Genomic DNA, 144,179 nt, shown 5'->3' on the forward strand with positions numbered 1-144,179 from the left:
CTATTTCTAATGCAATCATAAGGGTGACTAGAATGACCTGGTCAAGTTTCTAAGGAGTCTATATATAGGAGGCCAGTCAGTCCCCCCTTTGTACTCTTCAGTGTTAGCCAGTGCCTTCCTACCTTCACCCTAACCAACAACCCAAGTTTTGTTACCTTTCTTCATAAATGGATTCCTTTCAGATCAAGATAGAGGAGGATCTGCCTTGCTCTAACGAGGTACCAAAGACAAGCTATACCATTTTCTCTATAGAATTGGGCTTTAGTAGTAGCAAGAGCATTAAGTCAAGTCTATTTTCAATCCTGCCTTCTCATTGCAAGAATTTTTGGCTTCTGCGTCACATTTCCTTGCAGAGTTTTATCAGACATATGATCAATAGACGATCATTGGCACATTTGAGTTTGGGGATTGTCCATATGTTCATATGAAGGATATCAATTCTGATCGTTTAAAGAAAGATATTTTCTATAGAAGCAGCCTCAAGTTTCCGTTGAAGTCTCGTAGGAATGACATCAGATGTCTCGTACATAATTGACTGCAGAATACTATGTGGGGTTCATAATTTTTTTGCATGTTAATCTGGACGATCACTGGGGCACAGCAGAGGAGGCCAAGAGTAGTCACCGTTTAGTCAGTGGTGATGAGTTGGTGCAACCACCTGGTGGTGCTTTATGTGTTTTAGAATGTGTTCAGTTGCCAGAGGGAGCTTTGCCAACAAATGTGCTCCCTACTGTCCCTATTGGTGATCATCATTATGTAATGTTCGATGACATTATGGATTTGTTTGACTTGAGAGAGGACTACTGCCTTGCTACAGCCGCTCAAAATCTACAAGAGGATGGAAATATAATCGACCCTTTCAATGATAAGTATTATGTCATGGATGCTCATGTAATAGCGGGTGAGTTTATCAAACCAATAGAGGCACTAGCAATGATAAACAAGGATGCAGCCGCATGTGCCACAACGCTTCCAGCAGAGTCGAAGTTCAGGGCAGTACAAGAAAGGCTTGGAATCACAGAGATGGGGAGAAGTTCTCCATCACTGATATTGATGCATCCGCATCCTTTGAAAGTGAGAGTACACTTGACTTATGGAATGCTGCATTACTCCAAGAAGACAAAAATCAGAAGGTATACTCCTGTACATATATTTTTTTGCTTCCCTGTATAATAGTTTCATGTGTATAATATACCAACACTTGGCTTTTATTTCTCGTAGCTCGTAGTCTATGATGATAAGTTTATTCCTCGTCCCCATGGACAAGGTAAAGGAGACTTGGAAAAGAATTCCTCTCTTGGTCAGTACTTGGAGAATTTGAATGCTCCAAATTTTTTCTGCTTCCATTCTAGCTTCTCCAAAGACAAGACTAAATTTCCCCTTTTTGTATTAAAAACACTCTCAAGATGTCTAGGAGACACATCCATCAGATGGAACGCAGACAAGGTGATGTTGCTAGACAAGTAAGTAGCAGTCTCAATTTTGGGTGTAGGACCTGGCATGTATGGCCTGCACAGTTGCTACTTTTTGACACATGCTGCGTATGGTCTAGCTTATGGAATCACAGATCCATGCCCGCTACCACAATATGGAAAACATGATTTGTTGAAACAAAATCAGCCAATCATTCAACGTATAGAAGAGGCCCCGTAGGTTGAGGCAACTAAGGAGACCCAATTGCTCGACATCAACATGCTTGTGACGAATGCTGATGACAAAACACGTCATTCAAAGAGACCAAGGCATGAGGAAGAGGGTCCTTCAGATAAGGGCAAGAGGCCATAATATGATGTATCATTTCCAGATGTCTACAAAGAAAAAGAATGTATTTGTTTTATGCATCAAAGACAGATTGATTATGTAACAATGTCTTGCAATGAATTTTTTTTGTTGCAACCATCATTCACAATATGAAAAATTAAAACTACATCGATTCTTCTAGATACATTAAGTTTGTTGTTTGAATCTTGCATGTCTAAGAGTTATGGCATAACTTGCAATATTGTTGTCCAAACCCTTTCGATGCATTTTTTTTGTAGCCGCCAATCCGCATGTTTCCTAGCCGCCGCAGACGATAACTCCCATATCTGCTTTCTTCACCGTTTTTTGACTAATCTTACCTCATGGCCAATCTCACTTTTTTTTACTTGTTCCTTGCGATGTGACCTGTGCATTAGTTTTTGCGATGTGACCTACTTGTTCCTTGCGATGTGACCTGTGCATTAGTTTTTGATACGTCCATTGGTGTAGCTCCTCCAAGCTATTTTCTGTTTCTACACCACCTCCATGTCGAGTGTGACTTAAATAACCAGTACGAGCTTGGTAGTGTGTTTTTTACATGCCCTGTGTAGATCAAACACCCAATCTGCCATATTGCCTTGCAAACTAAGGCATGTGGTTATAGATAATGTGCTTCACACAAAGCATGTAGACATTATAAGGATGAGTTCACATTTCAAAAGATTATCATGTCTTCAAAAAAATTATAGTACCATGTAGTGAGTAATATGTTGATTTGTCCATGCATTTATGAATGTTTTGTGGTAGGTCTCCATGGCTTCTTGGAAATTTGTATAGTCGCCATCAGTCCATGTATTCAATTCACAGAACTTGAATGTCCAAAGTTTTCCATACCTTTGCTTTGTGAGTCCTTGCTGCACCATTGTCTGCATGGTCAATTACAACATTGTGCAAATTTTTCCACCTGTTGTAGCTTAATGTTTGTCTTTCTTGTGCACTTTGGCTTTTTTGTTTTCGTCCAGTTGTGGGCACTAAAAGGAAGAGTCGAGCTTTCACACCACCGATGAATAGCTTCTTTGGAACATCCCGGTCATTTTTTGATCTCTTCTCATCCTGCTCTATCTTAACATGGTCTCTGTTCAAACCCATTTTTGAGAAGGCTGTCTCTAAGGCTGAGATTGCTTCACAGAGAGAGGTAGAGTGGTCCAGGAAAAGTAAATGTAAAGAAACATTAGTTTTTCTATTATTCTACAAAGTGCATGCATTGTGCACATGTGTACTCTAGATAGTGGCATATCCAAAATTGAAAGTTAGGGTCGCGCAGATGCATATCCGGAGCTCTCTTCCAAAATGGTTTGTCAAGGATGTGAACCCCTCCCATGCAATACAAGCAAGGGCTTTTGCTTGTTGCACCTTTGGAAACATTGTACATGCATTTCAAGGTTTTAGGTCTCCTGCCATGTGCCACTCAACATTGTAGGATCCCACGCCCTTCATATCCAATTTCTTTCCATTTCTCTATTCGCTATTGTTTCTGGTATGTTTGTTTGATGAAAAACCCAATTCAATATATCAAAGTTCTCAATGGGCACCTAAAAATGATAAATTTCAACTTTTTACAATGCACATTTGGAATCATTCAACTGAAATATGATGATAAATTATCTTAAACATAACTTCTACGAACCTTGAACGTCGCAATAAGGAAAATGTTGTGCTTAGATTGCACACTAAAGTTTCAAGAATAATCTGGTCCAATGCTTACATCCAGAGCTCTATTCCTAAGTGTGATTATGACTCGCTCAACCTTTGTCTCCTTCACGAGCTCACACTCATCTAGCTTGATGACAAACTTCAGGATGCCATTGCACTCTTCAACAACAGTGACATTGAACAACTGCACAATGTATGACTACAAAGCGATGATATCATAAAAAATATTGTTATAATTGTCATAGACCATTTCTTCTCCTTTTGGCAATCTGTACGTTGATTCAATGTGGAAAGAACTTCCTAGCTTTTGAAGCACCTCCTCATTGACTTCCCGTCTTGTTTTTTGAATAGAGTAAGGGTTTAGAAGAAGCGTGTGCTTGATGCGTAACTTTTTGACGTGTCTTTGCACATACCTGAGTAAGAGGAGTTAAGAATCAAAATCCTTTTCTAGTGGAGCAGTAATACAAATGATGCAAAACCCTTTTATAGTTGAACAACACTGCAAATGATGCTATGCACTTAAAAATGGTAGCATATCACTTATTGGATATACCAGCTTCATCCCAAATTGATTGAACGTCCCATGCAAGGAGTTTGTTCTCCTTCAAAAGGCTGTCATGCTGTTTACCAATGATCTTACCATAGCGCTTATCGTCCAAGAGGTCAGCTACATTTTTGTGATTCAATATGAGTCCGTAATGGGCCGAGGAGGTGGTTGTGCTATGCTCCACTTCCTTGTCAGGGTGAAGCAAAGATCTATGCAAGCATGTTACTAGTAAGAGATATGAGAGTTTATGAATATAAAACTAAGAAGGATAGATGCACTCATTTGATGTCTTGCACTCTTTTCTTAATTCCTCTCGAGCCAACTTCCAAGTCCTCGATATCTCTTCGTGTTCTTTCTCTTTGGCAAAGACCTAGTGCTGTTTTTTTTTTCTCTAAGTTGTTGTGTAAGCTCCTTGATGGTCTCCTTGTTTCCTTCAACTTGTTGAGCACATTGCACGACTTTTTAGTGTAAGCGGACATTCTCACTATATACAATATCTTTCTCTTGTTGCAGAACATCATTTCTTGTAGCCAACTGCTTAGTGTAGCCATACAAGCCATGGTGGCCATCTCAGACATAGTTCACTAAGGATGTAATAGCCTTAAAAGGTGGAGTGGAGTTTGTGATGGGATACTTTGGATACATTCTGCCATCTAGCCAAAGGTCCACATTTTTCATGTCTTGTGTTCTTAAGTTCTTCTTCGAAGCTTCAGAAAGCATCTGTTGTTTGTTTTTCTTGCAGAGGGGTTCATACTCTCATGAGAGCTCTATGTGCATGTGATATACATCTCTCCTATTCCTTGTAGAAATTCTTCGTGGAGAAGCTAGAAGTGGCGACTGAGACATGACTGATCGAAACTGTGTGCCAAAGGAGGTGGGGGTGATTTAAGACTGGCAATTTGAATATCGTTCATGCGAGAGCGAATGCAGGAGGGAATGGGGGCAAGAAGGAGGCGAGGAAATAAAGCTTAGTTTTCAAAAATACAGAAGATTGAGATATTCAGCATTGAATTCAGTAGCCAGCGTGCACAGTGAAGTGTTATCATGAATGGAATACTTTTTGGATTTTTTAATAAACGTACGTTGCATGAATAAGATATCCAGATTTTAGAAAACATATATAAAAAAGGGTTAAAATGAATTTTCTATTATCTCTCTCTACGCTGACATGGCCTATGAAAAGATGGACATAGCCACAGCCAGACTGTCTGTCCTCTGTCCAAGAAAGCGAGCAACACCAAAATCAACTGTGCTCTCGCAGAAATTTCGGCAGAGTTCCCTTCATTTTAACATAAACTTTAAAAAAAAAACCATATGTATACGCCTCCTACATTCTATCCATGTAGGATCTCACATGAGATTTAAGGCAAATGAAAGAAATGAAATGAACTTTGTGCAAAACCATAACCAACTTAAAACCATAACCATAACGAACTTTGTGCAAAACCATAACGAAATTAAAACCATAACCGGCCATAACCATATTGATCAAAACCATAATGATAACCATAACCATAAACAAAACAATAACCATAACCGTAACCATAACCATAGCCATAACCATAACCATAACCATAACCATAACCATAACCATAACCATAACCATAACCATAACCATAACCATAAAGTTAAACATAACCATAAATAAAACAATAACCATAACCATGTCTATACAATGACAATAACCATAACCATAACCATGTCTGAACAATAACCATAACCATGTCTATACAAAAAAGAGACACAGAAGCGTGTCTGTGTCTCACAAAACATATATATGAAATCCACTGATGACTAGGCGTCACAACCTGCACATATGACAAGTCACAAAATTAGTATTGAGATTACTTCACATATACTTATTTAATTAAATCAACTCACACATATTAACGTCTCACCTCAATCGATCAGCGAGACTCTAAGGCCTCCCAGTCTACAGGCTCTCCTGAGGCATCAAGATCATTTAATACTTCATAAATACCTCTGCGATATCCATCTGTCTCCTCTTGGCGTGTCGGGGCTCGATGCATTGCAAGATTCTACGTTTATACAAAAATCAATGTAATTAAGAATACATGATTCGTCACGTTTAAAAAACGCCATAGCTAGGATTGGATTGAAAACTCACAAACTCATAGCGAAAGCTGTCGAAGCCTCCGCTACCAAGATGAGCTGTCCCCCTGGTCATCTGTTGTATCTGCGCAGCCTGACGCTGCTGTCTAAACCGCGTGTTCGCTGTCCACTCATCCTCCCTGATCTGTTGCCACGTCTCGTGTGGGATGCCCGAAGGATTTGACGAGCCGATCCTGAAAGCCTGCCGAGCTGCATCTCGTCGATGTTTCACGGTGTCCCGTGCAACACCCTTGATCCACCTCCTCGAAAAATCCTTTGAACCCGGATACTCTCTCATGATGGTCTCCACTATATAATTGATTTTGTTGCGATCCTGCTCAGAACAAGGCGTCAGAATGCTAGTTGAAAATTGCAGCTCCGTGAGCTGGAGAATCCGCTGTCTCATCTCAGTCCCGACTCTATCCATGTCAACAGAACCATCTGCCCATATAGTATAGAGCTTGGAGGCACTAGGATCGTGTGCCCCGCAAGGTGTCCGAGGTGTACTAAGAGGTGTGTCGAGAGGTGTGCCTGGGTAGGATGGGGGTCGTGAGCGAGGAGGGGTCGAAGCATCTATGGACCCTCCTCCACAACAACCACCACCTCCACCTCACGATCGCCGAGATTGGCGAGTGCGCCTGTGTTGCAAAGATGAGGACACACCCGCCTTTGCTGCACCCCTAGGTGTCAAAGCGGCCGTGATGGGAGACCTCGCAGGTGTCGTACCCGTAGCCCCCCCCCCCCCCAGGCGTCCTCCCTATAGGTGTCCCCCCCATAGGCATCGGACCCTCGGGTGTGAAGCCCGGAGGCGTAGTACCCGTGCCTATGGCTACCCAGTACTGAGACACCTCTGCCATCTGACAGGGCGTCATTCGTGTGAGGAAGCCCATAAATGCATCTGCACTCATAGAAGCGGGATCTGGAAATTGGTCTGCCATACTAAAGTCCTGCACAAAGAAAGTAAAAGAAAGCGTTAGAACACCTTTGTTTAAATTAACTTCAATCTTAATTTTAAATCAACGTCTTCACACAAACACTTAAAGACCTAGGTCTCGACGAGTGAGGCATCATCGATAAGATCTTGCACTGTATCATCGTCTATCTCAAATTGCAGACATAACTTTGCCCCAACTCATTCTGGCAGATTGTCTTCATCCATTGCCTCTTCATCTACAAGTGTCATATCTGCCTCGTCTGCGTCATCCCTCATATATCTGTCAGCTTCCTCTGCCATACCTTCGTCCATCTCATCTAATGTCACAGTAGTATCTGCGTTGTGTGACCGACTTTCCTCCAGGAGCTCTTTCCCTTCAAATACTACTATTTCTTGGAGCAACCTGAACCACAAACCACCATTATTGCTCTCGAGGGTCCGGTACAAAGACCACTTTCTTGTTATGTTCGGGGAAAGCAAATGTGTCTCTCGCATCTGTAAGCCCTGCATATATTAAAGCATGATTCAAGCCAAGGCAAAGTGCTTGCGAATAGCAAGAATTTTATAAATCAAGAACAATTACCAGTGACGGGAGCAAAGCGAACCCCGAACCCCGACGGCCTCTAAAACACCGGGGACTGAATGGCGCACCTCGAGCCTGTCATGGTAAAGCAAACAGGGGGCACCACCTAGCTTCAGCGGCTAGGACGCAAACAACACACCACCATAACAAAGTTTTCATCCAAGAGAGATGGATGCTTGGGAGTAATGATGAAGAGGAAAGGGAATGAGATCAAGTGAGAGAGAGAGAGAGAGAGAGAGAGAGAGAGAGAGAGAGAGAGAGAGAGAGAGAGAGTGAGGGAGGGGGTATAGCGGCTTAGTACTTAGGCACCACAAAAGGATGGCGAATCCGCACACCCTTCACACATACACAAGCTCACTCCAAACACAAGACTAGGTGGAGATTCCGCACACCTCACATGGGCAAAACATTGCAAGAAAACATACTCACAAAACCTCGAGCTTTATTTAGAGAATAAGGCGATGAAATGGGGAGCATAGGGTAGGGGAATGAGAAGGGAGAGCGTGGTAGAGCACATAGCGGATAGGTGGGAGTTGATGGCGAAGACTCGCACGAGGGTTATGGACATCATCCTTCATTTAGTTTCCCTTCATCTTCCATAGCCCAAGGGTGTAGAGGTCATGCTCAAGACGAGCATGGTGATTGCGGTGATGGTGATGGTGTGGGTGTGTGTGTGTGCACTAGGCACACACAGTGCATAGTGTACTCTTTGGTGATGGTGTGTGTCCTTAGTGTGATGGTGACCCCTCTTTATATAGGGGAGGAGGGGGGAGAAATTCTAGAATTTAGAACTGAAGAAATCATTATCTACATAGGCCATGTGACTGTGGGCCCCACTTGTCTGGCTGTGTGTATATGTGCCAGAACAGCAGTCTCATGAGAGAGACACTAAGAGAGAGAGATGGGTTGATGAAAAAAAGTGAGAGGTGACATGGAGAGTAAAGTAATTACAAGAGGGGAGAGAGGGGAGTGTCTTCAGAGGTGAATCTATGTGCAGATGTGTGTGAACATAAGAAAAATCAGGTAACCACCGGGTGGGGATGGGTATGTGGGCACCTTTTTCAGTGAAACTGAGTGTGTGTGAGTGTGGGGGAGGTTATTTAGCTACAATACAAGAGACATGGCACCCTTTAGAGAGAGAGGGGGATATTTGGGTCATGGGATATGATAGGAGAGAGAAAGAGGGGGTGGGGTATACTATTTTGGAAGATAGGGTAAGTTGCATGTGAGTTAGGGTGCATTATTGGTGAGTTATAATGCATTATTGGTGAGAGGTGGGGTAGCTTGAGGGGAGAGAGAAAGGAGAAAGGACAAGGGGAAGAGAGAGGGGGTTGACCTTTTGAGTGGAGGAGAGGAAAAGGGACACCCGGCGGGGCAACAGTGAAGAAAAAGGAGGCAAGGTGGGGATGGGCTACCCTGCAGGCATGAGGTGGCCTATTTTACCTTTCTTATATATTTACATAATCATACTTTATTTTTTTCTTACTTTTTCCAATGCCTTTTATCACTTCCTCCCTAAGAGGGGGTTTTCATGGGGTGGGGACGAGAGAAGAGGGGTATGGGAGCTTGGTTTGTGAAAATCCCCCATCATTAGCCCTCCCCTTTTGCCTAGAGGCATTCATGTCTCTAGCTCATCTGTTTGATCATTATCGTCGGAGGTGGCGGCTGATGGTGTGTCCTCATCTGGAATGTCAATTGGTGGAGCCTGGTCAAATCGAAGAAAATAAGGTTTAAGTCGCCAACCATTTACCCTGGTTTTATGAAGTTTTCCATCAGCCTCCATAAGCTGGTAGCTTCCATTGGCATACTTTTTCCTGATGATGAAAGGGCCTTCCCATCGGAGCAGGAGTTTCTTATCCTTGTGCGTGTCGAAGCGATTGTCATAGCGGAGCACCAACATTCCTTTCTTCAATTCTTTTTTCCGGAGATGCTCGTTAAAGCTAAGCCGTCTATGCTCTGCTTGTGCTGCATAATAATTTATTGCTTCTTCTCTGTCCAGCTGCAGTCTTTCCAAGTTGATGATGTGATCTCTCAAATGCATGTTGGGTTGTTGAAGTTGGCTTGCCATTACTCTGAGACTTTGTAGTTGCACTTCAATGGGAAAGATTGCTTCCTTACCAAATACTAGATGATATGGTGTGAATCCCAAGGATGTACGAAATGAAGTTTTGTAGGCCCATAAAGCTGGTAGTAGATACTTATCCCAGTTTCCGGGATGATTGTTTACCTGCTTGGTAATAATTTTAGAAACCATTCCATTTACCTTTTCAACATTCCATTTACCTTTTCAACTAGGCCATTACATTGAGGGTAATATGGTGAAGAGTGCCTCCTTGTAATGCCCAGTTTCTGCATTAATTCTCCTACCAAGTCTGCTCTGAAACCTGGCCCTCTATCAGAGATGATCTCTAAAGGTGTGCCAAACCTACAACATATGTGCTCGTAGATAAATTTAGCTACCTCTACTGTTGTGATCTAGTGGTGGCTGTAGCCTCTGCCCATCTAGTCATGTAGTCGACCCCCATGATAATGTAGAATTTTCCTGAGTTGGCCCTAGGTAATGCCCCAATGGCATCGATACCCCATTTTTCAAATGGGCCATATGAGAGAATAGGTGTCTGTGGTTCAGGCATAAGTGACCTAGTGCCGGCCTTTTGACACAACTTACACGTTTTGCACCAATGGTGTACATCACGGTTGAGGCTAGGCCATATGAAGCCTGCCTGCAAGATTTTCCTACTTGTTATGTCTAGGGCAAAGTGACCACCACAAACCCCGTCGTGATAGCTAGCAATTACTCCCGTGATTTCGTGAGAGAGAGGGACCTTCCTGAGTATTTGATCCTTACCCTTACAGTACAAACCATCATTGATGAGTCGATACCTCGTGGCCTTCCGCGTCAGCCATTGCTTCTATCCCTTTGTTAAATCTGATGGGCATTCCCCTATTTCCAAAAAATGCATGATGTCAGGCAAGGCATCATTGCCTTGAAATAGAGGGAGCTTTAGTTTTATTGCTCCAACCACCACTTCCTGTAGTCTTTCACTTGCTAGGGCATCTGCTTCTTGGTTTTGAGCCCTTGGGATATGGTGTATTTGAACTTCTTCAAACTTACCCAACAAGGTTTTTACACCACTTAAGTGAGTCCTTAAACTAGGATTCTTGCATGTCCATGCTCCATTTACTTGCCTTACCAGAAGTAGAGCATCCCCAAATATATTAAGGCGTTGTACACCTTGCGAGACGCACCATTGTAGACCCTTGGTTAGTGCTGCATACTCAGCTTCATTGTTAGAATGTGAATCTAACAATTGGCCCAACGAAAATACCTTTGTCCCTTTGTCATCAAAGACCACTATTCCTGCAGCTGCTTTGTCGGACGCTCGCTTGTAGGCTCCATCAAAGTAGAGAGAGTATGCTCCTTCTACCATCGGTGGTACTGGAGGTAATCGGACTTCTCCTTCCTTAGATTGCTTCTCCTTCCTTTCAAAGACTTGGTAAGTCATGAGTCCCCCCAAACTTGCCCTTGTCGTGCTTTCTACCTGTACCGTGTAGTCAAACTCTTGCAGACGAACTAGCCATTTAGTAATTCTAGCAGACACATCCATGTGTTGTACAACATAGGGAAATATTTCATCCGTGGTTAGAATCACAAATTTTTTAGGTAGCAAATATGACCTAAACTTTGTAGTTGCAAATCTAAGAGCTAGGACTAAGTGTTCCACATGGGTGAAACCTTTCTCTCCTGCTGTCATCATTCGACTAGAGAAGTAGATTGGCCTCATGAAAGATGTCATCGTATCCTTTCGGAGTAGCACAGCCCCCAATGAGTCATCACCAACACTTGAGGTGACATAGAGTTTTTCATCCCACTTAGGTGGTGAGATAGTTGGCAGAGTGGCTAAGACCTCCTTTACCTTGTTGTAGTGATGTTCGCTTTCCTCGTCCCAAGTGAAAGTTGATCTTTGAGTGGGTTTTTGCAGTGGTAGAACAAGTTGTGATAGTAGATGTATGAATCTACTTAAGTACCTCACCTTCTGTAGAAAAGAGACCAGTTGACGTGCGGTCGTTGGTGAAGGTAGGGCTATGAGTGCGGACACCTTACTTGGGTCGGCGTTGATACCTTTTGCTGAAATTTCATGGCCTAGTAGAATGACTTTACTCTCCCCAATGTGGCATTTATCCACATTTAATTGCCCACCTAGGCTCTGCAACCTGGCCAAACCTTCAGTTACCTTTTCTAAATGTGAAATACGGGAGCTATATATACAAAAATCATCAATGAACACTCTTATGGATGTTCCAAAGAACGGTTGAAAAACATATGTGACATATCTTTGGAATGTGGCAGGTGCGTTTGTGAGACCAAATGGCATAACCCTGTATGCAAAACAACCCCATGGCATGATAAAAGTGGTTTTTAGCTGATCTTCCAAGGCTATGCGTATTTGAAAGTATCCAGAATAACCATCACAGACGGTATAGCATTCTGTTAACCCTCACGACACACGGACACCCTATGATCTATAAACGTTGTATTATTTAGAGTCAGGTACCGGGCTTGTCGGACCAATAGGAACAGGGTAAGGGTGATCGCCGATGACAGGCGCACTCTAACTGGAATATTCAAGGAGTTAGTTGGCTAAGTATGGGCGCCCAAGTGTGAATGGGGTGAGCTCATATAAAAGCCACTAAACCTAATTTTTACTCATTCTCTCATTGTGCAATAGAAGCTGCTGTTGCTCCATCTCCACCTTCTCCTTCACCATCTCCTTGTGTGTGTGTGTGTGTACGTGTGAGAGAGAGTGTGAGAGTGTGTGTGTGATCGAGCGTTGCGGCGGCACGACGGCGGCGAGGCGGTTGAGCGTGGCGTAGCGGCGTCTCCCTCTTCTTCGCGGCGCGGGAATCCTTCATTCACAACTACGCAGGAAGGTGAGTGACACACCATTCTTCCTTGTGAGCTTGTCTGTTGTATGACTGTGTGCTAGGAGCCTTTGTGGCTCGCACACGGCGCGTAGCAAGTCCCTAGCCATGACATTTTTGGCGCCGCTGCTGGGGAGCTGCTGCACGTGAAGCTCCAATGGCGACCTGTAAATTGTATTGAAGCTATTTTTTATGTAGGGAAGGCGCGGCTTAAGTTTGATTATTGTTGTTATGCAAAAACAGTAGAGAAAGACACAATGTTGTTGACTGCATTCAAGTTTTCTGTGTTCTGTTAAGCTCTGTTTTGCTAGTTCTATTAAGCTCAGATTTGAGCTTACACAGTTAGCATTTCTTGCGTTTCTGCGTTTTCTGCATTTTCTGGTTTGCACTGCACAGTTCTGTCAAGTTTCAATTTTTTGCATTTTCTGTGTTTTTTGGTTTGTGCACAGTTAGTTAATTAAGTAGGTTAGTAATTAGGTGAACCACTGATTAGCAGGTCAGTAGGTAGGTGAGACAGTAAATAGTTAGGTGAGGTCAACGCGCACCAAAACGCGTACCAAATAATATCCAAAAAAAAAATTAAAAAAAATAATTTTTTTAAAAAAAATTTAAATAAAAAAAAAAGCAAAAAATAAAAACGTGAGTGGGGGAGGTTATAAAAACGGACGGGTTGGGTTGTATAAAAGTGAGATCAGGATCGGGATCCCAATCCCAAGCCCATGCCCAAGCTTTGTCTCTGTCTTATGATATAGGGTAGTCTCACTCCTATATATATAGGCTAGACTCACAAGGAGGGAGTGAGGAATGTGGGATAAGTCCTACACTCTCCTCTCCTTCATTGCACACTAGGACTTGCTATTTGGAGCCTAGTTCCCCAGCTAGGAAAAGACTGTTTCGGGCTTTTCTGGAGCAAAATAGAACCAAACAGTGGGCTATAAAGCACAGCGCGTCCCTCCTAGCGATACGCTCGTTTTGAGCTATCACACGGCCCATTCCACGACACGCTCTAAAAAATATAGCAAAAAAACAAACAAAAAACACGCAAAAAACTAGTCACAAGGCCTCCTAGAGCAGCTTTTTGACACCTTAGGGTATCAAAAGCACATGCACTTACCCTCTGGGCGGGTGCTAGAACACGAGCATATTGAGGGTGCCTCTGTTCATATGGACACCCATTACCCATCCACGATAGGCTCTAGACCCTCAACGGGGACACAAGGTAGCACCACCCAAGACCCTAAAATAGCCGCTAGTGATTCCTCCTCGGACTCAGAAATCATGGAAGCATACCCTACCCAAAACACTGAGAGAGAAGGCCATGCACCTCTCGAAGCTCCACAGCCTAGTACTAGTATGTTTAGCCGTTTCATGGAAACATTAGGTAGAGCTACTCGCTCGGAACCTGATGCAAATGAAGCACACGAAGGGGGTGGGGAAGTGGACTCTCCTTTCACATTGCACGTGGACCCCACACCCCCAAAGAGTGTCCATGTGGATATCCTGCCAACTTCTTACCAAGAAGGCCCTGTTGAGCTGCCTCCTTCAGAAGTTTCCTCTAGAGTACCGTTGGTGACAAGTAAAACCACGGGGAGCAACATTGCTTCTACCTCACAAGAAACCGTTAACATGTCGACTCTAGAAGGATTGTTCATTAATGATCATTGGACATACGACCTCCACACTGAGGTGTTGACGGATCTACACTCTGGCCACGCCTACCATGTAGGATGGATAGAGATTGTACAATCCACCTCTAGTGCCACGAGCATCGAAGATCAACAGAAAATGATCTGTAATGTTATCCATGGCATTATTCAATCAGAAAGGCAAAATCGAGGGGTAAATATACTCTCAACTGGCCCCATGAGATTTCTGGATACGAGCAAGGCTCAACAGCCTACTCTATCACAAATGGAGACTCCTCTAATGAGTCCCATGGACCCATCTTACGTCATTTCACATGGGGTCTCTATGCAATCTGAGCCTCCGAGCGACAACTTTAGCTTCCCTAACTTGGCTCAACCCTCTATTAAGGAAAACACAGTGCTCACTCCAGGGATAGGCATGACAGAGAATGTACCGATGACATCTACGGTTAGCGCAGTGCCACTACCTGAAGGGGATCGGAGAGCACCACAGACGGAGAGTGAGAGAGAGAGAAGGAGACACACACACAATGTGCGTGGGGAGACTCTGAAGTGGCAGCTCCCCCTATACAGTATACTCACTATAAGTATAGGGTAACAGTGGGCGGGCGCCCATGACCTGGGCGATCGGTCAAGGCACATAGGCCTTAATCCCAACAACCTCCCACTTAAAGGCCAATGTGCCTTTAAGCAAGATCTACTAGTGCACAACTAATAGAAGGTGAGATATTCTCTCAACCTATGCCCACTGACTCTCGATGAGCTGGTGCATCTGGCTCTACTGATAGACAAACATCCCGCTGCGGAAGCCACACAGAGCTAGCTCCAAGCTCTGCAAAGAGTCTACAAGAGCTCATGCACTCCTGCAAGTATCGGTCCAATACCTGCAAACCTCCCCTATGCTCTATGCCAAGATCAGTCATCGAACAACTAATCAACCCTGCTGCAAATGCTCCCACTGCAGCTGCTATGTCATGCCTCGAGATCAGCATCTCCTACATGAGGACACTGAACGTTGATGCAACCCTGGCAACCTCTGCCACCTCCAACTCAGAACTCAACTCATGGCAATCCTGTCCCCTATCATAGAGACCATGGCACTCTGACTCCGAGCTCTGGAGTGACTCCTCATGCCCACCACACATCACATGTGTACCAAGAGTATCCATCTGTCCTGAATATGCATCAAGCTCTGGCATAAGCATATCAAGAAATGACTCCACAATAGCCGACATCTCAGCATTCATGTGAGTCATCTTTGTCATCACCTCTGATGACTCATCTTGTTGTGACTCACTAGAGCTGTCCCGCTCTACCTGTGCATCCGTAGACGCAACCTGCACAACAAGGTCACTGCTCTGCACTCCATGCAAAGCATCCTGCAACCCACAAGCAAAAGAGACTCGCCTGCTCTCTCGCTCTCTACCTGGCTGCATGATCACAGAGACAACACCGTCTCTCCCGTGATCCACATGCAATGGGTAACCTGTACCACTCCTGGCACCTCTCGCAATCACTAGCAAACCCAAATGCATCACAAAATCTCGCTCTCGTAGCGAAATCTGACATCCACAATCTCTAAGCTGACCAATCGAGATCAAACTCACTGTCAAATTTGGTACATAGCGCACATGTCGTAACAAGTAAGATGCACCACTCGGTAATGACAGTCTCACATCTCCTGCACCTGCTATCGCATGCACCGATCCATCGGTCAAACGTACACTGCCAAGCATCCCTCTAGAATAGCTACAAAACCATTCACGATGCGGCGTGACATGAAACAAAGCATCTGCGTCTAGCAACCACTGCGAAGGGAGTGCACTATCCACATGTATAGCATCTCGTGCATAGCTCGAGGTAAAAGTGACATCCCCGTCACTAGTATACTCCGACACTACATCTGCTTCAACTGTCAAAGTAACTGAGTCCATGGCATCACTACATACATCTTTGAGACTGCCATGTCTCCTACGATGTCGCATACGACAAAAAAAGCGCCGTCTAATGTGTCCAGAATGACCACAATACCAACATGTCACCTGTCGGCGTGCTCGTGAATGTACATGTCTCACACGAGTCCGTGATGACTCAGATCTATCATACATATCATGTAATCTGCGCCAAAGTGCTCTCGAAGTAGTCTCATACATAACAAGAGCATATACAGATTCCGCAAGGTGCAAAGAGAGTGTAGATAGTGCCATCTCCTCTAGCTCCTGCCACTGATCGTCAGACATGTTTGAAGGTCTACCTGCATCACCACTCAATGGTCGATGCAACCCTCGCTGTGTCAATGCATCAAGCATACACTCTCTCCATGCTGCAAGGTCTGACCCATCAAACATGCACATTTCGGAGAGATCATAATCTGAGCGATCACCTATCTCTGCCATGAGCACAATGTAGCAAACTAGAAAGCAAAACCACCTCACCAACAACACCTGGAAACTGTCTACAAATATGGCCAGAAACACAATGTAAAACCTGTGAGACACACTCCAAAATAGAGCTCCAGCAATGTCAATACAAGCCTTGTCTGCTCTAGTATCACACTGCAATCTGTGAGCTAATCACCAAGCCCACACTGTGCAGTATCGATGCATACACACGCACAAATCTCCCACCTGCAGAGAACACCGCAAGCAAATGCTGAGTGCAACCCGCAATCTCTACCTAGATCGCATAAATGATGCGCATAAAACTCCTGAGAAAATTTCGCCAGAGTTTCGTCAGTAAAACGGCCACAAAACCAGTAATCAAACTGACTGCACGCTCAAAATCATGAGCAACCAAAGCGCATCAAACCGCACTCCAAATGCATGCACCAATCTCCACACTTTGCATACATCATTGCAAACACCTGCAAATCTAGTACACAAATATCTGCTCTACCTGTGACTGCCAAAAAACATGCTCGAGGCATACATTGCCGAGCTCAAAATGCAATCACATCAGTCTCCCTGAGCATCAAACCACATAAGGCATACATCGTATCCTCCCACCTGTGAGGAAACTTGCAACAAATATCACTCTCACATCCGAGAGCAAACCATGTGTGGAATCCTCGACACACAATAAACAACTACTGCTGCAGAAAATTTAACGTTCAGAATTTTAAAATTCTGATATGACGAGCACGTCCGGAGCGTGCCAAAACCCCAAGGTAGACTCCTGGATCACATGTATCCGAGTCCCGGTGTGAAAGCTATGCCAAAAAACGCTGTTTTCGACCCAAAAACGCAGCAAAAACTTGTTGCTGCTGCATGTAAATTTCCACATCTAAATCACCATGCAAGAACACTGTCTTGACATCCATTTGGTGCAACACCAAATCCAATATAGCAACCAATGCAAGAAAGCATCTCAATGTAGTCATCTTGACCACTGGAGAGAAGACTTCATCAAAGTCAATGCCTTGTTCTTGCTTAAAGCCCTTGGCAACAAGCCTTGCTTTGTACTTTGGCTATATATCATGAGCGGTGATCTTATACCTGTAAACCCACAAGCCTCGTCTGCTCTGATACCAATTGAAGTCGCGGAGCGGAGCGTGGGTCGACTCTCTCTCTCTCACTCTCCGTCTGTGGTGCTCTGATACCAATTGAAGGGGATCGGAGAGCACCACAGACGGAGAGTGAGAGAGAGAGAAGGAGACACACACACAATGTGGGTGGGGAGACTCTGAAGTGGCAGCTCCCCCTATACAGTATACTCACTATAAGTATAGGGTAACAGTGGGCGGGCGCCCATGACCTGGGCGACCGGTCAAGGCACATAGGCCTTAATCCCAACACTACCTAGTGTCGTAGTACCTAATATGGGGCCTCGACCGTATGTGCCTCTAGCCCCTTATGCACACATGGCCCCCACACCTCCAATTGTACCACTTGTTTATGCTCCTCGAGTGCCGCTCCCTAGCCCTTATCCGAGTGGACCTATGCCCGGTTATGTTCCATATCCTGCATCATCCACACATATGCCAAGACCGGTACCCGTCCCTCTCCCACATATGATTCCAAGAGTACCTCCACCGGCTGTGCCTCCTCACATAGGTGACTTGGCAGCGTTTGCTCAAACCATAGGTCGATCTATCACGGAAAATATGCGTCATGCATCTGAGAGAGAGCCTAGAAGTAAGGCAGTACAAATTGCCAAACTCACGCAAAAATTCAATGGGGACGAAGATGCTAGAAAACACATTGAAGTGTTTGAACAAGTATGTGATTCCTTAGGGGAACGCAACGAACTACATAAGTGCAATGCCTTAAGCTTGACATTAAGTGGGAAGGCTGGAGATTGGTATAGAACCCTAAGGGTGGACGAGAAAACAATCTACCCTACCCTTTGAAGGTTGTTTCTAAAGGAGTACATATAAGAAGGTGTGCTTTGGGGTGTAGCATCTCAGCTACAGAAGGCCGAACGTAAGGAAGGAGAGTCAGTAAGGGACTTCATTAGTCGTCTAAAGCACTTAAACTCTCGCTGCCCTGTAAACGAGCGCTTCAACAATAACCAACTGCTTGATCGATTCATTCGAGGGTTGAGGAATGAAGGAATCTATAATGGACTAGTGATTAGAGGTATCACAACCTTGGAAGATGTCACTGCCAATGAAATCCAATTAGAGGATAACTTGATGATAGCAGGCATGAGGGTGTCTACTGACACGAGATCCACTAGCTCACAAGCCATTGAGTATGAACCCATGACTGCAAAGCCCATTGCCAATGAGCCAAAGGTATTTGAGACATTCTTGACAGACCTCACCAAGGCAATCCAAGAGTCTCTTAAGGATAATCGACCCCCTCAAAATAGTCACATGTATCCAAGAAGGGAGCAACAATGGTGTTCCATTTGCTTAGGTCCACATAGCACTAGTGAGTGCCCTACGTTTAGAGTAAAATTTAATGGAACTTGCAACGCATGTGGTAGGTATGGTCACCAAGCTAAGGATTTTTTAATGATCAAACGTATGATGGCAAATAGACCACCTATAGCCTGGACGGATGCACCTCGAGCTCCTGTATTGATGCGTGCTCCACCTGTTGAGCAACTACCGCAACACATGGTCCATAGATCTCAAAATGTTGTACAAGCTACACCGCTACCACCTCCTGTGCTAGGACCGCAGCCCCTGCATCCAAGAGTCGCCCCTATGAACCAAGTGGGTTGCGAGCCATCTAATGCTTATGCAGATGGCTGTGAGGAGGAAATAGACACTAGTATTGCCTATGGACTTGATATATTGGAAGAGTGTCCTATATACTACATGGAAGATTGTTGGGGGCAAGTCAAGCCGGTTTATCAAGCTGCTGCTCTCGCATCTAGAGGTCAAAATATCAACACCCAGGCTAGGAGGCCACCTCTTCAATGCTACGAGTGTGGTGGACCACATCGAGCAGCGGAGTGCCCTATTAGGTTGCAAAAGAATGCTGCACAGATGCAAATGAATCAAGGGAGCACGTCTACAATGCCAATACTCACATGTAATCATTGTGGCATAGATCACTTGATTGCCCAATGCCCCTATAACCCAAATGCGCCTAAAATCACACCCCTAAATTTGGTCGAAATTGCTAGTGTGACATCGCCAATACCACCCGTCGCACCCGCTTATGTGATTACAAGGTTCATGCTTCAAGGGCCAGGCCATATCCTCGAATAGAGAGATACCGCGTCAGTTATCCAAGCAAAGAAAAAGAAGACACGAAGGAAGAGGTCGCAAAATACGGGAAATTCAAAGCCAAGTTCCAAAACAAACATAGGAACAGGAGATGACCCCGTGTATATGAATGACCTCGAGGATGATTCAGATTCAATCGAGACAATGGAGACTAGAACCAATACCACAAAGGGAAAGACCGACAAAGAAAACCGTAACATGGAACCAAATGAAAACCGAATAAGAGAAAACCATAAAGAGCCTCTGAAAACACCACAAGTGTTTCCAAATCCAATCCAAGACCCCCAAGATAAACTGCAGGGGCAAAAAGGGAAGGATCGTAAAAAGAAGATTGGGACGTACCCAAACCCAGTAGACGAGATTGAGTAGGTGAAACATCTAAGAGGTTTAGTGGAGGAGACTCAAAGGAAACTAGAACCAGAACCCATGCATGTCAAAATTCATGACACAGTGTTTCCCACGCAAGTTCATCCACCCCACATGAACAATAGACCGTTAGCCATACCTAGTATCATCCAAGAAGGGAGTGAGGACGAGACATCAGAAAGTGAGTATACACCTTTCTTGTTGGAAAGGATGTTTAACGAAGGAATACCTGATCCCATTGAGGAATATGAGATTCCATCCTCACCAGTTCCTAGTCAAGGACCTACACCCTACAAAATTCCAATGAATGTTGCCAAACTAGTGGACTTCATGTCTTCTGAGGTCCGAACCACGATCATAGCAAAGCTGTATGGAGATCCTGAGTTATTCCTTGCACTTCGAGCATTCCTTAATGGAGAGCTACGAACGGGATTACCACAGTTTGCGCAACCAAATAGACCTGACTAGATTATGATTGATGAGGAAAATCATGTGCAATCACTTGACTTAGATGGACACGAGTCTGTGATCGAGGTACCCATTAACGAATTAGGGCAGTATTTTGAAGGCAACGAGTCTAATGCAACCCTACCCATCACTACGAAGGGATTAACCATAAAGGGAATTCTTGATGGTGGTGCGGGAGTTAGCATCGCTACAAAAGATTGTTGGGAATCCATGGGAAAACCCCGCCTCAGTGTTACTAACATTGTGGTAAAGATGGAAAATGGTACCATAGCCAAACCTATGGGGATGCTCAAGGATCCTAAGATCAAAGTTCTAGGACACAAGGTACGACATACGTTCATTGTAATGGATTTCTCTAAACACCTTATGTCATATGAAATGATTTTAGGACGACCATTCATGAGGGAAGCACAAATGGTTCATGATTGGTCTAAAATCATGTCTATTTGCAATTCCAAGACTCTGTCCTTAGAGTGGATTTGGTGACTAGTAAGGTACACCCCTTAGGGAGTAAAACCATTATTGATCATCGCTCTGACACCACAGTTCACTCGGCCCCACTACAATATTGTTACACTTGTAAGAAGGATACAGACATTGGCCAAGATTCTCCTTACATGGATGTGTTACCGGGTATGACGGAATCAGACAACGTAGACTGGGTACACCTAGCTGCAACCATAGATACTTGGGGAAATAGAGGAACCACTTGGGTCACACCAGAGGGGGAAGAGGTACCACAAATTGCACCTTTGAACATGATAAGTTCCATACATGCATCTTCTAAGGGCAAGGCAATTGTAGACCAATCTGACAGTGACACCGATAGCTCAATAGAAGACTTTGACCAACACAACTCAGACACTGACTCCCAGAGTGAAACGGATTCTGAATCTCATGAATTAGAGAGTGGAGCAAGTTCAGAGTCAAAACATTCGGAAGGACCGAGCACATCAACCGATGATAGCTCCTCCGAGAGTGAAGAGGACACCAACGAGGACTCCTTTAGTGAGCCAGATCTAAATGCAAATCAAAAGCAGGTCTCAAATAAGAAAAAGAAAAACTTTAAGAGGCATCGATATCGAGCCAATGTACGTGCTAGGATAAAAAAGAAGAGATCCTCAGAAGAATGGCTCAGTTATATAGGAGCATGTGATGCTCATCGAAAATTGGTAGACGATTGGGGTGAATATCTCCAAAATGTTATGTGGTGTAGACCACGACCCCATGACTTAGCCCAATTAGAGATCATAGACAAGCCAAAGTTGAGCCGCACTGCAAGGCGGCGTCAAAACCAAGAGTTAGCTCGACAACACAAGAAAGCAAAAATAGAAGCACATACCAAAGCACAACCAGAATCCACAGACTTGCATCCTGCACCAGAACATTTCAAATCTTACACCACAGGGGAAGTAAAGGTTGTTTACACAAAAGCCCAAAGAATACCTATCGATGGGAATAAAGGAATCTATGATGGTCCGGAAATAGTTAAAGAAATAGAATTAGCCGACCCCGGTGAAGAATCAAAACCTGTTTTTATTGCCCAAGACCTCACAGAAGTTGAAGAGGCGGTCCTCAAAGAGCTTCTCAAGGAATTAAAGGACATATTCTCTTGGACATACCATGATATGAAAGGTGTTCCACCTTTTGTGGTCCAACATACAATCCCTATGATTAGCACTACGAAGCCCGTACAACAAAGACCCTACCCAATGAATCCTAAGTACGCAAAGATCATTCAAGAAGAACTAGAAAAGCTTATCAAATGTGGGTTCATATATCCTATTGAACACTCTGAATGGGTGTCTCCAATAGTTATCGTGCCAAAAAAGAATGGGAAACTCAGGGTGTGCGTGGACCTCAAAAAAGTTAATGCAGCTACTAGAAGAGACCATTACCCCCTACCATATTCCGAACATGTACTCGAAAGAGTTGCAGGCAAGGAAGCTTATAGCTTTCTAGATGGGTACTCAGGCTACAACCAAATCACGATAGCGCTAGAGGACCAAGCTAAAACTGCCTTCATCACAGAATTTGGCATGTTTGCATTTCGTGTGATGGCTTTTGGCTTAACAAATGCCCCTGCTACATTCCAACGATTAATAAACACTGCTTTTAAAGAATATTTGAGAGAGTTTTGTGAAGCTTTCCTAGACGACCTTTGTGTTTACTCTTCTTGGAAAGAACATCTATCATGTTTGCGGAAGGTGTTTGAAAAGTGCAGGTTATATCGTATCTCATTGAACCCGTTCAAATGCCAATTTTGGGTCAAGCATGGAGTTATTTTAGGGCATATAGTATCTAAGAATGGTATCTCAACCGATGAGAGCAAAATTAAAGTGATTCTAGAGTTACCACCACCAACCAATTACAAGGGAGTTCAAAGGTTCATGGGACACGTGGGTTATTATCGACGGTTTATTTTATTTTTCGCTGAGATAGCACGTCCTTTGTACAAGCTTCTCATTGAATTTAAATGGACTGAAGAGTGTGACCAGGCCTATGAACAATTGAAGAAAACACTAGCAAGTGCTCCGATTTTAAGGACAGCTAACTGGGATGTCATTTTCCATGTGCATATTGATGCATCAAACTTTGCTATTGGGTGTGTTCTCACTCAACCAGGAGAACATAAATTGGACTATCCCATTAGCTTTGCAAGCCGTCAATTGAACGATGCTGAAAGGAACTACACCACTATAGAGCAAGAAGGTTTAGCAATGGTTTATGCAGTAAAGAAATTTTCCTACTACCTTCTGGCAAACAAGTTTGTATTTTATGTGGATCATCAAGCGTTGCTGTATCTGGTAAACAAGCCATGCTCCACAGGAAGAATCACACGATGGTTGTTAATTCTTATGGAGTTTGATTTCACGATTGTAGTGAGACCTGATAAAAGGCACGTCATGGCTGATCATTTGTCTCGCATACCCAATGGTGAAGCCCCTACAGGAGTTGATGATGAATTACCCGATACTTCCCTATTCATAGTTGAGACTATGCCTGAATGGAGTGAGAACATTGTTAACTTTTTAGTTAATGGTTTTCCACCCAAGGAACTTCGTAAGGATATCGCTCGAAGGCTAGTAAAAGAATGTGAACCCTATTGTTTGATTGCCGGAACTCTGTATAGACTAGGCAAGGACGATATGCTTAGGCGTTGTGCCCGCGAGGATGAATATTTGTATATCTTGCAAGAAGCACATATGGGCATAGCAGGAGGACATTTTTCAGGAGACCTGACTGCTAGAAAGGTGCTGCAATCAGGCTATTGGTGGCCAACTTTATTTAAGGATGCATCACTTTTTACAAAAGGGTGTGATGAGTGCCAACGTTACAAGACCACACAGCGCAAAGACAGAATGCCCTTACATCCTATTAAAGTAACCCAGCCATTTGAAAAATGGGGCTTAGACTTTGTAGGTCCAATTAGTCCCGCAACTCGCAACACTCAATCTCGATATATTCTAGTTGCTACGGACTATGTAACAAAGTGGGATGAAGCTAAGGCTTCACAAAAAGCTGACGCGAGGACAACAGCTAAGTTTATTTTTGAGAACATTATCACAAGATTTGGTTGCCCTTTTGAAATTGTTAGTGATAATGGTACCCATTTTATAAATGAGGTAATAAGAGAGCTTACCACGACCTTTATGATATCCCACCATAAGTCTACACCTTATTACCCACAAGCTAATGGACAAGCCGAGAGCACCAACAAGACTCTAATCTCTATTTTAACCAAGACGGTAGAAGCTCATCGCACTGATTGGGATTTGAAGTTGACATCTGCTCTATGGGCTTATCGTACTGCTTATAAAGTGGCTATTAATTGTACGCCATTCAAAATGGTATACGGCCAACAAGCGGTTATGCCCTGGGAGTTTGTCATTCCTAGTCTTAGGGTAGCTTCGCAAGAAGGATGGAATGGTAACCCCTTAACCGAGCGTTTGTATATCTTAGAAAAACTAGACGAAGAGAGACAGTTGGCTGTGTAAAATGCTCTTGTGGAAAAGGATAGGAGAAAGAAGTGGTTTGATCGCCATGTGAAGGACAAGGACATCAAAGTTGGTGATAAAGTCCTTATGTATGGAGTACGTAAAGAGAAGAAAAAGTTGAAATATGCTGGTAAAGGACCATATAGAGTATGTGAAATTACCCCACAAGGTACCCTTCGTGTGGAAACTCTTGATGGAGTTGAAACCATTGGATTCCTCAATGGGAGTAAATTCAAAAGATATTATGATCCTTTAAGCCAAGAAGAACTACGTGCCATTCATCAAAAGAAGGCCGCCAAAGCACAAACCGAGTTAAAGAAGATACAAGCTCAAGCTGAGGCTAAGGAGCGACAACAACGTATAAGACAAAAACGAGAGGCTAACCTTGGAGTCACAAATGCATTCCACGTGGAAATTGAAGAGGATTGGTTGGACTCTGACACACCTCTACGATACCCTATTGAGTTAAATAGTGCCTATGGAAAAGTGCTATATAACGCCTTATTGGACACGGGTGCTAAATATAATCTGCTATCCTATGGGGTGTGGTGTCAGTTAGGGAAGCCACCTCTATCTGAGAGTATTATCCAAGTCAAGGGTGTCAACAAGAAAAAAACTACGATTTTTGGAATCTGGCACACTTCTGTCAGTTATGACAATGGAATTGTAGCTCAAGACTTTTTGGTCATGCCTACTAGAACTATGGAGGGTAATATAAACCTAGGACGCACGTGGATGATAGCCACCAAATGCACTATTGATTGGGGGACTGGGGGTGTCACAACGCAAAAACCAACTCTTATCCCTACCACTCAAGCCATAGTCCCTGAGATATTGACTAAGGAAATAAAACCCAAGACATTGCATGTCCAAGAGGTTGAACCATACGTCCCCATAGCCCAACTCTCTAGATCTTCAACTGATGTAGTTGAAAGAAAGCTTGAGACACACAAGAACCATCCTAATATAACAAAGAAATCATACAAGTGGGTCCCTAAAGCTTCTTTAGTAACCATGGCTGATGCTAAAAAATGGAAGCGTCGTAAGAAACGTCCCACTCGCTCCAAGAAATGTAAGAAAACGTGGCGCTGGATTCCTAAACGACTATTAAAAGCCCAAGGATACTATAAAGGAAATGATCAAATCTGGGTGCCCAAATGTAAATTGTACTCTCACCTGTCACCTGACTCATGTAAACCAAATCATGTGGCTCAAACCAAAGAAAGAACGATTTGTTCCACCTAGCTCAGGAACAAGAAAAGCAAATGAAGCTTCTTGCTCTTCATGTAGTTCCTATACGGAAATAGAAGCTTCGACACAACCTCCACCTACCATTGTACATATCCATACAAGCAAGAAAGAGTTTGCACCTCCCGTTGTAGATTCACCACCTCCAACAATGTTGCAAATAAAATAATGGGAGAGTACCTTACCACCCTTGCAACTAGATGAAACACATAGGGTGATCGAAAACTATTGGTTAAAGCCTTTACCCATAACAACTTGGAACAATTGGTTTCAAAAGGTGATGACATCATTCCAAAAAGTATGATCTACCCAAGTAATGGGGGAGTGTTTGCTGACATCCGTCATTCACTTGCTTCCCTCTCAACCTTCCTCCCTGACCTCTCCATCTCCAATCTTAGGGAATGTATATATAAGGCCTTATACTCACAAAAACAAGATAAAAAAGTAAAAGAGCAAGAGCCATAACACAAAATAATAATGACAAATTATGCACAAGAACACGACCCTTGTAATAGTTGAACTCTAACCATCATCTATTTGCGTGTACAGATATGGCTAGTACGCTAGAGTCATCCACTCTTGCCTTGGGTGAGAGGTACCCTCGTTACTTTTCACAAATGTTTCACATGGTCTTTCCAGTGCTTGCATGTGAATGGGATTTGATAGGTACGCTAGCATGTGAGAGGAATTTTGAGGAGTTATAATGGCTGATACGTCTCTTGACCACATCTGATCCATACTTAGTAGAGAGCGTTTCTCCCATTGCACAAGCCTACCCTTTTGACCAAGATGACTATAGGCACATATGATGAAGAAGAAAATTTACATGACTACCCGGATGGCACATATGGTCTCATGGATGATGACTTTGTTTATCTTGACGACGAGGATAGGGGTTTAGCCTTAGGGTTTCCCCCCAACCTCTACAATATCCTATTCCCTTGACTCTTTAGGGGGAGTGCAAATAATTAGGTTAGGGTTCCTTATGTTTTTTGTTGTGTTCAATAAGTGTTGGTACCTTTTCCCACTAATGTGCCTCCTGGAGGTATTCCTTTTGTTTCCTAGTGTGTACAGGAGCGTGTTGATGTTGATAGGATTTGGACCTTCATGGAACCTTTCTCTCGTTCACACTTCAAATCAAGCGCGACCATAACAGGTGTTTTATGTCCATTAACATTGCCCTTATCTTTTTGCATCCATGTTTTTCTGTTTTGATTGTGATTGGTAGCATAATATTCAACACATTTGCTTAGTATCAAACATTTAATTCGATGTAATGTTTTGTCATAATCACTTGTCTAGGTTTAAAAATCAAGTAGTCCGACTAAGCTAGTTTGACCAAGCTAGGTATTAGAAATCTTCTCTTAATACCATGGGGAATGCCTTCCTAATACGCAATGGTTACTTAGGTTCTTAATCCAATTTAGGCAGCATTGTGTGAAATGTACTAGGGCTTTCTAGTGGGCTTAACCCTATTGACCTTTAGCTTAAGTATTACAAAGGGAGTTTACTAATGTGATGAGCCTGGGGAGGGTAACAATGTTATATGACCCCCCAAAGTTACAAAATTAAAATGCTGAAAATGAACAAACAAAAAATCAAAGTACCACAATGTAAAATTTTAAGGTGGAAGAGAAATCCCTGCTTAAATTGGTACTTCACTCACATGTATCGCCTATGGTACTAGAGCCCTAGAGTTTCCCAGTGTGGGCGCTTTTCCTTGAAAAGCAAAAAACCCAAGGCATACAAAATAAGCACACACATCAAAATTGAATCAATGTGAAAAGACTTTGGGGGGTCAAAGAAAAGGTAATCAGTCAGGCGATGATTTCATGAGAAATTCCTTTTATCGTAGCTTAACTACAAGGTCTTCTAGGTATAGCCTCTAGTTAGTGCTCGAACATCAAATACTTGGCTCTCACGATTAAACAACTTAATTGACCAGAGAAAATTGAGAAGTTACCCATCGTATTAATAGTCGAGCTATAGTGCCTTTTGACCGTTAAATTAGCGACCCCCGACTTGTTTAATTTTTTACCTTTACATCTGTTTATGCATTTGATTATATTGCAATTTAATGTTTATTGCTGACAAATTGTCTAAAATTCTGTTACCAATCAATTTGTCTGTCTATTCCATATGATTTTTAATTGTATATGAGAATGCAATTACTGTGGCAATGTTGTTTGATTTTGCAGTGATTGAAGAAGGCTACGCACATCCATGTCGACTGCTCTTCCATCTCGACGAACGAACTTCAACTGGATAGCTTTCGAGGATGGAATCTACATCAGGAAGGGGGGCATGTTAACCCTCATGGCACACGGACACCCTATGATCTATAAACGTTGTATTATTTAGAGTCAGGTACCGGGCTTGTCGGACCAATAGGAACAGGGTAAGGGTGATCGCCGATGATAGGCGCACTCTAACTGGAATATTCAAGGAGTTAGTTGGCTAAGTATGGGCGCCCAAGTGTGAATGGGGTGAGCTCATATAAAAGCCACTAAACCTAATTTTTACTCATTCTCTCATTGTGCAATAGAAGCCGTTGTTGCTCCATCTCCACCTTCTCCTTCACCATCTCCTTGTGTGTGTGTGTGTACGTGTGAGAGAGTGTGAGAGTGTGTGTGTGATCGAGTGTTGCGGCGGCACGACGGCGGCAAGGCGGTTGAGCGCGGCGTAGCGGCGTCTCCCTCTTCTTAGCGGCGCGGGAATCCTTCATTCGCAACTACGCAGGAAGGTGAGTGACACACCATTCTTCCTTGTGAGCTTGTATGCTGTATGACTGTGTGCTAGGAGCCTTTGTGGCTTGCACACGGCGCATAGCAAGTCCCTAGCCGTGACACATTCAAAACCCGCTACTTCATTCAGAATTTCATCCAAGAAAGGGAGAGGAAAGTGGTCTCTCTTTGTAGCTGCATTTAGTGGTTTGTAGTCAACACAGACCCTCCACTTACCATTCTTTTTAGGCGTCACCACTATGGGTGACACCCATTCTGAGTTTTCTACAGGATAGATGAATCCCGCCTCCAGTAGTTTCCTTACCTCGGCCAAGAGTGCCTTTTCTTGTATGACCCCCAGTCGTCGTAGCTTTTGCACAACTGGTTTTACCCCTTCCTTCAGCTTAATATGATGTTCCACCATTGTAATGCCTATGATTCTTTCATAGTTGTCAATGAATAGGTTAGGAAATCCTATCAACATTTGCAAAAAACTATCTTTCTCCTCAAGTGTTAATTCCGTAGACAACATACCCTTCAACCTACTTCCTCCTAGGCCAGGTGATTTGCTCTCCTCTTCATTGGATTGCCCTTTTGGTGATGGATCACCAGTTGTGCTTACCCTTTGTGGATCCTTCATAATGATACCCATCACATCAATGGAACTGTCACTTTCGTCGGTGGATGTGGTCTCCTCCTCAGAATTGGAAGATTCACTAGCGGTTTCATCTGCCGATGTTTCCAGATTCATTTGCTTCTGCTTGCCAATCCTCATGTCGTAGTAGATTGTCTCCCCTTTCTTACCGGTCATGCGTAGAAGGCCAGTACCCCAGTCCTGTTTTGCCTTCATGGCCATCAACCATGGCCTTCCCAAAATTAGTGGATAGCCCTCCCCCTTAGTAGGCATTACAAAAACATCTACCTCTACCTCAGTGTTGAAAGCTTTGATTTTCACGGCACTTACCACACCCACACACTTTACTTTTGCGTTGTTTGCCATCTTTGCCTTGCATGGAGAAGGCCTGTCAACCTCGATCCCTAATTGAAGCATCATAGCTTCGCTCATTACACAGATTTGTGCACCTCCATCAATGTAGGTGTTTCCAACCCTCTTTCCTTTTATGTTTACGTCGACAATTGGAAGGATGTCATCCATGTTGCATCTCGAAATTGCTCTGGCTACCTTTGTTTTGGAGCGTCTTGTACTTACCATTTTAGACCATTGTCGCCTTTCTTTAGGTACAAGATGTAGCAGCTGTGGCCATGTAATCTTTGGTCCTTGCTCTGCCACATCCAATGTTAGATCATAGGGCTTAGAACTTTCCCCTAGCTGGAAGTCGATGATGCCCAATTTCCGTCGTGGCCTGGATGGCCTCTTGCTAGTTTCTCCTCTCATGCTTCTCTCATCATCTGATTGTGTAGCCTTCTCCCTCCTAGCTCCTTTCACAGTCATAGCCTCAAGTGGTTCTAAAAAGACATAGATTAAAACTTCAAACGGTACATTGCCTTGTACCAAAGGTATGACAAATGGTTGATCTGATGCCAGAACCTCAAAAAATCGCTCCCCACCCAGCATGGTGTCAATGAAGTGCTGGTAGTGAGCCTTCAAATCCAGTATTGCCTTGATTGAGCGTACACGTGTTGGTATGTGTGATCTGTCTTGAGGTAGGTTGTACTGATTCATGTGAAGCTTAGAGGTGCTTAGTCACTGTCCAAGCTTGTGGGAGAGGGTGGTGTTCTTTCCTGAAACAAACTCAATAGATCCCTAGTTTCTCTAGTGAGAGTGTGAGCCAATGATTCCATTATCTGTGCTGCAGCATCAGGTGCGACTTGAAAACTGACTGTGATAATTACCTCGGTGACTTGAGTTACCCGATTCTCAAAGTAGAATAGTGTTGATTCTCTATTGTGTAGAGCTCCTTCCATTTTGTTGTTGTGGGTTGGTTGTAGGTTGCGGACATGGTTTCGACCTTCTCCTTCTTCTTCTTGGCACTTGGCCTATGTATATCCACTGGGTTTGGTGTGTTGGTTGACTCTCCCACTGCAAATCGATTATCGTTACGCCTGGCACTCGAGCTTCGATGGAGATGCAGAGTTCGTCTAGTTGTGCTTGGAGCTCTTCTTCTTCTGTCGTCCAATTAGTAAATCCTGCTAGCCATTCATCCATTCACAATAGTTTAGGGGTTTCATTCTTGTAAACTGAAGGGTTTCATGAAAAGATCCTCCGTGGGGGCACCAAATGATGGGAGCAAAGCGAACCCCGAACCCCGACGGCCTCTAAAACACCGGGGACTGAATGGTGCGCCTCGCGCCTGTCATGGTAAAGCAAACAGGGGGCACCACCTAGCTTCAGCGGCTAGGACGCAAACAACACACCACCATAACAAAGTTTTCATCCAAGAGAGATGGATGCTTGGGAGTAATGATGAAGAGGAAAGGGAATGAGATCAAGTGAGAGAGAGAGAGAGAGAGTGAGGGAGGGGGTATAGCGGCTTAGTACTTAGGCACCACAAAAGGATGGCGAATCCGCACACCCTTCACACATACACAAGCTCACTCCAAACACAAGACTAGGTGGCGATTCCGCACACCTCACATGGGCAAAACATTGCAAGAAAACATACTCACAAAACCTCGAGCTTTATTTAGAGAATAAGGCGATGAAATGGGGAGCATAGGGTAGAGGAATGAGAAGGGAGAGCATGGTAGAGCACATGGCGGATAGGTGGGAGTTGATGGCGAAGACTCGCACGAGGGTTATGGCCATCATCCTTCATTTAGTTTTCCTTCATCTTCCATAGCCCAAGGGTGTAGAGGTCATGCTCAAGACGAGCATGGTGATTGCGGTGATGGTGATGGTGTGTGTGTGTGTGTGTGTGTGTGCACTAGGCACACACAGTGCATAGTGTACTCTTTGGTGATGGTGTGTGTCTTTAGTGTGATGGTGACCCCTCTTTATATAGGGGAGGAGGGGGGAGAAATTCTAGAATTTAGAACTGAAGAAATCATTATCTACATAGGCCATGTGACTGTGGGCCCCACTTGTCTGGCTGTGTGTATATGTGCCAGAACAGCAGTCTCATGAGAGAGAGACCAAGAGAGAGAGAGATGGGTTGATGAAAAAAAGTGAGAGGTGACATGGCGAATAAAGTAATTACAAGAGGGGAGAGAGGGGAGTGTGTTCAGAGGTGAATCTGTGTGCAGATGTGTGTGAACACAAGAAAAATCAGGTAACCACCGGGTGGGGATGGGTCTGTGGACACCTTTTTCAGTGAAACTGAGTGTGTGTGAGTGTGGGGGAGGTTATTTAGCTACAATGCAAGAGACATGGCGCCCTTTAGAGAGAGAGGGGGGTATTTGGGTCATGGGATATAATAGGAGAGAGAAAGAGGGGGTGGGGTATACTATTTTGGAAGATAGGGTAAGTTGCATGTGAGTTAGGGTGCATTATTGGTGAGTTATAATGCATTATTGGTGAGAGGTGGGGTAGCTTGAGGGGAGAGAGAAAGGAGAAAGGACAAGGGGAAGAAAGAGAGGGTTGACCTTTTGAGTGGAGGAGAGGAAAAGGGACACCCGGCGGGGCAACAGTGAAGAAAAAGGAGGCAAGGTGGGGATGGGCTACCCCGCAGGCATGAGGTGGCCTATTTTACCTTTCTTATATATTTACATAATCATACTTTATTTTTTTCTTACTTTTTCCAATGCCTTTTATCACTCCCTCCCTAAGAGGGGGTTTTCATGGGGTGGGGACAAGAGAAGAGGGGTATGGGAGTGAGGAAAGCTTTTCCATGCATGGGAACCCCTCCCATATATTTTTTGCCCTTTTATCAAAATATTTCCCATTATATAAGTTACTTTTGATTTTTTCTTCCTTTTTCACAAACGTTTTAGCCTTTATTAAATAAATAATACTTATGCTAATCAATCACGATGTAGCATAATAAATAAGCTTTCATTGTTGATCTCTCTTTTGACCTTAAATATTAAATATATATATATTCTAGTATTTTCTAATATAGTTTTTTCATGTATATATATTATTCCACTCTACCAAATATTTTATTCACTAGTTTTCATTTTCAAACCTCAACCCCACTTTCAAATTTCAATAATACCTCCATCTAGATGATTGCCAATCTTTTCAACACTCTAGGTCATGTTTTCATACACATGAAGGAGCTTACACTTGAAGGCAAGAGAGAAGTCCACTCAAAGGGGACCACCAAAAGACTTTTGCAGCCACAAATAATACATTATTTGGCTGAATTTTTAAGTAAAGAAGAACCCCGAATCTGAAGGAGCGTTCAACATGAAAGATGTAGCTCGTGATCTCAACTTTTAGCTCAATTTTTTTCAGAATTTTTGGAGTTATGAACACGGAGATATGATTTTTGTAGTGGACCCCAGTTTTCTTGTGTAATGGTGACACATGCCATCCCCACTTTTCTTCCTTCTAGAATGGCTATGGTTCTACAAGTCTTCAAGCATGACTACAAGAGACAAGGCTCTTTTAATGAGGTCTTGGTTAGTCTAGAGTAATTCTATCACCATTTTTTGGAGGATCCATCCTCATCAACAAATATCCACCTTCGACAACCTCTCTTATAATTTTCTTACCTCTCTCTTCTCTCCCTAATAAGCTTATGTCTATCCAAAGCTAGACTATTGTAAATATTTCCTATCCTCTACATCCTACCCACATTCTCTCTTTTTCTCTCTCTATTGACTCTGGTATTTTAAATAATGAGGAGACAAGATGGGAGCCACAGTCACATGCACCCCATTTTCCTAGTCACCAAAGTGGGACACTCACCTCAAATAGAAATATTGCTAAATCCTTCCCTCCTTCCCTATATAAGGAGGCCATGAGAGCTCACTTAGAGAGAACACACACACACACACACCTATCCATACACACTCTTGTGCTACATGCTTGTAGCATGAACCCTAATCACATAATCACAACACCATCATCATCACCATCACCATGCACAAAAGATGAGCACCACACCTCCACACCACTTGTAATTAAGGGTTGAAGGCACAATTTCAAGGAGAAGAAGGGTGGACACACTCATGATATTCCTCGCCATCAACTCCCATCTCTCCATTATGTCTCCTACGATCTTGTTCCCTTCTCATTTTCTTGCCATACGCTACCTATTGTATTCATCTTTTGCAAGCAATCAACACACTCCATCTTGGTGCCATACTTTGTGTCGCTTTGGATACATCTCATTGTGAGTATGGTATATTCTTGTTCCTTGCCATTTTTTTTCTGCTTACGTTAAGGTGTGCAGATTCGCCACCTTTTGTATGAGAAGTGAGCATACTTGCATGTATCCCTGACCTCGTTATCTTCCTTACTACATGCACGCGTAGCGAGCCCATTCTCACTCACTCACCACTCCTCTCACCTTATTCTCCGACCACCCCATTCCACATTTGGGCGTGGATCTTGAAATTGTTTTCCATGCATGCTTCATTGTGTATATGTATGCGTCCTAGCCGCATATCTTGCTAGGTGGTGCCCCTATTGTGTATTCCCCATGATGAGGCCATTGTGCATAGTCTTGGTGTAGAGGCCACCGGGTCTATTTTTTTCACTTCCGCCTCTCATTTGGTGCCCCCACGGAGGAAGGCTCTTGAAACCCTTCAGTTTACAAGACTGAAAACCCTAAACTATTGTGAATGGATGAATGAGTATGAAGGATTTTCTAACTGGACGACAGAAGAAGAAGAGCTCCAAGCACAACTAGACGAACTCCGCATCTCCATCAAAGCTCGAGTGCCAGGCATAACGGTAATTGATTTAAAGTGGGAGAGTCAACCAACGCGCCAAACCCAGTGGATATACATAGGCCAAGTGCCAAGAAGAAGAAGGAGGAGGTGGAAACCATGTCCGCAACCTACAACCAACCAACAACAACAAAATGGAAGGAGAGGTAATTATCATAGTCAGTTTTCAAGTCGCACCTGATGCTGCAGCACAGATAACAGAAGCATTGGCTCACACTCTCACTAGAGAAACTAGGGATCTATTGAGTTTGTTTCAGGAAAGAAGACCACCCTCTCCTACAAGCTTGGACAGTGACTAAGCACCTCTAAGCTTCACATGAATCAGGACAACCTACCTCAAGACAGATCACACATACCAACACGTGTACGCTCAATCAAGGTAATATTGGACTTGAAGATTCACTACCAGCACGTCATTGACACCATGCCGGGTGGGGAGCGGTTTTTTGAGGTTCTGGCATCAGATCAGCCATTTGTTTTACCTTTGGTACAAGGTAATGTACCGTTTGAGGTTTTAATCTATGTCCTAGTATAATAGGGTATACACGCCTCCTTGTAAAGAAGAAAAATTTTGCAAGTTAAGAAGTGTGTCTTTCTAGCTCTCTCTCAGTAATCATGGCAAGTGTAGCATTTCCAACCTTTATTGGTAAGGTGGGCGAGGATGCTGCAGACTTTCTAGACAACTTGGAAATAGCATGTGTCATCTCTGCGAGAGACGAAGCATCTGAAAAATCAAAATCTTTCTAAAAAAAATTTCATAAAATTATTAGAAAGGTAAAAAAAATTCAAAATCTCACAAAAATTAATAAAATTAAAAAGAAAGTCGCAAAAGTGCAAAAAAAGCAAGAAAAAGTCAGAAAGACCCAGAAAAACAAAACACATCCCGTCAGGAGTCGCACACCGAACAAACCGCAAAAAAGCCAGAACAGCCGCAAACCGAGTAAACCATGCAAAGTGAACAAAATCAGTCATAGAATAATTGAAACCGACCAACTCAAAGCTATTAGCAGCAGAAATAAATTTCATACTCGGGTTTGGAAAGTGCAGCCACAATTCAATCAAGAAGCTAGAAGTTAACGTGCACGCTATGAATTGGCTAGTGCAAGCAATTGCATTGAAAATTAGCTTCTAATCGGACGAACAGGGACACAAATCACATGTGAGTGCAGATTAGGCTAGTATGAGCAGCATAGATTGTGCTAATCGATACCAAAATATGCTAGGAGACAGTTTTTTTAGAACAAGCCAACATGACTCAAATCGAGCCCAGAGTCCAAGTACAGAAGAGCAAGCTAGTAGCAATGGCAACACATGTACAATTGCAACATATTAGATTTTATAGCTATATGGCTACAATGGTGATACATTTTTATACCAAGATACAAAAGTTCATAGGTATCTTATGAGCAGCAAAAGTAGCATAGGAGCCAAGATCCTATTGATCAGAGTAAAGACAGATTTAGAGAACTCCCAGATGTTCACAAACTTCAATGGAGCCAGGTATTGCAAGCTCAAAGATGAAGTGTAGATAAAAGTGCAAAAAATCAACCTAAGTGATTATCCAAAAATATACACAAGCCAGCAAAACATACACTTGGTGCATATGCAATCAGTGCAATTGTACATGGATTACAGTGGTCAAATATATAGTCGAGAACCAGAATTGCAAGATCCAATAGGTCAACCAATAGAAGCAAGTCTAATTGGAGAACCAAGCCGAAGACGGTACAAAGGTCAAGATGGAGCAATCTACAACTTGATGCTCAGTGTTCTAAAAGAAGAAGCCAACAACTTGGCAAGCATATAAGCAAAAACTTCTCAGCTAGAGCTTGACATGACAGAAGCAAATGAAATACCACCAGTCATGGCATATTGCTCATATTTTGGACGAAAAGGTGGACAATTTTTTTGAATATTGTTCAAGAAATCTAGACAATAGGGACACATCAACCGCTAAGCAAGGTACATAGAAAATTGAAAATGCGAATCTCGATGTAAGTGCATCTAACTTGTCATTTTTAATGCAATCAGATGATTTTGCATTATCGTTAGAAGCACCAATAAAAGCATTGCAAGTTCAAAATGAGCATAAAAATGCACTTGAAAAGCTTTAAATTGATTCTTTAAACAAAAAATTCCTGCATGAATTTGGTCAAGGTGTCCAGATATCACCGAATGTTGAAAGGACTGTTAGGTTTGCAAATGATTTTGTATCCAATGCCACAAGTGTGCAATCATTCACAAGTCTAAGGGACACATCAAACAGAATGATATTAGCATTGTATGGTACCCATAATTCATATGCACACTTTGTAGGAAAACTGTACAAAAAGGATCAACCAGTGTTTGAACGGCCGACATACCAGCTCATAGAAGTGCGCTCAGTGATAGATAAAAAAGGACGGTTCATTTCAGAGGAAAGAATCTATTATAGTCCATCCTCTCTAGAGCTGGAGGATATTAACCGAGTGAACCCAAAAATCTGTTCAAAGCCAAACTCTCCTCCATCGGAAATCAAGCTTCGATATTCTGATCAAACGAGCATATACATTGACCAAAATAGTCGTAGATATAGACGAGAGTCTCACATCTACGATGCCTTGGGTCCTGAAATCACAGAAGCTCATATCATAGGAGACCCATGGGATAGACAATATCAGGGCAAAGATAATGCTATTTATAGCTTGACTTGGAGAATAATTTGTCATGTTTCAAGAAGATACATAGGAAACTATTTAGAAGGTTTATAGATGCCAAATGACAACAATGCTACCCAAACTGTACCTTCAGAGTCTTAAAAGGTGAGACTAAACCAAAGCCAAAAAATTTCAAACTTTTATAATGAAGCAGGCTATAGTGATCACCCTAGGAAGGGGGGAGCTGTAAATCCATCAAAATCAGCTTATGTACCAGGAAATGCTATACCAGTTAGAAGCCCTAGAGCTTTTAGTCAACAGACCCCTTCATGGCAGAAACCATTGAAAGATCATATGGTTGTTGGAAGTTTTCAATTGACCCAATTCCATCATAGTCTACAGATAAATGCCTCTATGAAGATCATCAAGGACAAAAGTTTCAGCTGATCTCCAGAAATCAAAGTCAAAAATCGACAAAAGAAATAGTTTTCAAACAGTTACATGTGATCAAGCTCACATATGCATATCAAGATGCACATGGTAACGAATATCAGCAAGATCTTGACTTTGTACAAACCTCTATGGATGGCCCCGACTGAAGTCAAAGGCTATCTGAAGATGATGCAAAGCCTCAAGACGCCAAAATAGATGATAGAAAAGTCAAAGTCAATGGGAGCAAAAGTTGAAAAAGCTACACAAAGGTCACCACCAAAATCTCCTCCAAAGAGACAATTTTGCCAGAAAGTACAGTGGATCTATTAAGATCAAGGGTTACCTAGATGCAGGCGGATAACTCTCATCAATTGCAAACAAAAAGTGCAATATTACAATCAATGGAGTCAAAATCAATTGAAGCAAGTGATCAAAGCAAAGAAGTTGAAGAAAAAGGTCAATTCACGGACACTGCCACAACAAAAGCAATCAATTCGCACACAAATTTTGAGACGATCAGGTGTAGCATTGTTGGTGAAAATGAAGAAAAGCTGTCAAGAGAAGTAAAGCTAGATTTTTAGCTAGACAAGAACCTCAAGTCCTTTCGCCTAGAAGATGTTAGAGATACAGAATGCAAACAAGATACAGTCTTCAGAGACAACCAAGAATGAAGACCAAGACTGGTCACCCACAGACGACAGGACAAAGTTCTCAAACATAGTTAGAATGGAGAATGATATCAAAGCATACCTTATTGAAGATGATTCATCTCCATCAATCAGAACTTCAGAAGAGCTTGAAGCAAATCAGGCAATAGCAAGTTTGGATCAAATAGAGCAAAGAGCAACCACGATAGCTATTGAGCAGAGAATTCCACCAAGGCAAGAGGTAAAGAAGACCAAAATTGCAAAAAATCTAGAAGAAATAGGAAGTACAAAGATGCAGACATTGCCAGATAAATTAGCTGATGAAATTCAGATTGGAAAACAGAGTCTCAGGCTACCCTCCATAGAGACACAGTTAGATCAAGATGAGACCATGACAAAAGCTAGACAAAGATCTTCAATAGAACTTCCAATGAGAATAGCTGTATTTCTCAGCGGTACAAAAGGAGCAAGTGTCAGATGCAATTCTCTACTAGATAAAGATGTAAAGTGCAATATGGTTGCAGACAACATCTAGAGAATTCTAGAGATTACTCCACGCAAGCCAGGGAACAAAGAAATCATGTGTAAGGCTACAAGTAAAAAAGAAATGGTTGCTACCCTTAGCATCCAAAAGTATGAAGAGCAGGTAAAGTTTCAGGTGAATCCTTCAAAGGAAATGCTTTCAGATGTCATCCTTGGACATCAGTGATTAGACCAGCACAAGGCCTACAAAGAATATAAAATTCTAATACTCTCTTCTCCAAGAGGTAGCCAACAACATTTACAGATATCATTAATGCTAGATTCAGAGTTGCAGAAGTCACAAAGATCGAAGAAAAATGTTACAGACAAAGGTAAAGCTAGAGTGGAACTTCCATCGACTAGCACAGAAGGTGTGACATCATATGCCGCTACATCAAAGAACCCTCATGGATCATATGTTTCTAGCAAGTCAAGCTTTCAAATATTCAAGTCATTTGTTGACCCAACTGAAACCTCTAAGGAGACACCCAAAAAAACAAAGATATATCAGCCAAAATACTCAAGAAAGCAAAGAAAATTCAAGCAAGTGTTTGTTCATAGCAGTTTAGTCAAAGTCAATGATTCGGTTTGGGTTAAGGAAGAGAAATCGGCACAAAAAGACAAACACATGTGATGGATAGCATCACAATGGATCTTAAAAGAATAGGAGTACTATGGAGGTAACACACAGATATGGGTGCCAAAACCACAGGTTAGAGCATATGAAGTAACTTCAAGTCCCTCCCAAGAAAGAAGACCCACAAGGTATCAACCTCGGCAATATCCTAGGATACCTAGAAGCAGGTATACAATAGAACAACATCGAAAGATGCTAAAGTCAACCACAACTCTCAAGAGGATACCAAACAAAGACGGATCACAAAGAATGTTCCTCTCAAACAAGGATTCTACACAGGTTATACATAGATTTGGCTACCAGTCAACCACAAGCCAACTACAACTACCCAAACATGCATGAAGCTCTCAAGAACTCAACAAGACCTAAAGCGAAGCAAAGTCAACAAAGGAGTTACAAATGCCATCAATAGATTTGGATCCCTAGGTCTTCCAATAAACGGAGTCAAAAGTCAGATGCCGATAGTTTCATAGTCAAAGAAGGATAACCCAACCAACGAGAATGCAAATTCAAAGATGATAAAATAGGTATGGCAAAAGAAACCTTCAATGCCAACTTGGTCCTTCACTAATTCTCTTTTTGAGGATTCAAGCTTACTTTCACCTGAAGAAATGTTTGTAGTAAGCACAAGAATGTAAAAAGTCAAGTCACTAGGGTGCAAAAAAACACTCTTTGGCATAGTCAGAGTCGGGATGCTGAGCCATGTAATGAGCAAAGCATTAGTCCCAAAGCTTCAAGTCATATTAAACTCTGTGCTAAGAGTTGTAGTTATTAGGATTACGCTCAAGCTTGAAGAGTTGAGCATATCTAAGTCATGTCGCTCATGCTGGATGAGATGAGTATAAGAGTTATAGTTTACTAACTTACAATTGGTGGAGTGTCGTAGAGTCCAACACTCACTCACAGTGCACAGTAAAATGAGAGCACATATCCTCGTTCAACGAAAACCATTCTTAAAGGGGTGCCAGCTTGCAAAGCCATGTCATAGGCTTTTATAGCTACACCATCTTTCTGAAGAACCCCTAAAAGTCCTTCTTGCATAGCGTATTGTTTTCCATGCATTTTTGTGTATGCATAAATAGGATGTCTCATTATTGGACATATGCATTAGACACGCTTTTTGCTTCCACCTATGCACCTTGAGTAGACTACAACCGGAAAACCAATGTTCCATCATGCTACCTTTCATATTTCCTACCTTTTTAATTCCATATCTATCAACAAATAATCCCTTGAGTACTTTATTAATATCTCCCATGCTAATGAGTACTCCAATAATGCACGTATCCCAAAGGAACTTTTTCCCCATTAGGTATTTTCCCTTTGGTCATCCATGTATTACACCCTAATTTAGAACCTCATCATTCTACTTCCCTTGTACATACTTTTCATACATACACAGTAGCCTCATCATTATGCTATTACAATGGAAAAATGCAACATCATCTCTCACATCAGACATATTCCGACCAATGAAGATGCTGCAACAAATTGAACCCCATCAACAAATTCAACAACACTTGAAGAAATCAGCCCATCAACAACCAATCAAAAACCTTCCACAGCCTCCCACGAACACTTTTCAACAGTGCCCGAGGACGTGCACAGAAATTGAAAGGCGGGAACATTAACTCAGTCAACGTCAACTAACAGAAGCTGCTAAAGAGCGAAGACTTATGGATGTACATCAAGGATGAATACAAAGAAGCGGTGAACATTGGAGTTACACGTATTCCACATTTTCCCAAAATGGTCATGTATTGTAAATTCTCGATTTATTTCAAGCCATTGTAATATTTTAATGTGTTACAGGCTCAATGAGAGTTCCAAGCTGTAAAGAATAGGTCAATTAGTGTGCCTAGGTAGCAGATTCAGTAAGTGGTGGAGCCCTAAAGGCCTTGGACGCCCGGACATTGCATATTTTTACCCTAGGTATATAAGGCAATGTGTAAAAGAAATTAGGGTTCTCAAGCTCATTTGTTGAGAGCACTCTTTGGTGAGAGCTCTTGAGGTGTGTGGCTATGGAGTCCTTGAGCTTCTCCTTGCTCATGAGACTTGATTAACAATAATCAATGATTCATTCTGGTTTCACTATGCCTCTCTCATGATTCTTATGATGCTTAGATTAACTAGATCTTAACTAATTAGTGGTTAATCCCTCTCTCTTGTGTGATTGCCCTCTCTTGCTTGTGTGTGCATGTAGGTTTGATTGGAGTGTGGTGCTTGATAGATCTATGTGTGTGTGCTTGCGATTAGTGTGTTGCATGATAGGATTAATGTTGTGTGCATCCTGCAATCTTAGTGTGTGTGATTGGGTTGATTAGAGGTGAAGAGAAGTGGATGTGGAAATTTCTTTTCATTGTGGCTTAGCTCCTCCATAGGCCGAGAAGCTCACCTCATAGAGTTAACCATTCGTGTTGCCATGTTTAGCTCACTAATTGTGTGAGTGTTTCCATGCCGTAGTGGGGTAGGTCATCCCTCTGGATTGATAATTTTGTTGCTCATTGGAGCTATTGCAATGATGGGACCCCCAACATATAGGATGAGTACTATTGAACCATGAGTGATGAACCCATTATGAGAACCGCCATGATGAATCATGTACTACACCTAGATGTATCAATAGAGACTAGGAGTACACCATGACATGAACATATGAACCCAAAAACACATGAAGTGGGAAAGCCCAACTTGTGGGAAAGCACTCTAGCCACCTAAGAAAATATGAATGATGACATGGTCCAATAGCAAGAATATGCAACCTCTTGAGCCTATGATTGTAATGCACTAATCCTATTTGAGAGGTTGTTTTCTAATCAATATTTTCACTTTGAGTTTACTTGATTGTGTCTATGCTCTACCCTAATTCTCTTGCTGTTGGCATAGCCTAACCCTAATCCTAATCACTTTAACCCTATCCCTAACACAATGGCTAAGCTAAGGCTACATCCACTATATCTTGACGCTACACCATTGGTGATTAGGGAACACACTCCCACTATAACTAATCCCATCATCATTGACCTTTGGAATGTGGCAAGTGCATTGGTTGAGCCAAACAGAATCACTCAATAAGTGAATATGCTCCATTCTGCAGCAAATGTTGTCTTATACTGTTCCTCTGTCTTTATAGCAAGTTGTTGCCTGAAAGCCATCAAGGAAGCTATAAGCTTCCTTATCTGCTATTCCCTTGATCACATGATCAATAATTGGGAGGGGATATCTTTCTCAGCTGCATTTACCTATTTGATATTCACTCATACGTGCAATTTACCATTCTTCTTGGGAACTACCACAATCAGTGACACCCAATTTGTGTGCTCAATCTTGTAGATAAAATGTGCTTCCTTGAGCTTGTCTATCTCTTCCTTGATCTTTTTTGCAAAAGTTTCATTGTATGTATAGGGACACTGTCTGTGAGGCTTTGCATAATTCTTAAGGAGTATGGTATATTGACAAATGCTTGGATCTACTCCTTTACGGTCCTTAAATGGCCATGCAATCACATCTCTATATATTTTGAGTGTAGCTATCAATTTCTCCTCTTCCTCCTTTGTGAGGCTAGTGGCAATGTATGATAGCTTGGGTTCCTCTCCTGGTTCAACAAAGTCTCTCCATTTGTCCTTTTCAAGTCCATCATAAGATGTTCCTGGCTCCTTAAGTTCTGGCATCAACTTTTGAACCATGATAATTTGATCATGTATGGTGTATTTTTGTAGTGAGAGGATGCATCAAATTTGTCTATTTGAGCTCTCTTCACTCTCTAGTTCAATTGTTAAAACCTCTATTAGGGTTTGCTTCAATTTTTGTTATTCTCATTTGCACTCAATTTTTGTCATCCTTGATGACGTTTCAGTTGTTGGTTTTCACCTTTCTTTGCTTGTTAGGATTTGTCTTTCTTGAAGTAGGTTTTGTGGATCCCTAGGTAATTTTGTCTTTCACACAATCATTTGCTCCTTCCTACAAGCATCAAATATTGTAATTTTTTTCCATAAGAGGCACATGTTTTGCTAGCGTGTGTTTTTGTTTTCTCACTCATTTTGCATGGTGCCTTTTTGGTCTTCTAGACAATTGGTTTACCTATAGTGTATCACATGCCTTCAAAGAATACTACAAAATGCCTCTTCTTACATAATATGAGGTAATAAACTCACACTTTTCTTAAGAGACTTACGGGTTTCTACTAAAATGCAAATAAAAAACCCCTTTTGTAAGTGTAATCTTGTAGATTTTAGAAAAAAATATATATAATGAGAAAATTGCTTATGTTTAACTCACATGATCCACTTAAATCTTTGGAGATGTGTAACGTTTAATGGTCTAGTAACTTGTGTGTAGCGGAAAATAGCATTAACATAGTGAGCATTTCATTAGAATAGATTCCTAATGAGAATAACCAGAGTGCTTGGGTCGAGAGAGCAACAAAAAGTATAACACCTAGTTGGATAGCACGAACAATACTTCAAAAGAGAGAGAAATTAATCTATTGACAACAGTTGAGGACCGGATTTGCATGGAGCCAGTCCCCCCTCCAAAAGGCTTTGTATTATGGTTTCTCCCATCAAGAGAGACATTTTACAATAAAATTCTTTGTGTTCCTTCCATACTAGCTACTGCAATGAAGATGGGAACTTCAAGTACTAAGCAAACCACATATTTAACACAACATCAATTCCCACACGGTCTCATACCTGAGACCTCACACACCTTCGAAGATGGTGAGAGCTAGCGGGCTATGAGAGTAGATTGAGAGGAAGAAGGAGTAGTCTTACGAGAAAGATGTACATCTCCTCACATAATCACTCATATTAGCATAGATTAGCTTAGTAATTAGCATGGATGAGAGGAGATGAGCATACATTGAATCTTGGATCTTGGTTGGATTTGCATCCCAACGCCAAGAGTTGTTGGTGTAGGCCTCCCTTCTCACAAGCTTGGAGTTGGTGATAAGCTTTCCATTAAATCTTGAGAAGAGAGAGAGAGAGTCTTCTTACTGGACACATAGACTAGTGTGAGTGTGTAATGCCATAATGCCTTGAGAAAATCAGCCCCCTCTCTCTCTTGGTCGACCCCTCTTGCTATTTGCTCATGCAAACACCCCATTGGACCTCCCCATGCTTAGCCAATAGGATTTCAAGAGCATAAGTGATAGCCTTCTGACATGTGTCTCCCTTTCCCCTTTTGTGAGATCTTTAGGTAATTAATTAATGCAACTAAACTCTCATTGGACCCCTTTGTCTCCTGGCCAATAGGAATCAAGCAAGCCATTGGGATGTTGAATGCTCATTGGACCCCTTTTGAGACTGTCCAATAGTCTCCTAGAAAGCTTAATTTCCATTGGTTCTTTAATTAAGTGTTTTTAAATTAATTAAACTAGATTTACTCTAGCCTAATTCTCATTGGTCAACCTCAAAGGTCATCCAATAGGATTTGAGTACACCTTGTGGGCATCTGGGCTAGGGAGCTGACATATGCCCCTCATTCCCTTTGTGTAAAGAGAGCTTGTGTGTGTGTGTGTGTGAGTTTTTCTGTCATCTCCTACAACTAGGGCTCGCCCCCTCCTATGTAGGGATGCACGAAGCCTTTTTGGGACACACACAAAGCATCCAATTTCCGTAATGTTTGACCTTTGGACACAACATTTGAATTTTGGAACCTTAGCATTTTGGAAGTCTTAATGGGCTGAACCTTAGGGTCTTTTAAGCCCATTGTTGCACATTGCTCTTTTGCAGATGGCCCCCCCTTTGGATCCCTATTTTCCCTCCTTTGGATCCCTAATGTGGCTGGGCTGCCAGCTTTACCAATATTCTAGCTTTTTCTCCCCTAGCACTTCCCCATATTAAATGATCAGTGTAACATGAGAAAACCATTTAGGAGAATTAGATATTAGTTATTATGACATTACCTCTCTCTTGAAATCATAGTCGTCCTTGACTATGGGGTAGAGAAGATAAAACCATATTCATTAGTCCTTTTCATAGCAAGTAGAGGATCCCTATGTTACCCTATGACATCGTTCTAGAATGGATGACTAGTCCATTTGGCGCTTGAGAGCGTAAGATGCCGGAAGCATGTCTACACATTAGTCCTATCAATCTTCCATAGTAGAGTGACAAGCTCTACTTGGTGTTTGGGAGACGTCGTCTCCGCAAACTTGATCTAAGCATGCATACTACTTCATATTTGTGCACAATAAAGAAAAAGAGAGTCTTATAAGACAAAAACTTTGTTCGTTTTTAACATTTGTACATTTGCTTACTCTATGGAAGCATTGTAAGCATTGACAAGGTTTAGGTTATCATTTAGTTGTATGCCTTGCATCCATCTAGCATCTTCAAAAGGATAATTATTAAACTTAATGAGATATTGTCGGATAGTCTTACCACCTCTTAGTACCTTGTCTTCATATCGGAGAATGGACTCGGGCTGTAGCACCTCTTCTTGGTCCTCGATCTTTGGTGGGTCTTCAATAGTTGGTTCTTGTGGTGGCTCTCCTTTGTAAGGCTTTAGTAGGCTCACATGGAAAGCATTGTGTACTAGCCAATGTGGCTAGGCAACTTGAGTTGATAGGCCATCTCATTGATTGGCCTAAGAATCTGGAAGGGACCATAGTATCTTTTTTCTAATTTAGCACAATACTTTTGGTGTCCTGTAGGATTCTTGCCCGTCGTGTGCCTTAATTGAGCCTTGGGAAATTTGAGTAAGACCCAACCATTTTATTTAAAGGCTTGGGCTCTTCTGTGCTTATGAGTAGCAACCTTTTGCATTTGCTGTGAGATAGAGATAGCATCCTTTATCTTTTAGAAAGATTCTTGTAGGTCTCAGCTATACTCATCTACAACGAAGATCTTCCCGTGTACCTTAAGTAGTAGGGGACTTTTTGATCTTCCCTCAATTATCTCAAAAGGTGCTTTTCCCGTGGAAGTATGTACAATATTATTGTAGACATAATCCACTAAGGGTAAGTAGTTCTTCCATTGGGATTTTTGATCTGCTTCCGTTACATATGCTTTTAGTAGATCGAGAATTGTTAGGTTAGCTATTTCACTTTGGCTATCCATTTGCGGGTGATAGGCCGAAGAGAAATTTGGCCTTGTTTCTAAATTCTCAAAGAGACCCTTCCAAAAACTACTGATCATTCTAGGATCTCTATCCGACATTATGGAAATTGGCAAGCCATGGTACTTGAAGATTTGTGAAATGAAGATGGTTGCCTTTTGATGGGCTTTGATAGTATTTTTGACAGGTATAAAATGAGCTTGTTTACTAAACCTGTCTACTATCGTCCATATTGCCGTATTCCCATGGATAGACATAGGCAATCCAAATATAAAATCCATGGATATGCTCTCCCCTGGTGAATTAGGGATTGGCAAAGGTTGAAGCAATCCAAGTTGCTTCCCTCTATCAACCTTCGTCTTTTGGCATACCACACCTTTAGAAACATACTCTTGTATGTTTGCTTTCATGGTAGGCCAATAGAAATATGTTTCAATCCCCTTTAGGGTAGACTAAATCCCTCTATGCCCTGCATAAGGAGGAGCATGAGATTCATATATTACTTTCTCACGGAGTGAGTTAGTAACGCATAGTCTATTGCCATAGAGAAGATAACCATCTGGTAAAGTAAATGGTTCCTCTTTCTTCCCTAGTGCAAGGGATGAAATCACATCTCTAAAATCGGGATCAATAGCATACTCATCTATCATAGAAGATAGATCATTGTGAGTTGCTATGGAAACCGCATTTACTCTCGACCGTCTTGAGAGTGCATCGGCTACTTGATTATGCTTGCCAGCAATGTGAGCAATATGAAAATGAAATTGCAAAAGGAAATATTCCCACCTCATTTGTTTGCTGGAGATCTTGGTCTACGTCATGAAGTACTTAAGACTTTGGTGATCCGTTCACAGAATGAAAGGAGTCCCCAATAAATAGTGCTTCCATGAGTCTAAAGCATGTAGAGCTGTGAGGAGTTCATTTTGATATATGCATGGAGCTTGCTCAACAGGGTCAAGCCTTTGAATTTCATAAGCTATGGCGTGCCCTTCTTGGAGCAAGACAGCTCCAAGGCAATCACCACAAGCATCACATTGGACCTCAAGTGGCTTTGAGAGATCCGGTAGTGTAAGCACAGGTTGAGGGATAAGATTTTCTTTAAGCTTTTCAAAAGCATTTTTCTCCTTGGTAGACCATGTGTAGCTAACCTTTTTCGTTATTAGGTCATGTAGTGGTCCTGTTATTAGTGAGAACTTTTCTATGAAGCATCTATAGTATGCACAAATACCTATAAAGCTTCTTAGTTCATGAAGATTCCTTGGTTTAGGCAATCCTTTTATTACCTCTAACTTTGATGGATCCATTTGGATGCCATCTTGAGAGATAATGTGACCTAAATACCGAATCTCTTGCAAGAAAAATGCACTTTTCTTTCGCGATTAACATAAAGTTTATTCTCTCTTAGTACTTGAAATATTACTAGGAGGTGTTGCTTGTGTTTGTCTAATGAATTAGAGTAGATGATGACATCATCAAAGAACACTCCAGTAAAGGTTCGATGAGGCTTGAATAGTTTCTCCATCAAGCGGTTGAATGTGGCCGGTGCATTGGTCAAGCCAAAAGGCATGACAATGTATTTGTAAAGACCAAGCATAGTGCAAAATGCGGTCTTTACAATGTCTTGATCAACTATCCTTATTTGATATGGGAAATATATTCTTGATAGTGATCCTATTTAGTGCTCTATAGTTGACACACATATGAATGTGCCGTCTTTCTTTTGCACTAATAGCACAGGAGAACAAAATGGAGATGAGCTAGGCCTAACCATGCCCTTCTCAACTAACTCATGCACTTGCCGCATAATCTCCTCTTATTGAGCTTGAGAAACTCTATAAGGAGGTTTATTAGGTGGTGAACTTTCTGGAAGAAGTTCAATTGCATGGTCATCATTGCCTCATTTAGGAGGTAGTTCACAAGGGTTGTCGTCAATAAAGACATATTGAAACACCTTGAGAAAGTTGGAGAACTCTACTTCCTTGTGTGTGTGTATAATTTATTTTGCTAAAACATTAGGTTCATTTTGAGAATCTTTAACAAAAATCATGTACATAGAAATAGAGCTCTTTTTGACTTATTGAAATCTTGCGTATGTACAATGGGTATGGTGTTACCCATTTGTGTGGCATCTATGTACATATATTTTTTCTTGAACCTAAAATAGATTCTTCTTTCAGGGAATTTAACATTGGCAGCCATGCGACCAAACCATGGTGCCCCTAGCATTACATCCTCATGCTTGAGAGGAGGGATAAAGAAGTCCTCTTTGTCCACATAGCTTTGGACATGGAGCCTCGATTTCACGATTAAGGGAGTGACTGAAGATTCTTGCCCCTTGAAAGCACCGTCTATGGGTAGGACATCTCCCATATCATAAGCTTGCATGCCTAGCTTGGTGGCCAATTCTGTGGTTGGATATGAAATTGTGAGTAGAACTAGGGTCAAAGAGAATAAAAGCATCATGTTCTCTTACCTTTCCCCAAGCATGGCATAGAGGAGATCCTTTGTGGTGAGTTTCCTCCTCTTGGATTTTGACCAAGGTAGCTCTAGGAGGTTCATGGCGGGTGTTCTTTTGGGGACAAGCATGGTACACATGCCCTTGCTCGCTGCACTTGAAACAATGGTTATCCTTGCGATAACGCTCAAGCTCTTTAGGAGAGAGTTTATTTTTGCCTTTGTAAACTTTCTTCTCTTTAGCTTTGTTGGAGTTGCCCTTAGGAGACTTTTGGACATTGTCCTTCCCCTTAGGCTCATTGGAACCCTTGTTTTCCATGGGCTTAGAATTTCTTTTAGCCCTCATTTGGAAATTGATTTAGAAGCCACCATAGTATGGTGTATAACTGCCGATATGGTGCGTGGCCTTTGGGAGTTGACATACTCCGCCATTTCTTCGGTTAAGCCTGCACAAAATTGTTGCTTTTGCTCTCCAAAATCCAAGTTTTTGAAGACAGTGGCTTTGAGTTGTAGGTCCCAAAACTTGTCTACATATTTGTGAATGGATTCATAGGGAGAGAGCTTCAAGCTTCACCATTCGGTGAGTACTTTGTCTTTGGCATCGGTGGCCAAAAACTGCTTCATAATGGAAGCTCTTAAAGCTTTCCATGTTTTTGGATCTTCAACGTTGGCCCTAAGGCTAGACCACCATTGTCTGGCAGACTTTTGAAAGTGCATAGATGCATGTTGTAGCTTAGACGACTCCGTGAAGCCCTCATCTCCAAACGCCACATCGAACTGTTGGATAAAGGCCAAGACTTTGTCTTTAGCACCAAGGGTGCCATTGTAGGTAAGGAAAGAGATGCTCTTCTCTCCCTCTTTGAACTTCTTGAGCTTGGACGACCTCTTCCATGCGGTATAGGATTTCCTATGGCCTCTTCTTTTTGATGGTTTAAAGGTTGCAAAATCACTTTCTTTAGAAGATGAAGAATTTGAGGAAGATGGAGAAGAGGGTGACCTCTTTCTCGCCTTTTTCTTGCCTTGATCTTCTTTGTCTTCACCATCACTTTCATAAGAGGAAGAAGATGGAGAAGAGGGTGCCCTCTCTCTTGCCTTTTTCTTCTCTTTCTTTTTGTCATCCCTCTTTGAATTAAGGTGTGGAGAAGTGTGCGATGGTCTTCTCCGTTTAGGAGGTGATGGAGAGCGTTTAGCCCACCGTCTTTGTGGATCCATCTCCATCGAAGTGGTAGGAGACTCACTTCTTTCTGGTTCCTTCGGTGGGGGCTCTTGAGTTTCCCTTTGAGAAGGAGATGTGTCATCAAGAAGAAAATTTTCGAGCCCTTCATATGGATCCCCTTCTTCTTCCTGAACCGGAGAGAGGCCTCTTTTGGAAGTCTTGCTAGGAGGCTTCCTAGGTGCTCTCTTGTCATGGTGGGGAGATTGGAGAATCCCATGAGAATGAAGCTGCAGTTGCACTTCACTTTGGAGAGATGGATTGCCCATGGCTTGTTGAAGCCTAGAAACAAGATAGTTGACAAGCATCGGGGCATCATTAGTAGCCTGCTCATTACCAAAATCAAAGTTATCAACATTAATTTCACTCTCTTTACTATTGTGGGCCATTCTAAAAACTTTTAGGTGTAAAGTTTTTAGGTGTACTTTGGCACTTCAAGCCCTAGTTGCTACTCCTCTTTACCCCTTTAGAAAAATCACTCAAGCTACTGTACCCGTGGCTCGAATACCATTAATTGCAAGGAATAGAAGAGAGGGTTGTTCAACACCAAAACAACACCGCCTCCTTTCAAGCTTCTAATAGCTCAATAGTAGTTAAGCCATAGGCAAGCCCCAAAGGACTCCACTATTAGGACCATAGCTGTTGACGGTGATGCCCTATTATCTGCACGAAGGCAGGCACACTGCAAGGCTAAAAAGTCCCTATTCTACTTACTCACATGCAATTAATAATACCAACCATTTATAGCTAGCTTGAGGACATCCGTTCTTGAGAAAGAAAAGAGAAACCTTGTGCTCTGATACCAATGTAACATTTAATGGTCTAGTAACTTGTATGTAGTGGAAAATAGCATGAACATAGTGAGCATTTCATTAGAATAGATTCCTAATGAGAATAACAAGAGTGCTTGGGTCGAGAGAGCAACAAAAAGTATAACACCTAGTTGGATAGCATGAACAATACTTCAAAAGAGAGAGAAATTATGCTATTGACAACAATTGAGGACCAGATTTGCATGGAGCCGGTCCCCTCCAAAAGGCTTTGTATTATGGTTTCTCCCATCAAGAGAGACATTTTACAATACAATTCTTTGTGTTCCTTCAATACTGGCTACTGCAATGAAGATGGAAACCTCAAGCACTAAGAAAAATACGTATTAAACACAACATCAATTCCCTCATGGTCTCAGACCCGAGACCTCACACACCTTCAAAGATGGTGAGAGCTAGCGGGCTATGAGAGTAGATTGAGAGGAAGATGGAGTAGTCTTACAAGAAAGATGTACATCTCCTCACATAATCACTCATATTAGCATAGCTTAGCTTAGTAATTAGCATGGTAGAGGAGATGAGCATGCATTGAAGCTTGGCTCTTGGTTGGATTTGCATGACAAAGCCAAGAGTCGTTGGCGTAGGCCTCCCTCCTCACAAGCTTGGAGTAGGTGATAAGCTTTTCATAGCTTGAGATGAGAGAGAGAGTCTTCTTACTCCACACATAGACTAGTGTGAGTGTGTAATGCCATAATGCCTTGAGAAAATCAGCCCCCTCTTTCTCTTGGTCGACCCCTCTTGCTATTTGCTCATGCAAACACCCCATTGGACCTCCCCATGCTTAGCCAATAGGATTTCAAGAGCATAAGTGATAGCCCTCTGACATGTGTTCCCTCTTCCCCTTTTGTGAGAGCTTTAGGTAATTAATTAACGCAACTAAACTCTCATTGGACCCCTTTGTCTCCTGGCCAATAGGAATCAGGCAAGCCATTGGGATGCTGAATGCTCATTGGACCTCTTTTGAGACTGTCCAATAGTCTCCTAGAGAGATTAATCTCCATTGGTTCTTTTACTAAGTGTTTTTAAATTAATTAAACTAGATTTACTCTAGCCTAATTCTCATTGGTAGAGGAGATGAGCATGCATTGAATCTTGGATCTTGGTTGGATTTGCATCCCAACGCCAAGAGTTGTTGGTGTAGGCCTCCCTTCTCACAAGCTTGGAGTTGGTGATAAGCTTTCCATTAAATCTTGAGAAGAGAGAGAGAGAGTCTTCTTACTGGACACATAGACTAGTGTGAGTGTGTAATGCCGTAATGCCTTGAGAAAATCAGCCCCCTCTCTCTCTTGGTCGACCCCTCTTGCTATTTGCTCATGCAAACACCCCATTGGACCTCCCCATGCTTAGCCAATAGGATTTCAAGAGCATAAGTGATAGCCTTCTGACATGTGTCTCCCTTTCCCCTTTTGTGAGATCTTTAGGTAATTAATTAATGCAACTAAACTCTCATTGGACCCCTTTGTCTACTGGCCAATAGGAATCAAGCAAGCCATTGGGATGTTGAATGCTCATTGGACCCCTTTTGAGACTGTCCAATAGTCTCCTAGAAAGCTTAATTTCCATTGGTTCTTTAATTAAGTGTTTTTAAATTAATTAAACTAGATTTACTCTAGCCTAATTCTCATTGGTCAACCTCAAAGGTCATCCAATAGGATTTGAGTACACCTTGTGGGCATCTGGGCTAGGGAGCTGACATGTGTCCCTCATTCCCTTTGTGTAAAGAGAGATTTTGTGTGTGTGTGTGTGTGTGTGAGTTTCTCTCTCATCTCCTACAACTAGGGCTCACCCCCTCCTATGTAGGGATGCACGAAGACTTTTTGGGACACACACAAAGCATCCAATTTCCCTAATGTTTGACCTTTGGACACAACCTTTGAATTTTGGAACCTTAGCACTTTGGAAGTCTTAATGGGCTGAACCTTAGGGTCTTTTAAGCCCATTGTTGCACATTGATCTTTTTCATATGCCCCCCCCCCCCCCCCCGCCCTGGATCCCTATTTCCTTCCTTTGGATCCCTATTGTGGCCAGTCTACCAGCTTAACCAATATTCTATCTTTTTCTCCCCTGGCACTTCCCCATATTAAATGAGCAGTTTAACATGAGAAAATCATTTAGGAGAATTAGATATTAGTTATTATGACAAGATGCACCCCTTGAGTTCTCTTAGTGGTGGGCATCCATCCTTGGAGCCCACAACCAAGTTTGTGACACTTGAGGCTCACAACCAAACATGTGATCAACTTTCCAACAACACCTCCCACTTACTTTAGGAGCCTTCATCTCATTGTGTCTATCCTTGGCCTCCAATTTAGTGGTGTGATTCTTAAGGGATGCTTAACCTTATGCCTGTATTCACTATGGTATCTCTTGGTCTTCAAAAAACATACCTTGCTCTATTCATAGTCACCTTGGCTAGCCAATGCACAAGGATCCCTTTAGAAATTTTGGAGCACATCCATTTGTAGGTACAAGACTTTACTTTCAAGCTAGATTTTGTGGTCATTTGTCTTCTGTAGATATCTAGAGGCTTTCCCCTACTTATGGTCAAACATGGTTGTGGCACACCAAGGCACTGCATGATTGGGGTAACGATGCAATGTGGATCACACCTCTTGGTCAGCCAGGGTGGCTGATCAACTAGAAGTGGAGGTTGATTTGAACATCTAAGAAATATCCATCTCTGCTCATTTGAAACGGCTTGCAAACCCTTCATGAGGCCAGGGGGAGGGGGGCACTATATGTAAACCCTTTGTATCCTGTGTAGTCAAGGTCTATTCTAAAAACCAATTTCCTATAGATTATGATAAGCCTTATTTTTGTATATGCACACTCAATACTACTACTTCTTGTGTTGTGTGCTCTGAGATTCTCCTTTATCGTCTCCATCTTTGTGTGTATTCCTACAGCTATAGTTCAACTATCAGTATGAGAGCAAGCTTTAACATCCAGGTTATCATAATGAGCAACCTTTTGGCTCACTTTCCTTGATTAAGGTGATATGTGGCAAGCATTCATAGGGCTCATTTCAAGCTCTATTTTGACTACTAGTAGTGTTATCTAGGCACTTTTGTCTTTTTGTGCATGTTTTTTAACAATGCATATTTCTATAACATAGACACTTTGTGATATGTTGTGGGTTACTCTACATAGCAAGGTTGGTTTTGTGAAATTTTATCTTTGAGAAAAGCTATTCTTGCATCAAATATAGCTACTAGAAATGGCTTACAACAATGAGGTTTTTCATATGTTGTCTTTTGAGGACAAACTAGATGGGCACAACCACCCACTTTGGGCATACATGATGCAATAAGTCATTGTCTTACAAAGGGATTTGGAACATTGTGCAAGGTTATGATGAGACCAAGTTTTGTGGATATACGCTTTCTGGATGATGGTGTAGGTTCTAGAAGTTCCTTGCCAGAGTTATTTTGCCTTTTTTTTAGTAGGTACGATGTCAAAATTAAAAAAGGTTCACGAGTTGGGCTGAGAAGGCACGGGTCCTCTTGCTATAGAGAGAGAGAGAGAGAGAGAGAGAGAGAGAGAGAGAGAGAGAGAGAGAGAGAGAGAGAGAGAGAGAGAGAGAGAGAGAGAGAGAGAGAGAGAGACGAAACAAGAAGTTGCACAAAAGACACCTTGAAAATGAAAAAATTGTACTGCTTAGCAAATTTAGAGCCTGATTATAAGAAGGAACCCAAATTGGGCATGTATTCCATTCCATGCTTGATGATCAAGAGAAAAAATGAGAGAACTTGAGTTGCTGGCAGAGGAAAGCATAGGTGAGGGCATAATCTTCTTCTTTCCCCTCCTTGCTCTTTCACGAGCCTCAGTAGTCACCTTAGCTTCACCACACAAGGTTTTCCTTGCTCTTCTCGACCTTTCAAAAAAAACCTGCACACACCATCCAGTACTTAGAGCTTTTTATCCTTGTCATCTTTCTTCTTCACCTTTAACTTCTTGGAGCAAAAGATAATTCACAAGAGAGAGAAAACAAGCAAGAGCCATTGACCCCCCCCCTCTCTTCCTTCTTCTTCTTCTTCGAGATCGAGAGAGAAACACAAATGTGAGCTAAAAAAAACACGTAGTCACATTAGGGGAAGTTTGATGCGAGTTTTTTGCCCTATAAGAAATCATAGAGAGAGAAAATCAAATGAGCTACTGAAAATAAGAAAAATGAATAAAATGATGGGGTGAATATCTACTTTTTCACCTAACTTCTAGGATTTTCAAGAAACTCTCATGCTAAATGTCACTTTCAAATCTCCTTTCACTTTCAAGAAACCAAAAAGTTTTCCTCTTTCACTCCTTGCAAGCAAAGAGGGAAGCTTTTCTCTACACATTGCACTTCAAAATCTTTGCAAGCCCATCGTCTTCTTCACCATTTTCAAGCTTTCCTTCTTTGCATTTAGGCATGAATCCTTCTAAAAAAAGTCTCTACCATCTGCATATTGAGTTGGAAGAAGAATATGCACTGGTCCAAAAGAGAACGACGGTTTGCGAAGCTTCAACATATTCTTGTGCTTTATTGAGATAAGAGGGGAGAGAGAATATAAATATATGGACAAATGATAGATTGTATCCTTTGGATTGTATCACAAGAAGAACTCTAACATTTTTTAGTTTCTCTTCCTTGATCCAATCTGTAGGAGATGGAGAAAGAGGACTACTAGAGCAAGACATTTTAAAGATTGAAAATCCTTTGGTATGTCAACAACTCTCATCTATGAAGAAGCAGCTTTAGAGGGCAAGGAAGCCATGAAGAGATTGCAAAACTAAGTAGATGTAGCAAGAAGGAAGAAAACCAAATTAGGGTTTTGACAAAAAGCAAGACAAATTTAGAACATGTTGGGTATGCAAGCCCACTTGTCCGGTGTCTAGATCGTGGGTACAAGCCCAATAGCATGCAGTTCATTTTCAGTTGCAAGTCAAGTCTGCATGGCCTTTTTCGCTTTATATACATTGTAAGGGTTTAGAAAATTTTATCAATCAAAAGAGAAGCATGGTGTTTTCCCTTCTCTACCCAAATATCTCTCTCTCTCTCTCTCTATCTCTCTCTCTTCTTGTCTGCTGCACCACAGCATCTCTCCATGCCTCCATAGCCCTGCAACACCATCACATGGTATCAGAGCTCGGTGGGTCTTGGATTGAATCGACATGGTGTGGGAGCAGTTGCCTGCAGAGGGGAACATGCAAGTGTCGACCTGCAGCAAACTGATCAAACCCGGCATCAGTGGTTTTGCCCTGGCCTAAGCAGCGTTTACACTTCAACTGCTCCTGATTCAGCTTGTACAACCCGCCTTGAGCATGTCTGTAGCTTCGAAAGTCACCTGCGCCATTGCTGGTGTTACAGAGTTTTTTTTTGGATTGATTTTCACACTAAAATCAAGTGTCCACCCAGTTTTGTGGTCCAAACTCCCGGAGCCAGTGGGCATTCCCACCCTTGGGTACTAACATAAAGTACAACCAATGGAAAGTACTGCACAATGTTGTTAAAGACCATGGTCTGGATGGAACATCCAGGAAGAATAAAGCACAGGTTTGGGAAGCATTAGTTTAAATATTTTCTTCCTAAGATAAGAGAGATTGGGCAAAGAGTGACCTCTCAAAATTCAAGAAAGATCTCAACAAATTCAAGAGTGCAATGAAAAATGCATGGGCCTCTAAAAACTCTACACACTACATGGTAAGAAAGGCTTATTATGTTCATCTTAGAAGCTGCCTATCAACCATAGTTCTATTACTAATTTAAAACTTGTTTGTGAAGCTTACTTGAAGTATTCCAATGGTTCTACATACAAGTTTGGCATTGGATAAGATCACAAGAAGACAAAAAGCTTATGAGAATTTTGAAATAGCATCTACTTTACAAAGGAGTAGACAAAAAAGATTGGAAGCTTACAAGGGATCAACTAGGTCTGAGAATTTTTCCCAATGGCTTGCCACAAGAGAGAGAAAGGGAAGAAAGTGGGTGAAGAAACAAGGTCCTCAGATTTTAGCTAAAGTTTCTAACTAAATATCTCCCTTGAATTTGAGAAACTTCTACTACTGTTGTCCCTTGCTATGTGCTTTGACACTTCATTAGTGTGTGCAAGCACATAGGAATCCATGGTGCCAAAATATGATGCCCTAGAACCAACAAATCCACAATAGAAGACAAAAATCCTTATTACCTCCTCCTTTTCTAACAAGACAATCTTTCAAGTCCTACATGAAACTCATGAGAGCCAACAATCCTTGAAACAGCCTTCAAGGCTAGTAAAGGAAAAAATGATGAGAGTTGTTTTGTGGGAAAAAGCCATTGTATCTTTGTTGAACTTTCCAATGTAGTGGCCCAAACTCTAGTTCTTTTTTTAATCCAAGGGCCTTGAGCCCTTTCCTCTTCTAAGAAACTTTCCAATGTCAAGTATTTCAATCTGTCAACAAATAGTCATAATGAGTTAACAAGCTAAGGTTTTATTTTATATACAATTACAGTGCAACATGCTTGAAAAAGTTCTTCATCCCAGATGTTAATGAAACTTGATGGGATTTTTTAAGTTGGTTCTTTGATCTCTTTCTTCCCCATGTATTCTATATTAAGTCTTTTCTGAATACTGTGGAACTCTTCCTCATTTGATAGGCCCATCTCGTCATATACAGAAACAATCTCAAACAAATGATTCCCCACTTATTTGTTGTCAGTAAATTTCTCTGCTTTTGTGTCAAGGAGGGATAGAGGGCATGGTAAGTCATTTTCAAAAAAGTTCTCTTCATTCTTTGCCCATTAAAAAAAAATAGAAAAGAAATAGTCTTCCATGAGACCAAATAGGTAGTGAATATCATGGAACAAAACATAATCTTCTTGTTTATCTTGTAAGCTGGCTGGAAATGTTGTTGCACATAGAAGGGGATCAAACTCATGCTCTTGGGTATCAATGTGTTCCTCAACTTTGGCAATATTGTTAGCTTTGAATGTGGCAACATCCAAAATCTCCCTGCTCTCTACCGTTTCCTCCATCTCTTGCCATTGATCAGCTTTCTCTTGCTCCTCCTGATCAATTTCAGCAATTGGCATATTCTTTTTGGTTCTCAGCTTTGTAGGCTTCTAGTGAAAAATTATCTTATTGTGTTGGCATTTCAAAAGATAATCTTTTATACTACCCATGTATGTCCATATTATACAAAAAAATCGAGGAGAGTTGATAGAGTCAACATGACTGTTGGACCCTTTTTTCGAGGCAATGATTTTTTTACTGTATAAGATAAACTAGACTCAAATTCAATTTTTTGGGGAAAATGTTTGCTTCTCAAACAAGGTCCGATTACCTTCTCCTCATGCACCAACATCCAAGGTAATTCTTGCTTGTGATAGTGAATAAGGGAGGGGTTCACCTCGTCCGCAAAAAATGAAGGGGCCTTCATCGAAGGACCCTTCATTTTTTATGTATGAGGTTACCCCCCCCCCCTTTCTCCCCTTTGTCACTTCAGGCTAATAGTTCCACACTCTAGCATGTATGCACACACACACACACACATTTCATCATGATATACACAATCCATCACAAACACACACATTTCATCATGAATGTTATAATTTCCTCCTTATTCTTGTGCCAGGTGAGCCCCCCACCCCTTTCTCACTTCTAATACACTCTTGTAGAAAACCCTTTTATGTTTTTGCAATGCTCCACTAAAAAGATGGGAAGGAAAAAGCACACAGCTAGGACAGTCACACCAAAAGAGTTTTCAAGCCAAGAAAGGGAGAAAGAGAAAGCAAAAGAGAAGGTCAACAAGAAAGCGAAGGACAAGGCCAACAAGAAGGAGAAGGCCAAGGAGAGTGTCAAGGCCAACAAGAAGGAGAAGTCCAAGGACAAAGTCAAGGAGAAGACCATTCAAAAGGATAAGTCCAAGGATAAATCAAAGGACAAGGAAAAGGAGTTGAAAACCAATCATTCAAAGGGAACCAAGGTAAATGGAAGCATACAAAAGAAATGAAATTCCATAAATCTGGCAAGGTTTAGAAGGCTTCAAGCAAGCTGTGATGAAAGGCTAGAAGCAAGCAAACAAGGTCCCAAGGAAAGACAAGGGAAAGGGCTTCAAGGAAAACAAAAAAGATGATACAGATACTCCAAAAAGAAGGTAAGAGGAAGTCCACCAAGCCACAGATGTTGAAGCCAATGCGAGGTAAAAGAAATTTCAGCCAAGGTGTACAATGCCTGTGAGAGAGATAAGAAAGACAGAAAAGGAAATTAACATGCACATTCCAATGATTCTTTTTAGAGGTTGTGTAGACAGATTGAAAGGAGTGCAAAATTGACATGAGATGGCAAGGCCAACGTTTGGATGTATTCCATTAGGAAAAATATGAACCCTTTAGGGGCCCTTTGAGATTAAGGTTAATTAGAGGCAATCCAATACGAAGAGGGTGGTGGACACACTCTATACCCTCAAAAAAGTAAGTGAACAAGGTAGCCTTACACCTCTTAATGGCCTCTTACCTAGTGAGAAGTTAAGGGAGGTGGCTAGAGGAAAGGGGGCGGGGGGGGGGGCACTGCTTTGACCTCTTTTCTCCCACTTTTTGCCTCAACTTTAGGAGTACACTAAAAGATTTAATTAAAAAACAATCGAATTTCAACATTTCCCTCCTTAAAAGGCCCCCCAAACCATGGTCAAAAACATTCTTGACCTCCAAAAGTTTAAAACGCACACTAAAAAACCCAAACAATTGATTTTTTTCCAATAAAAATCAAAACATCATTTTCCACCCTCCAAAGTCTTTCCAGATCTATTCTATAGCAAAAGTGTGATTTTCTCTCCCTACAAACCCTTTTCCAAGCTCTCCATTACTGCAATAACCACATGCACCCCCTATAGTCTAGCATTATCTCTCTGCTAGCTTTCTCCCACCTCCATTGTAGAACCAAGCAAGCTCCTCTCCCATCTCTTCCCCTTGGCTACCACATATTTTCACACCAAGCTAGCTCATGTCCCTTCTCTCACCTCCATTACAACATGAAACAAGATTCTCCTCCTTCTACTTTCATTTACTCCTTCTTCTACTTTCATTCACTCTTGAAGGTGGCAAAAGTATGAGCTCACATGACTTGCATACCACATGGATTTCAATGTCTAGAGCTTCACACTTCGTAACATTAGGATGTGCTATTTTATTGATGGCTTTGGTGGGCTATCTAGGGTTGTGTAGCATTCTCACAATGCAATTGTTGGATGGATACGCCGCGACGGACGTTAGCACAACGAGAACTCACCTAACAAGATTTGTCAACTAAGGACGAAGCTCGACCCGCAGGCGCGTGGAAGCAAGCATAGGGTGTCAACCTACACTCGATCGACTCCTAACTAATTCCTACAGAGGTCTCTGCCCAATGTCTAAGTCACAGCCTTCAGGAGTGCATAAGAGGAAACTTCCTACAACGTTTTCTAGAACCGAACACCCATCAAAAAATCTCGAAACACCACAGAACTTGAAGGAGACCCTACTAACACCAATAGGTCGCTCTCCCTAAGGTCTATGAACCAAAACACCCGGTGCAAAATCACGTAGGATGTCTGGCCGAAATTCGCAGGTCTTTGTTTCCAAAATTTAAAGTGCCTAATGTGTAGCTCTACTCAATGTGAACGTGTGGATATGCGGCAATGCAAAATAGAACAACATATGCTCACCGAATCACTAGATGAAGCTCGCAAAACCGGACCGTACGCGCACAATGTAGGTATCGGCGCGTAGCTCTCGTTGGGGGCAACACGTTGCACTTCTCCGCACTCGATTCCGACCACCGCTGCACACATAGCGTCAAGATGAAGCTCACACTCTCTCTTCTACATAGTACGCTCACTCACAGACTTCAAAAAAAAAAATTAAAATGACAAAAGGGTTTTTTTTTCATTAAGGTCAAAAAGTGGTATAAATACCTTACAATTCTCAAACCCTAAAGTTCCAAATTAACCATCTACTCAATCTAAATGTCAAAACTGGGATACAATCTGGAAACTTCTATAAGCCCCAATATTTACAAGGTGAAATGTCGGGTTTTCTCAATAAATGAATAATTACAAAAAATGATAATCTGCCGGGCAGTCAATTTTCGTAGGGTGTGTCCAGCGTCTAACACTCCCCCCCTCCTTGCTCATGTCGTCCCCGACATGGCTGTTGAGCTGCTTCTTCATGTTATGGTTTCGCGCATCTTGAGCAGCGACTCGTATCTTGCATGTAAATCCAATAGTGTTGGGCCGAATATATCAGTGTTGATGGTGAAGAAGCCGGTGTAGAAGGCTTCTACAAAGGCCTGGAGGTGATAGGATGGCAGAAACACGATCCTTTGATACAATGCATGCATCACCTCCTTGGAAGGCTGACCAGACAGATCATATGCACAATGTCTGTAAGTATCTTGAAAGAAGAAGATATTGTCTGTCACTTGGCCCGGTTTGAATGTCTCGAAGACTGCCAAAAGGGTTTTGCAGATCTTCCTCATCATTATGCAAGAAAGGTCAGGTGAGCCAGTGAACAATTTGATGGCATTTGTTAGGGTTTTTACCATGTATTGAACACTTATTCTCTCGCTTGCCTTCAAGCCTGGAAGCTTCTGATAGTTCAGCCAAGTGGGTTGGCTTCTTTGTAGTATCTCCTGAGCCTTCCACGTCCGCATCCTTGGTAGAGGGAAGAAGCTTAGGTTATCTCTGATGATTTTGGGTGCCTCTACCAAATGGATTAGGTACTGTGGATACTTTGTCAGCCATGCCTTTCTCCACCTGGGCTGGGAGTCGACTATCAGCTTTGCTCCTTCAGGCTGGGAGATATCTGCTGTGTAGAGTGACACTGTTGGCTCTTCTCTGATTCTCTTGTTGATGGTGGCGGCTTCGTATTTTAGCAAAGGATATGGGAGAGAGGGTTGTAGCCATTCACGCCGGAGGTTGCTGGCGTCTATCTTCTGAATGGTCATGAATTAAAAAACCCTCTGCTCCCATTCCAAGGCTTCCTTGTCCGTTTCTCTGATTTCTGCCTCTATGGCCTTGCGTAGCTTCACTTCCTCTTTTTGTGTCAGATCTTGTGGCTCTTGAGAGGGTCCTACTAGGATTTTCTGTTGCATGGGTGTGTCCATAGGTTCTGCCACATTCTCTAGGTCTATGGCTTCCATGGCTGCTGGCCCTGTGCCTGCCTGCTCTTCCGCCTGCTGCCCTCTCAGCTCTTCTATCTGCTTTAGGAGTGTCTATTTCTCTGCTTCAGCTTCTTCTCCCATGTTCACAAGGAGGTCGTTCAACTCGACATTTATCTTCTCTGTCTCCTCGAGCTTTCTCTTAATATTTTCTAGCTCATCTTGCATTGCTTTCTGCTCTTCTTCCATGCGTGTTTGCATAACCATCGACCCTTCTGCCATCATCAACCTTTGCTTTTTCTCTAAAGTCAACTCTTTCTGAAGCTCTTTCATCTGTTCTTCATAGATCTGGCTCTCTGTAGTGGTGTGAGTTGAGCTAGTAGCCCTGACTCTGGCAGGAGATGCCCGTAGCCACTGGATGGTTTGATCTTTAACTTTCAGCTGGTCCTTGAGCTCAAGGACCTCATCCTGGCTAGCCTCCTGGTCTATTTCTGCCTTCTCTTTGGCATTTCACATGGCCTCAACTTCCTTGGACTCCTCAGTAAGTTGTAGGGTTAGGTTATCCCTTTCCCTCTCTGCATCTGTCAATGACTTGCTCAATTGTCTATATTCCTCTTCGGCTCCTTGCAGTTTTTGAGCTGCTTCCTGATTTTCTTTTTCCATTTCCTGGCATCTTTGCAATGCCTTTGCTAGACTGGCTTGCAGCTTTGCTTCTCTCTCTATCTGCCTTTGGCTTTGTTTTTGTAAAGTGTCAACTTCAAGATTTATTTGCACTTCAGTGGATCTAAGAGTTTCCATTTCACTTTCTGAGGCCATTGACTGTGCTCTTAGCCCGGTTAGCTTTGGCATCGCCACATCCCAATCATTGGTGGGCGGGTGCAGGTCCACTCTATAAATGGCCATTTCTTTAAGCTCCGCTAACCGCAAGCTATGCATTTGCTCTTTAGGCCCCGTGCTTGCCAAGTCAAATGCGACTGTGGTAGTCTCTTCTTTTGTATATCCGACAGCTAGTAGGTCTAGAAATGTGTTGTACCTTTCTTCATTTGGCTCTGGCTGCTCACTCTTAGGCTTAGCCTCTTCTTTTGGTTCTCTCTCTTGGCTTCGTTTTTGCTTTGACTCTTCTTGGTCTTCTGGTTTGTCTTGCTCCTCTTTCTCTTCTTGTGGAGGGCTGGAGGAGGTGGTGAGGGCGGTGAGCTGGACTCAGGGCTGGACGGTGGAGTTGTCTGCTTTTTCTTGAAATCTCCATCCGCCTTTGTCTTCCTTTCTCTCTCCTGGCCTTCTTGCTCTTCTAGCAGTTTCCGTCGGACTTGCTCCAATTCCTCTTCTGTAAATGGTACATGTGGGATATTTTCTACTGTGGCATCCAGAATCTCAAAATTCTTAATGTAGTCGTCGAATCTGTCTCTGTGCACCCTTTGGGATGATCCTGACATTGCTTCTAGATACGGCTTCCATAGCTCGTCTAAATCTCCTTTGAGGGCTCTTTTTGCCCTGAAGCTTTCCATCAACCACTCTAGCCGTGCCGCTTTCTGTGATTTCGTCTCTTTTACTAGAACTTGGGCAGATTCCTTCTTTCCCTTCTTCAACTCTGGCTGCTCTTCTTGCACGGTTTCTAACCGGCGTTTCAAACGGGTTGCCACCCTTGGTGCTTTTGGTTGTACGTCTTCCTTATCTTCCTTGAGCCTCAACCAGTCGTTCTGTGATGGAGGGTCAGGCCATCTCCCCTTGGCGTGCAATGCTCCATAAATCACCTTCGTGATTAGCTCACCCAACACGATGTATGTGGGGTTCTTGTTGCCCATCTTCACCAGATTATCATGTACATAAGCTGCATAGTTGATTACTTTCGGCTTGCTTTTCTGCATTGCCGAGGTGAATCTTGTGGCAATTGCTGCAGGCGGCATCCTATACTTTTGTGGCCGCTTTATACACATATGGAAATATTGATTATACAGCTGACTCATGATTGCCGTTTTGGGGTTGGAAATATCTTCAAAGGTATAGTTGGCTTTCTTTTCAGTGTACACCTTTACTTCGTCTCTTCTTTTGGTTACACTATCCCCCTTGTTGGAGAGGTCTAGTGCAGCTGCCACTACTCTTTCTGTGATTAGAATCTCAGTGCCTGGCTTGCCCTGCAGATCTGTAACTCGGGCCACTTCATCTTCTTTTATTGTTGTCACAAATTCCCATACTCTTTTTATGTCAATACCTGCCGGCACCGCTTCAAAATAATTGTGGAGATCAATCTTCTCCAGATACTCTGCCATTTTTCTTCTGACGAACTCATTGAGTTCCCGCAGTAGCATTGGTAGCTCTATCACGTTTCCTTCGGTGTCTTTGAACACGCCTTGGTAAATCTTTAGATCATTGGACTCTAGCAGATCTTCTTGGATCCATGTGTTGGTTGGCTTTAGAGTTCCTTCTGGTATGACGAAGGGCTCTACTTCTTCCAAGTAATCCTTTATGATCATCCTTTTCTTCTTTGCCGGTGACTTTGCGGCTGCCATGGATCCTGTTGCACTCAGTAGTCCGAAGTTAGCATTTTTTCCATATCAAGGCTGAGAAACTGAGTTTTAACTATCCAAATGACTTGAAAATTGAAAATAAAGCTTAAAAGGAACTTGTGAAACTGTGCATGTGCTCAGAGTGCAATTCTAGCCAAAAATTTTCATTCAGACATCCTACGCGTAGGATGTCTTTTTCATCAGATTCGGGTGATACTTGACATACTGGTGGTCCTTGGCCTGTACAACATGGCTATGTGCTTGGATTTGGATTTGGGCATCAAAAAGTGGATTTTTGGGCTGATTCAGGCTTTAAGTCACCAATTGGGTAGAATGTCCATAACAGGTAGTACATGATATCCAAATGGGTTGAAATTTGATATATGGGCTCATTGCACCATGGTATTGGCTCTCATGATGTCATTGGTTGCACAGAAGTTCGAAAACATGATGGAGACATTCTACGCGTAGGATGTCTATTTCATCAAAATGGCTTGGGATTTGTTATGTGGGTAGTCCTTGGCATGTGGAACATGGTCATGCTCTTGGATTTGGATTTGGACAAGAATTGATGTTGGTAAGACCCTGTGTAGTGTTTTTGGGTCGAAAAAGTGTATCTTGAAGGTGTTGGGGGTCAAATTTGATTAGAATGGCTTCAAACTTGGTATATGAGCTTTTGAAGATGATGTGATTAGATCTGAATGGACAAACACCCTCTGTAGGCCAAAAATGTCAAATAGACATCCTACGCGTAGGATGTCTACTTCATCAATTTTTGTAGGTGACCACACAGATTGGTTGGCTATATGCTCATGAATGTGTTGTGCAAGTTTCATGTGATTTGGACAAGTTTTGGTAGGTCTATGGCCCATTATTGCCTCTATGCCCTAACTTTGCGTTTTTTCATGCATATGAGGTCAATTTTGATCCAAATGTGATGAAACTTGGTCGCTAGCATGTAAAGGCTATTCAAAAAATGTGTGTGATGAAAAATGTTGGGTTTTGTGCCCAGAAATGGCCTTAAGACATCCTACGCGTAGGATGTCTCCTGATGATTATTTAATGGAATCTGTCACTAGTGCCTGCCCTTAGTCCCCCTGAGTCCCTTTTAAGCCTAATTTCAACAAAAAAGTCAAATGGATAGAAAGTAACTCCCTGTGTGGATTTCAGAGCCTCCGAGCCGTATTCTGACTTTTGGAGAGCTTTTCGGCGATGAAATTTCTTGATGTTGGTCTCCATAGCTTCCCGATCCCTTGGGGATCCTTGCCGTATGGTTTTTGTCAACTTTGGCTTCATCGGAGCTCCATTTGGCAATTTGTCGCTCTAGAAGCACCCGTGGTTGCGTTTACAAGTCTTCAATGATTTGTGGTGGTCTACCACCATAGGACTTGGTTGTTGATGGTCTAGGAAAGCCACTCGTGAAGTTTGGTGGCAAACGGACATGCGGTTTGGCCGCAAGAGCTATTTGACGCTTTGTGTGTCTGATGCCGTTTCTGAAGTTTAGTGCCGCTTTGGATCACCTTTTGGTCATGTGGGCTACATAGACTTGTCGAGCATGTCGAGATGCTCCTACCCATGAATTTTCGTAGCATTTTGGCGCCTTTCCGCCGATTTCCCATTTGGTGGCCTCTTGCGGGATTCTAAGAATTAGGGTTTTTCCCGATGGTTTTCTACTGCCTTTGGACAACCAAGAATGGTCTCCTATGCTAGGTAAGCTGCCGGTGAAGTCTCGTTGCTTTTGGGTTAGCCGTTAGGTGGTCACTTCTAGTTGTAGGTCTCTACTGTCCGCTTTGTGTGTGAACCCTACGCTAGTTTTTGTGACAAAACGACAAACATGCGCGAAAATATCAAGGTGGTGAGCCTACCTCTCATGTCTAGAGTCTGTCGGGTAGTCGTGCACGTCGTAGAAGCTGCTGGAAGTTTTGCTCGCTCTAGGTGGCAGAAGCTTTCTCTCAAAGGACAATAGTGAAAATGAGCTAAAAATGAGGTGAAAATTTCTTATAATGGAGGTCCCCGAACCACTTTTCATGAAATTTGACATGTGCTCCCAACTTCTTACGAGATGCAGTTTAGGCTCAAAAAATTTGTGATTTGGACTCCATTTGCCCTGTTTACCAGAGATTTGGCATTTTGATCAAAATCTGGCCAAAACACTCTTTCCGCTCCAGTCTCATAATTGCACCCCCACTGTACCATAGGTTGTCTTATAGTCACTGATCATCCCCATATTTTTTGTTTTTCATTACGACCGTTTTTCACCTGCTTTTTGTATTTTTGAAGTTTTTCTGCCGAAAACTAGCAAAATTAAAAGGAAAATAGAAAATCAAACCCAAAAAATCCCCAAAAATCATAATAAATCAAAAACATCACCGCAAAACATTATATACACTCACATACAATTTTTATGGCCGGATTTCTCTGTTTTACCAATATTTTACCCGAAAAATGGCTATTTCTACTTATATACACACATCTAGGGACTTGATTTGGCATTTGGCCCCATATACCTGTAGATTCATGCTGTATAAGGGCATATGTACTTGGGTTAGTCCAGAAAATTTCGCAATCAAACAACAACCCTTAAAAATAGTCGAAAATCATGCCCTTTTTTGCTCTTTTTGCTATTGGTTCCGCATTTGAGAATGCCTCCCCCCCTCCTAGCCGGAGTCCTCCCGGACGACAAGGTATTGCCTCGGAGTATGTGCCGTGCATAGGTTGAAAAAATTGTGCTAATGCTTGGCCGTGTAATGTGGCCCTATTGTATGAATACTCGAACAATGCATGGAAAAATTAATATTGTGCAAGAGAAGGGTATAAGCAAGATGCTTATTGGCATTCTCCGTCGAGGTTTCCTGTTTTCTTTGCAAGTAGCATCTGTAAATCTACTGCTCTTTGTTTGATTGTCTTTCTTGCAAAAGTCGCTAGCTTTGCCGCTACTGTTGATATGGCCGTAGTTGTCTCTTTGGAGAGAATTGACTTGGCCGTAATGGCCGTAGTTCGTATCTCTTTTGCTTTCCATTGGTAGCTTGTCTTTGCCAGTTTTTGTAGGTTTCTTGTTACTTCCTTGGTTGCCACTGTTTTGTTGCTTATTGGCATCCACATAAGTCGATTTGCCGGTTGCAAATGCAGCTGCCTGCCTGCCGATGTTGCTTGTACTGAAGGGAGTTCCTTTTGCTTTTGTTTGGGTATCCAAATGCAATTTGCATTTGAGTTGTTGCTGAGCATTTTCTTTGGGATCCATATCTGTTTTATGCCCTTGGTTTTTTATTGAACTAGCTGCTTCGGTTGAATTCTTCCGTTTTTGTGTTTTCTGTCTGCCATGTCATTTCTATCCTTCCGCATCCATACTTGTTTCTCTGGTTTTGGTAACCTCGATCTTTGCATTGAGGTTGGTGACTTGTCATACTTGTAGTGGACAATGTTGGTTGTTACCTGTTTGTTAGCTGGCATCCTTGCTTTTGGCTCTTTTTCCAGTGATTACATTGCTGACAGCTGATTATTCTAGGGTTGCTGAGCAAAGTCTATCACCTGTTGTTCTTGTGCATGCTAAATTTTGACTGCATTCGCATTCCAATCTATCTGCACATTGTACTCTTTTTGCCAAGGTTGTCCCAACAACATGGGGTGTTGTGTGCTTTCATCCTCGACTACATAAAATTTGTGTGGGTAAATATATTGATGTACTTGTACATGCAATATAGTCCAGCCCAATGTTTTCAACGAATGTGATGTACTACTTTCCAGCACTTGTGGACTAGGATGAAGTTGACCAGTGGACTTGAGCTGTTGGTATAATGTGTAAGAGATCAAATTTTCTTGAGCTCCAGAATCAAGCAATGCCGTCGATTCAACTTGATTGCTATACACTTTGATTGCAATTATTGGCTCCACTGTGTCTTCATCAAACTTCGTTAGTCGAATGGCATTGATTCGCAATGGTGCTCCACCTTATTGTTGTTGTTGCAGAAGCCTTCGTTTTGCAATGCGTTGTTTTGCTTTTGCTTGAGCTTCTTCTCGTACTCTCTGTTTCTCTTTCATTCGTTGTTTTCCTTAATGAATTTTTTGAAGCGTATCCTGTGTTAGTGGTAAATGATATTTCTTCAATCGACATCCACTAATCCAGTTTGGCATTTCTTCACCTGCTAATGTAGCAAGCTTGACAGCTCCGCTTTGTGATAGATCACTAATCACAAAGGGTCCCATCCCTCGCTTTTTAAGTTTCTTGGCATGTTGTTTCAAAGTATAAACAAGTACATAATCACCTGTTTTGAACTCTTTCGTGCGTACATGCTTGTCAAAAAACTCTTTTTGTCTTCTCTTTTTAGCATAGATCGAAGCTACAGTACTCAAGCGGAGTTCATCTAGCTTTTCAAGATCATCTATTCTTGAAGAGAGCTCATGCCTTGTCCATCCTAGGAGTTTCGTTACTCGTAGAGTTGGAATTAAAAACTCTATGGGTAATATAGCATTTAGGCCAAACACCATGTTTTACGGTGTCGTTCCTATCGATGTTTTGTAAGCTACCCTGTATGCCCATAGTGTTGAGTGTAGCTGCTGATCCCAATCTGTTCTTGACTCTGACACAATTTTAGTGAGAACCGTGCATAGTGTTTTATTGGTGGCTTTAGCTTGTCCATTTGCTTGTGGATGGTATGGAGCAAATTTCCTATGTACGACCATGAATTCCTCTAGCAGATATTCAATGACTTCATTAAGAAAATGTATTCCACGACGATCACTGACAATTTCTATTGGTAAACCGTATCGTACAAAAACATTCTCATACAAAAATTGTCCAGTGGTCCGTGCATCTGCTTTTTGTGTTGCTTTGGCTTCCGCCCATTTTGTGAGATAGTCCGTGGCCACAATGATATATTGGGTATGGGTGCAATATGTAGGGGGTGAAATAGGCCCCACAAAATCAATGCCCCATTTTGCAAATGCCCTTGCTCCCATCATTGGCCGTAGTGGCATCTCATCTCTCTTTATCGGCACCTTGGTGCGGTGACATGCGTCACAACGCTTTACAAACTCTTCAACATCCATATGCAATGTAGGCCACCATATTTCTGCGGGTTAAGACGATTTTTGCCATCTTATCGCCCGAAAAGTGTCCTCCACTTATTCCGCTATGTGCATGTTCTAGAATCAGCAGGTATTCACCTTCACTTGCACAGATTCTAAGTTGATTGTCCTTTCCTCGCTTATAGAGTTGGTCCCCAATTAACTGAAAGTCACGAGCCTCCATCTCTATATCCCTTTTCCGTGCTCTTGTTATGTTTTTAGGAAACGTCCTTGTGGTTAAGAAATCAATGATATATTGACTCCATGCAAGTGCAATGTTTACCTGAAACAATGTCGCGTGATCCACTGGTCTTTTGGCACTACATATAGTACAATTGTTAACATAAGCATGTGTGTCTGCGTACATAGTTGGCCAATAAACCCCTAACTGTTTCAGTCTTTGGTGTGTTTTCACTGTTGAATAATGAAATGCACAATCCTAGACATGCGCCTCTTCAAGGTAACACTCGAATTCTTCCGGATTTATACATAATCGTAGAATTTGGTCCGATCCTAGATGATACAGCCGTCCTGCAATCAACTAGAAGTTTTTTGTTTGTTGTTTGGATTTGTATTCCGTATTATCAAACCTACCTCCAAAGGAAAGAATGCTAACAATTTCCTGAGACCATTTGGGTAAGATAAGCATCTGGTATGTCATCATCTACTCCTTCAGGAGCTTCCCCATTGTGTATCCTTGAAAGATGATCCGCTCGTAGATGGGTTTTACCCTTTTTGACCACCACTGTGAAATCAAACTCTAGGAATATAATAAACCAACGTACAATTCTCCCTGTATTGCATGGTTTATTCACCAGATACAAAAGAGCTTGATGATCTATGAAGAACAAAAATTTGTTTGCGAGCAAATAATGCCAAAATTTCTTTATAGCATAAATAATTCCTAACCCCTCTCTTTCGGTGGTTGTGTAGTTCTTTTCTGCATTGTTTAACTGTCGGCTTGCATAACAAACTGAAAAATCCATTGTTCCGTCTCCAGGTTGATCCAGAATACTCCCAATTGCATATGCAGAAGCATCAATGTGAACATGGAATATCTTTTTCCCAATCTGGTGCTTTAAGTACAGGTGCTGATACAAGGTTTTCCTTCAACTTTTGGAATGAAGTTTCACACTCCTCAGTCCAATCGAAATTGACTAGCAAACGATAGAGAGGTTGTGCAACGACTGCATACATATATATGAATCTTCGATAATATCCGCAGTGTCCCATGAAGGGTTGCACTTGTTTCGCATTAGTAGGCCTGGGTAGGTCTACTATGACTTTGACTTTGTCGAGGTCAGTGGTTATGCCATTTCTTGAGACAATGTGTCCTAAGATGCGGCCTTGCCTAACCATAAAAATACACTTTTCCGAGTTAAGACAGATTCGATATGTCCTGCATTTTTCAAATACCTTTTGCAAATGGTCAATATGTTCCTCTCGTAGAAGAGAGTGTACACCAAGATCATCCATGTATATTTCTAAGAATATTCTCATGTATTCTTTGAACGTGTGCGTCATTAATCTTTGAAAGGTAGTTGGGGCATTAGTTAAGCCAAATGGCATAACTCGATACGCATATATTCCCCATTCTGTGGCAAACGATGTTTTGTGTTGATCCTCCATTGCAATTGCCAGTTGGTTGTATCCGAAAAACCCATCTAGAAAGGAATAAGTCCGTTTCCCGGCCACCCTCTTAAGTACATGTTCTGTGATTGGCAAGGGATAATTATCCCTTATGGTGGCTGCATTTATCTTTTTGAGGGTTACACACACTCGTAGTTTTTTGTTCTTTTTGGGGACTACCACAATGGGTGACACCCAATCTGTATGTTCGATTTCATAGATGAATTCATCTTCCATCAGCTTGTCAATCTCCTCTTTGATTTGTTTAGCAAATGTGTCATTATATGTATAAGGACGTTGTTTGCTAGGTTTTGCATCCGATTTCAAAGGAATTCTATGTTGGCATATTGATGGATCAACTCCTTTGAGGTCTTTATAGGACCATGCAAACACATATTTATACTTCTTGAGAAGTTGTATTAGTCGTTCTTCTTCTTCAGGATCTAAACCGGTTACTATATAGACCAGCTGAGGCTTCTCACCTGGTTCCGCGAGGTCTATCCTTTTTGCATTTTCTGGCCCATTGTAAGATTCCTAGTTGGTTCTTTCCCTGACTGGTGGTGTCATGATGATTTTTCTATCCTGGATGGTAAATTTCCGATAGTGTGATGGTACATTTATGTTTCCTTGTGACTCCTCTTTACCATCACTATCTCCCTCAGTATTCCATACCTCTCGTAAAGACCGTTTCAGTTCTTGATATTTCTGTTTACGCTCCAGTTTGGTCCACTCTTGGTCTTTCGTTGTTTCTTTTTTTTATTTTCGAGATTTTTGTGATTTTGTTTCTATTTTAGCTTTTCGTACTTGTCTTTTTTTCTCTTGCGTTCTTTCCCTTCGAACTTTTGAGAATCTTCCTGATATTTGATCTTTTACACAATCCTCTGCTTTTACAAGCATTAGATGGTGAGTTTTATCTTTTATCCCGAGCATCAGGTTCTCTCTCGCTTTGTTCCCTGCTCGTTTCCTCCTATATCTTCTTGGTGTCTATGGTGTTGGTTAGCAAAATCATAAAACTTGATATTTTCTGCTTTCTCCGCACACTTACTTGAGTTGTCTGAACACTCATTATCTACATCGTTGTTTACTTCGGCACGCTGCAAGAGATTTTGAGGATCGATTACAGAGGATTTTTTGTCGACTTGTTCGACGTGCAATGGTTCAAGATAATCATGGAGGGTCGAAACGCTACTGTGCGTAGAGGAGAGTCTGGTTTTCTTGAGGTGGATTCTACTAAGAAATGGACTGACCTAAGAGACACTTTCGTACTACCCGAGCATTGTGAACAAGTAAGTATATAAATAGTTAACATCCCCCTTTTACAAGTTATGTGCTTGAAAGCTCTCATGTAAGTTATGTGGCTCTGGCAGGTAGTATTTCATCCTACAAAGTCTACATCAAACTGGTGGTACGTCATAGAGGTAGCCCCTCGTAGTGCAAGGACGTATGAAGGCTACCATGTGCCAATCACAACGACATCAATGGAGGAGATCAGAGAAGATGCTCAATCAGAAGCCGCTGCGGTGGTGCCAGACGAGCATCAAGATGCTACTACTCTATATGGGGTGCATGCAGAGGAGCTACAAAATGAAACAGAGGATATGTGTTTAAACGGAGAGCTCTATATAGATATAGGAAGTTATGCTGAGTTATGCGAGGATGAGAGAGAGATCTCTTAAAGCCACAAATATTGTATTTGAACAATTTTGCTCCGTGCTGTAAAAGCTCTAGCTCTCTAAGTAGCTTCCATGGTGTGTAACGCTCTTTTCTACTCGCGCTCACATCTTTTGATTGAAAATTCTGAGTTTTCGACTTGCCTCTTCTACCACTCGATTCATTGCGTCATTGTATTTATATGCGTCATTACGTCATTGTATTTAATGGTCTTTGCGTCATTGTCTACTCTATTCATTCAATATTAAGTTTAAATATTCGTGTGTTTAATGCAGGTATGGATGATGAGGAGTTTATTTCTTCTTTGTCACCGCAGCAGAGACAGTGGTACGTGGAGCGTCATCGCTCTGGCGCATCATCGCGCGTTCCTACACCATCCGCATCTCCCTCTCTTTCGGAGCATTCGGCGCGCTCCGAAGCTTCGGCGTCGACCAGACGAGCGTCACACTCGTCTAGACACCGGCGCTCTAGTGGTGGCGGTGGCGGTTGTTGTGGGGATTCCGCCACCGATGCCTCCACACCGCCTCGTGTTCGACGAGGCTCTTTACCCTCCCCTTCTTTGCCCGCCCCCACACCAGCCACAGCATCGCCGTCTACGCCAGGTTTTGCACGGCTGACTGTTCCTAGAAGCTACACACCTCTACCTACTCCGCCAGGAGCCACCCCACTCGACACTCCTCGCTTCGGGGCCCAGACGCTGGTGGAGACACCTGACGTCCGTACCCCCATCGACACGCCGCTAGAGACCCCTGCCGGGACACCCAGGTCCACGCGTCACCGGCCAGAGGGCTTGCCTTACTCCGTCGACATCAGCGGCGGCATCATCATGGATGATGACGGCAAGAAGGTGATCTCGCGCATGCGTGGTCTTTGCTCTCAGCTGTTTAGACACTATATACTAAACAAATGGAGTGAAGTACCAAGTGATTTAAAAAACAGAGTCATCAGCATACTTCATGATGAGTTTCCCGTTCCAACACGGGATCAGCGCTTCAATGAAGACCTGATGAAGATTTGAATGCGCGAATACTGCAAACACAAGCGTTTCGAAGTGCAAAAAGCAATCAAGAATGGGTGGAATAGGCCAGATTGGCTGGCCAAAGAATATTGGAAGAATGCGAAGAAAGCAGCGCGCGAGAATCCCGACAAGTGGAAGCAACAAAAGGATGCAGCCAGAGCGCGAGTAGAGGCAGGGAGCTCGCACCACTTGGGGAGCGGTGGATGGGCATCATTTGAGGCCGATTTTGTAAGTCTTTTCACATTGCTCTTTATGCATGTTCGACAGTTTAGGGTTTATGAGTTTTTTAGTTCTAACATAATGAAATCTTTGTATGTTTTGACAGTGGTCGATGACAGGACGTGATCCCACACCGTACGAGCGCGAGTACGCAGGCAGGAAGGGCTTAAACGCCCTGATGGACATTCTCAGTTCTCGCGGCGGCATGGTTAGTATTAGGGTTTACTCTTTTTTATTTTTTGTATTGTTTTATAAATGTCGTTATATGTTTATATTTACTGAAAACTGTCTTATTGTCTTTTTTTGCAGAATCCGACAGATACGCCGCTTGGACGCGATGAGACGTCTGATTAGACGACGTCAGTTTAGCCGTAGCTAGATAGCATTAGTTTAGGGTTTCTCATAGCTTATGTATCATGAGACGGATTTTATACGTCTTTTTGAACCATGTATATTATTACATTTGTCACCGCAATTCCTTTTGCCAATCAATTCTTTATGCCTATGATGTTGTACAATTGTCATTATTACATTTGCCAATCAATTCAGTTTGTCTATGATGTGTACAATTGTCAATTTTGCAAACAATGCGTCTTGTGGGTGACTATTTTGGGTCTATTATTTACCTTTGCACTTTTTTTAAAAAGTGAATCAAGTACAATATGGTTGATGGGTGGCAGGGCATTCAATGCCCTGCCACCAAAAAAATATTCTCTCAGGCGTCGCTATAAGCGTCGCTATTTATGGCTCTGTAGCGTCGCTATATGCGTCGCTATACTCTTCTGTGAGAGCGTCGCTATAAGCGTCGCTATAGGCGTCGCTATATAGCGACGCCTATAGCAACGGCTATAGCGACGCATATAGCGACGCTCTCGTAGCGACGCTTTTAGCGACGGTTATAGCGACGCCGGGGGTTATAAAAACCCAGTGTATTTCCGTCGCTAAGAGCGTCACAAGAGCACATAACCTCTTGACGTATACGTTGGTATTCTCGCCCGTATCTATCAACAAAAGCAATATCCTTCCCCATTGCAGTTTCATAGGAGAATATGTAAAGAACCTTGTCTTTGCTTAAGTCGGTTGGGTATGGTTCTTTGCAGCGAAAGTAAGCGACTATTCCCTCGCTCTCATGCTTGTAGATTCCCACTTTCTCATTATAAGTTGGAACCCTGGCTTTTTTCTTATCATATATAAAAATTGCTCCAGGTCGATCAATGTTTGGCGGCGGTTCTTGAGTTTCCGAAACCATTTTCCCTTTCGCCACGTTATTTCCATATCTGTTGTAATCTTCAGGGTTACTAACTATCAGATAGTGGTTCCCCTTTCTGTCTCGGAATCTATTTCCATCATCATAGACTCGAATTATCTCCAATCTCTGAGCTGGCCTTTCTTCAATACAAATGCACTTGCGCCCTCGATAGTCAGAATAGACTAGGGCTCCCCTCAAGTTTGTTCCTTCTAAGAAGATCACAGTGAACTTGGAATCATTCAAAGGATTTAGGGAGGTGCTTCCTCCTGACATAGGTCCGTCATAGGTGAAACCTCCTGGCTGTTGACTACCCATCATGAAGAAGGATTTGTCTGATGAAGTGTCAGTATCACTACCTTTCTCAATAATTGGTGCTAGTGGATCTAGCCTTGCCTGAGTTACACTCTCCTCGGTGGACACTAAGCTACCTTGGTCACCTGCCACCTTCTAGTCTCTAAAAATGTATCTCCTGATCTTAAATTCATCAAACTTATCAATGCAATTTATCACAAATCCAACCACTCACCTGGCAAAGGATCAGTCGGACCGCACCACTTCTTGCTTTTCTGTGCTGAATATACCTGTACACAAGAGTTTAATTTCGGCAATCGAATCAAAGCATTTATCTGCTAGAGGTGATCTTAGTAATGATTGGTATAACTGGAGAGTTAATCTCAACCACTACTGTATTTTATACACTGTTGATGTTCTGGATTAGGTCTGCTAATCTGGAACTGTACTTCCCTCGGATGTTGGTCAATTTACGTGAAAAAGTCTGAATTCTGTCTTTGCTCCGTCAAATGGCCAAACAAGGTCCAAATTCACTTCTGAAAGAATTTCCGGAACCCTTAAGCCAAATGAAACCTCACTGTCTAAGCCCAGTCAAATTTTCTCTTCAGTAGGTTCCAGTAGACATCCTACGCGTAGGATGTCTCCTGCTCTATTTTTCCTGGATTTTTGCACTATGGATTCCCCTTGATGTGCTAAGTCCACATCTGTTTTTACTTTTTGATTTGGACACCTATAAGCCGGTCAATGGATCAGAAATCTGTTATGATAGCCTGTTGCTGGTCTTGATCAGTCAAATCAACTCCAATTTGGACCAAAATTGACTAGGGGGCTTGCCTCAGGCTATACAACACCTTGCTATGCCCACAGTTAGTATCTGGCTTCAATTTCTTACTTTAGAAATCCTACGCGTAGGATGTCTTTTTCATCAGAATGGCTTCAAATTCAAAACACAGGCTCCCCTTGAGGTGCTGATCACTTTGGTATGCTCAAAATTAGGTTTGGAGTGCAAAATTACACAGAGGACATCCTACGCGTAGGATGTCTTTTTGGTCTATTTGACCCCAGACTTGACCCACAGCTTCCCCTTGATGTCAGCAACCCAGTGGTATGCTTAGATTTTGGTTTGGATTTCAAAGGTCCCCAATTTTAGCTGTTCTAGCCTTTTTCAGTCAAAAGTGCTAAAGTCTGCTTAGAACCCAATTTTCTCACCCAAATGAGATGAAACCTCTCTTAGTCACTCAATATATCATGCAGATCATGCTCATGCAGCCATCCTATGGTTTCGGTCTTAAAATAATGCTTTGGCACAATTTGGGTAGGATGTCTGGCAATTTCAGTCTATCTGGCCTTATCTTGTCAAGATATGGTCAAATTTCCACTTTTTAGGTGAAAATAGGGTAAACCCCACCTTCTGAACACACTGATCAACTCAAAATCCCAAAATTCCCACCAGATTAGCCTGTAGACATCCTACGCGTAGGATGTCTCCTGGCTTAAAATTAATTTTTTTCCTGACAGAAATGCTCCTGATGCTCTGCAGCTCTATCAGAAACACTCACAGTAACTTTTGGACTTCACTTCAGCTTTCAAACACACTTTTGCGTCTTTTACAACCTTGTGATGAATTTACCAAGCAAGTATACATGCATGAAGTGCTCTAGATCCTGAATCATGATGTCCTACTTACTCTACTCCTACTCATCATGTGAAATGGTGATAATGGTGTTTTGGTTGCTCTCTGGCCTCTCTGGACTCTCAAGCTCTCCTCTCACCGCTTCTACCACTCCAAATCCTACTCTAGAACTCAACTATTATCTAAAACTATCTCAGTCTACCTAAACCTACCTAAGTCGAAGGATCTAGGCCAGACACATGCTTCCTAGACTCCCTCTAAGACCTAGAGAGTCCTACACCCTCTGATCCTATCAAAATGTAAAACGAGACTCTTGGAAAGCCAAAAAAATCCCTATCCTCAAGGACTAGTATCGGTCACCTACCTAAGATTTTCGTCCCCGGGAGCGGCGCCAATGTTGGACGGATACGCCGCGACGGACTTTAGCACAGCGAGAACTCACCTAACAAGATTTGTCAGCTAAGGATGAAGCTCGACCCGCAGGCGCGTGGAGGCAAGCATAGGGTGTCAACCTACACTCGACTGACTCCTAACTAATTCCTACAGAGGTCTTTTCCCAATGTCTAAGTCACAGCCTTCAGGAATGCATCAGAGGAAACTTCCTACAACGCTTTCTAGAACCAAACACCCATCAAACAATCTCGAAACACCACAGAACTTGAAGGAGACCCTACTAACACCAATAGGTCGCTCTCCTTAAGGTCTATGAACCAAAACCCCAACCCAAAACACCCGGTGCAAAATCACGTAGGATGTCTGGCCAAAATTTGCAGGTCTTCGTTTTCGAAATTTAAAGTGCCTAATGTGTAGCTCTACTCAATGTGAACGCGTGGATATGCTGCAATGCAAAATCGGGCAACATATGCTCACCGAATCACCAGATGAAGCTCATAGATGAAGTACTCTCGTAATGTAGGTATCGACACGTAGCTCTCGTCAGGGACAACACGTTGCACTTCTCCACACTCGATTCCGACCACCGGTGTACACGTAGCGTCAAGATGAAGCTCACACTCTCTCTCGTACACAGTACGCTCACTCTAAGACTTCAAAACTTTTTTTTAAAATGAGAAAGGGGTTTTTTTTCATTAAGGTCAAAAAGTGGTATAAATACCTTACAATTCTCAAACCCTAAAGTTCCAAATTAACCATCTACTCAATCTAAATGTCAAAACTGGGATACAATATGGAAACTTCTATAAGCCCCAATATTTACAAGGTGAAATGTCGGGTTTTCTCAATAAATGAATTATTACAAAAAATGATAATCTGTCGGGCAATCAATTTCCGTAGGGTGTGTCCAGCTTCTAACAGTTATCTATGGAGAGTTATCAAAGATTATCCTTCTAATTTTTGCTTTGTATAGTTGTGACTAGATTATTAGAATGATATTATTTTCTACTTTAAAACTTTGTGCTCACAAAGTTTGGTGTTTACTTATAGAGTCAACTTGTTCTGAGAGGACACGAGCAAGCAACCATGTGCAAAGATGGAAAACATTCTATTCTTGGTCCATGAGGAACCTTTCACTACCATGTTAAAAGATTTTGATAATAATAGTAGGATTTGTGTAGAATCTTGAACCAATAGGTACTCTCTAGGAGCTCTTAGGAAATCCCTCCATAAAGTACTACCATCTTCTCTAGTGTCATAGACACACAAATATTCAAGTGTGAGAGAAGCCTGACAAAAACAACATTGTCTCCCTTTGTAATTTTTTTTCGTAAGGTTTGATTCCTCTATAAATGCTTTTGTTTTTATACTAATTTTTGTGCAATATAAATATGTTTTCTTTTAAATAGTGCCGTATTGAGTGAGCGTATTAAATTTAGATTATGGAGTTTCATACACATTTGAGAAACATTAGTGAACTTTATGGATATTTTGATTTACCTCTAGGATGTTTCAAGTCTCAAGTCTTAATCACTCCACCGTGAAGAAAAAGAAATATTTTGATTTAATCATTCATAATTATTCTTATTAAAGTGGTATCACGATCCATGTCCACCAACCTGAGAATTTGATGTAAATTGGTACAGAGCCTGTATGTGACTTGATCTACATAGTGCCAATATTTGGAGTCAAAATTTGAAAGGGGATCATGGATCATGATCCCATGTACCTCTTCATACTGGGGCTATCTGACTTGATGAGCTTGTAGAAATACTTGAGTATATCCCAAATTTCAAGCTTGAACTAAAAATGCCTTTTGGAGACCAAGATACAAGCCAAAGTTCTTGTGTCTTGGTCCTGGGACTATTTTGAGTGCTGAATTAAGTGCATTTCACCAAAATTGCTCTAACTTTTCATAGACAACTCTAAATTGAGTCAGGTAAAGCCACAAAAAAAGGATTGTGGGCAATAGGAGTGAATTTTGATTTTAGAGCTGATTTCTTTCAGGATTCCTAATTCCAAACTTTTAGGGTATATAAAACTAGTTTCTAGAGACCAAAAGAGTCACAAATTCTTGACTTTTGAGAGACCTGACCAAGGGCAAAAGAGATAAGTTGCACTAAGCCAAAGTGGGCTTGTAAGAGACTATCTTGAGAGTTTTGAGTGAGCCTTTACCATGAAAAATTATCCACCACCACTCCAAGAGACATGCAAACCGTAAGAAACATTGCAATGCCTTCGAGAGTGAGGAGGCAAAGACCGGGATTTTCTCCAAGACGAGAGGAGAGAGCGAGATCCGACTTTTCAAGAGACCACAAATCGGTTAAATTAGTTACTGGACCACAGCGACAAAGACCATAGCAAGTCGCACAATGTGTCAAAACAAAGTATGATGGGTGAGGAGATCCATATGCTCATGTCTCACTCTTCAAACAAGTGTTGAGAGCTGAACAAATTGCGGATTTCCATACACAGTATGAGGGGTTTGGTCTAACATTAGAAGGGACAACTTTGACGTGGTTCTAACCACTAAACAAATATGATTTTTCCAAACATAGCACAACTCTTGCAAGAATTCACAGAGGAGTTTTCTTAAAGGGAAGTCAAGCACAACACGGTGTCACTGATCTATGCTTTCAAACAAAAAGCAAACGAGAGAGTGAAGGAAGCTTTGCTTCGATTCAAACCATACATAGAGATATGTCCTGCACGAGAGTTATCACAAGATGAGAGGTTATCAGTTCTCTTCATTGAGGGCTTGATAAATTAGACTTTAGAAAAAGACCTACATTTGAAAGCATGCAAAACGTATGAGCAAGTCACTAGAGGAGCTCTATATCTAGTTGAAAATTGTAAGACCTATGGAGATGTAATGGAATTTGCCTATTCAATTTGAGAATAGCGGAATTTAATGAGAGTACTTTCAAGAAATGATTTTGTGAGCATAGCGGTAGACATAATTGAAGATAGCAACATAATCATAGCAATTAGTTAACTTGGCATAGACAATACTTTTGCAAGAGAGAGAGTTTAGAGAACATGACAACAATTGAGGACCGGATTTATGTGGAGCCGGTCCCCCCTCCAATAGGCATTTGTATTATGATTTCTCCCATAAAGAGAGACTTGTTACAATACAGTCTTTGTGTTCCTTGTGACCTAGGTGATGCCATGAAGATGGAAGGCTTCATGCACCACAAACATAACATAAACTTGAAGAAAGCTTTAACTATCCCAAGCCTCAGTCCCAAGACCTCAAACACCTTCGAAGGTGGAGAGAGCTAGCAGGGAATGAGGGTAGGGAAGAGGAAGAAGAAACATTTCGTAGGAGAAAGAATTAGTTCCTCACTTATCATACTCTTGTTGCTAGCATACATAATAGCATAGTAATGAAGAAGAAGGAGATGGAAAGCTTAAGCATTGAAGCATGGCTCTTGGTTGGATTTGCACTCCATAGCCAAGAGTGTTGGTGTAGGCTCTCAACCTCTACTTGCTTGGAGAGGGAGCTCTTGCACTTTGCATAGCACACAATGAGAGTGATTGTGAGTGTGTGTGGGTGAGTATACCCCCTAGGCACCCCCCTAGCTTGCTTGGGTCGACCCCCCCTTGTAGCTCATGCCTGAAGCTCATTGGACCCTTCCAGGCCTAGCCAATCACAAGCAAGAGCCATTACAAGCAACATGGGTAGCCTTGGGACAAGTGTCTCCCTTTCCCCTTTGAGAGAGAGGACTTGATAAATGAAAAATCAATTAGATAATTCAAGTAATTTATCATTGGACCCCTTTGAAGCTTAGCCAATAGGCTTCAAGCAACACATGAAGGTAACATGGGTAGGGGCCTGACATGTGTCCTTGCTGCCTCTTCAAGTTGGGGCTTCCCTTGTGTGTGTGAGTGGGTGTTATCTCTCTAGCTCCTAGGAAAAGGGCTCGCCCCCCCTCTTGTAGGAATGATTTTGACTTTAGGTGATCAAGCACCTTACTCATCAAGCATGACAAAGCACTTGAACTAGGGGGTGTTCCCACAAGCATCTCAGGCAAGCTTCTCAAGGCACCTCAAGTACTTTAATCATGTAGCAAGTCAAGCACCTCAAGCATGGAGCCAGTCAAGCACCTCAAGCATCTTAATCAAGCACCTCAAGCATGAAAAACACCTCAAGCATGACAAGCACCTCAAGCATGACAAGCACCTCGAGCTTGGGCCGGGTTCCCACCTCAAGCTCAGCCCTAGCTTACTTAAGGTCAAAGGACTTTTACACACATTTATTGGAGGTCTTCAATGAAGCTAACCCTAAGGTCTTATGCTCCATTGGTTAGCCTTGCTCTTTGATATACCATCTCCCTTTTGGGCCCCTTTACCATTGGCCCCGTGTTGAGATAGATCTAAAAGCACATACCTATATCTTAACACTTGTTCCCGTTTATTCTCCCACATTAAGTGATCAATTTAATATGAGAAAATCATTTGGGTTAGTGAGATATTAGATTTTATGACATTACCTCTCTCTTGAAATCATAGTCGTCCTCGACTATGAGGTAGAATAGATAAAGTCTTAGTCATTAGTCAATCGTACTTAGCGGGTAAAGGATCCCTTTTTACCCTACGACATCTTTCCAAGATGGATGACTAATCCATTTGGTGCTTGGGAGACATAGCTGCCGCAAGCATGTCTGCTCTTTTAGTCCATTTCATTCTCCCATAGTAGAGTGACAAATTCTACTTGGTGTTTGAGAGACGTCGTCATCACAAACATGATTCTAAGCATGCATACTAGTTAAATTTGTGCACAATTAAAAAGAGGACTAGTCATATAAGACAAAAACATGAGTTATTTAAAAGAAATTTGTATATTTGCTTACTCTAATGTAGCATTGTAAGCATTGACAAGGTTCATACTATCCTTAAGTTGTACTCCTTGCATCCATTTAGCATCTTCAAAAGGATAATTTTTGAACTTAATAAGATACCGTCGGATAATCTTACCATGTCGTAATAATTTGTCTTCATGCCGAAGGATAGCTTCGGGTTGTAGCACCTCTTCTTGGTCTTCAACTTCGGGAGGGTCTTCAATAATTGGTTCAATTGGTGGCTCTCCTTTGTAGGGCTTAAGTAAGCTTACATGAAAGGCATTGTGTATAAGCCAATGGTTGGGCAACTTGAGTTGATAAGCCGTCTCATTGATAGGCTTCAAGATTTGGAAAGGACCATAGTATCTTTTTGCTAGTTTAGCATAATACTTTTGATGGCCCGTAGGATTTTTGCCCATCGTTTGCCTTAATCGAGCCTTAGGAAACTTGAGTAAGACCCAATCATTTTCTTTGAACATTAAGGCTCTTCTGTGCTTATCAGCAGCAGCTTTTTGCCTTTGTTGAGAGATGGCTATAGCCTCCCTAATCTTTTGAAAAGATTCTTGTAGGTCACGGCTATACTCATCCGCGGCGAAGATCTTCCCATGTACTTTCAGTATCAAGGGACTTTTAGGTCTTCCTTCTATGATCTCGAAAGGTGCTTTGCCCGTAGAAGTATGTACAGTATTATTGTAGGCATACTCTACTAGCGGTAAATACTTTTCCCATTGTGAGCGTTGATCTACTTCGGTAACATAAGTCTTGAGTAGATCGAGTATCGTAAGATTGGCTATCTCACTTTGGCCATCCGTTTGTGGGTGATAGGCCGAAGAGAAATTCAATCTTGTTCCTAGATTTTCAAAGAGACCTTTCCAGAAATTACTGGTGATTCTAGGATCTCTATCTGACGCGATGGATGTGGGTAATCCATGGTGTTTGAAAATCTGAGATATGAAGAGAGTTGCCATTTGATGTGCCTTAATAGTCTTTTTGACAGGAGTAAAATGTGCTTGCTTGCTAAACCTGTCGACTATTGTCCATATTCCTGTATTCCCATGGATAGACTTGGGTAATCCAAAGATGAAATCCATGGATATACTCTCCCATGGTGAATTTGGAATAGGCAATGGCTGGAGTAATCCAGGTTGCTTCCCTCTATCATACTTGGTCTTTTGGCATACTACACATTTTGAAACATACTCTTGTATGTCCACTTTCATGGTAGGCCAATATAAATACGTCTCTACTCCTCGGAGAGTAGGTTGAATACCTCTATGCCCTGCATATGGGGGAGCATGGGATTCATACATAACCTTTTCACGAAGGGAATGGGTAACACATAGCCTATTGCCGTGGAGAAGATAACCATCCTGCAAGGTGAATGGTTCCTCTTTCTTCCCCAAAGCAAGGGCTGACATTATGTCTCTAAAGTCAGGGTCAGTAGCATACTCATCTATCATAGAGGATAGATCATTGTGAGTAGCTATAGACACCGCATTAACTTTTGGTCGTCGTGAAAGTGCATCGGCAACTTGATTGTGCTTACCAGCTATGTGAGCAATATGGAAATTAAATTGCGAAAGAAAATTTGCCCACCTCATTTGTTTGTCGAAAAGCTTGGTTTGCGTCATGAAATACTTGAGACTTTGGTGGTCGGTTCGTAGGATAAATGGAGTCCCCAATAGGTAGTGCTTCCATGTGTCTAGGGCATGTAGAACAGCTAAAAGCTCTTTCTCATAAATGCCCAAGACTCGTTCATCACCATTGAGCCTTCGGCTCTCATATGCTATGGCATGCCCTTCTTGAAGCAAAACCGCTCCAAGGCAATCACCACAAGCATCACATTGGACCTCAAATGGCTTTGAGAGATCCGGAAGCACGAGGACTGGTTGGGAAGTAAGATTCTCTTTGAGTTTTTCAAAAGCATTTTGCTCCTTAGCAGTCCATACAAACTTAACGTTCTTCTTGGTTAAGTCGTGTAGTGGTCCTGCTACTTGAGAGAATTTTGCTATGAAGCGTCTATAGTATGCACACATACCAATAAAGCTTCTTAGCTCATGTAGATTCCTTGGGTTAGGCCATGATTTTATCACCTCTAACTTTGATGGATCCATACGAATACCATCGTGAGAAATAATATGGCCTAGGTATTGAATCTCTTGAAGGAAGAATTCACTTTTCTTTTGGTTGAGAAAAAGTTTGTTCTCCCTCAAGGCTTGAAAAATCACTTGGAGATGTTGCTTATGTTCCTCCAAAGACTTGGGGTAGATGATGATATCATCGAAGAAAACTCCAGTGAATTTTTGATATGGTCTAAAAATTTTCTCCATCAAACGATTGAACGTAGCTGGTGCATTAGTCAAGCCAAAAGGCATGACTAGATATTCATAAAGACCAAATGTTGTGCGAAATGCGGTCTTTAAGATATCCTCATCCACTATCCTTATTTGATGATAGCCACTCTTAAGGTCAATCCTACTGAAGTAGGTAGAGCCTTGTAGCTTATCAAACAGATCTTCTACCCGAGGTACGGGAAATCTGTTTTTAATAGTGATATGGTTTAGTGCTCGATAGTCCACACACATACGGTATGTACCATCTTTCTTTTGCACTAAAAGGACTGGAGAACAAAAGGGAGAGGAACTAGGCCTCACCATCCCTTTGTCTACCAGCTCTTGTACTTGCCTCATGATCTCCTCTTGTTGAGCTTGTGAAACTCGATAAGGAGGTTTGTTAGGCGGTGAGCTTCCTGGAAGGAGCTCAATACGATGGTCATCATCCCCTCGTTTTGGAGGTAGGTCCATAGGGATATCATCGATGAACACATCTTGGAATCCTTTTAGAAAAGTAGACAAGTCTAACTCTTCTTGATTCCTATCATTTTCATTTGATGAAACATTATTAGCTTTTAGAGACTCTTTGACATAAATCATGTACGCAGAAACTGAGCTCTTCATTGATTTATCAAAAGAAAGAGGATTTACAAGTGGAATAGTGCGACCACGCTCACTAGCATCTATATACATGTTCTTTCCCCTGTAGGTGAAGTAAATTCTCCTTTCAGGGAACTTCATGTTGGCAGCCATGCGATCAAACCATGGTTCCCCTAGGATAACATCCTGATGTTGGAGGGGAGAGATGAAGAAGTCTTCTTTGTCGACATAGCTTTGGACATGAAGCCTCAACTTCCCAATCAAGGGAGTAACGGAGGCTTGTTGTCCCTTGAAAGCTGCATCAACTGTTACTATATCTCCCATCTCAAAAGCTTGAATGCCCAACTTGGTGGCCAACTCTATTGATATGAAGTTGAGAGTAGAGCCAGGGTCAAACAAGATGAAGGCATCATGCTCTCTTACCTTTCCCCAAGCATAGGAGAGTGATGATCCTTTGCAATGAGCATCCTCTTTTGGAGCTTCGATGGTGGAAGCCCTAGGAGTCTCATTGCGAGTATTCTTCTTGGGGCAAGAACGATAGCCATGTCCTTGCTCCCCACACTTGAAACACTTATGGTCCTTGCGAAAAGCTTCAAGCTCTTCAGGAGAGAGTTTGTTTTTACCTTTGTAAACTCCCTTCTCCTTGGACCGATTGTTGTTGTTGTTGTTGTTGGAAGTGCCTTGGGAATTATTTTGAGCATTGGATTTCCCCTTTGCATCATTTTTATCTTTGTTTTCCATGGGCTTGACATTACGTCTAGCCCCTTGATGGAAATTGATGCGTGAAGCAACCATGGTGTGGTGGATTACTTCGGTAATAGTACCGGGCCGTTGAGAATTGATATATTCGGCCATCTCTTCAGGTAATCCCGCACAGAATTGATGTCTTTGCTCGGCAAAGTCTATCTTTTGAAAGACAGTAGCTTTGAGATGTAAATCCCAAAACTTATCTACATATTTGTTGATAGACTCATGAGAGAGGAGCTTCAAGCCGCGCCATTCGGTAAGAACTTTATCTTTAGTATCGCTTGGAAGAAATTGCTTCATGATGGAAACTCGTAGAGTTTTCCATGTCTTTGGGGCTTCTCCATTGCCACGAAGGCTAGCCCACCATTGACGAGCTGATTTTTGGAAGTGCATAGCTACATGGCGTAGCTTGGAGGACTCTGTGAAGCCCTCGTCCCCAAAGGCCGCATCAAATTGCTGGATGAAGGCCAACACTTTGTCGGTAGCACCAAAGGTGCCATCGTAGGTGAGAAAAGAGATACTCTTTCCTCCCTCCTTGAACTCCTTTAGCTTTTGTGACCTTCGCCATGCAGGAAATGATTTGCGATGTCCTCCCCTCTTGTATTCTCTAGGAGAATAGCCATAACTTTCATCGGAAGAGAAGGAAGGTGAAGAAGAAGGAGAAGAGGGTGACCTCTTCCTAGCCCTTTTCTTCCTTTGTTTCCTCTCTTGCCTTTGAGAGTGATGAGGAGAAGGACTATGGGTTGCTCTTTTCCTCTTGGGAGGAGTAGGCGATCGTCTAGACCGCCTTCTTCGTGGAGCCACATCTTCAGAAGAACTTAGACTTTCATTGCTTTCTTTCTCTTTGGATTCCTCCTCTCGAATGGGAGAGAGTCTTCTTTTGGGGGTCTCTTCAAGAGGCCTCCTAAGATCTCTCTCCTCTTGGAGAGGAAGGGAAATTCCATAGTCACGAAGTTGTTGAGTAACTTCGGCTTGCAAGGTAGGGTTGCCCATAGCTTGTTGCAACCTAGTCACAAGATAATTCACAAACATGGGAGCATCATCATTAGCACCTTCATGTGCAAAGTCAAAGCTATCAATGTTCATTCTACTCTCTTGATTATTGTCAGCCATGTTAACAAAATTTTATGTATGTACTTAGTGTATGCTTTGGAAATTCAAAACCTTAGTTGCCACTCCTCTTAGCCTTTGAAAATCGGCTCTTAAGTATCTACACCCACGGCTCAAAGTGGTTAATTATAGAGAGTAGAGGAGTAGGTCTAACATAGCAGAGTTGCCAAGGGCTAGCTCCTTTCGGACTTCTTATGGCTCAATAATGGTAAAGCCGTAGGCAAGTCTAAAAAGACTCCATTATTAAGTCCAAAGCTCCCGAGGTGTGCACCATCCCCCACATAGTGGGCTTAACAAAACCGGTATTAGATCCCAGTTCCACTTACTCTATTATAATTAACAACATCAACCATTTATAGGCTACTTAAGGACCTCTCTTCTTAAGCAAGAAAAGAGAAACCAAATGCTCTGATACCAATGTAATGGAATTTGCCTATTCAATTTGAGAATAGCGGAATTTAATGAGAGTACTTTCAAGAAATGATTTTGTGAGCATAGCGGTAGACATAATTGAAGATAGCAACATAATCATAGCAATTAGTTAACTTGGCATAGACAATACTTTTGCAAGAGAGAGAGTTTAGAGAACATGACAACAATTGAGGACCGGATTTATGTGGAGCCGGTCCCCCCTCCAATAGGCATTTGTATTATGATTTCTCCCATAAAGAGAGACTTGTTACAATACAGTCTTTGTGTTCCTTGTGACCTAGGTGATGCCATGAAGATGGAAGGCTTCATGCACCACAAACATAACATAAACTTGAAGAAAGCTTTAACTATCCCAAGCCTCAGTCCCAAGACCTCAAACACCTTCGAAGGTGGAGAGAGCTAGCAGGGAATGAGGGTAGGGAAGAGGAAGAAGAAACATTTCGTAGGAGAAAGAATTAGTTCCTCACTTATCATACTCTTGTTGCTAGAATACATAATAGCATAGTAATGAAGAAGAAGGAGATGGCAAGCTTAAGCATTGAAGCATGGATCTTGGTTGGATTTGCACTCCATAGCCAAGAGTGTTGGTGTAGGCTCTCAACCTCTACTTGCTTGGAGAGGGAGCTCTTGCACTTTGCATAGCACACAATGAGAGTGATTGTGAGTGTGTGTGGGTGAGTATACCCCCTAGGCACCCCCCTAGCTTGCTTGGGTCGACCCCCCCTTGTAGCTCATGCCTGAAGCTCATTGGACCCTTCCAGGCCTAGCCAATCACAAGCAAGAGCCATTACAAGCAACATGGATAGCCTTGGGACAAGTGTCCCCCTTTCCCCTTTGAGAGAGAGGACTTGATAAATGAAAAATCAATTAGATAATTCAAGTAATTTATCATTGGACCCCTTTGAAGCTTAGCCAATAGGCTTCAAGAAACACATGAAGGTAACATGGGTAGGGGACTGACATGTGTCCTTGCTGCCTCTTCAAGTTGGGGCTTCCCTTGTGTGTGTGAGTGGGTGTTCTCTCTCTAGCTCCTAGGAAAAGGGCTCACCCCCCCTCTTGTAGGAATGATTTTGAATTTAGGTGATCAAGCACCTTACTCATCAAGCATGACAAAGCACTTGAACTAGGGGGTGTTCCCACAAGCATCTCAGGCAAGCTTCTCAAGGCACCTCAAGTACTTTAATCATGCAGCAAGTCAAGCACCTCAAGCATGGAGCCAGTCAAGCACCTCAAGCATCTTAATCAAGCACCTCAAGCATGAAAAACACCTCAAGCATGACAAGCACCTCAAGCATGACAAGCACCTCGAGCTTGGGCCGGGTTCCCACCTCAAGCTCAGCCCTAGCTTACTTAAGGTCAAAGGACTTTTACACACATTTATTGGAGGTCTTCAATGAAGCTAACCCTAAGGTCTTATGCTCCATTGGTTAGCCTTGCTCTTTGATAGACCATCTCCCTTTTGGGCCCCTTTACCATTGGCCCCGTGTTGAGATAGATCTAAAAGCACATACCTATATCTTAACACTTGTTCCCGTTTATTCTCCCACATTAAGTGATCAATTTAATATGAGAAAATCATTTGGGTTAGTTAGATATTAGATTTTATGACAGGAGAGGTGATTGAAGATGGTGAAAATGCGACTAGTAGCGCCTCATCTTTGAAGAGCAAACCCACAACAAAGCGACATTTTCAAGAGATTTTTTCAAACTCTTACAAAACCAAGCATTGATCGAGTGGCAAGGAGGTGACTAGAAGGATAAATGAAGTCTACATATAGAACATGAATGTAAGACAACCACAATTGAGGAGATGTGATACTTATGGAGGGGATCATTCCACGCCATGGTGTAACACCCAGTTGAGACTGCAACATATGCTAGGGTAAAAACCGCCTCTTCTTATGATGGTAGCATAGTAGTCAACTATACTCAACCAACACATGTGCCACAACCCACTGGAAATTAGTACTCCATGGATACGAATACACTCATGTTCATAGCCAATCAAGAGTATGGTTCAAAGACTATCCTCACCAGACAAGGACAACTAGTGGTTGGATCACTAGCTATGCAACAAGAAGTTCCATGCTATGAATGTGGAGGTGACCATTGGGCACGAGGTTGTCCAAACAAGGGTCGACAAATAGAAATCTTTGGATTTTGTGACAGTTGTGAAAGAGAACATCTACTCCAATACTATGCTAAAACTCTAGACAACAAGGGAAAAGCAACAATGAACGTCATAAGAGTGATGACAGAGTTCCTTTAAAGGTGATGACTCCAATTCAAGGTCAAGAAGCTGCCAAAAACACAGGCGTTGAGGAGGAACCCACATTACTGCCTGAAATAGAAATCAAGAACATTTTAATGAGAACTGGAAGAAAATTGTGGAAATCTAAACGAGACAAAATAAAAGAAAAAAGGATGAAGGAGAAAACTGCCCTAGAAACTGAGTTGCAACAAGCCAAAGAGCAGTTGAAACAAGGAAAGTAAAATAGAGAACGAACAAAAAAAGGAGATATCATCCAAAATTTCATCAGGAGGATCGATCCTAGTGGGAAAAGTGAACGAGAAACTAGATGCCATGTTGCAAGCCTATGCGGCAAAGCTCAATAACAACCAAAATTTAGAACAAAGACTACTGACCTATGTGCATCCATAAGACAAAACCAAAAGAATGGAGGTATACAAAAGACTTGTAGAAACTGCTCAAGCTCTGCTATAGCCTAGAGATTCAAAAACTAATGAGCCTGTAAAGGATGAGCTGGGAAAAGAGAACACAGGAAGGCAGGGGAAAACCGATACAGGCAAAAAACATAAAATTCAACGATTTTGTAATTGTTGTGGAAGGAATTATATGCCCATAAATTGCTCTAAGGATTCAAACAACAAGATCAAACTTGCAAAAGCGGACAAGGACATGAGGGTTGTTGCAAGCACAATAGATGAAGGTAGATCTCTGAAGATGTAATAAATTCCAAAAGTAGAAGATCCGTGGCCACAATTTTTATGGGAAATGATCAGAAACCAAAAAGTCGGTAGTTGTACTTTACAATCAGCACCTATCCCTGGGATCACGAGTACTATCCAGGATATGTACAATCTCTGTATGGGGATGCCTTCTTGTCTATAGCATCTACAGAGAGAAAGCCACACTCTCTACAGACTTTGCCATCTCTCATAGGAGAGCTCAATACAAAATCTGAGGTTAGAGTGGTACCTTCGTAGTGGAAAGCAACACCAAAAACGACGGATACAAAGAGCTTACATGATTTATTGCCTTCTCCTATAAGGTGCACCATTACTCTTACAAAACTTCTGAAGATTAGACCACATCTATGGGGACAAATGAACAAAAACCTTTAAAAAATGGGATTGAAAGTACATTCATAGGATAAATTTGTAGATGAAATCATGGAAATAAACTAACCAGAGAAACCCTAGGCAAAGCTGATACTAGTGAATAAGGTGGGTGACTATTGCAAAGTAGAAGAAGGAAACACCACCTTACCACTCAAGTACAAGGGAGTAAAAATGATAGCCATACTTGATAACGGGGCTGGAATAGCCATAGCTACAAAGGGAATCTAGGAGAAATGGGGAAGATCAACTCTCAGGCATGAAGTTGCAACTAGTAGACGGATATGTAGAAAGACCCTTGGGAATGCTGGAACAAGTAATAGTATCCTCATGTGGGTTAGAATATGAACATACCTTTGCGGTAGTAGATTTTGGAAAAGGAAAATATTTTGAAGCTATTTTGGGGAGACACATTATGCATCAACTCAAAATGGTTCAAGATTGGGGCTATGACCATCTTCTACTTGCAGCATAAGAAAGCCATAACCAAAGTAAACACCAATGACCATAGCTACAGGGACATAAACCAAACTCCAATAGAAGATTTTGTTGTCCCTATAGATGATGGAACACAGTTACCTGCTGGGCTAATGAAGGATGCTCATGTTTGGATATACAAAGCATCAGAATGAGGGAGTCTTAGAAAGGAAGATTGCATCCTGAAGGGGATCGGGGAGCACCACGGACGGAGAGTGAGAGAGAGAGAGAGAAGGAGACACACACGATGTGGGTGGGGAGACTCAAAGAGTGAGAAGCCCCCTATACACTTATGCTATGTATAAGGTATACAAGTCAGTGGGCGCCCAGACGCGGCCGGGCAAGGCACAGGCACCTATACCCCAACAACCTCCCACTTAAAGGCGACTGTGCCTTTAAGCAAGAGAACCTAGTCTAAAGACTACAAAAGGTGAGAGAAAACCGCTCTCAACCGATGCCCATTGGCTGGCTGTGATCGTGTGCATCCGGCTGTCCTGCTCCCGTGTAAGTCCATACACCACCAGACGTACCACACACGTACTGCAAGTATATATGCAATACCTGCATATCTCCCTCGTGCACTATGCCATCATCAGTCAACAAACGACTGACAACCCCAACTGCAAATGCTCCCACTGCAGCTGCGATATCCGGTCTCAAGATCAACATCTCATACATGAGACCACCGAATGCCGATGCAATGCTAGCGGGCCCTGCTAGCTCTACGGAGCATGCATCAACATATATATCCCTGGCAGTAGGCATCTCTGACTGACAAGGCGTGTCAGCCACATGCATCTCCTGACTGTCCACAAAAGACGCATCAACCTGTCGTGCAACCTCAGAGCAAACCAACTGCTCTAGATGTCTATTGGAATACATATCCTGCACAACTATATCCCCATGCTCACTGTCGAGTATAGAAAGGAATGAATGCATAATCGTTGACATCTCAGTCTCCTCTACAATCATCCACTGCAAACATGACCACTCAATCTGTTGTGACTCACTAGAGCTCTCATGCTCTAACTCCATATGCATAGACTCTTGCACAACGTCCTCCTGTCGTGACTCACTAGAGCAAGACCGCTCTACCTGTCTATCCTGCATAGAAGTATCTCGCACAACTGACTCTCTGCTTTGCTCAGTCACTAGCAAAGCATGCATGTCTAACTCTGTCACCTCTCTGTGTGACTGCTCAAGTTGTGCCCGAACTGTATGCACAACGAGCTCACTACTCTGCACTCCATGCAAAGCATCCTGCAACCCACAAGCAAAAGAGACTCGCCTTCTCTCTCGCTCTCTACCTGGCTGCGTGATCACAGAGACAACACCGTCTCTCCCGTGATCCACATGCAATGGGTAACCTGTACCACTCGCAGCACCTATCGCAATCACTAGCGAACCCAAATGCATCACAAAATCTCGCTCTCATAGCGAAATCTGACATCCACAATCTCTAAGCTGACCAATCGAGATCAAACTCACTGTCAAATCTGGTACATAGCGCACATGTCGTAACAAGTAAGATGCACCACTCGGTAATGACAGTCTCACATCTCCTGCACCTGCTATCGCATGCACCAATCCATCGGTCAAACGTACACTGCCAAGCATCCTGCTAGAATAGCTACAAAACCATTCACGATGCGGCGTGACATGAAACATAGCATCTGCGTCTAGCAACCACTGCGAAGGGAGTGCACTATCCACATGTATAGCATCTCGTGCATAGCTCGAGGTAAAAGTGACATCCCCGTCACTAGTATACTCCGACACTACATGTGCCTCAACTGTCAAAGCAACTGAGTCCATGGCATCACTACATACATCTCTGAGACTGCCATGTCTCCTACGATGTTGCATACGACGAAAACAACGTTGTCTAATGTGTCCAGAATGACCACAATACCAACATGTCACCTGTCGGCGTGCTCGTGAATGTACATGTCTCACACGAGTCCGTGATGACTCAGATCTATCATACATATCATGTAATCTGCGCCAAAGTGCTCTCAAAGTAGTCTCATACATGACAAGAGCATATACAGATTCCGCAAGGTGCAAAGAGAGTGTAGATAGTGCCATCTCCTCTAGCTCCTGCCACTGATCATCAGACATGTTTAAAGGTCTACCTGCATCACCACTCAATGGTCGATGTAACCCTCGCTGTGTCAGTGCATCAAGCATACAATCTCTCCATGCCGCAAAGTCTGACCCATCAAACACGTGCATCTGTGAGAGGTCACAATCTGATCGATCACCTGTCTCTGCCATGAGCACAATGTAGCAAACTAGAAAGCAAAACCACCTCACCAACAACACTTGGAAACTGTCTACAAATATGGCCAGAAACACAATGTAAAACCTGTGAGACACACTCCAAAATAGAGCTCCCACAATGTCAATACAAGTCAGCCCTAAACTGGCTCGAATCGCATCAACAGAAGTCTGCAAATATGGCTCAAAACATGATGCAAAGTTGCACCAATAACCGTGCAAAACCTTGCACAAAATCACAAGTCAATATGACTCAATCGCGCATAAATATCTGACAAAATTTTGGCAGAGTCTCCTTTGTAACTGGAGCAAAATCTCAACAGTAAACCTCAAAGAGACAATAATATATGCCACAATGGCCAATCCGGGAATAAACTCGACCAGAATCACCTCACAAAGTCATACATATGAGCATACCCACTCTTGCCGGAGTACCACTCAACGGCACCTCAAATGACATACATGTGAGTGATGATTGCTGCCAAAATACCTTTCAATCGATGACCAAATGTCTGCCAGATAACTATAGCAATATTTCGCAAAACCTTGCAAGATCTGTCGCTATGCGCAATACGAAATACGGCACACAAGGGCATACACAAGTGACTCCAAACTCCAACCAAATGATGACTGAAAATCACCTGTCAAAGTGGGAGTAAACTCAAACACTAAACTGTCAAAGAGCAACCTACGGATACATAGAAGCTATGGCGAGAACCTGGATAAAATCTAACAGATTTCTTCTATAAATTGAGCCAAATCTCAAATAATCTCAGCCACAAACAAATACACAAATCCATATATGGCATACATAAACCGCCAAGACCATGGCAACATAGCTCACTCTCGCATGAGTGGCTCTCTGGACAAATGCATATCCAAACACCTGTGTACACCTATGAATTTGCTGGTTGCTGCAGAGAATACTCCTTGTGTGTGAGATATCCCAAAAACAGTGTTTTTGGGACCTGAAAGTGCACAAATAAACCTACTGCTGTACCTGCTGTAATTCAAAGCAAAATTTCAGCAAATAGACATCACCATCGCGTCCGGAGCGTGCCAAAACCCTAACCTAGACTCCTGGATCATGTAGATCTGACTCTGTATGACGAAGCTATGCAAAAAACTGTGTTTTAGAGCCCGAAAATGGCAAAAACGAGCTGCACACAGTTTTGAACCTGCTCCTGCTCCACTCTGCGTTATGCAATGTCCTCTCAATGCAAGCTCCAACGCAAGATCTCTGCCACAACAACATCCAAGCACTCGAATGTCAAGCTCTCCTCCGCCGAGCACTTCTCTAACGAGCTCCACTGAGCTCAAAAGCTCCTCTCACCAAGGAAGCCGCAACCGCCTCCTCGACCAAGCTTGACCACACCAAGCTCCTAATCTCCAAAGACAATGCTCCTCAAGCTAAAATCGCTCTCCGTGAAACTCTGCGATCGAACTCCACCGTCGAGAGCGAGCGAGCTATCGCCTCGAAGCTCTCAAAGCCGTCGTGCCCTCCGCGGTCACCATAGCTCTGATACCAATTGAAGGGGATCGGGGAGCACCACAGACGGAGAGCGAGAGAGAGAGAGAAGGAGACACACACGATGTGGGTGGGGAGACTCAAAGAGTGAGCAGCCCCCTGTACACTTATGCTATGTATAAGGTATACAAGTCAGTGGGCGCCCAGACTCTAAGCGGCCGGGCAAGGCACAGGCGCCTATACCCCAACACATCCTAGAGTGTTCATTAGAAGGAGATAAAGCTTACATTGAGGAGCCATTTCTAGAGGAGTTTTTTGAACCTTTTGGATGGGATCAAATACTGGCGATTCTTGATGTCTGCGTAAATGAGGTGATCAACACCACATTTTACAACAAAAAAAAGCTACAATATAAGGACCTTTCTAATGGTATCCACAGTCCATGAAATTGAAAATATTTTTGAAACAACTGAGATTTAACAAACAAGCCATTGCAAACAAATAATGGATATAGCTTATGTACAAGATCTTCCACATGATGATGAGGAAGAATACCATGCTTCCAGGAGCAACAATTTAGGAAATGATGTTGGAGATGAGCTTTTAGGTGGCTATGACATAACTTCCTTATTTACAATAAAGGTTTTGAAGGAAGCTAATGAGGTTTGTGAGTATGAACGCAAAAAAGGTGAGACATATAACTACGTCATGAAGCATGGTGCTGATAGCCGTTTTTCGGCTCTCCATAATTGCCATAGTAAGCTACCTCACCCTACCAAAATCACCCAAACACTATGGCTATCCCTACCATTTCACTGTAAATAGGCGTGTGTGAATTAGGGGACTTTTTCCATATCTTCTTAAAAAACCCTCAGCTAGCTAGTCACTGGGCTAGGTGAGCCAAAAAAAATATAAAAAATAAAAAAATAAAAGTATATTATGGCCTCTTTGTGTGTAAATATTTCATTGTATATATGGCCTAAATATAGGGATTTTTTATAATTATTTTGGTATTTTATTTAAATATTTCTACTTAGGTGTGTGTTTTATTAAACCTATGTACACCTTCTTTCATCCTCTTACACCATAATTATATTTTTTTTTGCCAATATGTACATACTCTAACCTCATATTTTTCCTTTATACAAATCACTCCCACATTTTCACCCTCACCCTCGTGAAAACAAAAAATTGATTTCTACTCATTGGTTACTTTTATTATATTATTTACTTGCATACCTTTTCCTCTTTCACCCAAAATAATTCAAGGAGGGACCATATCATATGATTCCAATATCTTTCCATATCCATAACTCCTCCATATTTTTATTATTATTTTTACTCATTATTCTAACACCATGTGCTCATTGAGCTAAAGTCCATGAATAGTCCATACACTAGTCCCACCATGTATATATTTCTTATTTCACCAATAATCCTCCTCCATGCATGGGTCAAGGGCAACTTGAATGCTTTGTATTATAATATGACAAAGGAGGGGCTCACTCTTGGATGCATTGTACAAATTCAACAAAGGAGGGGGCCACTAAAAGACTTTTGCAGGCATAAAAAACAGGCTTTTTGGTGAGAATTTTGGCACCTATCTCCACTCCGAATTTGGAGCAGTGGTCAAAAGAGAAAATGTAGCCCACGCTTTGAATAATCACCTCAAATTGTTTCATGATTTTTGGAGCTACCAGCGGTGAGCTATGAGTTTTTGAGTGGACCCCAGTCTGCCCACTTTTTTCACAAGTAGCCCATAGTCTTCTCTCACCTCTTTCCACACTTCCACACACACACACACACACACACACACACATTTCTCTCAATCCCTCACTCAAACCTGCACCTTCAATGGTTTCTCTCACCTTCTTCACCATTAACCTCCCCACTTACTCCCATAGCTCTCATATGAGCTCTCCATGTACATACACCATCTCTATGCCTCTCTTCCAAAGTACAATTCCATCTTACCCCTTATATATATACATAAATTCAGCATGTGTACCATGATTAACCTCTGCAAATCAAGAGATATCATCAACGGAATTACCATTTTCATCGCGATAATCAACCTTGGCGGCGGTGGCGTAAAGAAGGGAAGACGAAGAAGAAGGTCGATAGTCATTTTGAGAACCTACACAAGTAAGTCCAAAACTTCTTCAAGCTTCACCATCACAAGGATTTTCTCACTTCATTCAACCATCTTACTTCAACCATCCACCTCATTCTACCCATTGTAAATGTAACATTAACTTTCTAGTGATTACTAACACTAACCACTAACATACTAACACAAAATAGCCATTGACCTAACCATAAAAGACACCTCACCTCAAGACATGTGTATAGTAACTCTCTCTCTCTCTCTCTCTCTCTCTCTCTCTCTCCTTACTTACTTTCACCTTATCTACCATCAATAATGCTCTCTTTTGAGCCCACACCCATGACTCAAGCAGACAAAGAAGGCCCGCAATGTTTTGATATTCAAAAAAATCATAATCTTGATTTGTTAGCTTGTAAATTAGGATTTCTAATAATCTTAATGAGGGGTCTCCAACCTATAAATAGGCCCCTCTCCTTCTTGTAAAACAACCTCCAATATCTCACATAGCACCCCAACACTCTATGCGTGAGGAGAGACTTAGGTGTAGCAACCACTTGTGAGCTTCACTCTTGGTGTGAGAGAAGCCTTCAAGCTACACATTGCAAGTGAGAGAGTGTGAGTCCTACAAATCTCAAAACCACTATTGTACATGCTCCTTCATCATCAATAAATTGAGGTTCGGTGCATCAAAGGCGTGATTCGACGTTTAAATCTTCGTCCTTCCATTTATGCAATACGGTTTGGTGAATTCAAGGTGACTTGTGTATTTTGAGTTTTATCGGTTGATCTTGATTTTAGAAAGTGTTTTAGTGTGTTTTTCATTGCCAGTTTTTTGTCCATTGTAAGAGGGTATTGTGGTGAGAGGTCTCCCACACCCTAAGACAGTGTGTGTGTGTGTTTTGGCAATGATTAGCAATCACTAAGCATTGAGTGAGTTTTGTACAAGTTCTACGATAGCATCATAATGAACCATCTCCATTTGCAAGTCACAAATAAGGTATTACGCAAGATCCTTTCCTCTCTCTCTTCCCTTTGCTCTAGCTCTCTTTGGTCCATTTCATGTGTGTCTTGGTGTGAGGTTGTTTGTGTGTTTTGTGTGGTGCATCTTCTTGGTTGTGCCAAAATCTCTCTTGCGTCCTAGTTCGCATACCATAACTAGGTGGTGCCCCTATCTTGTTTGGGTTTGGCTGTGGGTTTGTTGTTGTGTTGTGCTTGTGGTTGCCCCAGCCCCAATTGAGCAGCACGGGAGCCTTGAGGGGTGTTTAGAGGTCGCCTCTCTTGTTGCCCGCCCCGGACCGCCTCAATTTTGGTGCCCCCACTGAGGAGCGATCGTGTACTTATTGTTGTTGTATTGCATGAATGCTTAAATTTCAGCATAATCAAGTAGATTATATGAATCATGAAAACATGTATGACCGATTTTAATTTCAAGGAAACAAAAATTGATCTAGAATATGGTTTGGATTAGCATAACATAAGAAAGGAAAAAAACATTTTCACATAAGAATCTAGAATTCATGCTGAAAGACCTTTCAAAACTTTGTGTAGTTAGTTGATGATTGTTTGGAACTAATCTTTGTGTGGTTGTAGCATTGAGAGACTATGAAACGCTATACCTTTGATGATATCCCAATCTTCTTCGGAAATCCAGAAGAAGATGTTGATGATTTTCTTGCTGATTTTAGAATGGTTTGTCATATCCTTGGTAAAAGGGATGACATTGAAAAAGGGGATTTTCTATTGCTATGCCTTAGAGGCAACGCTGAGCAATGGTTTTGGAGTATGTCTTCTCAGATTGAAGATGGATATACCCAAATTTCCAAAGCTTTGAAGGTCAGATTCTCTAAAGTTCCAACAATGGAGAAAGCATGGGCTTCACTACGGAGACTTCAACAACATGGTGAAGACTACTATGCTTATGAGGATATTTTTTCTCGTCAATGGGAAGGATGTGGATTTAGTTCTACATTTCCAGATTATGTAAAAATGGATCAATTTATTTCGGGTTTGTCTCCTTTCCTAAAGACTAAGGTTACTTGTAGTGGACCCTCTACCTTTGAAGAAGCGGTCACTATTGCCCGAAGGAAGTTTCACAAGTACTTCTACATCAAAAATGGTTTCCATCATGCTGGAAGAACCAACCACCATGAAAGTGTTTCTATCAAGGAGTCATCTCCTTTGCCATACTTGTCTCCTTCTACTCCGACAAATGTTGAAGAAGTTACTTACATGCTAGCTGATTATTCAAGTGCTAAAGTGTGTGGCCAAGATTCAACTGTGGAATCTCTTTCTTCTACCTTTATCACAAGCATGCGAAAATCAACACAAGATATCTCAAATGGCATTGATAATTCAATAATGGATATATCCAACCCTTTGGTGGAGGATCAATTTCTAGTCCGAGCAGACGAAGCTTTTGTGCAACATGACTCTATGGAGAATGAAGACCTTGAAGGTAACCTTGATCTTATGGAATGTTCTGAGAGTGTATCTTGTCTAAAAGAAGAGGGTGAAGAAGAAGATGAAATCATAGGTGGAGAGATCATAGACCACATTGATCATAAAGAGATGATTGTGTACATGGAAAGCCAACTCCAAAACGAAGTAGAAGAGTGTGAGTTGAATCCATGTGAGTATAATCTTCAAGAAGTGTTTGAGGATGTTGAAAAGCATTGGTATGACCCATGTATGTTAAGCATAGAGGAACCTATCATGCAAGAAGCCAAATGTTTCACAAAATCAAACAGTATTCCATCAACCTTTGAGGTGGTACAATGTGAGGAGTTACAACCTTGCCAAAGGGGGGGCTTAGAAGGGGATGAAGAACATGGGAGAGTAGTAAAAAATAAAATCATAAAAGGAAACTATCAGAAGGGTATCATTCTCTCCGATGGTGTTTTAGTGGGTGGCTCTTCATTCATGGGACAATCTCTTAGCAAGAAAATCCAAGCTTTTGAAGCCCCAATCATCTTCATATTGGGTTTCACCTCTTCAAAGTCAACTTCTCCTCTCTTCACATATACCTTTCATCGAGGGCACCATACCTTCTTAAGTGGAGGAGGACATGAATACTTGGTGATGAACGGAGGTTTCCAAACCTTCTTCATTTGGTTCTTTGGTGTATGGAGGTCGCACATTGTGATGCTTCTGGTCTTCATCATAGATGAAAAACTTGTTGACTGCTACATGTGGATATCTCATCAATCAGTACCAAAATCTATTCTCTTCCAATGTGTTGGAAGCAATAGAAACCTTCGTCTATTATCTACTTATGTGGTAAACTATTTGCAATACCTTCCAATAGCAGCTGGAAGCATGGATCGAGCTTTCCTAAATCATGAAGGCCAGATAATTTTTGACTTGGTGAGCCTACCCAGGTTGAATGAATTTTATGAGCTACAGTTCAGGAATTCGCTCATACAAGCTCTTGAAGATCGTAGCAGATACATCAACTGTACACAGGAGGAAGAGAAACCAATCTTTTATATCACATTCATAGTGATAGATGCAATGATGGACAACAGTAAAATCTACAAGTTTCTTCAACCAAAATCAGTAAGTGATTCCATACCATACATCTGGCTTTGGGAAAGATATTTCAAGATCTTTGATCCTGGGGGGTGTTTATGGAAACTTTCTCAATGGAGGAGGTTTACTCCGTCACTTCAATTCATCTTGCTATTGGCTCGGAGAACCTTCCATATCACACAAGGTTTTTTAATCATACAACAAAGGTTCTTCAAAGATAAGAGCAGACAAAGACAGACGTTACATAATATACATGTTGTATGATCAGATAAATGGTACATGAATGTACCATTATCTAAAAGGGGGGCTAATGATAGCCGTTTTTCGGCTCTCCATAATTGCCATAGTAAGCTACCTCACCCTACCAAAATCACCCAAACACTATGGCTATCCCTACCATTTCACTGTAAATAGGCGTGTGTGAATTAGGGGACTTTTTCCATATCTTCTTAAAAAACCCTCAGCTAGCTAGTCACTGGGCTAGGTGAGCCAAAAAAAATATAAAAAATAAAAAAATAAAAGTATATTATGGCCTCTTTGTGTGTAAATATTTCATTGTATATATGGCCTAAATATAGGGATTTTTTATAATTATTTTGGTATTTTATTTAAATATTTCTACTTAGGTGTGTGTTTTATTAAACCTATGTACACCTTCTTTCATCCTCTTACACCATAATTATATTTTTTTTTGCCAATATGTACATACTCTAACCTCATATTTTTCCTTTATACAAATCACTCCCACATTTTCACCCTCACCCTCGTGAAAACAAAAAATTGATTTCTACTCATTGGTTACTTTTATTATATTATTTACTTGCATACCTTTTCCTCTTTCACCCAAAATAATTCAAGGAGGGACCATATCATATGATTCCAATATCTTTCCATATCCATAACTCCTCCATATTTTTATTATTATTTTTACTCATTATTCTAACACCATGTGCTCATTGAGCTAAAGTCCATGAATAGTCCATACACTAGTCCCACCATGTATATATTTCTTATTTCACCAATAATCCTCCTCCATGCATGGGTCAAGGGCAACTTGAATGCTTTGTATTATAATATGACAAAGGAGGGGCTCACTCTTGGATGCATTGTACAAATTCAACAAAGGAGGGGGCCACTAAAAGACTTTTGCAGGCATAAAAAACAGGCTTTTTGGTGAGAATTTTGGCACCTATCTCCACTCCGAATTTGGAGCAGTGGTCAAAAGAGAAAATGTAGCCCACGCTTTGAATAATCACCTCAAATTGTTTCATGATTTTTGGAGCTACCAGCGGTGAGCTATGAGTTTTTGAGTGGACCCCAGTCTGCCCACTTTTTTCACAAGTAGCCCATAGTCTTCTCTCACCTCTTTCCACACTTCCACACACACACACACACACACACACACACATTTCTCTCAATCCCTCACTCAAACCTGCACCTTCAATGGTTTCTCTCACCTTCTTCACCATTAACCTCCCCACTTACTCCCATAGCTCTCATATGAGCTCTCCATGTACATACACCATCTCTATGCCTCTCTTCCAAAGTACAATTCCATCTTACCCCTTATATATATACATAAATTCAGCATGTGTACCATGATTAACCTCTGCAAATCAAGAGATATCATCAACGGAATTACCATTTTCATCGCGATAATCAACCTTGGCGGCGGTGGCGTAAAGAAGGGAAGACGAAGAAGAAGGTCGATAGTCATTTTGAGAACCTACACAAGTAAGTCCAAAACTTCTTCAAGCTTCACCATCACAAGGATTTTCTCACTTCATTCAACCATCTTACTTCAACCATCCACCTCATTCTACCCATTGTAAATGTAACATTAACTTTCTAGTGATTACTAACACTAACCACTAACATACTAACACAAAATAGCCATTGACCTAACCATAAAAGACACCTCACCTCAAGACATGTGTATAGTAACTCTCTCTCTCTCTCTCTCTCTCTCTCTCTCTCTCTCCTTACTTACTTTCACCTTATCTACCATCAATAATGCTCTCTTTTGAGCCCACACCCATGACTCAAGCAGACAAAGAAGGCCCGCAATGTTTTGATATTCAAAAAAATCATAATCTTGATTTGTTAGCTTGTAAATTAGGATTTCTAATAATCTTAATGAGGGGTCTCCAACCTATAAATAGGCCCCTCTCCTTCTTGTAAAACAACCTCCAATATCTCACATAGCACCCCAACACTCTATGCGTGAGGAGAGACTTAGGTGTAGCAACCACTTGTGAGCTTCACTCTTGGTGTGAGAGAAGCCTTCAAGCTACACATTGCAAGTGAGAGAGTGTGAGTCCTACAAATCTCAAAACCACTATTGTACATGCTCCTTCATCATCAATAAATTGAGGTTCGGTGCATCAAAGGCGTGATTCGACGTTTAAATCTTCGTCCTTCCATTTATGCAATACGGTTTGGTGAATTCAAGGTGACTTGTGTATTTTGAGTTTTATCGGTTGATCTTGATTTTAGAAAGTGTTTTAGTGTGTTTTTCATTGCCAGTTTTTTGTCCATTGTAAGAGGGTATTGTGGTGAGAGGTCTCCCACACCCTAAGACAGTGTGTGTGTGTGTTTTGGCAATGATTAGCAATCACTAAGCATTGAGTGAGTTTTGTACAAGTTCTACGATAGCATCATAATGAACCATCTCCATTTGCAAGTCACAAATAAGGTATTACGCAAGATCCTTTCCTCTCTCTCTTCCCTTTGCTCTAGCTCTCTTTGGTCCATTTCATGTGTGTCTTGGTGTGAGGTTGTTTGTGTGTTTTGTGTGGTGCATCTTCTTGGTTGTGCCAAAATATCTCTTGCGTCCTAGTTCGCATACCATAACTAGGTGGTGCCCCTATCTTGTTTGGGTTTGGCTGTGGGTTTGTTGTTGTGTTGTGCTTGTGGTTGCCCCAGCCCCAATTGAGCAGCACGGGAGCCTTGAGGGGTGTTTAGAGGTCGCCTCTCTTGTTGCCCGCCCCGGACCGCCTCAGTGCCAAAGTGCAAACGAAGGAAGCAGAGAAACCACGAGTATATGTCATCATCATCATACCTCAAGAATTAACAAAAGTTGTTTCAAAAAAGACAACTCCAGAAAATGCAAAAGCCAAAGCAAGTGAAGGAGCAAAGTTTCCGAGTTCAAAGTCAAATGTTCAACACAAACGCAAGATCAAGAGAAGAACAAGGATAAGAAATGTGGGACGTGTGTCTAACCTCACTCCTATCTTATTGCAGACATAGCGAGAACCACAAATATAATTGTCAATCCATGGGACCAAGCTGACTCGACTAGTGCATAGAGGCTACAAGAGGTTGTCAATCTCTTGGAAAACAACAAACAACTCGCATCTAACTCAAGCTACACTCAAATGACTGAAATCACCAAAAGCCAATCACTCATTGGCAAACAAATCACATCCATTACAACATCAAATGGCATCCAAACGTAACGAAAATTCTAGGAAATGTTTATAAGACCTAAGCACACCTGCTTATGGTCTCAAATTCCACTTTAGGTCAAGTCAAAAAATTGCGATTAGTAATAGCAGTGGATTTTTGACCTAGTTGTTTTTGACCCAGAATGAATCTAAATGCTTAGCAATGATGTCCCAATACCCGCCTATGCTTAGTTTTGACCTAGTCGTTTTTGACCCAGAATGAATCTAAATTCTTAGCAATGATGTCCCAATACCCGCCTATGCTTAGTTTTTGATTTTAAAGTGTAAATTTCTACTTATGATGAAATTAGGCCGCGGGTCGGTGACGCCAAAAGCTACAAAATATCATGAAATGCTTACGTGAATGCGTATAGCTCTTACATGCGGTTGCAACGCAACTCACGTGACTGCAATGTGACAACCGGGGAGGAAGTAGGAAGCATGATAAGGAGAGAAGTGAGCGTCGTTAGCTCACGCTGTGTATTTCATTATCCAAAACTTATGAAAAACTTACAAAAATTGGCTATTATACCTTAGCCAAGGTTTTTGGTGGTCAAAACTAATAATCTGGAAGCTTTAACTAAGGACATGTTGATACAATCTGGAAGCTTGTAGCCCCGGCTCATCAATTACAATATTTATCTGGAAAATAAGATTTACAATATTTTCGATTCATCAAAATAATAAATGTTTTTACAATGAGCTCCAAAAAATGGTATCCAAGTTAGCTTGCTGCTAGCATTCCCCCCCTCCTCGCCTGTGTCATCCCTTGACACAACTTTATGGGCTGAAGTAATCTTTGGGTTGATGGCTGGCGAGGTATTCTTTAAGTGCATGGAGTGCCTTCTCATATCTGATCTTTCTTTCTTTGTCTGGAACCTGCAAAATTTACATGGTGATCCTGTTTTTTAGCTCAATGACTGAGTAGCCTATGAATCTAGAGGTTAGGTTGCTGATCGCTGGCCCAAATATCTTCGTTCGCCAAGTGAAAAACCCTGTATAGAATGCTTCCTCAAATGCCAACATATTGTGAGATGGTAAGAACATGCACCAGGCGTAGAATCCATTCTTCGGAAGGTTGGACGTATAGGTTGTAGCAAAGACCCTTATTGCCCTCAAGGAATGACATCCACGGTGCTCCTGCTTGCTCTGGCTCGTGAAAAGCTTTAATGCAGGTGAGCAGAATTCGGTAAATTTTGTAGAGCATAGCCCATGAAAGATCAGGGAGACTTTTGAAGAATGCCATGGCACCCTTTAGAGTTTTCACCATGTATTTCTCTGTCGGTGTTTCCTTTTTTGGAGTTGGCAGTCTCAGATAATTCAGCCATGTAGGCCGCTTCTTTGTCATTGCTTCATGTGCTTGCCATGTCCTTACTCTTGGTACAAGACAAAAGGTCAGGTCTTTCTGAAGTGCTGCAAATGCTCTTGTGAACAGAATCAAGTATCTCGGATTCTTGTTCAGCCAGTTCTTTCTCCACTTGGGGTGGACTTCTTTTGCGCCTTCTTCCTGCATGTCTTTGTATAATCTTTCCTTAACTTGTAGCAGCTCTACCTTTATGGCAGTGATTGTTGATGTCATTGTGCATTGATTTGGTTGGGAGGGAGTTGAGTAACATTGACTGAATGGAGAACTCTCAACTCCTTAAGTGCAACAGCTGGACCATTAGCACTTGCTCAACAACATCTGTTATTGGTACCTGAAATTCTTCTCCTCCTCCTAGACCTTCTGACGGTTGTGTTTTCATCTCAGCGAAAGAGACTGAGGGAATTTCAATGTGTGGTTGTTCTGATGTACCTGATTCTTCTTCTGTCTCTTGATGTCCGTCTCGCAACAGCTGATTAACTCGCTTGAGCTCTGCTATATCCTCGAGTAATTGTTCTTCCCTTTGTACCCGCATCAATGCAAGGTCTCTTTGTTGTGACTGCTCTAACCTTAGCTCGAGTTCAAGATCTTTGTTCTTATTTTCTAAAGATTTTTATACTCCATCTGTACGGTTGATCGAGGCAATTACGGGATTTCCCTTATTTGTCGCAAAATAGTTGCTTGATCATTGATCCTTTGCTCTGAATATTGCAGTGAAGCATTTGCTACGTCAAGCTGCACTTGGATCTTTTGTACTGACAGAGTTGTAGTTAGGAGTTCATTGGTAACCTCTGTCAATTGTTCGTCTTTTGTTTTACAGGCATCTGTTAACTTCATGAGAAGTTCACCTACCTCTTCCATTTCTTTTTGTTGCTTCTCTTTTGCTAGTTGGTGTTTTTGGGAGACCCTCTATTTGGCCTTCTTCGTAGATTGCATTGCTCTTCTTAGGTGAATAGAGTGTCAAAGTTAGAAAATTCTGCAGATTATGCTCTGAAATGTCCTTCAGTCTGAATTGCTAACAAATTGAGTCCAATTTGCTTCAAATCAATTTTTGAACATGCATAGATGCATAAAAACATGTAAAGATCAAAATCATCAAGTTCAAGCAAAATTTTACAACAAAAGTATATAATCCAATTATTTACAACTAATGAATTTTTCCAGCTTTTGGCAATTTTGGCATCATAGGCTTGAAATTTATACCAAATAGATACTCTGAGTGAAATATGGGCTCATTTGAGTGCACAGGGTGAAAATGCTGCCAGATTTAGGCTTTCAATCTCTAAAACATTAAATATAAAGGAATTTTGAGATTTTGGGCTCCAAATTTGTTCAAACTTGGTCAGTGGGCTTAGGACATCATGTGCTTTGGTCCCATGAAGTCAAAGATGCAATTTCCCCCCATCTTGGCAAAAAAGTAAATAATCGCGATTATTAACTTTTTCATCAAAGTGAACATTTTTTAAAGCAACTTGATTCTAAGTATGTTGTAGACTCTGTGTACAAGATTTGACGTGATTTGGATAAAAAATGTGACAAATAACCCAAAAATTGATTTGAAAGGACTTCTTTGCGTTTTTTTGACAATTTTCCATGTTATCATTGATCAATGCGGCTCATACTTGAAATGTGGTATGTAATAGGTATGTACAAAATGATAGGTGATGTGAAAGTACCATTTTCAATCCAAGGAATTGCAAACATAAATTATCGTGATTATTTACAGCAGTCAACTTTTTTTTACAAAACTTGACAAATTTTGACCTGAACATGTTCAATACACCTAAAACAAGTCCTAAATTGAATTTGGTAAAGTTTTGTCTTGTCGGCATCACTTCGTGCTTTGTCGACTCTGAATTCACCGCTTTTTGTGACTATATGGTCAGTAGAGTTGGTTAGTCACTTTTGAAGCTATGGACTTGTTCGCTACATAGTCTTGAAGCAACTCATCCAGTTTTGGCCCATTTGGAGTTGGTTTGACGTCGTATGTCAAATTTGACGCTTTGTAGTCTTCGAGCTATTTTTTGCTTTTCGAGAGCTTTTCTTGATTGATTTTATGAAACCAACCATATACATTGTGTATAGACCCAGTCTATAAGATGTCTGTGGAGTCAGAATCCAATTCTGGCATCTGCCAAAAACCTAGCTTTTCTACTTGGGACCCCCCTCGACCCTTGTCGAATGGTCAACTATTGATATAGAAGTATTCTATTATGTAGGGGCATGCTACAGTTCACGTTTCGTCTGATTTTGTTGAGCTGACAGGCCGCTATGGTCAATTTTTGGTCGTAGGACTTCGTGCACTGCTCGATTTCTAGGGTTTTTTCCTGGGGTTTAGACTAGCTACCGTCCGTGCAAAATGGATCATTGATAAGTATAGAACTTACCCCTCATGTCTCGTGTGAGACGGTGCTATAAATGGGCGACTGTGGACTCCAAAAAATGAGCACGAAGAAGGTCGAAAGCTCTCTCTCCAAAGGGCAGATCGCATGGGAGATGGATCTATTGTAGCTTTGTGGATTTCTGCAAAGCATTTGACACAGTGCCCAGAGCTAGATTGATGCGTAGATTTACAGCAGATGGGAGTACCCACAGAGCTCATTTGGGGGGTCATGGCATTATATAGGTCAGTAGTGGGGCATGTACTCACCCCAGAGGGTCTATCCACACCGGTTTACTCCACTATTGGGGTGAAGCAGGGTTGCCCGATCTCTCCTACTCTATTTGATATGTATGTGGATGAAGTTTCTAACTACATTGAGAGAGATGGTCATAGAGGTGCACAGCTGGCAGGGACATGGATTCCATTTTTGTTACATGCTGATGATATTGTGTTGATCTCCGACTCTCCGGAGGGGATGCAACGTCACTTGGATGCTTTGCATAGGTTTGCCCAAGAAAGTGGTTTGTCCGTCAACCTTGGTAAAACCAAGGTCATGGTATTTAATACCACCCCATAGTAGATCAGGAGGTCAGCACCCGCATTCACATACGGCCAGGAGAAGGTGGAGTATACAGATGCTTACACTTACCTTGGAGTGGTTTTTAGTGAGCCAGCATTTTCATTGAGGAGGGCTGCAGAGACTAGATTGACGAGAGCCCATGCAACATTGGGTAGATTGGAAAGGATGTGTTCACAGGTTCAGTTTCAGGAGCCTCGGACGAAGCTCTGGCTCTTTGACACTTTGGTGGCTTCTGCATTGCTTTATGGAGCTGAGATTTGGGGACCTTCATTGGATCATCACGGGAGGACAGGCCGTAGGGATGGATGGGGGGACATGGAGAAGCCTCTGATCTCTATTATCTCGCGGCTCATTAGAGCCAAGGCTTCAGTACCACGTGCTATTGTACGAGCAGAGCTAGCTGCCCCCCCACTGTGGTTGAGGCGCTCACCAAATCTGTCTTCTTCATACACCGCATGTGGGAACTTCCCAGAGACAGATATGCACGCCTTGCACTTGAGTCCTCTCGACAGTTAGCCATGTAGGGAGATACGGCATGTTGGTATGGGGAGATGATATCATGGTTTCAGGCGCATGGGTTCAGCATAGACAGATTGCCTCCCTTTTAGTACTCACTGGATGTGCCCTCTCTGACTCTTATACAGTCCGAGATCACTAGGCTCATTCGGCAGGACTTGACTCAGCTAGACACCAAGAGGACATGGATACAGCTAGCACAGCAGCTGGGCACGAAGATGGCTTTCTACAAAGAGCATCTCCTCCAGCTTACGGAGGATGGTTTTGTGACGAGGCCCAGATACATGGACACCCACTTGTCTCATGGGATACGATGTGCTATTGGCCAGATATGCACATCTTCACACCAGTTGCGGATTGAGACTGGGAGACACAGCGAAGTATCAGCAGAGGCCAGGACATGCCCCCTGTGTGACATCGAGCCTGAGACAGAGTTGCACTACACATGCCACTGCCTCTTCTACTACGAGATACGAGGCCGCTTCCATTGCTTGTTCAGAGAGGGCTTTGGACCATTCTCTAGAGTCATGCGGTACGAGGATCAGAGATGCCTGGGTTTGTTTTTGCTCGAGCTGCGCAAACACAAAGAGAGCCTGATGAGAGGAGAGGCTAGCCAATCTCAGAGACAGATCGCAGACTTATTTAGAGCTGCCCACTGGACACCCGGAGGAGTTACTACCACAGCAGAGCTCATTGCTTTACACCAGAGGCATACTGATCGACGAGCGATTGGGAGGCTGCATCAAAGGATTCGGATCACTTTGGCTCAACATGCACGACGCCCGGTTAAACTGTTGACCATGGAGGAGATTGATGAGATTCGCCAGCGACCAATGCTGGATCTCCTGTGATCTAGCTATCCCAGCTAGCTGTTTGCTTAGTTCACACCTAGCAGTTTAGGATTCCATAGTATTTTATTTTTTCATTCTGTCATTTTTTCATCTTGCTACTTTGACTTTGTATCAGATCCACCACATTGTAACTTTCTGGTCTCATAGGTCACTTTGGCCTTTTGAAGACGTTAATATAACATTTCATTTCATTTCATTTCTCTCTCTCTCTCTCTCTCTCTCTCTCTATCTATCTATCTATATCTATATCTATATATATATATATATATATATATATATATATATATATGTGCGCGCCCTCTCGGTGTGGCACGTGTGTGGTGAGTTCCCATGCCCGTTTGGTGGGTGCGCGCCGAGATCTTGACAACAAGATCCATGGTGAGAGATCTGAGACCTATTGGCTTCCCGGTACGGAGAGGAGATTAGTACGCAATTGCAGACAAGTTCATCACCCGATTCACCCTTTTCCGCTGCACCTTTGACAATGCAATGTATTCGACTCATTCTCAAATCCAAGGAGACCACATTGAATCACATCAGTCACTGTCCCACCCACCTATTGGTGTTGACCATATGTACATCTTACTCTTGCTTCATAGCGCATCCCCATCATACGCCATCTACATCCATCCCACACACCATCATATATTTCTCACACGGTTTGCGTGATATCTACACTTAGCACGTCTATGATGACATCTACTGAAACCGGCCTGTGGGGTGGTAGGCGTTAGCTTTTACCCAAAATTCTTTACTTTAGACACACACAGAGAGAACGTGCAAAGGAAACCTGTGACAGGAATTAGCACTTAAGCATGCACACGGCTTGGAAGCTAGAATGCTCCGAGCAGACGCCGAAAACCTGTAGGCCCCAAAATTGGCGCCCCTTTTGGTATTTCTTTCTTCTTTAACAGAGGGAATAAAACCTGTGACCCCCTACGAGCTGCCCCGCATAATCCAGGATGAGAAACACCTGTTCTGGCCCGATTTTGACAGCATAACTATACTAGGATGCTTCACAGTCAATATCCCCACGCAATAGATGACTTGCCCAACGCATAAGGACAGGCAAAACTTGGCAAGAATCTGCAGCACGCTGAATTCTCTGTTTTCTGCCCCAAAAATGCACCGGATCACCTCTACAGCGGTCCCCTCACGTCCCCAAACCTCATGGGAGTATTGAGGACCGTTTAGCGCCAAAACCCTAAACCTGCAAAAAATTACACAGTAGGCTATAATTCCCTGTTTTGGACTCCGTTTCGCGTGCCGGTCGTATCTGTAGCAAGACCTACTTGCCCTTTGAATCGGACGAGATTTCTCACGTGAAACCTCTCCGAATTCACCTGTACCTGCGGGGGATTAGCCACTAGCTACCCCAGTACCTGTGCAAGACGCTCTTGCCTTGGCAATTGCGCATGAACCCACACAACTGTACATCAATCAAATGAAAAGCCCTCTTGTGGGGCATCACATAACTGCACGTAAGGGAGAGAGAGAGCAGTGTGTAGCATGCAAGGCATCACTCCTGGCACCAGACTGTACATAGAGGGAAAGGAAGCACTCCATAGCTCTTAACCTGTGGCAAAAACCAAAATGAGGCTCCTCTCAGCTTAAAATTCAGCGCCAACTTTTCTGTGATGAGCGGCAAGTTCATGAAAATCTGCCACTTGGCGCATTTACAAACATTTGCCCGTTTTGGGGTTTCCGCCTAAAAATATCCTGACTGGTTGCTCAGTTGACTTCGCGACAGAGTTGTAAAATGTTCCCCTAGTCATACCGGAGGTAATGACGCGTACACATTTCATGGCCAAAATAGCAGTTTCCTAACTTTTAGGAAATGATTCCGTTGGGCTCCCACTGGTCATCTGACCATCTATCCTTATTGGGACCGCATCGAAAAGTGCAATGTGGCCCAACTGTCAGATACTTTCTGTTGGTAGTCCCACCTTGACTTTGTGTCTTTATTGAGTTCACTTCCTAGTATCCACCAACTTGCTAAGTGTGACGGGGAGACCTATATGATCTTGCTGTGAGCCAAGACATCCTCTTACTATACGAATTCCAGTGCCGACCACTTCCCGTGTGCGGGTGAAACTACTGTTCACATTGGCCATACAATGTCCGACCGTTTGCTACTTCAAAAAGAGGGTCTCAAAAATAAAACAAAAATGATTGGAAAGAAACCAACAACTAAAGTTGGCAGTTGCCATGTCTGTGTGACATAGTTAACAGCTGCCACGTCCTAGTGACATACCCCCCTCTTGAAATCGCAAACGTCCTTGATTTCATACCATAAATACACGCCACTGATGATCTTGTGCTATCAACACTCTTTTATCATCGCATGTATCCGCAAGAAAGGTCGTAACACATAGATACAAATGACCTAATGAGACCTTCATACTTTTGTCATTTCCATCTATTACACTGAATTCATATGTACATTTGATGTCCTAGCTCTATCATTACCCCTCCTTTGCACACGCTGGGTTGGGGCAATGGTAGGTTGTAACCCAAAGGCTTCAAGGTAAAGTTGCAATACATTTGGTGACTTTGACAGTTCATGCTCTTCCATCCACTTTGCATCCATAGGCGGATAGTTCTGAAATTCACCAAATAACGTCTTGCAACCTGTCCTTTAACTTTTCTGTTCTTATGTGCCAAAACTTGCTCAGGTACTAGGATCTCATCAAGTTCCTCAACTTCTGGCTAATCCTCATCTGGCATATCTTCTGGCACATCACCCACGAAGGGTCTTAGAAGACTCACGTGAAACACATTATGAATCTTCCATGCATCAGGAAACTTCAACTTGTAAGCCACATTACTGATCTTGTCAAGCACTTGAAAAGGCCCATAGTAACGCATGCTGAGCTTAGGAAATAGCCGTTCCTTGCCCTTCATATTCTTTAACCTTGCCTTTTCGAATCTTAACAAAACCCAATCACTAGGTGATAATAGCAATTCACGACGGTGACGATCAACAACCTTTTTCTGTTTTGCCTGAGTCTTCTCTAAGGAAACTTTAATTTTCTTGTACATTTCATCCATGTTCTCAACATATCGATCTGCCTCAAAGATCTTGTCCTTTGTATGCAAAATGGGAGGAACCTTTTTGCCACTGTAATGTGCACCAGAATGAATGTTTGCGCTTTGCTCAAGATGAGTGCTCCGAACTGTGCTCAAGGTTCCTTTTTTTCTTATGGAGGTAGAGCCTTCCGTTCTTAATGAGAGAATGCTATGATCACAAACAAAGTGAATAGACACTGTGCATGCAAGTGTATGAGACTGAGAGATAGAGAGAGAAGAGAATACGACACCAAAGACGTAAAACCCTCCTCCCAAGGCCTCATTCTCGTTGGCGAGAGTGGTCTACTTATGATTGCACAAACTGGTACAATGGGAATGCATGAGATTGATGCAAGTCTAGGTTATGTCGACGACGACAACGTGGATGACGACACCGGTCTAAGGGCTGAAATCTACAATCTTTCTACTATTGTCAAAAAACGCTATGGGCTGAAATCTGTGGCTAGTCGTAAAACGATGATTCTGGGACTATTTTTGTTGGTCTTTGACGCTGAAAATATGCAGGTTTAGGGCTGAAAACTAAGGTTTCTTTAGGTTGAAAACTGATGGTCTTTCTGGGCTGAATCTGCTACCTTCTTAGGGCTGAATCTGCAAGTACTTTGCTAAAAAACGCTGCAGGCTGAAATATTCTGGCGGTGCAGATCTGATGCAAAAACGCCAGGCTGATGATTCTTCCAAAAACGCTAGGTGCTATGGGATGCTTGCGGGAAAATCTGATGCAATGACTGAACCCTTATCATGCTGTAGCTTGTCCACGGACACATAGGGTTGGATGTGTCACGTGGCATCCCCTCCTTTTCAAAAGTCAGGTACTGGTACCGAACTATATGGCGTCAAGGAAGATCGCCAATAGCATCCGGAATCTTGGAAGGGACTCTTCACCGGCCCACTCTGATGTGTGGGTCGTGTGATACTTGAACTTCATAAAGGTCTGCAACGCTTTGCTTCTTTGGGCCGCACCGAAAGAGACACAAAGTCTTATGTGGCTCCTTCGATGCTTCAACTTCGTCGAGAGTCGTGCTTCTTTCTTCTTCAAGAATCTCCATGGTTGAAAATTCCTGAAACCATTTCCAACACAAAACTATGAACATACCTATTTCATGTAAAGTGATTGGAAAAAATCTTGTCTTCCTAATAGACTGTGCATGCAATGTAGATGAACAAATAGATGGAGTGCCAAACCGTTCACCACACACATGCAAACAATGAGATTGAATCTTTCTCTTATAATCTAGAGCAATCAACCGTGGCAATTCACAATGGAAATGCCCATGCTTAGTGCTCATACTTTCATGTGCTCTTTCTACAAATGTGTCGTGCCAAGGAAGAGACATGGAATGTGACTTCTGTGAATGCATACTTTTTAGCTCTTCATGAAAAATCCGCATACATTCGTGCTCATTCATGAGTGAAACGTGCTCAATGTACAATATGTCATGCCTAGGAAAAGGGATCACATAAAGATGCTGACGAAAATACAGGAGACGGTCACGAATGAAACACTCGAACAATGCGTGTGTATCAATCATGCGAACACATAATACTTACTATGAGGGTTCTTTGGACCTAGGCTCGAGAGCCAAGATCGATCCTTCGTGATTGATCGAATCTACAACGAGGTTAGCTTCGCTAGAAAAAGCATCCACTAACATATCATCCTTCTTGTGAACAATCACATCTTCTTCATGCAACTCATCATGCTTGTGAGAAATCACATCTTGATCATGCAAATCATCATGCTTGTCATTGTCATCCAAATCATTGGCATTCAAATCATCATGCTCATCATTATCATTCAATTCATCATGCTTCTCATAATCATGAAAATCCTCTGTGTCATGCTTGGGAGAAGAAGAGACTGAGAGAGTCTCCTTTTCCCGAATCTGTTGCATCTGTGCTTGAACTTGAGAAAAGAGTCGCAACATCTCCTGCATTCTTGCTTTGTTCTTGCGATCAAATCTTCCTTGACTTTCTTTTTCTCATGCTCATCACCTGTATGCGAAGTATCCATTCCGCTTCGGGTGACGACCATGCACTATGATCTTTGGTTCTTAAGTTCACGAGGAACTTGGGTTCTTGGGGTCTTGGGGATGTTGAGGTTCTTTTGCTTGCAAATCGCGTTTGAGAAGGATCTTCTCTTCACCCGATTTCTACTCCTTTCTGCGGGCGCACCCCTTTGGCGGCCTTGCGCTCACACCAAGGTTGCTTTTTCCCACCTCACGTTGATTGGCCGGCCGCTAAGTGCACGGTCCGCTCTCAATGAGTGAAAAGAGGCACAAGGGGAGGCTGGACAAGCCCTTCTTTCTTGGGTTTCCTATCACTCTTCAAAAACACAATTAGGAATCGACACGCCCAAGCGAACATGGGTTCGTGCGACCGCAACAAGCAAAAAAAATTATGTGGTTCTTGTGGTTCTTCCTTGAGAGATACAAAACATTGTCAAAGCTTTGATACCGATGTAAGGTGCAGTGGAATGAATGTTTGCGCTTTGCTCAAGATGAGTGCTCCGAACTGTGCTCAAGGTTCCTTTTGTTCTTATGGAAGGTAGAGCCTTCCGTTCTTAATGAGAGAATGCTATGATCACAAATAAAGTGAATGGTATGGAGAGATAGAGAGAGAAGAGAATACGACACCAGAGACGTTGTCCGAAGGCCCCATTCTCGTCGGCGAGAGTGGTCTACTTATGATTGCACAAACTGGTACAATGGGAATGCATGTGACTGATGCAAGTCTAGGTTATGTTGACGATGACAACGGGGATGACTACACCAGTCTAAGGGCTGAAATCTGCAATCTTTCTACTGTTGACCAAAAACGCTATGGGCTGAAATCTGCGGCTAGTCGTAAAACGCTGATTCTGGCACTATTTCTCTGGGTCTTTGACGCTGAAAATCTTCAGGTTTAGGGCTGAAAATTGATGGTCTTGTCGGGCTGAATCTGCTACCTTCTTAGGGCTGAATCTGCAAGTACTTCATTGCTGAAAAACGCTGCAGGTTGAGATATTATGGCAGTGCAGATCTGATGCAAAAACGCGAGGCTGATAATGCTTCCAAAAACGCTAGGTGTTGTGGGATGCATGCGGAAAGATCTGATGCGAAAACGCTAGTTGAGGGAAGGTCTATGGCGATGATGCTGAATGAAAACGCTAGAGGATGCTGCTTGCTCCTGTGGCAAGGCTGATGCAAAACGCTAGGGGAGGTTCTTGCTTGGAGGGGGAAACAGCCAAGGTCTTGTTGAGAAGTTGCCTCCTGAGCTTGGCTCCTGTTGCCTCTTCTGCCAACTGGAAAATTCCCCTGAAGGATTCTGATGGGAATGCTTATGATCATGCTATGTGCAACCAGAGGATATGCATCTACATTAAGTGAGTGGGCATGCACGGTCTACGAATAGACTCACAAAAGTGCCATCACTTCTAAATCTAGACTGACTGGACTGACTGAACCCTTATCATGCTGTAGCTTGTCCATGGACACATAGAGTTGGATGTGTCATGTGACAGCCGCCTTCAACAATCTCAAAAGGTGCTTTGCCAGTAGACGAATGCACCGTATTATTGTACGCATATACAAGCATAGGAAAATAATGTTCCCACTTGCCCTTATTATCTAACACATAGCATTTCAGCAGATCTAAGACAGTAGAATTAGCCTCTTCTGACTGTCCATCAGTTTGTGAATGAAACGAAGATGAGAACTTGAGCGTAGTGCCCATGTTCTCAAACAATCCTCTCTAGAACAAACTGATCATGCGAGGATCACGATCACTAATAACCGATTGTGGCATACCATGGTACTTAAACACATTATACATGAACAAGCGTGCCATGTGATCAAATTTTATCTTCTTCCTAACAGGGATAAAATCGGCCTGCTTGTTGAACCTGCAGATAATGGCCCATATACCATCATTCCCTATTGGCGTTCTTGGAAGATCAAAGGTAAAGTCCATAGCAATGCTTTCCCATGGCTTATCTGGAATTGGCAGTGGTTGTAACAATCCTGGTGCCTTTTGCCTGTCAAACTTGACCTTTTGGCAAATTATGCATGCTCGCACAAAGGCATCCACATCTCTCCTCAAGGTAGGCCAATAAAAGAATGTTTCTACCGCTTTAAATGTCGCATCAGTGCCATGATGCCCTGCATACGGTGGGACATGACTCTCTTCCATGACCTTATGTCGTAGTGGCCTTGTGACACAAAGTCTTCCATGCATCATCATAAAACCATCTCTGAGAAGGTAGTGCTCGTGATGTTGCCCCTCTTGTAACTGTTCAAAGATCCTTGCAAAATCTTCATCAACAGTATACTGTTCCTTCATGTCATCTAGCTCATGATGATAAGGAATTGACATAGCTAAAATTTGTCGCTTTCTTGATAACGCATCAGCCACAACATTCTTCTTGCCTTCCACATGCATAATCTCGAAGTGGAACATAGAAAGAATGTTTGCCCATCACATATGATTTTCGGATAACTTTGACTGTGTCAAGAAGTATCGCAAGGTCTGATGATCTGTTTGGTCAACAAAATCAACACCTAAGAGGCTAGAAAGCGCATGAATCATGGCCAAGAGCTCTTTCTCATAGACTTGCATAGTCTTCTCTGGCCCTTGCAAAATTCGGCTTTCATAAGCTACTACCCTTCCGTCTTGCATTAGCACTGCTCCGATGCTACTGCCACACGCCTCACACTGGGACCACAAATGACTTCCTTAGATCTGGCAAAACAATTACTGGATCTGAAGTAAACTTTTCTTTAAGAGACTAAAAGATGAAATCTCTTTTTGGGTCCATCTAAAAGTGACCTCTTTCTTTTGCAAAGCGTGAAGAGGCGATGCTATCTCCGCAAAATTTCTGATAAACCTTCTATAGTAGGAACACAATCCCAAGAAGCTTATGACATCGTGCACAGTCTTTACGTCTGTCCATTGCTTAATAGCTTCGAACTTTGCGGGATTCATTCTTACACCATCCTTTGAGACTATGTGGCCAAGAAAGCGAATCTCTTCCAAGAAGAATTCACTTTTCTTAGGATTGACAAGTAGCCTGTGATTGCGTAGCTCTTCGAACACAATGGTCAAGTGACGCCTATGCTCCTCTTCATTCTTCGAATACACTATCATGTCATCGAAGAACGTCCCAACAAACTGTTGATGCGAGCGGAAAATCCGGTCCATCGTGGCAGGAGCATTTGTTAGCCCAAACGGCATCACTAGAAACTCATAAAGTCTAAATGTCGTTCTAAACGCAGTCTTGTGCACATCCTCTGGTCTTATACGAATCTGATGGTACCGACTCTTAAGGTCTATCCTGCTAAAAATTGCAGCACCCTCTAAATGATCGAGAATATCATCAATTCTAGGAATAGGAAACCTATTCGTGATGGTATTCTTATTCAACGCACGGTAATCAATACACATGCGCCATGAGCCATCCTTCTTCTACACTAGGAGCACTGGGGAGCAAAAGGGTGAAGAACTAGGCTGAATCAGCCCCTTCTCTAATAACTCCTCAACCTGGCCCATAATCTCTTTTTGTTGTGCCGCACTAACCATGTAGGGAGGTCTATTTGGTGGGCTACACCCTGGCACCAAATCTATCCGATGGTCCTCAGGTCTCTCTGGTGGAAATTGCAACAGTAATGAATCAAAAAAACGGTCACTAAACTTTTGCAAAAATGTTGACCTTTCTTTATCTAACACAGATAAATTTGACTGATCACTATCTGAGACATCACGTGCAAAAATCAAGTATACAGAAAGATGATTCTTTATTATATTTAATGATAGCAGAAGCAGATACAATAGGGACTGACTCTCCTTTTAGCTTTACATCCAAGATGTGAGTTTTGCCCCTATGCTGTACAGTGATGTTTTTGTTGTAGGCATCAAAGACTCCATGCACTTGGAACATCCATGGGATCCCCACAAGGCATCACATCCTTCCAGCAGCATGATGTAACAGAGTTAGTACTACTTACGGCATTTATGCCTTGAAAGCGTGAAATTGTGCAATTTGATGAATAAAAATAATATTTCCTCCCTTTTTTTGAAAAGAGCTTGACTCCAAAATGTCGATTTTCAACGTAACGTTAGCCTCTTCTTCATTGGTCGAGCGCCAGTCTCTCTCTAGAGATGAAAGGCCCAAAAGTGAGTCCGACTTTCTCCTAATGAATATTCTCGATTCATCAAACTAATAAATGTTTTTACAATGAGAGCTCCGAAAAATGGTCGTCCCTTGACACAGCTTTATGGGTTGAAATAATCTTCGGGTTGACAGCTGGAGAGTTGGTCTTTAAGTGCATGTAACGCTTTCTCATATCTGATCTTTCTTTCTTTGTCTAGAACCTACAAAAATTGCATAGTGACTTTGTTCTTGAGCTCGATGGACGAGTAGCCTACGAATCTGGAGGTTAGGTTGCTGATCACTGGCCCAAAAATCTTTGTTCGCCAAGTGAAAAACCTTGTATAGAACGCTTCCTCAAACGCCAACATATTATGAGATGGCAAGCTATAAAGGACTTCTTCAAAAGGTTGGCAGCTTAGGTCATAGAATAGACCCTTATTTCCCTTGAGAACGATACCCATGGTGCTCCTGCTTGCTCTAGCTCGTGAAAGGCTTCAATGCATGTGAGCAACATTCAATAAATTTTGTAGAGCAGAGCGCATAAGAGATCAAGGAGACTTTTGAAGAATGCCATGGCGCCCGTTAGGGTTTTCACCATATATTCCTCTGTCAGCGTTCCATTTTCTGGAGCTGGAAATCTCAGATAATTCAACCATGTAGGATGCTTCTTTGTCATTGCTTCATGTGCTTGCCATGCCCTTACTCTTGGTACAAGACAAAAAGTGGGGTCTTTCTGAAGTGCTGCAGGTGCTCTTGTGAACAGAATCAAGTATTTGGGGTTCTCATTCAGCCAACTCTTTCTCCACTTGGGGTGGAGTTTATCTGCACCTTCTGCTTGCATGTCTTCATATAGTCGTTCCTTGACCTGTAGCAGCTCTAGCTTGATCAAGGGATATGGCAGTGATTGTTGATGCCATTGTGCATTGATTTGGTTGGGAGTGAGTTGAGTGACATTGACTGAATGGAGAACTCTCAACTTCCAATCCATCGTTGCTTTCCATTGCTCATCCGTTTCTTGCGCAACCTGCTCCTTAAGTGCATCTTCTTCATCTTTTGACAGCTGGACCATTGGCACTTGATCGGCATCTGTGTCCACATATGACTGAATATGCAGGCGCAGCTTTCCAATGATGGGAGTAACACACTCCGAGTGGCCAGGACATGCCAATCCTACTTGTGTTGCGTACCCCATCTCTTCAACTCTGATGCCCAGCTTCATAGCTAACTCTGGTGAGATAAAGTTGGCTTTGGCACCCGGATCAAAGAAGATGAGTGTCGTCTGATCCCTAACTTTACCCCAAGTCCTGCATAACTCACCGGCATCTGTACTGGGCCTATCACCGACCATGTTTGGCACCAAACTTGTCGTGGGTTTAGGCTTCTTACCTTTTTGGTCTTCTTTATCATCTGAGTCAGTTGGTCTTTTCCTTTGTGGACAATTGGTAGCAAAGTGACCAGGCTGCTCGCATATAAAGAATTTATTTTCAACCATTAGGACCTTCTTTTCCTCGAGCAACTTGCGCACAAAAGGCTTCCTTTTCTGTTTCTTTGCCTGGCTCCAGAAGTCCTGGCTAAATCCTTGCCCTTGGTGGCCTTTTCTGACCCCTGTGACGCATCAGGAGCTGTTTTCACAAAGGGATTCTTCGCTGATTTTTTTTTTGCTACCCTTCTTTGTCGTTGCTCGGAAACCCATTGTCCTCTCCTTTCAACAAGGCAAGACCAGTGTTAGCAACTTCCATTAGCTGAGTGAGGGTAGCCACTCTATTCTTGGTACAATAATCGCGAAGCCCTTTGGGAGCCCACAACAATACTTCTATATCTGCTCTGTCAATGGCACAAATCTGTAGGAGGTCACTGAGAGTAACGCTTTACAAAACCTCCTATTGTACTCCAGCAAGCTCTTGCATGAAGCTGAAGTAAGCTAGTGCCAATCTGTCATGACGTCGGCTTCAAATTCATTTGACATCCAAGCAGATGCAAACATTTTCTTGAAGTAAACCCAAGTGGAGGGTGCCTGTCCTTGCATTAACAATGTCGTCCACCATGTGAGCGCATTGTCCTTTAAGAAAGTGGCAGCTTTCTTGAATTTCGAGGCCTCTGTAAAATTCCCTCCTGCATAAGCTGTATCAAACTGCTGAAGAAAAGTGCGAGCCTTTGCTTTATCCTCAAAACCACTGAAATTACTGAACTTTACATCTGCACCACCTTCTTTGTAAGCTTTCGGCTTCTCCAGTGCCCCCAAGTTGTCATAAGGAATGGTCTGCAACATGGGCACTGTAGTAGGCATGATCGACACATCTTGGCCATTCACATTTTGCATCAGAGGTGCGATATCTGGCTGCTGTCTAGAAAAACCAGCCATGCCAAAATGACACTGTGGCACCCCAAACTGGCCCTGGTTGCACTGAAAACCCTGTTGCATGCTGATACTACCATACAGGGGGTTTGGCATCATGCCTTGCATATCCCCAAACATTGTTCCTCACATGTACGGCTGACTTCCAGGCGCATAACCAGCCATACTTTGGAACACTGATCCACCTCCGAAATACCCTGGATATACCGTGGGTGGTGGAAAAACTGGGTGGATTGTCTGGTATCTAGTTCCCTGTCCATTCAAGATAGCATGCGGGCTCTGAAAGGTGGCGAGCTGAACTAGCATGACCTGTGGAACCGCCACCTGTTCAAGGACGGGAGGAACCTATTTTGGAGCCCCTGACTCCACAACATGTGAGTGTTCCTTATCCTGCTGAGTTTCATTAAGTACTTGGGCTTGAGCCTCAACAAGCTCCGTACGCGGTGTAGGTTTCCTATTTTGTTGTTGCACTGGTGGTGCTTGCAAGAACTCCATAAACCTTGGATTCTGCACTAGCTGCGAAAAGACATTTTCCGTTGCATCTAACTGAGTCCTGAACGCATCATCCTCAAGTTGCCCAGTCTCATAAAGCCTTGTACTACTGGAGAGACATTCACATTAACAGAAGGTATAGACTGACGTGTCCGTGAACTCTCGCCAATCTCAAAAACCATAGGGATTTCCTGTCTGCATGTCCTTTGAAGAGGAACCCTCTTCCATAATGCCCTTCCCTTTGTCGGCCACAGTGTAATTCCGTGTTCCTGCACTCTGCGTCTTTACCCAAAACAACCGAGGCTTATTCTTTGAGAAAAAAGTGATTGATGTCCCAGCAAACGGAACCTTGAAACCGGCCCGTGGGGCGGTAGGCGTTGGCTTTCACCTGAAATTATTTACTTTAGACACACACAGAGAGAACGTGCAAAGGAAACCCATGACGGGAATTAGCACTTAAGCACATAGACGGCTCGGAAGCTAGAATGCTTCAAGCCGACGCCGACAACTTGTAGGCCCCAAAATTGGCGCCCCTTTTGGTATTTCTTTATTCTTGAACAGAGGGAATAAAACCTGTGACCCCCTACAAGATGCCCCGCATAATCTAGGCTAAGAAACACCTGTTCTAGCCCGATTTCGGTAGCATAACCGTACTAGGACGCTCCCTAAACCTGCAAAAATACACAGCAGGCTGTAATTCCCTATTTTGGGCTCCGTTTTGCGTGTCGGTCGCATCTGTAACAAGACCTTGAGCTCCCTCACCTATAGGGCTACTTGCCCTTTGAATCGGACGAGATTCCTCACGTGAAACCTCTCCGAATTCACCTGTACCTGCGGGGGATTAGCCACTAGCTAACCCAGTACCTGTGCAAGAGGTTCTTGTCTCAGCAATTGCGCATGAACCCATACAACTGTACATCAGTCAAATGAAAAGCCCTCTTGTGGGGCATCACATAACTGCACGTAAGGGAGAGAGAGAGAGCAGTGTGTAGCGTGCAGGGCATCATTCCTGGCACCACACTATACATAGAGGGAAAGGAAGCACTCCATAGCTCTTAACCTATGGCAAAAACCAAAATGAGGCTCCTCTTAGCTTAAACTTCAGCGCCAACTTTTCTGTGAGAGGCAAGTTCATGAAAATCTACCACTTGGTACATTTACAAACCTTTGCCCGTTCCGGGGTTGCTGCCTAAAATCTCCCGACTGGTTGCTCAGTTGACTTCGCAACAAAGTTGTAAAAATGTTCCCCTAGTCATAGCGGAGGTAATGACGCGACACATTTCACGGCCCACAATAGGAGTTTCCTAAATTTTAGGAAATGATTTCGTTGGGCTCTCACTGGTCATCTGACCATCTATCCTCATTGGGACCGCATCCAAAAGTGCAATGTGGCCCAACTGTCGGATATTTTCTGATGGTAGTCCCACCTTGACTTTGTGCCTTTATTGAGTTCACTTCCTAGTATCCACCAACTTGCTAAGTGCGACGAGGGGACCTATATGATCTTGCTCTAAGCCTAGACATCCTCTTACTATACAAATTCCAGTGCGGACCACTTCCCGTCTGCGGGTGAAACTATTGTTCACATGGCCATACAATGTCCGACCGTTTGCTACTTCAAAGAGGGTCTCAAAATAAAACAAAAATCATTGGAAAGAAACCAACAACTAAAGTTAGCAGTTGCCACCTGCTAGTGACATAGTTAGCAGCTGCCACGTCCCTGTGACATCTACCAGCTTAACCCTTAGCACCTGTAACCACTTCCGATGAGGAATTGGACGGAAACACAAAGATAATTACAATCTGCAAGACGTTGCAACTCTTTATCACTTCAAAACAACTTGAATAATTGAGAGAGAGAGAGAGAGAGAGAAAGTTCCATTTACCCCAAAGGCTGGATTTCCTTTTGGTATTTCTTTATTTTTGCTTCGCAAAGGTACAAGTCCCCAAGGGTCCATCTCTCCAAGACTCTACGCCCAGATGCCCCAAAAGAGTGGCCCTCAGGACACTTATAAAGAGTACAAGGGATACCCAAAAGCATATCCTAAAAAGCTATAGTCCAAAAGCACCAAGTACAAAAATCATCTCCTTTATTTATGGTTTAGGTCCCTCGGCCAAGGTTTTGTAAGTTGGTTGGGTTAGGATTTTTAATCCTAGCCAACTTTGTCTTCTAGGCCTCTTGACTGATCGTCAGTAAGTTGGCAGATCTTCTTTTCTTCTGCTAGGGTTTAGGCTCCTCGACTGGGCTCTATTACATTGGTTGGAACTTGGTGGTGCCACTCACTTATTTGTCACATACCCTCTCTTAAAGAATAGTAATCATCCTTGATTACACTTGCATACACTAACATAACTCCAATATTAAGTAAAAATTGTTAGCTCGCCACATGCAATCAATGCTTATGCTCTATGCTATTAATCACACTATGCAATGCAAAGATGCATTAAAATCTCAATGTTCAAATGCGATGTGTGAATCCATAGAAATTAAGCTAGCTGTAGACACCTTGAGCGCTTCTGAAAATCTGTCGTATGGCTTGTATCATAGCCAATGCGTATAAAAGAACATTGGAGCATGCTTGGATGCCAATCACACACCCAAGATTATCATAATCATAATCAAAATCATCATTTGTCGTAAACTCATAAAATACTTTAAACAAAATAAAATTATGGTTCTTATTGTCAATCGAAAAATTATTGGATTCATTCTCAAGCCGCCGACGCTCCCAAATGCTTCATATGCATGTTCCTCACTCCTATTACCTGTTATCTGCACATAAATAACAAGAGCTTCCAAATACACTAACTTTACTCATGTTGAATTTCCAAAATCATATTAATCAAAATCCGTGTGTCAATGCATAGGGCTTGTCGAGAGGATCAACTTTGACTTCTGTTGCATATTCAAATTCTGAACCATTGAAGAGATTGTTGGAGGCCTACAACACAAAAACATCAAAAAGCATGTATTTAGAGCTTTTTAGGGGAAAAACGAAATCTTGTTTCTTCTTCTCCTCAAGCTCTTGTTGTTCATTCTTCATCCATCTCCATAGCTTCCATGTCTAGGTTCGTGTAGGACTGGTTTGCTTGTCAGAACGGAAAATGATTAATGAAGGAACAAAAAGGTTTTCCTTCCATCTCTCTCCACGTATTAAGCACGTGTCTCCTTTGAATGCTTGTGGGTCAATAAATTTCCCTCTTCTCTGTTGTGATCTCCATGTTCTCCGTCCATGTTGTTAGAATCTTACTTTGATTTTTTGCAGAGGGCAAGGAAGCAAGGTGATCTTTGATGCCACTCTGATCACTTCAGACGACAGATCGGGCAGAAACACAAAGATAACTACAATCTGCAAAACTTTGCAACACTTTATCACTTCAAAACAACTTGAATAACTGAAAGAGAGAGAGAGAGAGAGAGAGAGAGAGGAAGAGAGAAAACACTCGACTGTTTTCAGCCCATCTGGGTCAGTGACAATGATTCACCACCCTTCCCTACACCCTCTGCACCGCTCGGGACCATGCCGGGAGCATATGAGCACGCTGAAAATTGCTGGACAATAGCGTTTTCATCATCTCGCAGTTGCGTTTTTGGGTGGACAGCAACCACATGGTTTGCGTTTTTTACAAAGGATGAAGTTACCTCCTACCAGGACACCATCCGGTGGTGGTTCATGCGGTCTCTTATTGACTGCTGCAGTACACGGTATCTTCGACATCAGCTTGATCATCTACGGGCGTACGATCCTTGGGAGATACATTCATTTCAGCCATCATTCGGCGGTTGCACACTCCAGAGGGGGTGGTGACTTGTGGTTTACTATGGACACACCTATGCACTCATCAGAGGAGCTAACACGAGATATGGCCATGCACATGGCATATGGGATCACGACATTCCCAGAGCAGATACCACCATCCTTGGGTGACAGACACTTTCTACTTGACCTCGACACGTCAGATCACTTGCTTACACAGGAGCATCTGCATGGACTTAGGGAGAGGATCTTGGATCTCTTCTCAGACAGGCTAATTGCTTGGATCTACAGACTGGAGTGGGACTTCAGTGCCTTGCACTCTCTTGGAGATTATCTGCTAGATGCGAGAGATCAGGCATCCCTCTGTCGAGAAATTAGCGGTCTTGCCGAGAAAGCACCGGGCTTATGGTTGTGAGAGTTTGTGAGAGAAATCAACAAAAACTATATGAAGGAATTAAACCATAGATGCCATGAAGACTAGGGTTTGGAAAGAAGTGCAATCAAAGAAGACCCACTCTTTCTCTCTTGCACTCACACACACAAAGAAAGAACACAAAAGAGAATGTCAAAACAACACAAAGCTGAAAACATCAAGGCTATGGTCATATCGTATCATGGGTAGTATGAAAGGGTTAATAGATGAGTTAATGGCATTCAATCTTGGCTGACCAAATAGGCTACGAATTGTTCTTTGGAATTGTAGCTTTGTGCTTACCGTAGTATATATATTTTGTCTAGTGATTAGGATTAATTGTGTGTACAAATCCTCTTGGTTCATAGCAAGATAACTACGATTACATCAAAAGAAAAATTATAGTCTATGAGAGGTATTATGATGGGATCCGGTGATAGAAGTATTTCATTGAGCCTTTCTGGGCCAAAGAGAAACACTATACGTCGTTGAAAGTGTATTTTACGGCTAGTCCATACGTTATAGAAATTATCATCATGTGGGTTATTCATCTAAGATAGTATGTGATAAATGTAGATATGAGAGAAGTGAAGAGATGAGAAGTTTCCCTCCCAAGCCCTATTCTTGCCTGTAGACAATAAGGATACTGCGGGGAGAGATGTACCTGTAGCAAAGAGAACCTAGAGAGGATGAATTACTAAGAATGAGAGAGATAGGTTTGGTTAAGGAGATGAGATTCGATACAAATTTATATGTTGGATTAGAGATGAAAATGAAAACAACAAGAAATCAAGAAAACATCAATGTAGAACACATCTTACTTGAAACCCTTCGGCACCATTATTGATGGGAGAGAGAAGAAGAGGGGAGAATTCAACGTTGATTGATACACCAAGTCCAACACCTTTTTTGATTAGAGTTGATCTTCCAAGGATAGCGTACAAGAATGGCTAGTCTTCCTCTAGGAGAAAGTGTAGGTTTGGGCTTGTGTTAATGGGGCTAAGTACAATTAGGCATTACTACTCACTCCCTCAAGTATTCCTCTCCTCAATGGCTTGAATGCTTGAGTTCCTTTTCAAGGAATAAGAGGTTCCCTTTTATAGGTGAAGGGAACCCCCAAGGGTTTACACAAGAAGAGAGGAGCCAGTGTGAATAGGAATTGGAAAAGTTGGAAATGAGCTGTCCCTGCATGATGTGGGCAGACTGGGGTCCAGTATTTTGATCATATCTCCTCAACCGTGGCTCCAAATAAAAAATTAAAAATATGGGCAGAAACTTCAGCTCATTAGCTACGATTTTCATTTTAAAATAATTTTCCAATTCGGATTGGAACCTTGTGTAAAAAATTCATCAAAATAGGGTCCATTTCTGGCAGCAAAAGTCTTCCCGTGGTCCCCTTAGCCTAGACTTTCATTTAATTCCAAAGGACATCTCATGCCATATGAAAGCATGACATTGCTCTTGGACAAAGTTTTGTAATCATGCTTGCAATAATGCATTAAAATAAGTGTATCTTTGAAATCATGCCACCTAGTGTCCCACTAGGATTTGATTCCCTCCTAGTAGCTATTTAAAAAGAAATATAAGAAAAATATGAAAAATACATAGAATATATATATATTGGAGTTTACCCTAGATATAGGATCTAGCTAGGGTGTGAGATGATAATGAGATAGTAGAAATAAAGAATCAATGCTTTTTGCCCAAGTTAAAGAGGCGGAGCTATTGACGCTTTTTCCATAGTATTTTCTGATGGTAAAGTAAGGATAGGTTACCCTTGAGAAAAATAATAGGATGATATAAAAGGCTTATTATTATACTTAAATATGCATATGTACATTATAGGAAAGGTAATTATGTATCTAAAAAATTACAAGATAACTCTTGTAGGATGCGTTCCCACTATATAAGTGTCACAACACGACATCCACCCCCTCTAAACCTGCACATCCTCCGGCATGTGTCAATCTCATGGTAACTTGTGAAAGCAACTGTATCCCCTGTCATCCCATGACCTCCTCCAGGATCATATGGGTAACTCAAAAACTTGTATTGTACTAAGCATTGAGATTCTCTGCATCTTTTAATTCCTCTCGGATCAGAAGGAATTGTTATATACATTTGTCTCCAAAACATTTGTAACAAATCTCCATTATGGGCAAAATCTTCATGAAGTAGAGACATAAGTTCCTCATCCTCCTCTTCAAAAAACACTTCCAGGCTTCCGGTAATATACTTGAAAGATTTTTGAAACTGCACTTCAACCTTCTCACTAACCTCTAAATCCATATGTACCTCTTTCACATAGAAGTCTGAATCTGCATCTTCATTCTCAAAAGAATCCTCTAGATAGCCTTTCTCAACATCGAGAGAAACCTCAGAAATGTGCATGGTAAACCTCTCATCAATTCTCTCACCTTTTACCAAATACCTCTCCAGCTTTATAGCATAAAACTTTCCATACCTCTCAAATATGGTGTCTAATTCCCTTTCCAAATCATCCTGGTAGGTATGCTCCTGGTCACTTGTAACCGACTGCTCAAAAACCTCCTTGGAGTTAGTCTCTGACACAATATCTTCACCCCTTCTTCCTTTTTGACTCATCGCTAAATTATCTTCAACTGAGTCATGTCTCCACTCGTCTAGGGAGAACCCTTCTTCATTACATGACTCTGGTGTCAGCATAGAGCTAGCATCCTCTTCTTGCTTCAAGGAATCACCATGTATACCCTTCCTATCCATAGCAGATAGATGCTCACAAACCTGCTTGCAATTTATACCCTGTGACACAAGACCTCAATCCCTTTTATGCCTCAAATATTGTTTGCATACCTGCAGGCAACCCTGTATAGTAGGCACTTTATGGCAAGCATCTTTATTTGCATCTTCACACAGATAAGAAATATCACCCCAATCACAGACCATATCCCAAGAGGTTTCCTGCTCTTCTACTCTATCCTTTGATGTCACTTCAACCTGTATAGCATAAGCAAACACTTCTCTATCTTTTATTTGTGAATCTTGAGGATTCATAGCTTCATCCGCAGAACCCCAATCCTCATGCAGAGAATCTACATTTGTCATTCCTTCCTCTACCATGGAATTGTGAAAGCTTGCTGCATCTAGCTCTAAATAAGGCACAATTTCATGAGTCATCTGCATCACATCTGCTACCCCATATATACAAGACATACATATTACTCTGTCAATGCACTCCTATTCTTCCACCTCGTCTAGCTGAGGTACTTCACAATCCGCAATGCTACTAGTAGAGCTATACTCACAAAGGAAGATATTTTCAGTCACCCCCTCTAAATTAGCACTTTCGCAGCTAGGCATATCCATTTGGGTAGCTATACTCACAAAGGAAGATATTTTCAGTCACCCCCTCTAAATTAGCACTTTCGCAGCTAGGCATATCCATTTGGGTACCACATGCATCAAACTCGCATAGGAAAGCATTGATAATGACTTCTTCATCCTGGTATATGTCTTCAGCATAGGCATCCGGCTCTTCTAAACTTGGTAAAAGTTCCTGGATCTGCTCAAAAGTAGATTGTAGCACATCACTAATATAGCCGTCTTCCACCTGTTTTCCCTTCACATCCTCAATCTGCAGACAGATTGGTATGGCCTTTCCTCTTCTCAGTGGATTTTCACAGTGCAGACTGCTCAGTCTGGCTTCCCTACTTCTACAGGATGATCACGGTGCAAACAACTCGGTCTAACCACACCTCTTCTCAGAGGCCCCTTCACAGCGGAGACTTTTTTTTTCCGAGAAAAAGATCCTTCTATTAGTTACTGAAACTGCCCATAGGGCTACAACCACCTCTTCAAGAGAGGGATACAACAACCATGGTGGGAGACTCTCCCAATGAAAAAGCCATTATATGTATGTCCCTTGGGGCTAAATCAAGAGATGGGGGGAGGGAAAATCCACACATGTGGTCGGTAGTGCCATCGGAGTACACCTTGGACCATGGTGTAGAAAGGCCCAGGATGCCAGAGTCGAAGAAAAGCCTCTATGCTCTCCCGCATGCGGTCTGAGCTGCCCTATAGTCCCTCGAGCTGTCCTCTGAGAGTGTGGATCAGCTCTAGCCATAAGTCACGAACAGTCTCTGCTAGTGGCACAGGGCGAGCCTCAAAGATGCGGAAGCAATGGGCCCGCCAAATGAACCAGAGGGTCAGGCCACTGATGAGCTCCCAACACTCCTCTCTCTCACTGCACCACTCCTGTGGAGTAAGCTTTGTGGGTGGCAGGATGGAGTGTAAGTCGCCCCTCTTGCATCACTCGTGTGGGAAAGAACTGAGCTTATATATATATTAGGATCTAGAGTAGGGTCAACTGCACAAGCCAAAGGATAGAAGCATGCATTAAGTTGCATTGGCTACTCGGGTTTTTCCACATAGGGAAGAATAGAACTATTGGATAAGGATAAATCAGGGTCTCCTGCTTATGGAGTTTACAGCCCCTCTTTTGAAATATTGTTCCCTCAAGGCACATGTTATGCTTGAGGTTCATTGTACATTCTTTGCAGAGTTAATATAACATCTCCACTCACAATTGTATGACCAAAAAAACCAAGATACATATATGTTGATGACAATGGGTGAACACACACATAGCTTTATGCACATTGCAACAGACATATAATACACTCAATGAGAGCATTTAAAAGCATCAAAAAAACAAATTTCAATTGCCATCCAAAGAGTGTGGCTCAGTTGGTTGAGCCCTCATGATGTAATCCCAAGGTTGAGGGTTCAAGGCTCGCGGCCTACGCTCAATGGGTGCCATCAACTTCTGCATTGGGTAACTTGTGCCCACCTTGTGGGTGTAATTTGTACATTGATGTCAAATTGTAAACACACACATATGTATAAAGTTCTCCCTACTACATTCCCTAATGTTTTTCTTATTCTTCCCTCGTGTTGATGGTTTTGTTTTAATAATGAATTTTTTTTTTCATAAATACTTATAAATCTAAGCCCCGGCTGCTTACAAATTAGCACTTCCAAAACACTTTCTTTTCCATCTAATTTTTCCATAGAAGTCACTTAAAAAAGGAACTTGCATTATCCTTGGGGTTTGGGAATTTAAAGCAAAGCAATTAATAATAAAGGTGTGACGATCATTGCTCAAAAGAAAGATGCTAATATTGACATCGCACCATTATTGTCCATTTGTGTGAATCCTAGAATCATCTATGTGCATATTATCCAACTTCCATCCATCCTCGAGCATCAAGATTATAGGATTGGTAGGCACACTCGTCTCAAACCCCTTGTGGAAAGCCAAAATTTCACATTACAATTTGGTTTCTCTTCCCTCTTTTGAGTGGCATGGTAGGTATAGCAGTGCATTGAAAACACGATTGGGTATAGCAATGGTAGGCATAGAAATTCATTGCAAACACGATTGGCGTGGGGTATTCATGGTAGTTAAGATGACTTTGAAGTCTTTGGTACTCTTCAATTTTCTCTTGAAACAAAGATTTTTTAATGGCACACTCATTAAAAGAACTAGGAAACATTGTTTTTGGTATTATCCTATTGCAATGGCTTGGTGGAATCATCTACAATTCCTTTTATTCTACTCTTTCCAAACCTAGATCACCTAGAAACAAGTCATATGTGGGCTCTGGCCTCTTGATTTTTTCTACTCTCTAAAAATTGTGCTTGAGCTTGTTAAGTACTGGTTTCTTTTTAGCATGGGGACTTGTAGAAAGGCAATTATTTCTCAAAATATTAAGCGGTCACACTCTCTTCTATTGTCTCATGGTTGACATAGAGTTCTACCATATGCTAGCACCATGTCAATTGAAATTTCTCATTCTTGATCTTGGCTAATGCTCTCTTCATCACATAAGTCATCATCCCTCATTATTATTATTATGGTTGTATTAATAGTCCTTCAACAGTCTCCACACTCCACACAATAGGTTGCATCAATATCAAAAAATTAATTGGCTACATTCCTTGTGTTGATTTCAAAGGTATAGCCATATGTAATTAATATACATTGTCTCTTCTTGTCCATTTTTTTAACCCCCTGATAAGTGATGATCATCCTGCTGGTGGAAGATAGCTCAAACTGAAGTGCCGGGCCCGTGAGGGTGGACCAAGCCGTTGCTCCCCAAGTGTACTGTCAAGCCGTGGAGAGAGCAGGCATCAGCCGAAGAACTCGAAGCCACACCTGTTGTGCCGAAGGACAGTCCCAAAGACAGTGATGCTTACTCTCCACAAGGTGGTCACAAGTTGCACATGCAGTCAAGAGACCACTATGCACTAGCCAGCTCCCAATTGTTGTAGCTCTGTGTGCGACCAACCACTGAAACAAGATGACTCGCCTCAGTTGTCTGGAGTCCCACAACCTCTCCCAGAAGGCTGACAGAAATCAGTTGTGAGACCCTCATCTTACCAATAAGGTGCTGCAGCGGGGCGGGCCTCTCTCTGTGCTTCTAGTATATGACGTCCCAATCGAACAGTGTACTGAAAGAACGGGACTTTTGGGTGGTCTGTGGAAGAGAAAGGGTCCCTCCAGAGCCACTCACCAGGATCTCACTGTACTCGTGCCAGTGGACAGCACTCCCAAGCCCACAGCCTCCAGTGTTCCAGTCTCAAGAGCTGCTGGGTCAGGATCAACGACATAAGTCCTCCCACAGATGCCCACTACTCGGATCCTCTGAAAACAGCACTTTGCTACCTGCGGGACCTCTACTGCAACTCGCTGTAAGCGTCCCCCATATTGAAGCTCGAAGAAAAGGGATGGAATAGTCTCTGAGCAGGCCCTGACTGAGATGAGAACCTTTAGTCGTGTGAAGGCTCCCATCCACCTAGGTGCTACTAGCTCGAGAGGCGTGAGCCACTCAGCTGGAACTACCTCTGAGATGTCCTGGCACATGCTCTGCACCCCTCTCATGCCCTGCTGGAAACCCTGCACCTCTAACAAGCCTGTGAACTCTAACCAGTCACCTAAAGAGCGCGCTGGACCCGCTGCCATGGGATCCCAAGAAACATGAGGTGGACTACCAACCAAGTGGCCTCTCTGAGTGCTAACCATGGGGTTCCAGACAAGGGGCTGCTGTAGGCGCTCCTCCGTGCAAGTATGCTGTCTCTGCTCCAGGCCTCGCCGCAAGAGCTCCCAAGATCGAAGAAAACTCACAGCGAAGCGATACTCCAGTCTCCTGCTCAAACCAACTCTACGCATCTCTGTGAAGATCCATCTGGTCGAAGGTCGCCAGGGGCCTCCAGCCTGAGGCACCCTAGCACGAAGCCGCTATAGCAAGCACTGCTTCTAGGGCTCCTCACCTAGAAGAAGTCCTCTAACTATGAACTTCCCAAGAAGGGCTTTGCTCTGCTGTGCTGGGTCAATGATCCCAAGCCCTCCCTGTGAACAAGGAAGAGTGATGACCTGCCAAGCCACTTTGGCTCGGGCTATCTGAGTGTCACGTCTTGACCAAAGGAAGTTCCTGATCAGCATCTCTACCTGGCTGATACAAGAACTCCAGAAGATCCAGCAAGAAGTGATGTACCACATAGTCGCCAACAACACCTTGTTGGTCACTACTACTCTGCCAGCCAAAGAAAGTCGTGTTGAGCTCCAGTGTAACAACTTCCTCCTGATAGACAGGAGGAGGGGAGCAATCTGCTGCTCGAGAGACAAGTCCAAACCAACCTGACAGCCCAAGTACTGAATTGTAGTCCCTGGGGGAATCCACCTAAAACCCTCTCCTGGCATCCAATCAGGCATAGGAGCACTACCAACCGAGAAAGCCACTGTCTTTCTCCAGTTGATCAGTGCGCCTGATGCACAACAGAAGGTCTCCAGAGCCTGCTCACACCTGTGAAGGTTGGCCTCCTGGCCATCTAAGTACAAGGCTGAAAACTTAGCGTCCAAAAGCTCATCTCCTCGAATAGGGAGTGTTAAGCCCCGTAGACCAACCTGCTGTGACACCAAAAACCTGCACATCACCTCCGCATAGAACGGAAAGAGGAAGGGGGCAAGAGGATAGCCCTGTCTGATGGAACATGTGAGCATGAAGCGATCACCTCTACCTCCTACCAAAAGTACTTGACTGTGAGCCTGCCTGTACAAAGCTGACACCCCTCTGATCCAAGCATCTGAGAAGCCCATCTTGTGTAGAGTGCCCTCTAGAAAGTCCCAGTCAACTCTGTCGTATGCCTTCTCAAAATCGAGAAGAAGAACCACTAGGTCCTCACCACGGAGCCGTGAGAGGGCAGAAGCCTCCCAAAAAGTAAAGATGTTGTCAAGGATACTATGTTCCTTGACAAAACCTGTCTGAGTCCCATGTATAAGGATCTCTAGAAGTGGCTGAATCCTCAAACTCAGAGCCTTGGCAAGAATTTTGTAGGCTGAGTTGAGAATGGTGATGGGGCGCCACTGTCGAATCTCATCCAAGGAGCCACCCTCCTTGGAAATGAGGTAGATCAAGCCCTCACTCATGCTGTCAGGCATCACTCCTGTGTGCAAAATGTACTGAAAAGCACTACAAAGATCTGCACCAAGCAGGTCCTAGTACTCCAAGAAAAAACTGGGAGTCGGCCCATCCTCACCTGGACAGCTACCACGGGGGAGGGCCCTAAGATCCGTGTGCATCTCCGCAAGCTGAAGTGGCAACTCAAGCCTCTGACACATCTCCTCAGTCACAAGACAAGGCATCTGTGCCCATAGCAGAGACTGTTGAGTCTGGCTTTTCCCTCATCTTGGATTACCCTACCTACTGACAGGACATCACCCGGTGGTGGTCCATGCGGTCTATCGGTGACTGCTGCAGCTTATAGTAGCTTCTACAATGCAGACTGTTTAGTCTGGCTTTCCTTGATTCGGAGGAGTTTACGGCGCAGATTGCTACATCTGGCCTTCCTGGAGTTTTACATAGCTTAGCCACCTGGCCACACTAGGTTACAAGTTCATGCATTGACAAGATTCTGCTCATTCTCATGACGGTTTTTGGGCTTCTCCATTTTCTCTAGACGGTTTGACTACAAATACCACAGATCCTATTGGGCAGGACACTTGCAAGTCTATTGACACTTATTTTATGACAAGGAGTTGTTTTCACACTCAGTTCGGGACCTTTACGCAGTATCTTCACCCTGTATCAGCAGAGGACAACAGTTTGCTACACTGTTCGACGACATCTTTCCACAGAGATTTCTTGGCAACCGTGACACACGAGACTGCTGCTACACTGATGGAGTATCCTTCAATGGACATTGCAGCATACATCTTCAAGACTGTCTCTGCTGTAAGCTTCTATTTTTCTACCTGTTGTTCCTCTGGTACCTTGATCTTCTGCAGATCGGAAACTGCTTCCAAGAAAGCTTCATCAATATCGGAGAGCAAAGATTTGGATTTCTTCATGGCAATGGGGAATGGCTTGTTAACAGCTGCAGGCAGGGTATCCACTGGTGCAAGAAGTGTGGGGGAGTTGAACTTGTTGGAATGTTGAGACCGAGAGCCGCTCTCTGGGCCCGGGTGAGGACGCCTGATGGCTCCTCTGCCAACTGCGGTGGCTTATTTTGAGGGGTAACCACGTGGGTAGAAGGGGGCGGCTCAGAAACGGTGCTAACTACTATCAAATTGAGCTTGGGAAAGGAAAACTCATTCTAGATTTGACTTGGGTTCGAAGCCGTGGATGCACGAATTTTAGGGCAATCCTTACTGTAGTGATCCTTCGTTTCGGGGCAATGACGGCAGAGAGGGGACCCTTCTGGCAAGGAGCATTTTCTTTGGTAATGCCCATATTCCCCGCATCTGTACCACAAAATGGGCCGATTTAAAGGGAGAGTCGAAGGGCGAGGTGGTCCTTGCTCCTCGTGCATGGGACCAGATGCTGACGTTGTTGGGCGCATTTCTGACACCCCGTTTTTTGTAAATTTGTACATACGGACATGAATCTCGATGTCAAAAGTTTGTGTGGGCTTTCTTTTTGTGGGGTTTTTAGCTTGCTTTAGTAAGCACATGTACATGCACTGCAAGTCACTAGTCTAGTGACAACTGTCGGGCTGCTGTAAGTACGCGTGAGTGAGTTTTTTGAAGTGAGCCTTGTATAAAAATAAAACTCATGTAGAAACTTAAAAAAGTTCAGCCAAACATCAGAAAATTGCAGGTTTTAGCTCGTTGTGTCTCCTTGGTGCTTTTGGATGCAGTTTTTTTGCCTCGACTAGCCTTCTCTACGTGTAGTCGTGTTGGGACAGCTTTTTGTTTGCGTCAATTTTGCTCATGGCGGCATATGGAATCAATTTTGGTCATCTTCAGCTTTCTCGCCAGTCATTTTTCAATATTTTTTCCAAGCTTTAAAGTGCCCCAATTGGAGTTGTGCTCTTCAGGTTACGACTAGTTCTCTGCAAGGTTATGGCTATGGCAGCCTAGTGGCAAATTGTGTGCAAACAGATTCGGAGGGCATGTAGCTATGAATTTTGAAATTGGTGTTGAAGTTGTGGGTTTGTGATGTTTGATTGTGGAAGGAGAGGCTCTTGTCTTCATATGCATTGGTCGGCGTGTGCTGTAAATCTGTGCTTTGACAGGGTTTTGCTCCTATGTGACATAGTTTCTTGGGTGGGCGACGGTTATTAAATTCCCAAGGGGACTACTCTTGTTGGACTTGTGGTGTTTCAAAGGGATTTTTCAAAGCTTTTGGTGTCTTGTAATTTTCTTTCAACGCTCTTGGCTGACATCGCTATAGAGGTGTTTTAGTTTGCTTGTTTACCAACAGTGTTTTGGTGCCCACCACCGAGTATCTTCTTCAGGTGACCTTCAATTGACAGCTTTGATGGCTATGGTGACAGAGTTTCCAAGGTTCTATGGTCATGTAGGTGAGGATGCTGATGCATTCATTGAAAAGATGGAGTTTTCTTGTTTGATGGAAAATAAGGAAGATCCAATGATTATGCTCAAGATTTTGTTCTTTTGCTTGCAAGAAGATGCAAGGATATGGTATGATGAGTATGATTCTTGGTGGAAATCATCTCAACCTCCATTGGTGATGACTTATGGTGCATTAAAGAAGGCTTTTCTTGAGAAGTTCAAGAAGGTAGAGGACCCAACGGATGTATGGCACTCCATTGAAGGACTTGTGCAATGTGATGGGCAAAGTGTCGATGCCTTTCTCAAGGAATTCAATGCTTTGTGGAAGAGATGGTGTGTTGCTTTGGGCAGTGATGTTCCTCCTCTTATGCTTAAGAAGTGTATGTTTATGCAAAGTTTGAGAGCTGATTTGAAGTTAAAAGTTGAGCTTAAAAGGCCACTTACATTTGATGATACAGTAAAGGTTGCAAAGCATAAGGAATGGAAGCTAGAGAGAGTGAGGCAGCTTGGATTGCAAGAAGATGTGAAGCCAAATGTATCTTATGTTTTAGACATCAATATGGACAATGTATGCAATGAAGACTTCCATGTTTCTCATTCTCTTGAGCATGTGAAAGAATAATGTCATATGCATAATGAGATCAAGAAGAATGCTCAATGTATGCCATCTTTGTTGTTTAAGCGATTTGATGTCAACCTTCATGTCAAAGATGATGATGCTAGTAAGGTGGATGTAGGCAAGAAGACTACCATAGTCATGAATGAGTCTCATATGCAAGGAAATGAGAATTTTGAATATCCAAGTCACATGGATGATGCTTGTAATGTATGTTGTAATGAAGAGGAGTATGTTTGTGATACAAATGTGACTCTTGGGAGTTCTCTTTGTGTAGATGAGGTAGTCAAAGATCACATGATGGAGGTCAAGGAAGTTAGCAATGGGAAAGATGGTGATGTGTATGATGAGGGTTTTCAAGTATATGCTTTGGGTGACAGTATGCAACAGGGTGATGAAGCAACTAAGTATACTACTTGTGTTATTGATGAGGACCCTATCAATGAGAAGCTTAATGGCATGCATGATGGTGTGGGTGATCCTGCCTTAATTGATGAAGAGAATATTGAGGTTTTAAAAAATATGGAAAATGATGGAGATTCTCTTGTTATGCCTCATGTGAATATGGTTGATGCTACCTTGCTTGATCCTCTTGTTAAGGAGCCTAAGTTATGTATGAAGGGTGGCCTACCTATCAAGCATGGTCTGGTTGGATTGGTGGATGGATGCTTAGTCAAGCATGGGAATAACGAGATAAATATGAAAGAGGATATGAAAATGGCTGAGTTAAAAGCTGAACACTTTTTGGATGAAATGTTAAAGGATTCCTTACATGCTATAGTACTGAAAGGGTGTCTCTACGTGGTATCTATTGAGAATACTTTATGCTTAACGAGGATTTATATTCTGCACATGGTTTGTGCTTTCATATTAGGAGTGGGAACATTGATATGGCTGGTGTTTCTTCATGAATTTCGTGCTTATGTCGTATGGCCTTTTGATCCAGGTGGACGACATGTTTATGCTACTGTTGAGCATGAATGCTCTAGCAAACTGGGGGGTTGGCAAACTATGTTGGGCGCATTTCTGACACCCCGTTTTTTGTAAATTTGAACATACGGACATGAATCTCGATGTCAAAATTTTGTGTGGGGATTTCTTTTTGTGGGGTTTTTAGCTTGCTTTAGCAAGCACATGTACATGCACTGCAAGTCACTGGTCTAGTGACAGCTGTCGGGCTGCTGTAAGTGCTCGTGAGTGAGTTTTTTGAAGTGAGCCTTGTATATAACTAAAACTCATGTAGAAACTTAAAAAAGTTCAGCCAAACATCAGAAAACTGCAGGTTTTAGCTCGTTGTGTCTCCTTGGTGCTTTTGGATGCAGTTTTTTGCCCCGACTAGCCTTCTCTACGTGTAGTTGTGCTGGGACAGCTTTTTGTTCGCGTCAGTTTTGCTCATGGCGGCATATGGAATCAATTTTGGTCATCTTCAGCTTTCTCGCCATTCATTTTTCAATCTTTTTTCCAAGCTTTAAAGTGCCCCAATTGGAGTTGTGCTCATCAGGTTACGACTAGTTCTCTGTAGGGTTATGGCTATGGCAGCCTAGTGGCAAATTGTGTGCTGACAGAATTGGAGGGCATGTATGTATGAATTGTGGAATTGATGTTGAAGTTGTGGGTTTGTGATGTTTAATTGTGAAAGGAGAGGCTCTTGTCTTCATATGCATTGGTCGGCGTGTGCTGTAAATCCATGCTTTGTTAGGGTTTTTCTCCTATGTGAAATAGTCTCTTGGGTGGGCGACGGCTAGTAAATTCCCAAGGGTCTACTCCTATTGGGCTAGTGGTGTTTCAAAGGGATCTTGCAAAGATTTTGGTGTCTTGTAATTTTCTTTCAACGCTCTTGGGTGACATCGCTATAGAGGTGTTTCAGTTTGCTTGTTTCCCAACAACGTGTAGAAGCTTTGGGGAACTGATGAAGGAGTACTAGCATGATAAAAGCTGGGGGATGCAAAGTTGTTGTGCATACCTCGCTACATAGGAGGTGTTGTCAACTGCATAGGAGGAGTTGTCAGCCGATGTGGCAATGGGTTTTGATGGCCATAGGGTGAGACCATGTTGGATGCAAGTGCTAGCCCTTGTTGGAGAGAAGGACCTTGTATTTGACGCAATCCCTTGATATAGTAGCAATCCTTGTCTTCGTGCCCAGATTTTTCGCTGAAGTGGCAATAAGCCCGAAGGGGACAGTCCTGTGGAGGATGTCCTGGAGAGCGACAAGAGCTGCACCATACCATAGCTTTAGTCTCTTGCTGAGACCGAAGCTCTTCTAGCTCTCTCTTGATTTGATCCAAGGCCTCAAGATGCGGTGATTTCTCTTGTCTAAGAGACATTGATTTCTCTTCTTGGAGAGTGCGTTGTAGTTTTAGGGCTTCAAGTTCTCTGCGTAGAGAATTCAATGGATCAGCAGGACTACTTTCCGAGAACACAGAGGGAGTCTCTATGTGAGGGGAGTTGTTGAACAGCTTCCTAGCCCCTTCTATCCTAGTAGCAGCTGCGATGAATTCCTCCAGAGTGGCGTCTGGTCGGAGACTCTCTCGGAGTTTTTGCTAAGAGGTTTTGGGGAGCGCCTTCTCCACCCACTTCTTCACCGTGAATTCACCAGGTTGCTGGGGAAGCTTGGAAACCAGAGACTTGGTTTTAGTCATAAGCTCTGCAAAAGTCTCATCTGGCTGGAGCACCATATTGGCCAATTCATCCAACACCTTCTCTTGGTAGTCACCTGGCCTCAAAGCTGCACAGAGTTGTTCTCTTAAGGCTGCCAAAGTTGCAAAATGGTTCTCTGCAAACTGGATGTACCATTTGTCTGCTAAGCCATCCAAAGTAGATGGAAAGAGTAATAAATAAGAATCCTCTCTATTAAGACCACGACCCCTACAGAGAGATACAAACCTCCTTGCATGGTCGTCAGCAACTTTTGAAGAGGGTCCTTTGAAGGTAGGAAACTTGATGTTCACCTTGGCCAAAACACTTGCCAAAGCTTCCATGGCCCCTTGCTAGCATGTTGCTCAATAGCCTGCTGTAGCAGAATAGGAGAGAGCCTTACTGGAGAAGGTGATCTGGAAGATGTGGAACCGGATGAAGGAATGGGAGAGAGCTTTACTAGAGATGGTGATCTGGAAGATGTGGAACCGGTTGAAGGAATGGGTGATGTCGTATGTGGAGGTATGGGTGACGAGGTTGATGGACTTCTACTAGGTATCAAAGGTCGTCTTCTGTGATAGTACTTCAGAGCGCTCAGTAGTGTGCTTTGACGCTCGACTGACCGCCTTGTATGTGTCATGCAGTGACCACCAATCCAAGCAAGCTTTGGGCAAGAAAACCTTGAACTCGCTGAAAACTGGTCTAGACTCTACTAGACTAGCCAAGTGACTAGACCAGGCTGGACCAAGGACGAGGTCTAGACCCAGGTCGAGGAGAACTAGACCAGGGACGAGGACTAGTCCAACCAGGGTGAGGGATGACTAGGGCGAGGGAGGACTAGAACAGTTGGACCAGGCAAGGTAGGCGAAGCTCGGCAAGATAGCCGAAGCTAGATAGACCCAACGAGCTTCAAGATTTGTACCTCACAGAGTGAGATTTCAGTTGAAGTCCCACCGTGATCGCCAAAATGAGAGCACCTGTAGCGCGGATAATGTGTCGTGCTCTCTATAGTGGGTGGTCCTCAGTGCAATGTGCGTGACAATCTCACTCAAACAGACTGAAAAGAAAGGAAACAATAGACATCAACAGAGCTCACAAAGGCACAACAGCTGATCAGACATATGACTCGACTATCTCGAAGAACTGATACAGACTCTGGCGTGCCAGCACACTTAGCTCTAGCCCAGGTCTCACAGGTACAATGGGGTGTCGAGGCTCAAATGTGCCGGGATGGTGAAGACATGCTTTGTGTATAGACTCACTCCCAATGACTACGTCGCTGGACCAGAGGTGAAGAAGATAATCCCGATGACCCACCGCTACTACTCATATGTACCCCCATAAAGAGACACCAACAGCATCATAAATGTCAACCATGCGGTGACCTGGCCTCGATGTCCACTAGACCACCGTCGATACCCTGCCACGTTTCACTCCCCATCCCTTAGGGTCCGTCCAGTGTGAACCAGCCTAGACCAACTGTACTAACTGTGTCTTGCGAAAGTGACACTGTAGCCTGCTACAGATTTTCCCTCGGAATGTCCCTCGGAATTTGTTTTTGAGCTAACTTGAGTTGTTTTGCAGATATGCTGTAATCGCGGACAATTACTCTCTTTCAAGAAGGGGGGATGTAACAAACTACTGACGTGTCAAAGCCTAAAGAATGGAGCCAACTTAGAAATGTGGCCGAGGGGCCTAAACTGTCACAAAGTGATGACGTGGCTGTCCGAGAGCAAAAACCCTAACCCTAATTTTTACCAAAAACCCTAATTGTTGAAACCCTAATTCTAGAAACCCTAACCCTAAAACTTGAAAACCCTAATTTTGAAAACCCTAACCCTAAAACCTGAAAATCCTAATTCTGCTGCCAAAACCCCTAAAACTGTAGAATTCCTAGCCCTAACCCTAAGGGCAGCAGGGAGATTTCCGCGTTTTTCACTGGCTGATGATGTGGCAGGCTGTACGAATTTCCGTTATTTACGCTAGCAGGTTTTTGGCTTTGCTTTTGGACCAGAAGCTTTTGAGTTTTAAAGGCTTTTTACTGTAACTGCTTTTCAAGCCAAGGGCCTTTAAATATGAAGCTAGGGCTCATTCTCTAGCATGCTTCCTGGAGAAGATGCAGAGTCTGGAGTACCGGCTTGTGCTTTGATGATGCAATATAAAGAAATATTGAAAGGGGTGCCAAGGTTTGGGACCAATACTCTCTGGGGTGAATTCCGCCACTCCGTGTCGCGTGTCATCTCTCTCTCTCTTTCAGTTCAGTTGTTATTGAAGTGCTAAAAGTCTGTTCAGTCTGTTCTTTTCTATTGGCACGTGATGCCCGCCTTGTTAAAATCTGGACGCAGAGTGTGAGAGCAGAGGACCCTCGGGAGTTGTAATTTGTACCTTGACGACTCAATAATAAAGAAATACTGGAAGGGGCGGAAGTCTCTAGGGCCAATGTGTCTGGGCGTGGAGTCTCTCTCTCTCTCTCTCTCTCTCTCTCTCTCTCTCTCTCTCTCTCTCTCTCTCTCTCTCTCTCTCTCTCTCTCTCTCTCTCTCTCTCTCTCTCTCTCTCTCTCTCTCTCTCTCTCTCTCGTAAAGTTCAGTGAGTTTGCAGTTGTCTCTAAATAAGTATGTCCTAATAAAGGGGATAAGACTACGGAGCAACCTTTTGCTAAGAAAACCAAAACTGTAGCAGGACTTGTTCCCAATATATATGGCATCTCTGGACTCGATGGTTCCAAGAATTGTGCACATCATATGGAAAGATCAATGACTTTAAGGCATATTTTTCGATCCAGAAGCCATTGAGAATTTCATCTATCGATAGTTCCTCAGGAAAATGGACTTGGAATATGATCAATTTGCAGGAGAATTTGAGGCCGAGTTAGCCATAGGGCAAACTCATAAAGTTTTACCAATCATTGGTGCTCTTCCGGTCACCATCTAAGGGTACCGTGGCAAGGAAGTGTAATCACTTTAGGCGAGTGATGGAAACACAGAGATAATTGCAAACTTCACCTTTAAACACTTGGATAAAAGAGAGAAGAGATAGAATAGACAAAATATTCATAGGCCACCTTAGAGGTGCGATCCCAAATTCCATATAATATACAATCAAATAGAACCAAATCTTTTCTTGGTTCTCATATCTCCCACGCCTACTAACTTATTCATATTTTATCAGCTCAAGAGGCGGAAAGTTCTCTTCATACTGTGTGATAAGAATAGTTAGAGGAATATCATCTTTGTCTGAAGAAGATGAAGCGACTGCATTTGGATCCGGATGGTAGGTTCCCTGCACCCTATATACCTAAGTGATGATTAATTCGAGGAGACTTTTTTTGCCATATATACCTACCGCCTCTAGGTAATGTAGGCAAGCTTACGTACCTACCTACTCTAGGTACCCTCATTATTTCTAATTTTATGTTCCCAGACATTGTACTAGAGTCACACATGGAAGATGTGTTCGCAGGTTCAGTTTTAGGAACCTCGAACAAAGCTATGGCTTTTTGACACTCTAGTGGCTTCAACTATGCTCTATGGGGTTCAGATTTGGGGGCCCTCAATGCCAAATGGACCACTAGGGCATATATGGTGTAAGGATTCTAGGTAGTAATCCTTAATTAAGTACTTAAACTCATGATTAAGGCTTAAGAAACTTGAACTAAACTTAGAAACAAGACTAAGAAGACTCTGCGTTGATTGATTGAATGTGTGATACAAGGGCTCCTTATATAGGAGACGAAGAGACACAAATGAAAAGACATGTCTCTTGG

Source organism: Adiantum capillus-veneris, chromosome 5 (genome assembly GCF_014529385.1).
Source record: "Adiantum capillus-veneris isolate H3 chromosome 5, ASM1452938v2, whole genome shotgun sequence".
NCBI classification, from domain to species: domain Eukaryota; kingdom Viridiplantae; phylum Streptophyta; class Polypodiopsida; order Polypodiales; family Pteridaceae; genus Adiantum; species Adiantum capillus-veneris.